The sequence below is a fragment of the Ruditapes philippinarum genome, unplaced genomic scaffold, assembly GCF_026571515.1.
Source record: "Ruditapes philippinarum isolate M1 unplaced genomic scaffold, ASM2657151v2 ctg871_1_1_1_1, whole genome shotgun sequence".
Classification (NCBI taxonomy): Eukaryota; Metazoa; Mollusca; class Bivalvia; order Venerida; family Veneridae; genus Ruditapes; species Ruditapes philippinarum.
This window is the reverse complement of record NW_026862242.1, coordinates 228,497-372,675: the sequence shown is the minus strand read 5'-3', so window position 1 is coordinate 372,675 and position 144,179 is coordinate 228,497. Positions and strand designations below refer to the sequence as shown.

Sequence of the window (144,179 nt, the reverse complement as noted above, 5' to 3'; positions counted from 1 at the left end):
GAAATAAAATAAATAAGCAAAAATATTATGTCCTCAAGGGTAAGTTAACCTACGATGTTAAACAGGAGGCTGAGACATGATTAAATATTCGTACAAGCATTTGTCAATTGTTGTTTACTCTTATCTGATTCAGCAATTATCCGAATTCACTGACAGTTTCCATTAATTTTCGTTACTTAATCACATGTCACTAAATCCATTACAAAGGATTAAAAGATATTTTTTCTATTGCATTATATCAAAATATTTATTGAAGGTGACGAAAAACAATCAATTAGGCAATTATAGAAAATATCAAGGCAAGCTAAGTGTAATTTTCACACCTTCGCAGATCATACGTGTCACCCATTAATCAAGCGAAAATATACTTATCAGTTTGGTGTATGTTTACACCTGCAAGATGTGCCATTTTTTGTTATTTTGAATGAAGGTTTGACATTTGGCAAATTCTGTTCGGATCCAAGAGGTAAATTTTAGAGAATACGAACAATAATTGAAAAAAATCGTCCGGAATTCGGAGTAGACAGGTTTCGGATCCGAAAGGTGTTTTACTATTGAAAATAGAACGAATAAAAAATCGGGACCGGACACTTCGTTCGGATAAGAAAGGATTCTAGATTAAAAGGGTTCGGATTAACAAGGCTCCACTGTATATTATCAAAGATTACACTCTCTGTATTTCTTTACTAAATTTACTGTATTTCTAAAGCCATGTGGTAGAACTACTTTCAAGGTGTCTTTAGTCGGAGATCATTATGAATAATAGTCGAGGTGTTCAGATTTATTGAACAACTTACATGTACTTAAAAATATTTCAACTAGAGGCAAGCTACATGTACATAAATAACCAATTGGTGAACCTGATATTATTTGGGTTTTTTTTCAATATGATACTTGTATAGCCATTAAACCAGTATGTTTATAAGCATGTATACTGGTACATAACTTACACCAAATGTGCATCAGGTATTGTACAGTCAATGAATTTAAGATAATCAATGAATTTAAGATTTTGAATTTACTAGCCCAAATTGCAGTTCTATATATTTAACTACATTTTCTTAAAATTAACACTGGCCCATCAGGCCACTGCTAAATTTGATGACTGTTGTATATACTAACATAAGCTATACTAAGTGTTAATTTTCCTCTCGTATCTAATGATGATTCTTTCCTCCCGGTATCCACACCAAACAAGTTGATTTTACCATGATGGCTTCCCGATGACAGGAACCTGGAATCTGGTGAAAACGCAACTGTCCAAGCATCCACTGAAACAGATTAAGACAAAGTGTTAACTTGGCATTATCATGTACTATATATTGATAAGTAAGTGTGGTAATTATGAAGCCATTAGTACAGACAGAACTTAAGATATATCCAACTTGCCATTTTAGGTTAACCAATTATTCATTTGTAAGTGCTGCAAAGGGCAATAACTTGGTAAAATTAAAAGTCGTAGTTATGTAACTTGCCCAGATCATGTACATTTTGTTGATTAAATGTTTAAAGTATGAAGCCATTGGTATAGGTAGAACTTGAAAAAAGTCCAAAATTTAGGTTAACCTGGTATGGACAGACGGACGGTTCAATTACTATATGCCCTGGGGCATAATCAAAATACTTGAATAGTATCAATAAATAATTACAATTTTGTTCGCACTAGCAAAAAGTTTGCAACTTATTTATGATAAACAATCAGCAATTTTTTTTTACTTTGGGAGTGTTTTAAATTTAAGACTAATTTTATAAAAAATTTATGTTTAAGTAATTATATTTGAGTTGCAAAGTAGATTAAATTTTTTTCTTTTTAATGGGGAAAATGGGGAAATTACAGTAAAATTTTTTCCTGGCCCGCATCAAAATTTTTTGCCATTTTCCTTCTCAAAATCCCCTACTCTAACATACTGTCCCAAATGCTGATGCGCCATGGGGAATTGTTAAAGGTTTTTTTTACATTATTTTTTGTTGTTGATGAGTTTTTAAGTCATCCTAATGTTAATGTTAAGCACAAAATTTTGACATACAAATTATTATACACATTCTAGTTACGCTATCATTTATTGCATAAAGTTGTGTTTCCACACGCCCTATGAGCAAGACTACAACTTTACCCAATCAACTTGAGCCATAAAAGCAATCAGAGTAGCATGTTCATGTAATATTTCCTATTTATCATATACATAAAAATAAAATTTTGAGAAATATATATGAAATAGAATGCACATTTTTTTCATTTCAGCATTTTCACAGTAAAAAATTCATTTTTCACTGCAGTGAAACATATTTTCCATATTTTCACTTATATCCTGCCAGACTACTTTCTTCTAAACTCAGCAATACATAAAGTTTTAGGGGAAGTCTTTCAAATTGTTAAAAAAAAAGAGCAAAATGTATATAATACACAGAAAATTCAAGTTTTTCTTTCTGTAAATACAGGATTTATTTTCATCTTGTGGTATGAAAATTATCATATTTCACTGGTGGCTTCTGCCACTCATGAAATACTTATTTTCAAACCACTCATGAAATATTAAATATCCTCTACATATCCCAAGAAATAATTCAACTGGAAGACTCCAACATCGAGATTCAACTAGAGTCCATTATCCCTAAGTCATTGTCATTTTAACGAGAAAAGATACAAGTTCCCTCAGCATTAATTTCCACAGACACCACACCAAGTTGATGACCTTCTAGAACATGTCTAACTTCTAACTTCTCATCTACCCTGAAACAAATCAGACAAGTAAAATGAAATACAAAAAGTTAATATTTTAAATAACCTTCTCAGAGACATTCACATATTTCGGAATTCTACTGAACACCAACTTTCAATACAAATTTTCAGCAAAATTGTTCAGTGAAAATCAGTATATTCATGTTTAGTTTGAATAACTTAAATAAGGACTGGTCATATAGGCCAAATGGGCACCTACATGTACAACTTACTATAAATTTTAAATACTTGTTTTTTAGTAGAATTATCATGACAACTTTCAAGTTTTACCATAGGCTCCTAGATGTATTTATTTCAGATATAAATGGGTACCACAGTGGCATCATTGACTCTCCATTACCCCCGTCTTATAGGCGAGTTAATACGGTAGCTAGTTGGAGAGCTTACTTACATAAAAGGTTCCAAAGTCCAACGATTCTGAGACAAAATTTTTCTTTTATATTTAATGTTAATTACCATTTCCAGATTTTAACTTTGTCATCTATACTGCCAGTGACGATATTTTCTGTGTTATCTTTGTTACTTCTTCCCCATGCACAACTCCAGATACTGTCCTCATGAGCTAAAAATAGAAAAAATATTAAAATAAATAACTGAATAATTAATTTACTATAATTATTATTTGGTTTGGTTTTATGATGCAACAACACAATTAAGGTCATATGGTCATGGAACAGGTACGATAACTGGCTATTATATTGAGTGTTAAAGACTTAAAGTCAAAACCACCTCACTTGCTAAAGCTAAGAGATGCATAGACTCCATTTAAATGCCTCTTACAATCATCACCTAGGGATAAACAGTGGCTGCAGTGCTGATGCCTCAACTCTTAAAGGCAACCCCTCAGCCTCATGGGGACATTTTTTTAATCAGACCCAATATTTAAAGCTAAAAAGAAAGTGACTTAAATTATTATAAATGTATAATTTTACTTGTAAAACATTTCTATAAATTTTATAAATAGGATATTTCTTACCATTTTCTTGCTTGTAGATGATTGAATACTGTAATAAAGAGAACAAATTATGTGTTAAAAACTTTATAGAATTATTTTATGTTTTCAACCTAGATATATTCAACATCATAATCAAATTAAATTTGCAATAATGGGAAGTATTATATAAACGGAACAACAAAACAATGATCAAGATTAGATAATTATGTATTAAGGTATAGTATTATCTATTTTTAGAACATTTACAAATAACAAACAATTATAATATATAAATGTATATTAACAAAATTAATTTCATTAATGTATATTCTTCTTTTTCATTTCTATGTTGTTATTAAATTAGTTTTAGTTCACATAATTATATTCATTCAAGCTTGATTAGAAAGCAAGTTCTTAAAGGAACTCCACTGAGGCTGTTTGTTATCACAAGATTGAAAACATTTTTCCGAGATTTTCGTACCAGTTTATGAAGGTCTGGACCATCAACAGTATAACTGGTTTGCAAATTTTAAGATCATTCCCTCACCCTGTTTTTTCAGAAAAATCATTTTCTTAATTGCAAAATGAATTAAAAGCATAAAAGCCATTGCAATGCTTTCATTCAAAATCTCACAAAAAACAGTTTTCAATTTTATTTTAAGTACAGTTAACTCTCAATAAGTCAAAATCGCTTTACTCAAAATTCCGCGTTAGTCGAAGAATTTCTAGAGTCCTGTCAAATTTCCTTCTTTATCTTTGTATATTAACTCCGCTTAGGTCAAATTTTGACTTACCGAGACTCCTGTTAAGTCGAAAGAAAATTTGGTCCCGTAAATTAAAGTCCAACATTTTTTCATCTCAATTAGTTGAAATGTGAAAACAGCAGACTGATCAAAGGTCAGCGGCATCAAGGTGAGATGTTGTCACTCGTGATTCACACGCTTCATAATAATTTTAATTGCCATCATGTATTATTAACACGTCGTAAAAGTAGCTTTAATCGGTTTCAGGACTTTAGTGTGTGTTTTCAACGCAAATGACATTTGTATTATTAACATTTGTATAATTAATGTTCCGTCATATTGCACACATAGTTACTACTTTTGTTTTCGTCTGATGATCAATTCACTTCAAATATTAGATAAATTGTTGTTGAAATAATTGTGTTATTGTGCTTTTATTGTAATGAATTGTCATGAGTGCTTATTAAAAACATGTGCTTTACTGATGAATGCTGACATAACCTGCATTTATGCAATTGCTACGTGTTTAACTATTAATATACATGTATTAAATTTTGAATAATATATTTTTTTTCATTTATAATTTGTAGTTACAAGTCATTTACTGTCATTTCAAATGTTAAATATTGCAGCATTGCCGCTATCAACAATAACAAACCTACTTCTTTGCACATTTAATCAGACACATGTATATACATGTAATGGTGGCAGATCCACGTTACTCGAATTCCGTTTCTCTCGAAGTAAAATGCCAAGTCCCTTGGATTTCGAGTTACCGAGTGTTAACTGTATATTTCTCTGTCATCCTTTGCAGAGTTTTCCATTTAAAAGCGCTTCCTTCATATTTGTAAGATTTTGAAATTTTATGTTTTTGGGCCTTTGGAACTCAGTGGAGTTCCTTTAATACAATCTGAGTCACATGATTAACCATCATGTTGGTGAAAGCTTAAAGTATAATCAACTTGTCACTTTAGTTAAATTTTGTCATCTCAAGTAACAATATTTACATTTTTCACTGTTATTCCTGATGCAGAGGCATAAACAATCAAAGTTGTTATCTGAAACTCATAAAATATTTGTTTTTTTCCGAGCCAATCCCCCAAAGTACAACCAAGTACCCTTACAGCTTCACAGTGCACTTCTGTTTACAATATCAATATGTAAGTGTATGTGTTGCGTTTATTTTATTTACTGTAAAGGTTCGTTTGTACCCCCATATTAGCTGGGAAAACCATAAAATAATTTGTCATTCCTGAGAAAGTCTATCACAAATTCTAAAATAAACGCAACATTGTTTGTACCGTGGTGTTTAACCATTTAGCATGGAAAATCCCACATTTTGCTGAGTTCCAGATAACATCTTTTACTTTTCCTTTAAAGCCATCAATCGCAAAGGAATAAATATCATTTCTACAAAGCAAACTGTGCACATATAATGTTAGTAAATCACACAAAACGTATCAAAACAAATCTGTTTAACAATCATATAAACACACAAGTGCAAAATATAAAATATTCAAAGAATTTCACACAAAAATCAGGATCATGTGATGAATTGATGGACATTTTTTTTGCTCAAGGAAGAACTTTTGCTAATTATTAAATGACAACTTTTTTTTTCTTTAACACAATTTTTCAATCTAAAGTTGGCAGTCAGCCAGGGTTCTTGAAATTTCTTATAGTCAAATGTACATTGTATGTGAGTTTCTGATTTCATACAAAATTCTATCAAAATAACATAACATGGGCAAGAAAATTTTGATTAACTCAATATTTGCATGTGATATTTCAAAAAAAGCTTTTTATTTATTGAAAATCCAAAATTATATTTTGTGAAATTTGAAGAAAACCATTGAGCAAATAAAGTCCAAAATATCTATTTATCAACAAATGGGTAGAAAAGACACTAAATTCTCAAACATTTTTATCAATAAATTCTCAAACAAACTGGGGATTTCAAGTAGGTTACTCACAGGTCTCTGTAAATTTATGAAAAATCAAGATATTAAATTTAATATGGAAAGAAATACATATATATTTACTAATTTGGTTCGTGAACAAGGCCTTTCTATTACTTATTGTACCAATCTTATAAAGGACTGGTACCAATCATAAGAGCTAAATTTTTTAATCAATATTTCTTTACACTGAAGTCAGGCCAGGGGTGGCAAAATCAATTTTCTATATTGCACGGGTTGTCCCACAGCCTGTAAGGACAAGAAAATTGTTTCTGAATTAATTTAATTTATCATACAGACAGGTAAAGAAGTGCACAAGATTGGAAAATTAAGTCAAAATTCAGAGTTTGCCAGCCCCTGTGTGAAGGTGTACACAAGAATCGGAGAAACTAAAACAATACCATAGAGAACTACATAATATATCATATAGTAATAAATTTATTATTAATATTGTATAGACTATAGTGATTTCAATTTTTGTAAACCTGCAAATATAAAACATTGTGAAAGCGTGCCCCCTATAATGATAATTTTTCTATATGCAATAACACATCCTCATGTGAAAGTGATTACCAGTTTATCTCTAGAAGCAGCGCTCTACAATTTCGGTAAAAACAAATTTCAATACTTATTACACCATGAGAACTTGTACGAAACTTGAGAAGAATTCAGATTTCATTTCAATTTAATGAAATTTTCTATTTTTAGAGCTTCCTTATTCCTCTGATCTATTTAGGACATAATATAATAGGACAATAAACTACCAACAAGATAAGTGGTCTAATGTTGGCATCCAAATAGCAGACAATTCATTATTGTAAAGTGATGATTTAAAAAAATAAAAATAAAAAAAAATAGTGTTAATATTAAAAAAAACAACAACTTGAAACATGTTCATGAAAGACCATTTAAATACCTCGGGACTTCTAAATGCTTACACCAAATGCCTTATTTTTCTAAGTTATTTTTTCCTGTGAAATACCAAGTTGTTAAATACCCTTGAACAAATGCCACAGTTCAGAATTGTTTACTATTTAGGTGAGAGAATGTGTAGGTGGTCGGATAGCTCAGTTGGTAAAGCCGCATTACAGAATTCCGAGGGTCCCGGGTTCCAGTCCCTGTCAGGCTGCACACTTTCCCTACCCTGTGACATTTGGCGCTCGATGTGGGACCCTCACTGAATATAACTCTGGGTTTATTTGGCAAGGCTCTGTAAACCCGAGAAATTCAAGGATGAATTTTGATAAAGCGGGGGAGAATGTCACTGTTCTTGTTCTGAACTGTTCACTATTTAGGGGAGAGGATGTTGAAGCCGCTCAGTCACGTCCACATGCAAGTGGTGACTACCAATTCCTTGACACATGGTGCAAGTACAAGTTAAGACACCAAGGAAGCAGTCCACTGGCGTGCCATTTATTGAAAAACGAATCGAAAAATTTGACCAGTGTCAGTGTTGAATGTCATTTACCATGTTTATCAGTTCATTGATAATTTGTCAACAGTCACAACATAATCATAAATACCGAACAGTAAGTATACGTTGGGTAATTGTTAAGTTATCAAGTTTAATGATGGATGCCTTATCTTAATTTACCCTTCATTGAATGTCTTAAGCATGAATTTAATATAATCGTGTTAAAAATTTGCATACCAATGCAGTACCCGCCATACTTGTCAACGGAAGTAATTTTATAGACTGGTTATTCGCCGATTTTGGTAACCACAATAATGCACAGTAAATACCAAAAAGATGGATTCAGAGTCAACTCGTCCCCTGGTCAACTTTACCTCTGGTCAACTCGTCACCTTTTTGGTCAACTCGTCCCTTGGACAACTCGTCACCTGGTCAACTCGTCCCCAACTCGTCCCCTATATTTTATTATTATTTGTTTTTCATATAATTCATAAATTATTATAGACTGTTAAAGTAATATATTATAAAATTACTGAATTGGACATATTTTGACGCTTTTTGTATGCGAAAATCTGGAGTTTTTTTGTTGTTAATTAAATATATCATGACACGTGCCTTTGGTTATTAAAGTAAACACATAGTAATTTGATAATAGGATTAAAGACACATTTGCCTCTGTGGTTGGATACGTATTTATATATTTAAAGAACGCGTGTCTTTAATTTGAAATTATACAAATCGCGTGAAAATCGTGCCAAAGGTTGTTATAAAATTTTATTTTTCAAATGTGGAATTTTGTTTTTGATGGTGTATGGTCAAATATATGAAAATGTTTGAATTAAATACAAATAATACATTCAATATGTTGACTTGTTTTATACAAGAACTCGGTTTTATACAGCTCCTCTTTGAGATCAATTTAAAGACTTATTTATGGAAATTTAATATTAATCTTTACTAATTATTAAATGGCAATTGAATATTTGGTAATTACTTTTATGTTTTCAATCAGTTAATATCCACGACAAATATTATTGTACAGATTTTATATTTTAAAAAAATATTGAAAAAATAAATAATAAATACTAACTCTTTCAACAGGTATGTATGTATATACAACTCCTATGATAATGGACCATAATATTACAATGAAATGCAATTTAAAAAAATCAGAAACTTAATAAATTCATTAAATTTGGCTTTATACCCTTTACAAAAAGATAATAACAAATAAAAATTCTTTGACAATTTTTATTCCAATACACTATATAAGATGCAGTCTATAATCCAACAATATGGAATTCTAAGAAATTATTAATATGCACTATAAAAAATAATCCAATGTTGATATAACGTACAACGCAAATATGATTTTAAGAATAAATCTTTTTTTTTTTTTTCAATGCGTTTATTTAAGGTCGCCGCCGGAAAGCCCATATGGGCGACGTACACTCAAGTCGGGCCATCCTAGAGCGTCCGCCGAGATTTTTTCGTCGATTTTTTCCAGCTTTATTGGTGGAGGAAGACCTTATATTTTATCAGGGCAACTTTTATATTGACAATTTCACAACAAACAATTATCATGTTTTTTAATTGATCCTTCTATAATGAGATCAATACGCACCGACATAAAGTTTTTAGCACTTTCTAATTTCTGTTAATCTGTCGTCAGTCTTTAATCCATTCAGGAGGAGGTAAAAATCAAAGAGTTGTACCTAATTTTAGTTTTAATTATCATTAAAACTCCGATTAATTAAACATTAATTGAATGTTTGCAAACTCACCTGTCTTTGTAGTTTGACATCAAAGCTATGCACGTGCGCTTAGATAAAGATCATTAAAATTTAACGTAAAAGACGTTATTTTATTAATATTTCGATACCAATCAAATTCATTATTAATTTTACCATAAAAGAACTATTTAAAGACATTGATTTACAACATAATAGTGACGAATAGATCGAAAGTAGGGGACGAGTTGACCATATTAGGGACGAGTTGACTCTTTGAGGACGAGTTGACCAAAAGTAGGGGACGAGTTGACCATAAAGGTGACGAGTTGACCAGAGGACGAGTTGACCAGGGGACGAGTTGACCGGATTGCAAAAGATGCATAATGCAACAAAAAGATAACATCTGCTAAAAAAAGAACAATTTCTTGAATTTCTTAATAAACGACAATAAGAAAGTATTCTATGTTTAACAAGGGTTCATTCGCCCGTTAAAGCTACAGTCTCACTTACATCCCGGCAGAGCCCCGGTAGACGTCCGGGGTGATCCGGGAACGACCGGGGTACGACCGGGAACAACCGGAGTACATCCGTAACTCTGCCGGCAACGTCCGGGATGATCCGGGATAATCCGAGAACATCCGGCATTCGACCCCGGATGGAATCACCGGGGTGGTCCGGGATGATCCGGGAAGGTATAGCTTTGCCGGCTTCATCCTTAGCTCTGATGGGAACGACCGGGGTTAAACCGGGGAAGCACCGTAGCTCTGCCGGCACAAACCGGGAATGATCCGGGGTATGATATAGCCGGTAGAGCTACGGAACAATAGATATTATATTAAATAAAAATTATGTATCATGCTATCATTTTCGGGCGTTTTCAATCCACCGGGGTTATACCGGGGCTCTGCCTGGATCGTCCTGGGCTCTGCCGAGGCTCTGCCTGGATCGACCGTCAACCGGGGCTCTTTCGGCGTCATCAGGGAACGACCGGGGAAGCACCGGCATGAACCGTAGCTTCACCTGGGCTCTGCCTGGGTGATCCGGAGCGCATCCTGGGTGGTTAGTTGGGAACCACCGTAGTGCTGCCGGGGAAAGTGTGACCGCAACAATAATTTCACCCCGGATCGTCCCGGATCATCCCGGTAACTTACCGGGATGGTCCTGGGCTCTGCCGGGAGTAAGTGAGAACGCAGCTTTAGGCACAAAATAACCTTCCGCTGTAGGGTACATGATGTACGGGGACATGTCAAAAGTAGCTATATAGGTTTGTTCGTTTGTTTAATTGGGTTTTACGTCACACCGACACAGTATAGGTCATATGGCGACGTTCCAGCTTTACTGGTAAAGAAAGACCTCAGGTGCCCTTCCGTGCATCATACAAAAGTATGTAAATGTTTAGCGATCACGCACCTACAGTAGCACCTAGTTCTGGCTTCCAAAACTTTATAAGCCGCTTTTAAATATTTTTGTTTTTTCATCTGACGCGGCACGTCATGTCATAGTATATACACGGGTACGCTGAAGACCTTAAGCTACCTAGCACACTCTTTGTCGTCCCTGCCTTCTTTGCATTGCCACTCCTATCGGTTTCTGTCAGGACATCGGTAGCTTGTCCGCAGGATACAAATTTCGATTTCCTTTATTTGCCATATACTATAAGTTCTTTAAATCTTCTGCCGATGCCCTGTGCCTTTTCTTAAACGTGCACGTACCGATAGAAAGAGAATGAACGGTCGACATTCTTCAACCATGCTTTATAATTAAAGTAGGATGGCAGATGATGAACACTCCCGGCATGCGATTCACAGAAAGACAGTGAGTTAAATGTAGTTTGTTCGACTGTGTTGGAAGCTATAAGCTTATTAATTGAAACACTCTCGAATATGTTCATGGAACAAACCGCTACTTTAAAATGAGTAAAGTTTCTTGCTCACAGGAAAAAACGACTTTCACCTCTGACGGGGTTTCAACCAAAACGCTTTATATTCATTTTTATGATTTTGATATCTTTGACTCTTTTTTTTTATTTTTCTTTAAAAACAAATGAAAGAACTAAACTGTTATAATTTAACAAACTTATTAAAAATTGAATTCAGAGGTATGTGAGTCAATAATTAATAAATGACAACAAATTTGATCATTTCATTGACTAAAACGTATGTACCTATGCATAAAAATGAGAATTGAGTATCATAATTGTTTAATTTACCAGTTGAATAAATTTGTACTTGACTGGATATATCTCTGATATTATAATTAATATGTTTAAAAACTAATCTTTTTTGTTATTCATCATATATTTTAATTTACTCTCTCGCGGCGTCAAGTCACTAAAGACACGGGCTGATGTGAAGTATGATCATTATGATTTTTTGAATGAGCCTATAACTGTATAACTAGAAAAATTGCATAAAGTATCAGTATTCAAACTGCTCTTTCATATGAGTTTCATTTTTAAATGTTAAATTTTTATTGATTTCATTGGAAAATTCCTGTCATAAACCCGGGGAAAACTGTAATTTTCGCCACTTTTTGTGTATTATATCGACTGAGTTGAGCGGAAACCGCAGTTATTGTTTACTTGAAGCTTGTTAGGTATGGGCAACGTAACAAAGTCGGGGGAGTGGTAGGTAAACTGCTCCAGTGGAATAGAAGAATTCGTATTGTCTGCAGCGTAGCATAAACCGAGTGTGATGATGATTTTTAAGTTTATTTATGGGCGTCGGCTATACCATATATCCCAGACTGTCGGCCTCTGTTACGTCGCTGGTCGTAGAGCCGCTACGGAGGACTTCTCTCCAGAGCCAGATTCTTCGCATCGATGAACGCAGGAAGAAAAAAGTAGAAAGGCACCTCTTCCGGGAGACAGCTGCATCTTTTGAGAGCCACGCTCTTCGCCTTTAGTTAGGTCACACCCTCAAAGTGACCTAATTTGGTCACCCGTCTGGTGTTACCTATGCACTCCGAGCGACGTGCACGCCTCGAAGGGATGTCGGAGTATACCGAGTGTTTATAAGTTCAATTATATTTATGATATTATTGGTGTTTAATAAATAGTTCAGATAATGAATCTTTGAAACGTTTGAGAGACCCTGGTAAAACTTACACTGAAGGGTTTACAAAATAGAGAGATGTTTATGAAGCTTTAAGGGGTTATCATTAAGTTAAGTAATGTTAAAATTTTAGTGGTGTTATGAAGTTAAGTGGTGTTTTGAAGTTAATTTGTGTTCCGCAGTTTAATAGTGATATAATAATGTGTTTAATGGTGTTTTAAAATTAAATCGTGTTATAAAGTTTATTAATGGTGTTAGAAAGTTAAGTTGTGCAATATAAAGTTTAGTGGTTTTCTAAAGTTTTATGTTGTTATAACGTTTAATGGCGTTTTAAAGTTTAATAAAGTTTAGTCGTGTGTTTATGATGTTTGGTGCTGATTATGAAGTTTGGAAGTGTTTGCGAATCTTAATAGCGTTAAAGAAAATTATCTAGAAGTTTTTAAGAACTTTAGAGTTATTAACAAAGTTTGGTAGTTTTGTTGGCGGAAGGATTTAAGATGCACTGCCCTCTAGCAGTCAGGAGTTTTTAGAGTGGCGAATTTAAACAGAGTTACAACAGAATGTAGATATCTGAAAAAAGTAGATGACTAACATATTATATTTCGGGCCTCATTTGACTTAGATAGTGCTGATGTTTAAAGCTGAAGACAGTACATAATTCATTTAGAACAGTGGAATCCAGAAATAAGCCTCAAATGTGACTGCATAGTTTACTATAGAACATAGGGTACGAAATTTGACTAGACAGAGACCAGCAGTGTATATGAAGACGTTCAGATGAAGGAACAACAAAGACATGATTTTTTCCCGAAGTAAATAAAGTTTAGAGTGTTGATGCGATTGTTATGAGGTGCTTATATATATCATAAATCATAAATATTTTTCACAGGTTATATGGCCCTTAAGCTACAGTCTCACTTACATCCCGGCAGAGCCCCGGTAGACGTCCGGGGTGATCCGGGAACGACCGGGAACAACCGGAGTACATCCGTTACTCTGCCGGCAACGTCCGGGATGATCCGGGAATATCCGACATTCGACCCCGGATGGAATAAAATATTTAATATCACCGGGGTGGTCCGGGATGATCCGGGAAGGTATAGCTTTGCCGGCTTCATCCTTAGCTCTGCCGGGAACGACCGGGGTTATACCGGGGAAGCACCGTAGCTCTGCCGGCACAAACCGGGGATGATCCGGGGTATGATATAGCCGGTAGAGCTACGGTAGAGCCCCGATAAATGCCGGAAGAGCGCCGGTAACTACAGGCAGAGTCCCGGAGGATAAAGGAAGAGCTATGGTTGATCCCTGTGTAGCCCCGGCAAAGCCCGGATCATTTCAAAAAGAATTACGACAATTTGCGATGATTGCACTTGTTTGTATTAAAACCCTTCCCATTTCCCTTCTATCCAGTATGGCATAAGGATTTTACAGAAAATCATCATGAATTACTATTCTGGAACAATAGATATTATATTAAATAAAAACTATGTATCAATGTTATCATGTTCGGGCGTTTTCAATCCACCGGGATTCTACCGGGGCTCTGCCTGGATCGTCCTGGGCTCTGCCTGGATCGACCGGGGCTCTGCATGGGTCAACCGTGGCTCTTCCGGCGTCATCCGGGAACGACCGGGGAAGCACCGGCATGAACCTGGGCTCTGCCTGGATGATCCGGAGCGCATCCTGGGTCGTTACTTGGGAACTACCGTAGTACTGCCGGGGTAAGTGTGACCGCAACAATAATTTCACCCCGGATCGTCCCGGATCATTCCGGTAACTTACCGGGATGGTCCTGGGCTCTGCCGGGAGTAAGTGAGACCGCAGATTTATATAGTACTGCGCGTTTGTAATGTCGCTTTCCATCGGATAATCGTGACGTTTATATCATTTATATACACGGCTGCTGTAATTTCATGAAATCCTCTCTTCCTCTTGGTACGTGCACGATGTTGAGAAGGCACAATTGCATCGGCAGATGATTGAAGATCTAATGCAACGCGCAAGACGTGCCGTCTTGCGCGTTGCATTAGATCTTCAATCATCTGCCGAAATGTTTTCTATAGTTCAGGGTTACGTATAAAGTGGCACGACTTAGTCTACATGAAGTTAGCTTCTTGTGGTCTGACTAAAGTCGAGGGGAGTGGCTCTACAAAGTAGGAATAACGAGATAGGTGTGCTAGGGCGTGTTTTTAAAAGCCCCATCACAGAGAGTGATTGCTTTAAAGAAAGTCCCTTTGCTGGCACCAACAGCCCTTTCCATGGCTACCTCATTTTTATATTGTCTCAGGTTACTGTACATATAGGTTCTCAATGGCCGCAGTACAGTGACCTCATTTTGACTCATATCTTTGGCTAATACTCCGTGGAAATTTCATGGAGGTAAAATATCTACTAGTATACCTTGTGCTTTAAATTTAACCCTTTAAGGGCATAACTGGTACGCGGTGCGTTCGGGGTCCGTACTCGACCGAATCTTTATAACGAATTTATTATGTATAAATTTAAGCAAACTTTCTTTATTAGAAAAAATAAAATAAAATTACTTCATAAATCGACAGCAGCCATGTATATATAATAGTATATATAAACGTCACATCCAATGAAAAGCTACGTTACAAACATGCAGTATTATTATAAGTTAAATATGAGATGCTAGTAATTATGGGGCTTTTCAAATGGGTGGCTGTAAAAGTTAGTAGTGTTAAACATAGGCTAAAAAAACCTTTTGAGAGGTTTGTAGAACTCAAATTTGATTGAATTTAACGATTTTTAAATGTAGATCTCTCGATTCTAAAAACGTCATTTTTCCGAAGAACATTAATTAGTAACATCGGAAAAATGACGTTTTTAAAATCGAGACATTTACGTTAAAAATCATTACATTCAATTAAATTTGACTTCTACAAACCTCTTAAAAGAGTTTTTTCCCGAAACCAAGTGCCTATGGTGTTAAAGTACAACAATCTGTCATGAAATTCAGAGTTACTTATAAAGTTAAGATTTAGGCTTTTCATGCAATTTTATGGTGTTTATAATCTTTTCTTAGCTATATGCTTATGAGATTAAGCAACAAAGTTTGATAGTTTAACAACAATGTATTTTTTTTTCCCAATGAAAACGTGTGATATACGAATTTAACATGTGAATACGTATAATTTACAGCCATTGTTTTTTTTATATTTATAGACTGTATCTCGGTCTTTTCACAAAGAAATTGCGTAAAACTGTAGTAAACCCCCTACATTTGTCTTGTCATTCAATAACTTAAGCCTTTATTATACCCAATAAAGACATTTTAAATAGACTGATCCGCTTTTGATAAATCAATACCAAGGCATTTATCTAAAGAAAAGTTTGCTATTTAACCGAACTATGATGATTATTTCAAACGTCAACCTATATATTGAATAGCCTAATTGTATGCGTTTGTATTTTAACATGCCCTCTTGTAAATAAAAGCTTATTATACTATACACCATACAATAAAAACTGGGGTGTATACTAAGTGTACTCGTTTCTAAACTTCCATTTATTTTTTATTTGCTTGTTCGATTTACAAAATCACGCTAAGAGCTATCGAAAGTAAAGTTTATTGAAAAGCGAATCTCTATGCAATATATTGCCATCGGACTAAACATGTCGCACATGTTGGCAAGGAATCCGTTTGTGGATAGTTATGGAATTGATTACGATTCCCCATTTTCACGAAATGTCAACTTTAATAGATCACCAATGGTACGCAGGTATGTGCGTTTTATTATATACTTTTAAATGAAATATTGAGAAAAATTGATGAATTAAAATGTTCATTTTCCGTATTTTCACTGTAAAAATTTATTTTTCACTCCAGTGAAACACAGTTTCCGTATTTTCACTGCTGTGTTGCCGGACTACTTTCTTTTAAATTCTGCCAGTACACACCATTTCAGGGAAAGTCTTACAAATTTTAATGCCAAAAGGGAGAAAAATGTATATAATAAACAGAAAATTCAAGTATTTTTATAAATACATGATTTATTTTCATTTTGTGGCATTAAAATTACCATATTTCACTCGTGGCTACCGCCACTCACGAAATATTATTTTTCATACCACTCGATGAAAATAAATCATGTTTTATAGAGAACTTGAATATCCTCTATTTATTTAAATTTACCCATAAAATATAGTGCTATATCAGTCAAATATATTTCTTTTTTTCTTTTTCAAAACAATATGAAATATTTATATTTATTTTCAGGGACTTCTTTCGCCATTTTGTTTGAATCATCTTATAAATACAAAACAACATTTTGTTGAATTTGCTTTAAAAACTATCTAGAATGATAGAAAATGGTGTAACTAAGAAAATAAATACGAACACCAATATCTTTAATTATCACACACCCGTGCCGATTTTGCGACTCCGTAAATATGGTGTTGCACGGCCGTGTATATATTTTGATTTACAGTTTTATTCCTGTTGATTCATATAATATATAATATATTGAGTGTAAGTTTAATATTAAATTACATTCCAGGAACGATGGTTAGGAAACTACCCGCCTATATGACTGAAATACTGTTGGGAAAAGGCGTAAAATGAAGCAAACAAACAAAAATTAAATTACATGTATAATATTGTCTAGTGTAATATCGTTTTGATTAAATGGCTTTATTACACTCCTGTGCCGCGATTTATGTGATAAACAAAGTAATTTTTCTTGAAAAAAGTAAATGTTCACTTTTTTATTTGCACTATTTCACTTATCACTGCATGTTATTTAGTGCCGTCAACACTTTACATTTTCAAAGTCTTTGTTCACGTACAATATAAGTAATAATCGTGCAGTATTTTTTTTTATTGATGCTCCACATTTTCAGCCCCTTCCCCCCAAATCCCGCCCCAAACAAACCAAATATAACGCTGTTTAACACGTATATAGCCAGTGTTTTACATTTTAAATGACTATGTATTTTCATTTTAGCTCGTTTGTTTTTCTTGTTTTGAATTTCACTATCATGCATGCATTTTTTTATATTCCAAGTTTTAGAGCCCCGTTATCTAAAATTTGTATCATAGTTTGGACACCTTTCTGTTGAAAATGTGTCAGGGTTAAATCGTATACATATACATGCACAGTGCGTTAACTGGAGTGCGGGTATTAGTTACCCGCACTCCAAAGCATGCCCATTGATTGGCTCATTTTTGCTGGGGTTTACATATTGTGACGGCAGTGAAAGTGAAATCGACAGAAATGTCATATTTAGATGCTCGTTCATTGGTTCATTTTTGCCGGGGTTTCATATTGTAACAACAGGGAACGTGTTTTTATTTTTGACTATGATACAAAAGAGAAAGAACACCAAAACACTCGGTAATCTGATTAATACTCGGGGGGCTACGCCCCCTCGTACAAATCAGATAACCTCGTGTTTCGGTGCTCTTTCTATTACATATCATATTGTAGCTAAGTTAAGTGAAGAAATATACATTTATTCGTTAATTGTTTTTCTATTTATCACACTTGGTATAACAAGACAATTTGCGGCATGACATATGAAACCCAAGGTATCAAAATTAGGCAAATCACGTTTCCTTAAACAATTTTAACATGAAGATCATAATTTTGAAATATGTACATCAAATAAATACACACTATGGATTTTAATAATGTTATATGAGTACACCGACTATTTTGAATTGAAAATGGCCAATGCCCTTCGTATTAATGTGCCAATTTTTATTTATTTATAGATCACCAATGGTACGCAGGTATGTGCGTTTATTTAATTTTACCCATGAAATATATAGAGGATATTGAATGAGTGTAAGTTCAATACTGAATTTATTGCACGAGTTGAACAAAATTATATTATGCGAGCCTCTGGCGAGCATAATATAATTTTATTCAACGAGTACAATAAATTCAGTAATGAACTTTCACGAATTTAATATTCTATTTATCACATACCCAAAATAAAGACCGTTTAAAGTGAAATAAGAGTCATTTTTCATTGACGCGCCCATAGTGTGATGCTAACATTTAGCGTGTCTTTACACTATGTTTGTATAACGCTAATGACGTCACGTCAAAATTATATGCACGGCCGTGCAATGCCATATTTACGAAGTCGCAAAACCGGCACGGGTGTGTGATAAATATAAATATGAAAGTGTGCGGAGTCAAAAGTCATATTTATTTTCAGGGACTTCTTTCGCCACTTTGTTTGAAAAATCTGATAAATACAAAACTACTTTTTTTTTGAATTTTGCTTTAAAAACTATCTAGAATGATAGAAAATGGTCTAACTAAGAAAATAAATCCGAACATTATCACACACCCGTGCCGATTTTGCGACTCCGTAAATATGGTATTGCACGGCCGTGCATATATTTTGATTTGCATTTTTATTCCTGTTGATCATATATATAATATATATAATGTGTAGGTTTAATAATAAATTATAATATTGTCTATTGTAATATCGTTTTTGTATTTTCTGATAGTGAGATCAGTAAATACATAGCTAACATCCACGGTCTAACACAAAATTTCCTTACAGTCCTAACAACGCAAAATAGTTCTCACTCAAAACTGCATAAAAACCAGCAATTTAAAAGAAAGAATAATTTTTAATGTAGGCATTTAACGATTTACAGTGCATTAAAAGTTTAGATTAGTCAATAGAAGTATGAGGTTACAATCACAAATTTCGCGGATGAATCGCTTTTTTACCCAATGAAAAAATGTTCGGCTATTTCCGTAAAGCTTCGGATTATCATGAATATCATTTTTATCAATGAAAATGCTATTTTTAGATATGCCGATTACCGAATACTCCAGAGGGTAGCACACAAATAAATCTGACTGTCGAGTAGTGGAATATTTACACGTCGGACTGTTTTGGCGAGAAGATTTTCGATAAACTATTTTCATCAGTGTTAAACAACACGTTTATTGTGAACAAAATACCTCGAAATTAATAAGGATTACAAACACGAAATGGAAATTCTCAATTTAGAATTACATAATGTATTCGTTTTTATTCAAGGTTCATATGTATAACTTCGCCGTGGTGCAGAGGTAAGCGGTCTCGTTGAGGGTGTAAGAGGCCTATGGTTCAAATCCTAGTCGAGGCAATTTTTTTTCATGCAAAATTCCATATGTAAATCTCAAACTGTTATAGAAGAAAATCAAAACGCTGTCGCTGCGTAAGATAAATTATAGTATATAAAAAACTTATACAGGAAAGTACATACAGATCGTCAGTATGATTTAGATTGCAAAGATCAGAAAATACCATAGAGCTGCAGCCCTTTGATTATTAAATGGCTTTATTACACTCCTGTGCCGCGGTTTATGTGATAAACAAAGTAAAGTTTCTTGAAAAAAGTAAATGTTCACTTTTATATTAGCACTATTTCACTTATCACTGCATGTTATTTAGTGCCGTCAACACTTTACATTTTCAAAGTCTTTGTTCACGTACAATATTAGTAATAATCGTGCAGTTTTTTTTTTATTGATGCTCCACATTTTCACCCTCTTCCCCCCAAATCCCGCCCCAAACAAACCAAATATAACGTTGTTTAACACGTATATAGCCAGTGTTTTACATTTTAAATGACTATGTATTTTCATTTTAGCTCGTTTGTTTTTCTTGTTTTGAATTTCACTATCATGCATGCATTTTTTATATTCCACGTTTTAGAGCCCCGTTATCTAAAATATATCATATTGTAGCTAAGTTAAGTGAAGAAAAATACATTTATTCGTTAATTGTTTTTCTATTTATCACACTTGGTATAACAAGACAATTTGCGGCATGACATATGAAACCCAAGGTATCAAAATTAGGCAAATCACGTTTCCTTAAACAATTTCAACATAAAGATCATAATTTTGAAATATGTACATCAAATAAATACACATTATGCATTTTAATAATGTTATATGAGTACACCGACTATTTTGAATTGAAAATGGCCAATGGCCTTCGTATTAATGTGCCAATTTTTATTTATTTATAGATCACCAATGGTACGCAGGTATGTGCGTTTATTTAATTTTACCCACGAAATATATAGAGGATATTGAATGAGTGTAAGTTCAATACTGAATTTATTGCACGAGTTGAATAAAATTATATTATGCCTGCCTCTGGCGAGCATAATATAATTTTATTCAACGAGTACAATAAATTCAGTAATGAACTTACACGAATTTAATATTCTATTTATCACATACCCAAAATAAAGACCGTTTAAAGTGAAATAAGAGTCATTTTTCATTGACGCGCCCATAGTGTAACGCTAACATTTAGCGTGTCTTTACACTATGTTTGTATAACGCTAATGACGTCACGTCAAAATTATATGCACAGCCGTGCAATGCCATATTTACGAAGTCGCAAAACTGGCACGGATGTGTGATAAATATAAATATGAAAGTGTGCGGAGTCAAAAGTCATATTTATTTTCAGGGACTTCTTTCGCCACTTTGTTTGAAAAATCTGATAAATACAAAACAACTTTTGTTGAATTTTGCTTTAAAAACTATCTAGAATGATAGAAAATGGTCTAACTAAGAAAATGAATCCGAACATTATCACACACCCGTGCCGATTTTGCGACTCCGTAAATATGGTATTGCACGGCCGTGCATATATTTTGATTTGCATTTTTTATTCCTGTTGATTCATATATATAATATATACTAAATTATAATATTGTCGAGTGTAATATCGTTTTTGTATTTTCTGATCGTAAGATCAGTAAATACATAGCTAACATCTACGGTCTAACACAAAATTTCCTTACAGTCCTAACAACGCAAAGTAGTTCTCACTCAAAACTGCTTAAAAACCAACAATTTAAAAGAAAGAATAATTTTTAATGTAGGCATTTAACGAATTACAGTGCATTAAAAGTTTAGATTAGTCAATAGAAATATGAGGTAACAATCACAAATTTCGCGGATGAATATCTTTTTTACCCAATGAAAAATGTTCGGCTATTTCCGTAAAGCTTCGGATTATCATGAATATCATTTTAATCAATGAAAATGCTATTTTTAGCTATGCCGATTACCGAATACTCCAGAGGGTAGCACACAAATAAATCTGACTGTCGAGTAGTGGAATATTTACACGTCGGACTGTTTTGGCGAGAAGATTTTCGATAAACTATTTTCATCAGTGTTAAACAACACGTTTATTGTGAACAAAATACCTCGAAATTAATAAGGATTACAAACACGAAATGGAAATTCTCAATTTAGAATTACATAATGTATTCGTTTTTATTCAAGGTTCATATGTATAACTTCGCCGTGGTGCAGATGTAAGCGGTCTCGTTGAGGGTGTAAGAGGCCTATGGTTCAAATCCTAGTCGAGGCAATTTTTTTTTCATGCAAAATTCCATATGTAAATCTCAAACTGTTATAGGAGAAAATCAAAACGCTGTCGCTGCGTAAGATAAATTATAGTATATAAAAAACTTATACAGGAAAGTACATACAGATCGTCAGTATGATTTAGATTGCAAAGATCAGAAAATACCATAGAGCTGCAGCCCTTTGATTATTAAATGGCTTTATTACACTCCTGTGCCGCGGTTTATGTGATAAACAAAGTAAAGTTTCTTGAAAAAAGTAAATGTTCACTTTTATATTAGCACTATTTCACTTATCACTGCATGTTATTTAGTGCCGTCAACACTTTACATTTTCAAAGTCTTTGTTCACGTACAATATTAGTAATAATCGTGCAGTTTTTTTTTTTATTGATGCTCCACATTTTTCAGCCCTCTTCCCCCCAAATCCCGCCCCAAACAAACCAAATATAACGTTGTTTAACACGTATATAGCCAGTGTTTTACATTTTAAATGACTATGTATTTTCATTTTAGCTCGTTTGTTTTTCTTGTTTTGAATTTCACTATCATGCATGCATTTTTTATATTCCACGTTTTAGAGCCCCGTTATCTAAAATATATCATATTGTAGCTAAGTTAAGTGAAGAAAAATACATTTATTCGTTAATTGTTTTTCTATTTATCACACTTGGTATAACAAGACAATTTGCGGCATGACATATGAAACCCAAGGTATCAAAATTAAGCAAATCACGTTTCCTTAAACAATTTCAACATGAAGATCATAATTTTGAAATATGTACATCAAATAAATACACATTATGCATTTTAATAATGTTATATGAGTACACCGACTATTTTGAATTGAAAATGGCCAATGGCCTTCGTATTAATGTGCCAATTTTTATTTATTTATAGATCACCAATGGTACGCAGGTATGTGCGTTTATTTAATTTTACCCATGAAATATATAGAGGATATTGAATGAGTGTAAGTTCAATACTACGAGTTGAATAAAATTATATTATGCCAGCCTCTGGCGAGCATAATATTATTTTATTCAACGAGTACAATAAATTCAGTAATGAACTTACACGAATTTAATATTCTATTTATCACATACCCAAAATAAAGACCGTTTAAAGTGAAATAAGAGTCATTTTTCATTGACGCGCCCATAGTGTAACGCTAACATTTAGCGTGTCTTTACACTATGTTTGTATAACGCGAATGACGTCACGTCAAAATTATATGCACGGCCGTGCAATGCCATATTTACGAAGTCGCAAAACTGGCACGGATGTGTGATAAATATAAATATGAAAGTGTGCGGAGTCAAAAGTCATATTTATTTTCAGGGACTTCTTTCGCCACTTTGTTTGAAAAATCTGATAAATACAAAACAACTTTTTGTTGAATTTTGCTTTAAAAACTATCTAGAATGATAGAAAATGGTTTAACTAAGAAAATAAAACCGAACATTATCACACACCCGTGCCGATTGTGCGACTCCGTAAATATGGTATTGCACGGCCGTGCATATATTTTGATTTGCATTTTTTATTCCTGTTGATTCATATATATAATATATATAATAAATTTATACTAAATATAATATTGTCGAGTGTAATATCGTTTTTGTATTTTCTGATCGTAAGATCAGTAAATACATAGCTAACATCTACGGTCTAACACAAAATTTCCTTACAGTCCTAACAACGCAAAGTAGTTCTCACTCAAAACTGCTTAAAAACCAACAATTTAAAAAGAAAGAATAATTTTTAATGTAGGCATTTAACGAATTTACAGTGCATTAAAAGTTTAGATTAGTCAATAGAAATATGAGGTAACAATCACAAATTTCGCGGATGAATATCTTTTTTACCCAATGAAAAATGTTCGGCTATTTCCGTAAAGCTTCGGATTATCATGAATATCATTTTAATCAATGAAAATGCTATTTTTAGCTATGCCGATTACCGAATACTCCAGAGGGTAGCACACAAATAAATCTGACTGTCGAGTAGTGGAATATATACATGTCGGACTGTTTTGGCGAGAAGATTTTCGATAAACTATTTTCATCAGTGTTAAACAACACGTTTATTGTGAACAAAATACCTCGAAATTAATAAAGATTACAAATACGAAATGGAAATTCTCAATTTAGAATTACATAATGTATTCGTTTTTATTCAAGGTTCATATGTATAACTTCGCCGTGGTGCAGAGGTAAGCGGTCTCGTTGAGGGTGTGAGAGGCCTATGGATCAAATCCTACTCGAGGCAATTTTTTTTTCATGCAAAATTCCATATGTAAATCTCAAACTGTTATGGAAGAAAATCAAAACGCTGTCGCTGCGTAAGATGAATTATAGAATATAAAAAACTTATACAGGAAAGTACATACAGATAGTCAGTATGATTTAGATTGCAAAGATCAGAAAATACCATAGAGCTGCAGCCCTTTGATTATTAAATAGCTTTATTACACTCCTGTGCCGCGGTTTATGTGATAAACAAAGTAAAGTTTCTTGAAAAAAGTAAATGTTCACTTTTATATTTGCACTATTTCACTTATCACTGCATGTTATTTAGTGCCGTCAACACTTTACATTTTCAAAGTCTTTGTTCACGTACAATATTAGTAATAATCGTGCAGTCTTTTTTTTTTTATTGATGCTCCACATTTTCAGCCCCTTCCCCCCAAATCCCGCCCCAAACAAACCAAATATAACGCTGTTTAACACGTATATAGCCAGTGTTTTACATTTTAAATGACTATGTATTTTCATTTTAGCTCGTTTGTTTTTCTTGTTTTGAATTTCACTATCATGCATGCATTTTTTATATTCCACGTTTTAGAGCCCCGTTATCTAAAATATATCATATTGTAGATAAGTTAAGTGAAGAATATACATTTATTCGTGAATTGTTTTTCTATTTATCACACTTGGTATAACAAGAGAATTTGCGGCATGACATATGAAACCCAAGGTATCAAAATTAGGCAAATCACGTTTCCTTAAACAATTTCAACACGAAGATCATAATTTTGAAATATGTACATCAAATAAATACACATTATGCATTTTAATAATGTTATATGAGTACACCGACTTTTTTGAATTGAAAATGGCCAATACTCTTCGTATTAATGTGCCAATTTTTATTTATTTATAGACATGAATACTCGTACCTGCCCAGATGGCTGAACTTCAAAACTCCTAAACCCGTCACACAACCAAACCAGCCGCCGGAAGTTCACAACTCTGCAAACGTTACGGCGAAAGAAACTGCAGAAAAGATAAAAATCAAACAAGATAACCTCTCGAACATCTCTACAAGGCAAGTGTTCAGACATTTTGATTTCAAATCAAATTGTAAACGAAAGATGTAATTAAATGGATACCTGGGACATACATAATCAGAGAAATAGATAATCTATGTCTCTGACATAATGTTACGTAGATTAACGCGCGCCATATATGTTTTCGTCCAATCATGCGCATGCGCAATCATATTGACATTATTATCGTATCTTTTTGTACAAAGTAAACGGTATTATTTAAAGAAATATAAGTCAACCGTCCACTGGTATCTAAATGGTCTGTACAAGAAGTTATGAAAATTGATATCATAGAAACTCAAATCATTTTTAATGATTTTTTTTTGCTCTAACGTTCACATGACTATAAATGAATGGTGTTCTATTTTCACAGTATCTTACTGTTCCTCGACTTCTTTTATAAATCTGTTTTATTTTCCTCTGAAAAAGTAATCAAGTACCTACGACTGTTATGGCTGTTAATCGGTACAGTTACTGTTTAATTTAACAAAATTCTATTGTCAATTAGCTGTGGTATATGTGAACAATATTGTATTGCTTATACATGTACACGTATAGTGTATTTAAAATGTATAGATTTTGACTGAGGTTATTTTTTCATTAAAGGCACATTATGCCTCAGAAGCAAATGTATTTTGACTTCTGTAGAAAGGGCAAAATTGAATGTAAAAATGTTTAAATAATAGTTTGATAGAATATTAGAATATAATTACCTGAAAGAAGTAGCGGTAAAATTTATTTATTGTAAAATAATTTCTCATAAAAGTAGCAAAATGTAAACAAAGTAGTATTTTATTGTCCATACAAAATACTAATTCATTATAACTGTACTTATTGCTCAAAAGCAACATATGAAAAAGATGACTCAGGTAATTAACCAATGAGTAACTTTTTGGATACTATTAGAGTGCTATAAAATTAAAAAGCTTTTTGAGAAATAAAAACAAAAACATTTCTGAGGCATAATGTGCTTTTAAAAAGTTACTTCCAATTTCAGTAAACTACTCAAGACTTCAATTTCGTCCAACGGTTTACGTCGTCAAATTGATGAACATGAAATGACAACAAAACCCGAGGAATGGAAGAAGATCCAAAAGTACGAAAGGGTTCGAGAACGAAGAAAATTAAGAACGAAACAGATGAACCGGAAATTACGTATTGTGCGGCGTTTTTATATGCCAACCGCCATATTTATCATCGTTGGAATCATCATTATTTTCTGTGCTACAATTCAAAGGCTGGGTGAAGGGACATTCTTTTGGACTAATAAAGGATCCTTTAAAATCGCCGGAACAGTTGTAACTTTATTGGGAATCATTATGTTATTTGTTACCGTGGCATTTGAAAGTCAAACGTCTCAAAAAATGAAGAGGGAGAATATTTTCGAAACTGATCCTTTTATTCACCCTGATTTTTTGAATGAACCTAACCGTATATCTAGACAAGTATCATACCAGTCTTCAACGTGCTCTTCCATTTGAGTTTCATTATTTTTCAATGTTAAATATATATTGATTTCATGGGGAAAATCCTATCATAGACCCGGGAAAATCCGGTAATTTTCGCCACTTTCCGTGTTTCATATTGACTGAGATGAGCGGAACTATAGCATCTGTTAACTTGATGCTTTCCAAATACATTGTGGATGCAAGCTACGGAAATTTTTTTGACGAATATGCGTGAGATTATGAAGGATGATTTATATACATTGTAGACTAAGATCTGCGATATTGACGTTCCATACAAATTGAGACATTTTTTAATCAGTTCGAAACCTTCCTATATTAAGGTTATTTGATTAAGCCATTTCTACACTACCGTTTCAATTTGAAATGATTTTGTTATCGTGTAAAGGATGAAGACAGGTTGAATTTGTACAAGGTATAGACTGGTATATGTTTGATATTACATGTATATAAAAGAAGACATTAAAACATTTCCGGCGTGCCATAAACCGACTTATTTGTCGTATAGTCACTATTTGTATTATGGACATGCAGCTATCTACAAAGTAAGAAAATAATATAATTTTCTGATTAAAACAGCCGCATGCATATGTAATTCGAGTCGTAACTTTTCGGCCATTACCATCATTCCACAGAAAATGCAATTTGTTTGACGTTAAAATTCACTTTAATCGGACTATATAAGGACCTCGCAGTAAGAAAACACAGAACAGATACGTTATTTCGATCTAACCTACGCCATAAAATCAAAACATGTTAACAAACAGAATTCAAATTTTGAGATTTGTTAGTTTATGTACATTACTTAAACTAGAAGTAAATTTATTGATATAAATATATTATTTATATTCAAACTATATTTAAAAAAACGGATTTGGCTATAATTGGTTGACACTAAACATTGTTTAATTGATTCTGATTGTCGGACATATCTTCATTCATAGTTTAATCGACATTCGATCTATTTTATGTAAAATAAATACATTCGTTACTTATTATACAGAAATTACACCGTTTGTTTTTGTTTACATCTGAAGCTGCATGGTAGAACTACTTTCACTTCGTAATAACTCCGAGATTATTATGAATAAAAGTCGATGTGTTCCGACCGATGTTTTGCTAGTCACGGCGGATTTTTTTTTATGTATTTGAACGTCATTGGTAGGCGGAATTTGATTGGCTACTTGTATTTCAACTGTGAGAATGTATATCGGGTGATATTTCAACTGTAAGAATGAATGTCGGGGGACACTCGTGCAATATAGATATCATTACAGGTGTGTGTGCACGTCCATCATTTACCAAACATTACGACTTTTATTGGCCCACCTACAAACTCTATACTGTCTGTCCATTTATCAAAACATATTATAAAAATGAAGTACCCGTTTGTCAGTCAAAATACACATGAGTCACTTGTTATGTAGGATTTTTCTTTTTATGATCATAGTTTCTTTTCAGAGCAAAAATTGCAATTTCTAACAACCAATCCCTGCTTGAAATACTTCTATTTCCGGTTACAAAATTATGTGTATCTGGCGCAGATACTCAATTCTTTATTATATAATTGTATTGTTTATTAAAAATTTACTCCGTGCATATATATATACCGATTATATCGTCGATTACTCACGGTTGTATTCGATAAATTCACCATGGGTAACCGACGATAATGTATATGATATATTTAAGATATACTATGCTCATCCTTCAGCATTCTTACTGAATAAGTCTAATTCGAATAAAAGAATGAATAAACTATGTATTCGTTCCCTATTACGGGTCAAGCAAAGTTGTTGTTTTTTCTTAAACAACAACAACAACGACGACAACAACAAAAATGAATATTTTTAATGAAATTATATATTCATATTGTGCCCACCTAAACATTACATATCTACTTCCTGTGAAGTCAAAACATGTTTATTTATCAAATTTGAGCATCTTTAAATAAACAGAAATAAACCAAGATAAAACTTGATACAGCTTTTTGGAACCTTTCCGTCATATCCCGGTAATAATAAGAGGATATTTTTTCGTTTGAGTTAAATATGACATATATTTTCACGAAACATAATAAAATGCCATAGATTTTCACAAGCCGGCGAGTGAAAATGTGTGGCATTTTATCATGTTGAGTGAAAATATATACATCATACATGTATGAGTTTTGACTCAGCCGATTTTCATATTTATATTTCATATTTATTTTTGAAAAATATGAAATATATTTGACTGATATAGTACCATTTTTCATGGGTAAAATTAAAGGGACTCCACTGAGGTTTTTTGACATGATGGAACTAAAAATATTTTTTCCAGATAAATGTACCATTTGATGTAGGGTTAGACCACTAATCTATGTGCAAAATTTCAGATCATTCGCGATCTTCGTTTTTCCAGAATAATTATTCAAATTCTAAAAAAATGACCCAAAATGAAAAACGTTTAAACACTTTTAACTCAAATCGGGCTAAGAAAAACATAAAAATACGATTTCAATTTATTTCAAAGTATATTTCTTAACTATCTTTGCATATATTTCTGTATAAAGTGCCCCAGCTCATTTATGTAAGGAATTCAAATATAATGTTTATAGGCTTTTAAACCTCAATGGAGTCCCTTTAAATAATCGTTAATATACGGTAAAAGAGTCCGATTGGTTAAAATTAGCGGGAAAGAAACAGGAAATGCTGCTCAGAGTACTCGTAACCGCCACATTTTGCGCTTCATTAAAACAAACACGATTTTGTTACAGCTATTTTTTTAAATACTGCGGCATATTATTATTAATATAAATATTATATGTCACATCAAAACATGGCCATTCATTAATTAATTTCGTCACCGCAAATTAGATCCAAACAGCTGCGGTTTGATTTGTCGGTCAGATAACAATAAAAAAGTAGATTTACACAGGAAGCAACAAGTAAAAAATAATTCTTTTGTTAATTTAAATTATTTAACAGCCTAACATGTCGTCTGCTGTCAGATAAATGTGAAAATAACTTACATTTACTTGTTTGATTTACATGGTCGTAATTTGATTTCGTGTTTACGTCACACCGACCAAATAAAGGTCGTATAATAATGAATCCTGCATTAAGAGCAAACCGCCATGTCGTTGAATACGGAAACAAGGAATATTATTCTTGCCATTAATACATTTTCTTTAGGTGCAGTACAAAGTTTAGGCGGGTTTCCAAGATTTTATTTTTACTAAAGGAGTTTGCACAATCTTGTTAGAATTTACTCATATTCCAAAGGCCTGTTGACACTTTACGACAATGTAGTTTAAAAAGAGGGAGTAAAGAGACATCAAAATTTGCTGTCCTTCACTAGCTCTGTGTGATTCTATCAAAAAAACGTATGTTGATATCCAAACCCCCCCCACCCCCCCCCCCCCCCCCCCCCCCAAAAAAAAGAACAACAACAACAAAAAAAAAAACAAAAAAAAAAACACCACCACCAACAAAAAATCCCCAAAACCCAAAACAAAACAAGTTCATTCAATACTATCCGATGAGAGATGTTCCAGTTTACAAAAATAAAATAATTCCCACAATAATGTTGATAAGTTTTTCTGGTCCTTTGGGATCATTAATTCCAGCACCTTAGTGTTGAAGATTGAATACTTAGCTTGAGCCGGTGCTAGGGTGTGTGAAAGACGTTTCACTGAAAATTATACATTATTTCTCAAGCATCCGCGCAGTCTGATCAGGATCCATGCTGTTCGCTATCAGTTTCTCTACTTGTAATAGAGTTGGTAAGCGAACAGCATGGATCCTGATCAGACTGCGCGGAAGCGCAGGCTGGTCTGGATCCATGCTGGTCGCAAACCCATTGTGTTGGTTTTGTCGTGACGCGGCTCATATTATTCTTGGTTTTTCTAATTGCTTCCGATGGTTCGCACTTTTCAAGATTTTTTTTACATATGCAATTTTAATAAGTCTATATACTCTTATAAAGAGAATAGTTGTTCTCACTTATAAGTTTCTAGTCCGTAGAAATTATTTGTTAGAAGTTAGTAAAATGGTAAAAAAAGAATAAATACAACGTTATATTTAAGCCAAAATAGGTATAACCTAGCTATACAAGTCAAGTATATCTCATTAAAAAAAACAACATAACATCCTTATAGATACCTCTGCCCCACTAGAGAAAACAACAACAACAACAAAAAGAACAACACCAAAAACATAAAGAAATTAAAAAGTTTTGATCCCATAAACACAAGTGAATAAAGAAATAATTCACATATCATTTTGAAATTTAGCGCTTCAATTTTAGAAACTATGGAAAGATCTTTGCGTCGAAATTACATGTTTGCTATGGTATTTACAAAGGAACGAAACATGCTTATACAAAGGGAATGTGAGGAAAGTTGCTCCAATTAATATTGCAGATCTGCTTGTGTCGGCCTACTCAAGTTTCGTCTCAAGCATTTTACAGTAAATCAATCAGACACATTTGGGGCTAAAAGTTTGGATTCCTAAATCGCTGCTTAAAATTATACGGTCTTCAACTTCAAATATATTAGCGTTTTCTAATTTAAATGCGGCCAATGAAAGAAAGAAAAAAATATGCCATTTTTTTTCAACGAAATTTTGAAATGTTTGTGTGCACTTGTGTTATTGCTGAAATTGGCGGGTCTGCTGGCGCGTAGAACATATTTATCCTTCCGCCCAGAAATGAGGTCTTAAATAAACACAAAGCATCTTACAACCCATTAGATATGAAACGTAAACTACACGGATGCAAAAATACACTAAAATATGATTTTTTAAGAACTATTTTCTAGACTTCAACAGGACTGGTCGGGCCTTATTCCGTACTAGGGTGGCAACTACTTGTTCAAGGGAAGTGGTGGTCTAGTAGTTAAGATTTCTGCCTCTCAACCCAGGGATCATTAGTTTGAGCCCTACACGGGTCATGACCATATTTCTTCATATGACAACAGTACTGGTTGTTTCCAGAAGCGGACTCGAAAGTAATAAATATAAGTGGCAAGAAATTGTTTCGAAATCGAGGTTAAACATAAACTTCTTGCTGCATTGGCCGTATTACGAGGTCGTTTATTGCTGAGTATCAGGGGCAGATAATCAATGCTCATTTTCCAATTAGTGCTTGCCCGTGAATTCGGACTTTTGTTTCGAAATATGCATTCTTATTTATGACGTGTTTATTTTGCATGTTTGTGAAAAGATTGCGTATTATTTTAATTGTCACCACAAAGTCTTTAACTATGAGTTGCAACTTTTGGTAAAAAATGATGCGGAAACTCAAGTTAATTCCTGAATTAATAAAACAATGTAAAAAAAATTCCCCACCTTTTAAGCTATTAATATGTGCCATGAAAATCCTGTTTAAAGCTGTTCTTTAAATGATATGAAAAAGATAGGTGACTGAGTGTAATTAATTTAGAATTCATTTCCTTAAAATACATACAGTCATTAACATCATTCTTTAGTGTGGTTAAGTCATTCTTCTGCACCGTTCCTTTTACGCACATGTCACTTTTTCGACATGTTCTTTGCAGTCAATAGTTTGATTATGTCTTATTTAATAACGGTAATTCCCCTTTCCCTATTAAAGAAAGACATTATAGGGTAACTCAGTGATTGTATTTAGACAGCGGTTGTCAATTTTTGACACTATAATATTCTCTTTAGCAAACCTACTCGCTTATTTGTTACTCTGACGCGTACAGATGCTTTATGCGTTATATTACATAAGCGCCTGTCTAACTTGGTGTCAATCGTTTCGCTCCAGCCCATCAGTTTCGCACTCGATGTTAAAAAAAATGGCGTAGTGTATTCGAGTAAAGGAAAATTATCAACTATGTTTATCAAAAACGCTGAAATAAAGTGAAAAAAAATGGGAAAAATATCTTGGAAACTTAGACATTATAGCAACGGAATTTACTTGTCTGTGATAATTTTATTATTTTTTCTAACCTTTGCGGGAGGTCAGCGATTTAACCGACGGGTAAGACCACTGTTTTATATAACTTATATAATATGCAATTATCCTTAAACGAAAAGTTTTAAATTGAAATTCTCTCCGATCCTGTTTTGTTATTTTACATTTACTTAAATTAGATAACTTAAATATACAAATATCGAAAATTTGTTTCTAAGGACAAATTGCCTCATAATATGCAAGTATTGAAAAAAATTGGTTTCTTAGCTATTGAGATTTAATTCAGAGTCCTTGCAATCCATATTTTGTAATTTTGTGTTACTTTTATTTAGCATAAAACTTACATTTGCAATTATCGAAAATTTGTTTCTAAGGAAAAAATTTTGTCTCGCATAATTGCTTACATGCGCAATTATCAAAAAAATTGGTTGCTAGGAAGATGAGTTTCAACTTGAAATCTTCTCCGCCCATATTTTATCAATTTGCGTCTCTTTTAGTTTGAAGATAACTTACATATGCAATTATCGAAAATTTGTTTTCGAAGGAAATGAGATTGGTTTTCAATGTTTTCAAATGATAATGCAATTATCGAAAACTTGTTTCTGACGGAATGAGGTTGGTTTTCAATGTTGTTTGTTTTGTTTACAAATAATTTGCTCTTATATAAAAGAAGTTAAGATGATGTTAAAATCATCCATTTTGAATTATGCACGTTAGTTAAATAAAGTAGATGTTTCCTAACTTAATGAATGCATGGGTGTCGCATAGTGATAGATACTTCAGTCTGAGTTGAATGATGGTTATATTAAAGCTGCATGTCGACAAGTGCACACTGTTAATATTAAAGCTGCATGTTGGCAAGTCTACACTGTTAATATTAAAGCTGCATGTCGGCAAGTCCACACTGTTAATATTAAAGCTGCATGTAGGCAAGTGCACACAGTTAATATTAAAGCTGCATGTAGGCAAGTGCACACTGTTAATATTAAAGCTGCATGTCAACAAGTCCACACTGTTAATATTAAAGCTGCATGTCAACAAGTCCACACTGTTAATATTAAAGCTGCATGTCGGCAAGTCCACACTGTTAATATTAAAGCTGCATGTCGGCAAGTCCACACTGTTAATATTAAAGCTGCATGTCGGCAAGTCCACACTGTTAATATTAAAGCTGCATGTCGGCAAGTCCACACTGTTAATATTAAAGCTGCATGTCGGCAAGTCCACACTGTTAATATTAAAGCTGCATGTCAACAAGTCCACACTGTTAATATTAAAGCTGCATGTCGGCAAGTCCACACTGTAAATATTAAAGCTGCATGTCGGCAAGTCCACACTGTTAATATTAAAGCTGCATGTCAACAAGTCCACACTGTTAATATTAAAGCTGCATGTCAACAAGTCCACACTGTTAATATTAAAGCTGCATGTCGGCAAGTCCACACTGTTAATATTAAAGCTGCATGTCAACAAGTCCACACTGTTAATATTAAAGCTGCATGTCGGCAAGTCCACACTGTTAATATTAAAGCTGCATGTCAACAAGTCCACACTGTTAATATTAAAGCTGCATGTCAACAAGTCCACACTGTTAATATTAAAGCTGCATGTCGGCAAGTCCACACTGTTAACATTAAAGCTGCATGTCGGCAAGTCCACACTGTTAATATTAAAGCTGCATGTCGGCAAGTCCACACTGTTAATATTAAAGCTGCATGTCAACAAGTCCACACTGTTAATATTAAAGCTGCATGTCGGCAAGTCCACACTGTTAATATTAAAGCTGCATGTCGGCAAGTCCACACTGTTAATATTAAAGCTGCATGTCGGCAAGTCCACACTGTAAATATTAAAGCTGCATGTCGGCAAGTCCACACTGTTAATATTAAAGCTGCATGTCAACAAGTCCACACTGTTAATATTAAAGCTGCATGTCAACAAGTCCACACTGTTAATATTAAAGCTGCATGTCGGCAAGTCCACACTGTTAATATTAAAGCTGCATGTCAACAAGTCCACACTGTTAATATTAAAGCTGCATGTCAACAAGTCCACACTGTTAATATTAAAGCTGCATGTCGGCAAGTCCACACTGTTAATATTAAAGCTGCATGTCGGCAAGTCCACACTGTTAATATTAAAGCTGCATGTCAACAAGTCCACACTGTTAATATTAAAGCTGCATGTCAACAAGTCCACACTGTTAATATTAAAGCTGCATGTCGGCAAGTCCACACTGTTAATATTAAAGCTGCATGTCGGCAAGTCCACACTGTTAATATTAAAGCTGCATGTCAACAAGTCCACACTGTTAATATTAAAGCTGCATGTCAACAAGTCCACACTGTTAATATTAAAGCTGCATGTCGGCAAGTCCACACTGTTAATATTAAAGCTGCATGTCGGCAAGTCCACACTGTAAATATTAAAGCTGCATGTCGGCAAGTCCACACTGTAAATATTAAAGCTGCATGTCGGCAAGTCCACACTGTTAATATTAAAGCTGCATGTCAACAAGTCCACACTGTTAATATTAAAGCTGCATGTCGGCAAGTCCACACTGTTAATATTAAAGCTGCATGTCGGCAAGTCCACACTGTTAATATTAAAGCTGCATGTCGGCAAGTCCACACTGTTAATATTAAAGCTGCATGTCAACAAGTCCACACTGTTAATATTAAAGCTGCATGTCGGCAAGTCCACACTGTTAATATTAAAGCTGCATGTCAACAAGTCCACACTGTTAATATTAAAGCTGCATGTCGGCAAGTCCACACTGTTAATATTAAAGCTGCATGTCGGCAAGTCCACACTGTTAATATTAAAGCTGCATGTCAACAAGTCCACACTGTTAATATTAAAGCTGCATGTCAACAAGTCCACACTGTTAATATTAAAGCTGCATGTCAACAAGTCCACACTGTTAATATTAAAGCTGCATGTCAACAAGTCCACACTGTTAATATTAAAGCTGCATGTCAACAAGTCCACACTGTTAATATTAAAGCTGCATGTCAACAAGTCCACACTGTAAATATTAAAGCTGCATGTCGGCAAGTCCACACTGTAAATATTAAAGCTGCATGTCGGCAAGTCCACACTGTTAATATTAAAGCTGCATGTCGGCAAGTCCACACTGTTAATATTAAAGCTGCATGTCAACAAGTCCACACTGTTAATATTAAAGCTGCATGTCGATAAGTCTATACCGTTAATATTAAAGCTGCATGTCGGCAAGTCCACATACTTAATGTTAAAGCTGCACGTCACTCCAGATAAGAAATGATTTTTTTTCTTCAAAATATCAATCTTTAGAAAAAATATCTTAATAAAAGAAATGTACACTGTTATAAATTACAAATACAGTACACATTTTGCAGACCAACACTCTTACAGGAGAGACAAATAACTTGATTGTTTACGAGAAGTGTTGCTCTAGAGAGATACGGTTTATTGTGAAGTGTTACGTGCATGTTGAGTGCTGACAAATTGCTATTGTTGTTATATTAAAGAGGATATTGATCTATAGAAGGCCTCTCTGTCGAGGTTACACTGTATTATCTATCCGAGTGTTACGAATAACATGAATTGTGCGAAATCTGACATCATTTACTATATTTATTGACTTCATTTCTACCCTTGTACCGATTAAGTAAAGGCTGAAGGCTATAAATTGGTGCGTTTTTTTGAACTATTTTCATCACCATATTCTACAACGTTACAAACGCAAAAAGGCCTATTTCTGTACATTTGGACTTATTGTTTTTATCACCATATTTCTGCTCCTTTACTAACGCAAAAAGGTCACCATCTTACTTGAGTTAATTGCCACTGAAACTGAATTTAAGAAAAAAAAAACAAAAAAAAAACTCTTTTAGGTATTTTTAAATGCAGATACCTCAGTGCTATTTTCTTATGGCTATATGCGTCTCACGTTTGCACTTTCTACACAAAGAAATATTTATTCATTTCTGAGGCTTAACGTGCCTTTAAAATCACGTTCCTAAAAAAAGTACAGACACGGTGGCGTGCTGCTATAAAAATAAAATCCGGCGATTCAATATTCATGATGTTTATTAACATTATTTGCCCTTACCGCTTTGGATTCGAATCCCGGCAGCAGGGACTTTTGATTCTTTCAGTCGAGGAAGCTATCCAGCTAGCTTGTTCTAAAAAGGTGTTCGTTCTTGCCTGAAATAATGCATGAAACGGGAACTTCTTTTGCGTTATTCGTTATCAGTTTAAAATATTTCTGTAGATCTTCTCTTCTAAGAAAATGTAATACGGTGAAACAATAAAAATGGTATTCATTTTCCACAGCAGTTACATTGCATGATACACAAAAAAGTTGTAGGTAAATCTTCCAGTATCTTCGTTTTTTCTCCTTCTTCGTTTCTTTGTTTGGTGCAATGGCCCAATGTTAACACATTTTTGGTCATTTCTCCGTGATTGGTCCACTTGACCTGGTTTCCTGGATAACCTACCAGTAATTTCCCTCGACTGAGGATCGAACCGGCGACCACTTGATTACAAATCTAATGCTCTCCCTAATGAGCCTACCGGACGGGCTCTTCCTTCTTCAATCTTCAACCTATGAGAAAAACATCTAAAAAAAAGAAACGTGAATTTTGAAATACTTACATAATTATCTAAAACGATCCACCTAAAATGGAAAAGTCTGCAAAAGATTATGTAAAATAAACGCAGACTTACATGGAAAATTGATTTGTGATTTGAGTGAAATGCGTTGCACGCTTTCATTTTTGGTCATTTTGTACAATAAAAATCATTACTCCCGGAAAACAGAGAGAGAAGAATGATCTGAAATTTTGCACAAAAGTAATTAGCCCAGACCTATATCAAATGATACTCAAGTTTTAAAAAATATGTCCAGTCCCTTTATGTAAAAAAAACCCAGTGGAGTCCCTTTAATGTATGCTCTTCAATGAAGAAAGTTATTGTTTATTTATTTCCACGCCAACTGACCAATACATATATAGAGAACGGGAAAACTACGGCGACCATTCTACTGAGTATGGCGGAAGTGTTTACTTTTTTAAGTTAAATTTAAAGTAAGCATTGATGGATAATAATGACTTTTACATGATTTATTTTCATGTTATCGTTAATTTGACTATATCTCATTAATTTGACAGTACTTTATGCATGAAAAATATGGATAGTTATTTTTCTACACACTAGTAGTACGTTTGTTATGCCTGTACGACTACGGTGTATGGACAATTGTATGTTACTATTACGGTTTAAAAACCCTTATTATTACTATAATGAAAAAAATGCCTTGCAAAGTGAGGAAATAAAAATGGAAAATGGTAAAGTCAAATGCAAATGTTAATAATAAAAAAATCGTACTAAGATTTAATTGAAAGCCGATAGTGCAAATGCAAGGCCCAGGGTTTAAGCCGTTAAATCTTACTTCAGAGTTTATACACCCTTCGCAGGGTTTTTTACACCATGTGCCGCATATCTTCTTTCATACTGCACGAGTTTCAAGTTATAGAAGTCGTTATTGTCAATAAATGCACTGTCAAAATCTTCTGGTGTATCATTTTATCAACGCACTTGAAATGTTATCAGCACAAAGTATGTCTTTCATTTTCTCGTTTTGAGGGAGGACAGCCAAATAAATAAGTTGTTCCACTAGTCTTGGCCCTCAACAATGTATGCTCGAATGTCACCAAGGGCTTTTCTGAAAATTGGACTCGGGCGTGATCAGTAAAAGTTGTAAGAACTATTCCCGTCACAGTTGAACTTTAATCCGTCACAGTTGAACTTTTATAAATATATTTAAACTGTTCGTGTCATGTAGATAAGGTTCCAAGAAATATTAATTAGTATTTCGACACATGTGAAATTTTGACTTGTAAAAAAGTCCTCGTAATGCACTCCAAATTTTTCCTGGATTCTTTAAGTTTACATAGTTTTGTTTTCTATATTTGCTTCTTAAAAGGACTCCACTGACGGGTTTTGACCGAAAATATTTTTCCAAGATTTTAATATATCTGTATTTAAGTCTGAACCAATAACTTATGTACAAACTTTCAGATAATTTGCTCAATCCGCTTTCCAGGAATAATCAATTTTATTGCGGAAATTGACCCTAGATTGAAAAGCGTTGCAACGCTTTTTACACAAATTGGCCGCAAAAACGCACAAAAATGAGTCAAAAATCAAGTTGATACCGAGTATATTTATACATTATCGATAGCATTATTTTGTATATTAAACGCAATAGTTGAGTTATGAAAGAATTTAAAACGTTCTATTTTTTGGCTATAAGAAAACTAGCAAAATATTCATCGCTTGCTGATTTGTATTGGCTGAGTAAAATATTTGGAAATGACTACATGTATATAAACTTAATGTAAGAAAATGAGTGAAATTTGTTGTCTAACGTTGATTTCAGTCGGCTGATTCCGAAGTTTGCCGGAAAAGCCCGAAAAGTTGCGATTGACTAACAAACAGACTTTCAATGCGTGTTAATATATTAGAACACATTATGGTAATGTGAGCTATACCTTTGGGCGTTTTTTTAACACAGAATGACACACTTTTTGCATGAATATTCATGAATAAACAATGCACTTACAAAAATGTACTACTCCTACGTGCAAAATATACAGACGTTACGTTATGTTACGGAAATTTTCATGTATAATTAATTGATTGAAATTGTTTGTTAATTCGGACATCACGTTTTCTTATTCTGATACTTTCTGACATATTGTCATTTATATTGGTTTAAAGGGACTCCGCTAAGTTTTTTCGACATGATGGGACTAAAATAATATGTTGAGCTTCATGCTCCATTTGATGCTGGTCTTATGCACTAATAACTTGTGTGCAGAATTTCAGTTTGTTCGCTCACTCCGTTTTTCCAGATTAGTTATTCTTTTTGTGCGAAATGAAAAAATGTTCATTTATATGGTTAATGAGAACGTATGATTGTATTATATATGGAAAATGTAACAGGACAACAACATCAGCAGCAACAACAACAACAACAACAAAAACGTTTTTGAGAACTAAAAATGATAGCAGTTTTGAGACTTAATGGACATTTAACGTACATTTACAATTTACAACTGAAAAAAAAAACAATAACAAAACACAACCCAACTCATATTGGTAATAACTAATGACGATAGAGCTTCAGTTGTACAGATTTCTCTTTTTGTGGTACAAAAACATATTTCACTGTACATATCCCGTAACGCTTAATCAATTCATTTTTGAAATTCAAATTTAATTAATTTGTCCTAAAACTTTACTGGACCGTTTCGGCGATATATATGCACAGACCCTTACTTTTTGCACAACTCCATGTTCTTACGTAAGATAAACACCGTGAACTGGACCAATGAAATCGGAGTAACTCCTATAGTTAAACATAACGTATACATGTATTACTTGAACTAGGAAAATATGTGCCCTTAAAACTATAACGTAACGTATGTTAGTTGTAACGTTGGGCCACTGAAATTTGAGTTAACTCATTGTTACGGCGTATACGAGAACGGGAAATTACGTGCACGTACGTACGACTTTGACGTAGCGAAAGTAAACACAAGCACACTCTGTACTTCAAACATCTGTAAATACACGTCGAAGTTTTAATTGCAAGTGCAGTTTAAATGTCCAAAACCATGATTAGACTGATTTTATTGTGCTCTTACCGACTGTACAGTTTTTATCGTCACCGCAGTGATAAAACCTGTCCGTATTTGACAAGTGCGGTGTTTTTACCTTTGGTGCAATGTCGACAGATATAAGTACAATGTGACTTTTATACAAAGTATCATTCACCGAGTTTCATAACTTTTATTTCCAATAGCTCATTAAACATTCAAAAACACAAATAACCTTGTAAAAACAACAAGTCTGCTGTAACCAATGGACACGTTCCTTTGGCTTGTCATCTTGCGGCTGTAACATTTGGACTGTTATTGATATAAATGACCTGTGCTTATTGCACGCCTCCAGATGAGTCAAAATATTTCAAGAAAATCAATATTGAGAAAAATGCACTAAACTTTTCAGAAAGATTAAAACATTCAAGATCAAAGTTATATTTTACATGTTATGTATGGTTTAAAACTGATTTTGCAGTATTTAAACACTATATTTCTACTGCGTTACTAACACAGTAAGGGTTGTTTTTGCATATCTTGACCACTTTTTGTTAATTTTCGTGGATTGTAAATGCCGATTACAATATGTAAATTACTTTATTTTTTTACCTCACAATATTTTACTTTTAAATACATTTCCAAAATGTTCATTGAAATTAACATAAATCTGGAGGCGTGCTGCTTTAACATTGAAGACCCTTGGTTCCAAAAGAAAAAAATCGGGCATGAATCGCACAAAAAAATTGATATTCAATTTAATTTTTAGTACATTTGTTTATTATCCTTTTATAGATGTCTCTAATATTTGTGCTTCACTTGATCTATGTAAGAATTCAAATTTTATGTTGATAGGATTATAAAAGGACTCTCCTGAGTTGGTTTTTTTACTTGACGGGACTGAAATATTTTTCCCCGAGATTTTTGTACCATTTGATGTAGGTGTGGACCAGCAACTTGTGTGCAAAAAATTTAGATTTGCTTTCAGTCTGTTTATCCAGACTAATAATAAATTTTATTGTGCAAAATGACCCAAAAAATGAAAAAAAAACGAAAAGCGTTTCAATGCTTTTCACTCAAATCGGACCAAGAACCGCACACAAATAGATATTCAAATTCAATTTGGAGTATACTTCTTTGTTATCCTTTGCATAGTTTTCCACTTTAAGTGATTCGTATGATTTATGTAAGAATTTCAATTTTTATGTTTTTAACCTCTTTGGGCTCAATGAAACCTCTTTAACCTCATTTAAGGTCCTATAAAGAAACATTCGGAACTGCCTCGGCTATTATCCATAAAGACTGACGGAAAGGGCCGAGTAGTTGCGATTGATAAAGGAACAGTGAATTATCGACATATATTTTTCTTCTCCATTCTGTATTCATGCCCATACGCTTTTAATTAACGCCACTTATACAATATGCATACTTGTATATTTTAATGACAAGTGGGTGAATTGCAGTGGGTGAATCATTTATATGTTCATATTTGAATGGTGCAATTAAAAACGGGATGTTAAACGCGTGACCGGGTCACCAATTGAGGGTCATCAATTATAAAATTGTCAAATATGTTACTTCGGGGCAATGGCGTCTTTATCAAATGCAATAATGTATGCATCCATGAAAAAATAGTAAAGGTTAAAAGATTAAGTATGGTGAATAAAAATGACAGTTGTTAACGATTGAAATTTTATTTTAGTTACACCTTTACAATATTTTAACCGCTTTTAAATATGTAGATTGTACTGTAAGATTTTTGAGCGATTGGTTTCAAGAAGGTACAATCGATCGCCTGTTTACAACCATGTTAGTGAGGCTACACCATAAAAATAGTTCTTAACGGCGAATTCATTTCATGGAGTTATGAATGCATTATCACAGATTTAGCTCATTGTGGCATTGTTTTTCAAACAAACATTACTGACCCCACTCTTTGTATCTTTGTGCAGTTTCTAGGATCTTGCTCTATATACTTTTACTTTTGTGCAACATTCCAGTCAGGCACGTGCACAGTGCAAAGTACGACCATTTAGTAACACATAATATATACGCTATTTTTTTCTCTAATGTATTTATTTTTACGCAAAACTAAGTAATTACATAGTGGAATGACATATTTTGCTTCAATTTGTCTTTTAAATCACTTTTTAAATGACTGTTTAAATGACTTCACTCAATTCAAAAACTCCAATTTTTTTTTTCTAAACGCTCGTTTTGAATATTTTCTTTCTGCACCTCTTATTTCAAACCGCTTGCCTCTCACTGCTGTAGGTTCAAGCCGCGCAATGCCGAAATATCGAAAGTACTAGGATAAAAAGAAAGATTCTTTGAGAAATATTAACCCGTTTAAAGATTAAAGTGTTTCATGGGAATCTTTATAAATATCGTATTTGCCCAGTTTTATTGAGTAATGGTTCTGTATCGCTTGGGTTGGTCACTATTTTCATTGTGCAAAATACATGTCATGTCCAAGTCAATTTATATATTAATTGGGAAAAACATATGCATGCCGATTGCCAAACATGCCGATTGCCCAATTACAATAAAAAAAATTACTGATCACTTAACCTTTTCCCTTATATAAGCGTGTTTCGACGGCTTTTTGCCCCCCCCCCTTTTGAGGCCTCAAACAGTGAAAAAATGTCCTATTTAGACCCACAACACTGTTTTTGCGTTTGAGAAATGTTGTTAAAAAAGTGACCATTTTTTCGGCGCCGTCCCCCATCCAAATAATACATCAGGGGGTTGCCAGAAGGGGGATGTGCCCCCTTCTGTTTGGGGGGTTTGAAGGGGGGCGGAGTCCCCCTCATCACCAAGAAAATTTTGGACTTGTGAGAGGCTTAAAATGACCCCAGGTTGATCATAAAGTAACGTGTAACCAACGCTGAAAAGCCTTTGACTCTATCTCAATCCATTGAGAAGTTGCAGCACTTTGAAATAAATTTTGATGGAAAAAATCGAGGCAAAATAGTGATTTTTGGCAATTTTGAGATGTCCCCTCGTTGCCATGGTAACAGGAAATTTAAGACTGAGCATGTCGTTACAAAGGCAATGGTCCAGTCAACATTTGTGCCAAGTTTGATTAGTATTGAAGCATTTTTCATAGTTTCATAGCAGTTTGAACTTGTAAGAGGAGGCTTTTCAGTTAAAATGGCCATTTTTCACGATATGCTCATGGGGGAAAGGGTTAATTAAAGCTTATGGCAGATAATTTCCAAACTTTTGAAACCGGAAGCTGCACAATCCATCAAATTAGACGTTATGAGTTATCAATTGAATTTGATGGATTATATCTGCACGAAAATGCTGAAACAGTTAGTATAATGATTCCTAATCGATGCATTGATATCAGATAAATGTCACAAGAAAACAATTAACTTTTGTCTTTTTTATCTAGTTGATTTAATGTCACACCGACACACTGATGTAAAAATCCCTGTTTCCCCGACCATTTTATTATTTCCTGCACTAGCGGGTTGCCGATCCGAACTAATGTTACCGACCTAATTTCGTGAATGAGCGTGCACCTGGTCAGACCTATAGTAATCGACCTTTATTTCATTCACGAGCGGGAACCTGGTCAGACCTGTTATAATAAGCCTTTATTTAATACAATTTCATGGTCAGAATGATTCTAACCCCGCGTTTACATGGTTTATTTCGTGGACGAGCAGGATCTGGTCTTGATAGATTTGAAATGTAAGGCAGTCATATGTGGACAGTCCCTGGAAGATTTTTACCGGAAGTTTTAAAGCGACCGGAAGTGTTTTTTTATTTTTTTGCATTAGTTATTAAGCAGTAATAACATAAGTATAGGTAAAATATTTTTAGGTTTCTCCGTTATATACCATCAATGGAATTTTATATTTGATCATTTCAGAGGGCCGGTTTGCATCGCCCTGGATACGTCGACTATCAGGCAAGGAACCAGTACAGACCGGAACAAACAATCGGACGTGATCGGACGTTTAGGACAAGAAGGAGACATGACAATGTCAATACAGTGAATAATCGTATACAAAGATTAGATTATTTGGTAATAATTTATCAACTACTTTAAATTGAAACTGACTTCACAAATATATATATTTCTTTCATTAAATCGCGTACTAATTTCTGTATAGCATTAAATGGTATTCCTATCTAAAAAAGTGAAACATATAAATTTGGTGTATGTATAAAGTTTTAATTTTGATGTTTAAAATGTTTTTCATAGTTTTCATTATGACTACAGGAGAGAATGAATTCAAAATGATACGGAGAAAGTAAGTAAAAAATTGAATTTAAGTAACATAATGAATACTTATAGTAATTCCGTTATAGTAAGTTTTTTTTATTCAAAGACCATTCTTTCAAGCTACAAACCTGCAGGTACCTATTAAGTACATGTACATTATCTCGTAAAAGCGTAAACAGAATCATAAGAAAGCTGTAAAAATATATATTCTTGCGTTTTCTTATTGTGTTCTGGCATTTCATTCATGGTACTTTCGTGTTTTATTCATTTCGATTTTTCAGTTCTATGATTTTTTATTCAAAGGCTAATATACCGATGGCCCTAATGGACTTCCGTAGGCATTTGTTAACCAGTGCGTGCATTCTTTTCTCTTTCAGAGACAGCAACGTGCTCACATCGAAACCAAAATAGATAGACATAATGCTCATCTCCAGCAGGAAATGTATCGTGGTACAGGAAGTGGGAGAACTGCCCATGATAGCCGTACTGTAACCGGACGTGATTCAGGTCTGCAAAATTTTAGAACGGGAAATAGTGCTAATAGTGATATTCTTGGGCGTCACAACCACATCAGACATTCTAACAGTGATATAATAGATTATAATAATCAAAGAACTGCAGGTGCGCAGAATCCAAGAACAGCTGTTGTGAAAACGAGGCGTAGAAATAATTATGTAAGACCACGTGGTCGGACCAGTATTGTAGATATCAATAGGGATACCGTTGGAAATGGTGGACAAATTACTGGGTACTCTCCCTTATTAAACAGAAGAATTGTTTCTCCACATCAGTCACCACTTGTTCAAACAACTGAATATACAAGGAGAAATTCGCTAAGACATTTTAAACCTTTTAGTTCCAATTATTTAAGACAACTTTCCGCTAAAAGCGATAGAGTAGGAAACAGAAAGTATTATCCGTTTGCTCATAGTTCTAGTTCCGGTCACGTGACCACTCGCCGAGTTCGCCCAACTCGTCAGAGTTTCCCCGATCGACCAATCGTTTATCAAACCAGAGACAGGGGTAACTCAGTGCAAGATCGAAACATTATCGTCAACTCGTTAGATGCACCTGTACAGCGACTTCCGGTTGAACCTACAAAAGATACTCCAGTGCGACGCTTAGAGAACGGACAAAGTGGTAGAAGTTTGCAGAAAGTTTTAATGCCTTTTCCGTCTGTTGTACCAGAACATGGTACAAGCAATGGTCCCGTCAAAGTTCTGCGAAGAACCGAATTGCCAAATGGAGACACAATCTTAAAAGTAGTTCCAGTAAGAAGTATCGTTGTTCCTGCTGTAACGAACATACAAACTGGTCCGCGTGCTGTACAAACAGAACAAAACGTAGTGCCTGTTCAACACGTGGGTCGGCAGCAGAGAGTTTCCACAAAAAATAGTCCAAATAATATTCTTGAGCCCAAAGCGGTTAATGCAAACCTGTTAGGGTCGAAAATAGTCCAACATTTTCCACCCACCTCAGATTTAGTACAGTCAAATCTTCTTGGACCAGGTGCAATACAAACAAGCGTTGTCTTGCCTGGCACAAATCACATGCCAAATACGGTTCAGTCAAATGTTCAAACGAATCGGTCAAATGTGCAGGTACCAAATACAGTCCAATCAAATAAGCACTTGCAAAATACGGTCCAGTCAAATGTGCACCCGGTTCAATCAAATGTGCCAGTGCTAAATACAGTCCAATCAAAAGGACACGTGCCAAATACCGTTCTGTCAAATGTGCATGTACCAAATACAGTTCTGTCAAATGTGCACGTGCAAAATACAGTTCAGTCAAATATCAATGCACCACAAAATCTTCAAACAGCTAATGTGCAAGTGCCAAATAAGATCCACCAGTCAAATGTACATGTGCCAAGTACTGTTCTGTCCAACATTCACGCACCACATACAGTTCAATCAGCTAATTTGCACGTGCCAAACAACACGGTTCAGTCAAATGTGCATTTCCCAAACACGGTTCAGTCAAATGTGCATGTCCCAAACGCGGTTCAGTCAAATGTGAACACACTTCAATCAAATGTGCCCATTCAAAATACGGTTCAAGCAAGTTTGCACTTGCCAAATACGGTTCCTTCAAATGTACATACAGGTCAGTCAAATTTGCAAGCGCCAAATACGATTCAGTCAAATGTACATACGGTTCAGTCAAATTTGCAAGTGCCAAATACGGTTCAGTCAAATTTGCAAGTGCCAAATACGGTTCAGTCAAATTTACATACGGTTCAGTCAAATTTGCAAGTGCCAAATATGGTTCAGTCAAATGTACACGTTCCAAATACGGCTCAGTCAATGGTACCCTTGGGAAATACGGCTTCGCATTTTTATCCGGGAAATTCGTGGTTAAGTCAAATGTTTCTCAACAGAGAACAACCAGATTCTCCGGATCCCACAGAAGTAGTAAAAACGGTTACAGAACTTGTTAGTCTGCTCTCGTCTGTAGTGCCAGATGTCGCAGCTACTGGCGAGGAAGAGGAAGAAATCGAATGGGAAGATTTACCACCCACCACTACAACAACCACCACCACCACTACTACAACTACAACAACGCCTTTACCTCCAACAGAAGCACCAACAACTCCAAAAAATGTCATCAAATCTATCGCCGAAAGAATAGTATCTCTCCTTGTTCAAAGAAGTGGCAGAAAGCGTATACCAAAAGTTAATAACAAACAGCAAATATCAAAAACAAATGCAAAGAACACTCTAGTTAGCGCTACACCAATTTTGCCTGTACAACCATTGCAAACACACAAGAAAAATCCAATCGGAGCATTGAGAGACAAACTTCTTCCAGAAGTTCAACCAACGTTTCCTGCTCTACGTCCAAGTGTAATAAATCCAGTCATTGGAACTAATTTGCCGCTTACCGCTACAGAAATCGCCCTTGCAAGATTAGTATCTCACCCTACAATTAGAAGTATCCTACAAAGTCAAGTGTTAGCTCAAGATCTTGCGCAAACAGGTAACAGTGGACAATTAAATCTGAACGACGTCATTTTGTCAGATTCTTTTCCGCATACAGGAACAAACCCCCTGGTGGAGGATATAGCCCTTGCACCATACATGTCGAGCAATGATTTAGGTGGTTTGTCAGTAAAGAAAATTGTTCCCATTACAAACGAATCGGGATCTAAAGGTAACAAAACTAGTCCCTTAAAAGTAGAACAAAGTCAAGGCAAGTCGGATGATATTGCTGTTCAGGCTCTTTTAGAAAAGATAAAAAACATTGTATCTATTCAAAATGCTCCAACAAAGACGGAGACAACAACAACAACGGCACCAGTTACTTTGGCTCCTACTACGCCTACTCCTATAATGTTAACACCTGCGCCTACGTTTGCTTCTGTGCCAGACACGTGCAGACCTGGATCTCCAAACTTCCAGTGTAAGGGAAAAGACATGTTTCAAGCAATGGAAACGATTGGAGCTTGGTGCATAGGCATGTGTTTTAAGCGAGGATGTATAAGTACAGTATGTACATGTGGATGTAACCTTCCTCCAACACAAATGTCTCCGTCTGCAATACCGTTAACCCCTGCACAGAGGAGGCAAGTACTTAATTCTTTCGATTCTTCTCGGTGGGGAAGAACAACACAAAACCCGGTTACAACTGAAGAACCGCCTGAAGAAGAAGAAGAAGAATGGGAAGCTGAAGACGGAACAACAACTATGGCCCCAACAACAACTTTAAATCCATGGTGGGCGGTACCATGGGACGGAAACTCACCTTCGCCACAAAGTGATTTCAGGTTAAACCCTATAGATCAACATTCATCCGATGCGAAGAAAATAGGCCAACACGTTTCTGAATTAAACGAAATAGCATGGGCATCTGAGATCAAGTCTCGTTTAAACCAGCTTGCTGTAAATGCTGACAACTCAACGAATGCTGACGCTTTTGTCGCTGAACAAACTGCATCCGGAACTAAAGCTCCGCCCAATTGGCAAGGAACAGAGTTTCACCTGCAAACTCCGCCTCCTAAGAAACCGCCTCCAACACCTGAGTCAAATGCAGCACGATCAAATACATGGCAGCGGAGACCACTTCGAGACAAGTGGGGAAGAAGTGAGCGTTTTACGGGAGGCGGAGAATCTCAATCAGGGAGTAACCCCGGTTGGAATATGTGGAACAATCCTTGGCAAATGAACTCATTCGGGAACCGTTTCGGTGGTGACTCTCGCCTCAGCAGATTCAGGTTTAATTGGGGTGGGGGTTCAGGTGGTTCCGGTGGTGAAGAAAATGAAGCTGCTGATTAAAAGTATTATGACTGAAAACATTGCAATAAATTTACACACACAAATTTTGTGACTTGAAATCGGTGATAGGTGGAAAGTTTACACAAACGCTAGATGTCTGTTTTGTACGTTTCACACCTGAATTGTTCAACAAAATGACTTCCGGTCAGAGGAACAAACACGTCATGGCGTTCTACTGAATTCAGAGCGGGGTGATCTGACATATAGAAAACAAGGGTAAAAGTTGCAACGTCGTAAGAATATAGGGAACGTAGTGTGTTACAGCAAAATATTTCGGAATTTATGTGAAAGTTCTTGGATACAAGTACTGATTAAATTTGTTCAGGTATATTTATATTATCATTAAAAGGTTTTTTAAAATGATATAAGATGACGTCAGAGTCTAGAAGGAAATGTCAATATGACATTTTACATTGCTAGCATACCATTCAGAGATGTCAAATGGCAAAGATGTAATTTTTTGTGTGTTTAAGTAAGGTATTTTTTACAACTTGTATTTGCATCGTGACTGTGTAATTTTGAAATGTTGTTCACATCTTTTATTTATTTATCTATTATTATTTATTTATTGCAAGGGACAACGTAATTGTCGTTAATTATTTATAAATTAGGAATCTTAGATTAAAGTTGAAATTTTACCTGTTTAAACATGGTGATTTTTTGCATAAAACCAAACTCCTTGCAGCGGTTACTTCCCCTGATCAGTAGGAAAAGCGTGACGTAACCGCTGCGAGGGGTTTGGTATAAAACAAGAGGAAATAGTGAAAATATAAAGGAAAAATACAAAAAAGATAATAGAAACTAAGAATGAGTTACAATCCAGCAATTTTGGTCGTTGTAAAACTAGACACGATTATAGTAAAAAACAGCAAAAACATGACGTAATTGTTATGACGTCAATATTATTTTTGTTAAAAATGTTATATCATTTGCGTTTTTTTGTAAAATGTGCATAGTAATCAAACCAACAATAAATTTGCTTGGATGTTGGGTGATACGGTTAAAGCTTTTCAAAGGAATATGTTTGGTTGTTGTTGTTGTAATTTTTTTACAGACCACAGGGACCAAAATCGCTGGACGTAGCTTAAATATTTAATTAGTTTTTGTAGTAATAGAGCTATCATGAAATGATTATAATGTAAACATACGATGTATTTATTTATTTATTTAGTGCAAGACATGGTGTGTGCTGATAACTTTTGCACTTTGGTATATTTGCATTGTCCAATTGATAAAACTGACAATTAACTGTGTAGAGATCTATTTAACTTAATAAAAAAAAACATTATTCTTTAATGAAAAAAAGCAGGGACAAATTCGATTGCTATGGCTATAATCTTGTTATTTGTTTTACGCAAATACACTCATTTGAGTCGAATTATTGAAATATCGCAAACAATCGTTTTCACACCGCCATGTAACCTGTCAGAATCTGTATTACTATTTCATAATACAGCGCAATTCCTTAATCCGAGAGAAAATATGATATAATTAATTAAATTAACAGTAGCCGTGTATTTAGAATATAGTATCATCTACGCGATTATCCAATGATAATAAAACTATACAACTGTTCAAGTTTTACTTTTCGATATCAGTTCATTTAGCAAGAAGTAATTGCTTATTAACAAAATATAATTCAAAATATGCATCATAAATTAAACTGATTTCGCAAATTTTTGAAACTAAATTTTGCAATATATATAAGTCCTAGAAGTATATAAGTTTTATTCGTAGAGCGCATGCGCATCATTTCATTTTATTTTTTTGGCGGCGCAAATAATATGGCGGACAATGCATTATTTTCATTTTCGTTATGCATTGTCGTTATTGATTTTGTTGTTGTGCCAATCAAAATTGTTTGGCATGTTTGTTATATGTCTTAATTTCTTTTAAGTCATCTGTACTAATTATAAATTCAGCGACGCAATAGCGTGCCTGCTTCAATTATTTCCGTTTTCGTTTTTTTTTTTCGTTCAGAAAAGATTATGTAAATTGTGCCGACCTTACTTACTGTTGAATGTATTTATTTCAAATTTATATTGTATTTTAATTGTTTGTTAATTGTTAAATAAATGATGTTGATTTTAATTAATCGTCTTTGTGTTTATTGAAATTCTTTCCTTTGTATGTTAAAGGAATTATTTTAGATCTATAAGCCTTAATAAACCTAGGATCACTTTAAACGAAATTTAAAAAAAATGTAAAAGATAAGGAAATATACTCGAAATTAAATTGAAAATCGGTATTTGGCGCAATGCTTGGCACGATTTGAATTAAAGGCGTTTAAACATTTTCATATTAGATCATTGTTGCACAATAAATTGATTATTCTTGAAAATATGAAGTCCAAAAATATATATCTAGTCCCTTTAATTTTCGATGCATTTTTTAGTGCATTAAATCATCAACACATTTATCCCAAATGATTTTCATTATTTAAAAGTTTCCTGTTTGTGATTTAAAGTAAATAAAAACAAAAACAAATCTTGATTTTTTTTTACGCTCATTTCATTACATTGTTTTGGTCATACATCGGCAGTGGAGCCCCTTTACCCGCTTTACTTGATAACAAACCAGTAAATAACTTTACTTGATAACTAACCAGTAAATAACTTTACTGGATAACTAACCAGTAAATAACTTTACTTGATAACTAACCAGTAAATAACTTTACTGGATAACTAACCAGTAAATACTGAGTTCTCCACAGGAAACAAACAGCACCGAAAGATCTGTCAAACTATAATCCTGGAATAAAACGAAATATGCCGAATGTTTACGAATATTACCGTGAATTCCCGGCTTATTCCGAAAACCAGATGTATTTCAACATGTGATACATTTTAAAGAAAATGAATTATGTTTATTTTTATCTTACATGTCACCAAATTCCTATAATTGCCAAAAAATGATTTATACATATACAAACACTAAATCATAATTATAATATATGTGTCAAAACAAAGTTGTATTTATACAGGAACTTTTCTTTTGAATTGAAAATAGTTTCATAAAGTACAAAGGTCATTGTCATTGTAAACGATTGTGATGTGATATTTGACATCTGTCATGAACTACTTAAGAAGTATCAAAAGGACTCCACTGAGGTTTTTTTTTGTCATGACTGGACTGAAAATAATTTTTCGAGGTTTTTGTACCATTTGAAGTAGGTCTAAACTAATAACTTGATTCTACTCAGGTTCGTGTCTGAAATAATGCACTCAGGAGCACCCGAAGTCTTTGTCCACCAGTGAAGTCTTATTTAAAGCTGTGGCATACGATGTTTCAGTTTAAAGGAGCTACACTGAGGTCAGAAAGCCTAAACACGATAGATTTGATTTTTTTCGACTAGGGCACATGAAACGGGGAGATATGAAAAAGATAAATTAACAACGTACTCTTAAATAAATTGAAAATCGGTATGCTTGTGCATTTTTTAGATTATTTTACACGCTAAAATAATTATTTTGCAAAAACCAATGTAAGCAAATGACCTGAACTGCTTTACACACACAAGTTATTGGTCTAGGCACAAAATGGAACATTAAAAGGACTTTTTTGACATGATTGGACCAGAAATATTTTTTTCGAGATTACTGTTCCATTTGGTGTAGGTATAGACCAATATCTTGTGTGCCAAATTTCAGATCATTCGCTCACTCCGTTCTTTTATCCAGAAAAATTCTTATTGTGAAAAATTACCCAAAATTTAAAAGTGTTGCAACGCTTTTTACTAAAATCGGGCTAAGAAAAGCGCAAAATTACAATTTTCATTTTATTTCTGAATACATTTCTAAATTATCTTTTGCATATTCTTTTGTCTTTTGTGTCCCATTGTGATCTATGTGTATTACAATTTCAATTTTAGGCGTTTTGACCTCAGTGGAGTTTAATCTCGAAAATATATTTCTAGTCACGTCATGTCAAACAGCTCAGTAGAGTCCCTTTAATATGTTATTTCTATTACTGATAAAATCAGATTGAAATCACTTGACAGTCCAAGATTCCGTGCAAAACAATAAACAATACAAATTTTTATTAAGCTTATTCGAAATACTTTCATAGTGTTCGGGTGTTTTTCTTGTTCTTTTTTTAGTAGATTTAACCACATTTTATTTATAGTTTATTTTGTGGTATACCGAATGAAAATCTATTAAGCAACGTTTACAGTAATAGGGGTTTTTATTAAGCTTATTCGAAATACTTTCACGTACTTCGGGCATTTTTCTTTTATCTTTTTTTAGTAGATTTAACCACTTTTTATTTATAATTTATTTTGTGGTATACCGAATGAAAGTATATTAAGCAACGTTTACAATAAATAGAAAGTTTTATTAAGCTTATTCTAAATACTTTCATATACTTCGGGCGTTTTTCTTTTTCTTTTTTAGGTAGATTTAACCACTTTTTATTTATAATTCATTTCGTGGTATACCGAATGAAAATATATTAAGCAACGTTTACAATAAATAGAAACTTTTATTAAACTTATGCGAAATACTTTCATATACATCGGGCGTTTTTCTGTTTTTTAGACAGATTTAACCACTTCATATTTATAACTTATTTTGTGGTATACCGAATGAAAATCTATTAAGCAACCTTTTCAATAATAGGGTTTTGTTTAATTGCACATGCTTAAACAGTAAAAGACTGTTGTCGAAATTAAAAACACTGTCAGCACGTTGAAACAATAAATGTTACAATGGGACCACATTTTGACAGTCTGCATGAAAAAGCGTCAATAGATTGCCCGATCATTTGTCAAAACCTGTTTAAATTGGTCGTAAAAATGTGCTAATCACATACGGGGCATGGGTTTATAATGAACATTTGTACAGGAAATTTAAAATAAAAAAACGCCTTTTTTGTTTGAACTTTGAATAAAGAAGTGATTATTTTTTATTATTGATTTAGCATGTTAGATAATAATTGTGTGCGTGACAGTTGTGCCAACGTGCTCGAAGTGATTTATATAATTGATATTTCATTATTGAAATCCTGTAATTCGTTTGAAGGCAGATAATTGAGTGTCTTTATTTAGCGCCGTCTGTAGACGGTATGTGGAAAACACCATCCAGTCATTTTTAAAAATAAAATATTCGTCGGAAATTGGCAACATTTCATGCCTGGAATATATATTTCCCACATTTGTTTCTTTATTTTGTCTGATATATGATATCAATTATTTACTTATTTTAAAGTGTTCGATTCTAAATGATATACAATTGTTCAACCAAGTTATATCAATGTTCTTACAAATAGTATTCTTTTATGCCATAAATATTACTAAATTAGAGTTCATTTTATAAAGAAGAAGAAGAGGAAGAAGAAAAAAAAGAAGAAGAAAAAGAAGAGGAAAAGAAAGAAAGAAAGAAAGAAAGAAAGAAAGAAAAAAGAAAGAAAGAAAGAAAAAAACAACAAAAAAAAACATCAGCAACAAAGAAAACATAGCCTATATTCTACAAAATTTCGTCTTTTAAGTCATTTGAACGAATTTCCCTCTCCCACGGAATCGAAATATACCGTTTGACGATTGCACGATGGTATCGTAATTGTACATCATTGCGCACTGAGGATTGCCCAAAGATTAAGCTAAGCACATTTGACGATTTATAAGTGTGCCATTAAATGCAGTACACGTATTAGCTATTATTTAGTATAGACAGCTTGGCGATTGCATGTAGGTCTAATTAACCGCTAAAAAATTGTTCAAACGATATATATTAGTTATGTTTTAAAACAAACTATGAAAATCATGAAATTTTAAGTAGGTTTGGTTGAAATTTAGACTTATTGCAAGATACACATTTTTTATCCAAACATTGCAATATTTTGATTCTCCGTCCAATTTGGACCAATGGAAACATGTCACAAAAGCAGACTCCATAGTTTCATATACATTTTGCCAATCATCAATTGATTTTACATTTTCTACGATTGATATCGTTAATAGACTTGTCCGTCATTCAATTCTAGACAAAACGATTCATTGCTTTTGGGGAAAATATCTAAGAATGTTCCTGACTCAATAGCGGACGGTGCAGACCATGTTCAGACGGCCGGGAAGTGCCGATGATCTTGGTCTGCATGGGTCATATTAGTAGAATCCGTTGCTGTCAGTTGGCTAAGGATAAAGCAAATTCTTATCATTATATTTATGCAGTATCACACAAATAAGCTTGACTTTTAAACATCTACTCTAATTTGCATGGCGGTAAAGTTAAACAAAGTTTTACAATGCAATAAACTGTCAATGAAGGACTATAAATGTTAATATTTAACTTTTTACACTTTTCAAATATCGAACAATCATGCTTATGTCATGACAGGTTGCTGTGAATATTAAAAACCAGAACCAAAATATATGCAAATAATGGTGCAATATAATTATACGGAAACACAAATGGTACATATATATTTATAACCCTCGTGACTACTAGTTTTTTCCCGATCTTTTTATTACGTCATCTGTTAAGAGGTATCTTTTTCACCGTTATTATCTCATGACTAAAGGTTATTTTTGTTTCCTTACTTTTTTAATAAATCGTGAAAACCAAGGAAATTTTTAAATTATTTTTCGCTTCGACTTTTTTTGTAAATTTTGGTCACGAGATTATAACCCATTATTAACCGTATGTCTCTGATGTGCTTCCGTATACATTTCAGCATCCTTGTTTACTTTGAAAGGAAAATATTTTTTCTCTTTGTAAATCAATTTTCATGGTACATTCCTTTATAAACGAGGTTTATATTTCGGCACTTGTCAGTTATGAGCTTTGATTAACCGCAATATTCTAATATGCATTCGTTCGAGTAAGAAAAATCCTTTCCAGACTGTAAAAGAATGCCAATGCTTTATTCAAATGTTATTGTTTTTATTGACGCCCAATTCAAAGGTAATTAATCAAATTATCTGACTTACTTCTGGAGCACTTGATTAAGTAAAATATAATTGACACTAATGTATAGGACTTTATTATTAACTTAAAGGTACATCGCATTAATATTTATATATTCATGTATACATTGAACAAAACTTACAAACTGTATATCATCAGAAGAAAATACCGCTTAATTCAAATAATTTGTTATAAAGGGATCAAACTGTTAAAGTAAGCAAAACAGTATTTTGACTTCAATATAAAATACTGTATCACGTCAACTATACTACTTACCAAAATGCAAAAAGCAAGAGATGGCTCATCTATATGACAAAAGAGTCACGCATTAGAAATTGTAACATATGGTGGCTAAATTTGAACGCTTTTGTGCGTCGTGTTGGCGCTAGCGACAACATGACAGAGCGCGAAACGGCGCGTTGTCGGACTTTCGTCTTGTCGCTAACAATGTATGTCAAACGGTTCGTTGTCGTGCGGCGTTTTGTCGCGATGTCACATTGTCGCTCTGTTCAAATAGAAGAATTGCCTTATAAGTCAAACGACAGGGCGACATCGCGACAACGCACCGCACGACAACGCGCCGTTTGGCGTGCTTTGCTAGAGACATGACGACAAGACGACAGCGCGACCCGTTTGGCTGTTTGTCGTGTTGTCGCTAGCGACAAAAGATAATGGCGATGACGATATAGGTTGCGTTGTCGCTATCGCAACGCGCAATGTACCAAATCAGCCATCATAGCAAAACAATATACAATACAAATTTTTATTAAGCTTATTCGAAATACTTTCATAGTGTTTGGGTGTTTTTCTTTTTCTTTTTTTAGTAGATATAACCACTTTTTATTTATAATTTATTTTGTGGTATACCGAATGAAAATCTATTAAGCAACGTTTAAACAATAAATAGAACTTTTTATTAAGTTTATTCGAAATACTTTCATATAGTTCGGGCGTTCTTCTTTTTCTATTTTAGTAGATTTAACCACCTTTTATTTATAATATATTTTGCGGCATACCGAATGAAAATCTATTTTGCAACGTTTAACCAATAAATAGAAATTTTTATTATTAAGCTTATTCGAAATACTTTCATATACTTCGGGCGTTTTTTCTTTTTTTAGGTAGATCTAACCACTTCTTATTTATAGCTTATTTTGTGGTATACCGAAAGCAACGTTTACAATAATACGGTTTTGTTAAATTGCACATGCTTAAAAAAATAAAAGACTGCTGTCGAAATTAAAAACACTGTCAACACTTTGAAACAATAAATGTTACAATAAGGCCACATTTTGACAATCTGCATCAAAAAGTGTCAATAGAAGGCCCGATCATTTGTCAAAACCTGTTTAAATTGGTCATAAAAATGTGCTAATCACATACGCTGCATGGTTTTATAATGAATATAATTATGTACAGGAAATTTAAAATAAAAAAACGCCTTTTTTGTTTGAACTTTGAATAAAGAAGTGATTATTTTTTATTATTGATTTAGCATGTTAGATCATAATTGTGTGCGTGACAGTTGTGCCAACATGCTCGAAGTGATTTATATATTAATTGATATTTCATTAATGAAATCCTGTATTTCATTGGAAGGCAGATAATATGAGGAAGACACCATCTAATGACTTTTTGGAATAAAATATTCAGCGGGAATTTGGCGTCATTTCATGCCTGGAATATATATTTTCCCACGTTTGTTTCCTTAGTTTTCCTTGTCTATGATATCAGTTTTCTTTACTTATTTTGAAATGTTCGATTCTTTATGAAAAAAAAAACAACAACTGTTTAACCTAACAGCTACTACTAATAGTATTCTTTTATGCAATTGATATTATTAAATTGAAGTTTATTTTATTAAAAAGAAAACAAAACAAAAACAGCAGTAGCAGCAACAACAACAACAACATCAACAACAACAAATAATTATAAATAGCCTTTATTATACAAAATTTACCCTTTCGGCTCATTTGAACGAATTTCACCCATGGAATCGAAAAACAAAGTTTGACGATTGCACGATGGTCTTGCGACAGACTGGCGATTTCTCAAAGATTTAGCTATAGTTATATTTGAATAGCACATTTGACAATTGGTGAATGTGTCATTTCTAAGCTTGTGCATGCAGTACGCATATTAGCTATTATTCAAAATAGACAGCTTGACGATTGCATGTAGGTCTAACTATCTGTTCGACATAGACCGCTTGGCGATTGCATGTATTTCGACATAGACCTCTTGGCGATTGCATGTAGGTCTAACTATCTGTTCGACATAGACCGCTTTAACATTCCGCAAACGAAAAATAATAGCTATCTTTAAAATCAGACTGTATGAAAAGTGAATTGGAAGTAGGTTTGATTGAAAATTAGACTTATTGCAAGATACACATATTTCTATCAAAAACGTTATATGCCATATTTTGATTCTCGTCCAATATGGGCCAATGAAAAATGTCACAAAAGCAGATTTCATAGTTTCATATATGTTTTGCCAACCTTCTTAGTGATTGTGTTGCATTTTCTTTACCTTTTCTACGATGTATATCGTTAAAAGACTTGTCCATCATTCAATTCTGGATTGCTTTAGGGGAAAATATCAAAGAATGTTCTGACTCAATAGCGGACGGTGCCTACCATGATCAGACGGCAGGGAGGAGCCGATCTTGGTCTGCATGGGTCATATTAGTAAAATCCGTTGCTGCCAGTTGGCTAAGGATAAAACAAATTCTTATCTTTATTTTTAATGCAGTATTGACTTTTAAACTTCTACTCTAATTTACACGGCGGTAAAGTTTAACAAAGTTTTACAATGCAATAAACTGTCAATGAAGGACTGTAAATGTTAATATTAAACTTTTTACACTTTTCAAAAATTGAACAATCATGCTTATGTCATGACAGGTTGCTGTGAATATTAAAAACCAGAACCAAAATATATGCAAATAATGGTGCAATATATACGGAAACACAAAGGGAACATACATATTTATAAACCTCGTGACTACTAGTTTTTTCCCGATCTTTTTATTACGTCATCAGTTAAGAGGTAGCTTTTTTCACCGTTATTATCTCATGGCCAAAGGCTATTTTTTGTTACGTTACGTTTTAAATAAATCGCGGAAACCAATGATATTTTAAAATTATTTTTGGCATCGATTTTTTTGTTAATTTTGGTCACGAGATAATAAACCATTATTGACCACATGTCTCTTATGTGCTTCCGTATACATTTCAGTATCCTTATTTACTTTGAAAGGAAAATATTTTTTCCCTTTGTAAATCAATTTTCCGCGGTACATTCCTTTATGAACGAGGCTTATATTTCGGCACTTGACAGTTATGGGCTTTGGTTAACCGCAATATTCTAATATGCATTCGTACGAGTAAGAAAAATGCTTTCCAGGCTGTAAAAGAATGCCTATGCTTTATTCAAATGTTATTGTTTATATTGACGCCCAATTTAAAGGTAATTAATCAAATCTGACTTACTTCTGGAGCACTTGATTAATAAAATATATTAGACACTAAACTCGGTTACATTTGTATAGGAACTCTATTATAAACTTAAAATTACATCGCTAATATTCATGTATACATTGAACAAAACTTACAAACTGCTTAACATCTAAATAAAATGACGCTTGTGGCGCCGTTAAATGTCGCAACGCCGCTAAATGTCGCACTTACCGCTAAATGTCGCACCATTTCCGCTAAATGTCGCAACCGCCGCTAAATATCGCAAAATCATTTGCCGTTAAATGTCGCAATGTTAACGTTAAATGTCGCACGAATTTCCCTTACCGTTAAATGTCGCAACACTACAGTTAAATGTCGCAAGATTGAACTCAAGTTTTATTGTTGTATCAAATTAATTAAATCTGCCTACTCAAGACGAATTTTGTCTGTTTGAAAGCGAGTGAATTTATTATATATGGAACTGCGTTTCAATTTTGGCGACGATAATACTCATCTTGTTAATACTGTATATTGTTTTGCGTTGGATTTTAGCTGAACTTATTCAAGTAAATATTGATAATTATACAATTGTATACTTTTTGTATGAAACTGCAAAATTGGCATTGTTCTGTAAATAGTTTTGTATAATCATGTCTGTAAAATTGGCAGAAGAGACAGCCTAACGGTCTGGCTGCCTGAGGTGGCAGTTTGATGGCCTTGTTGACTGAGGAGGCAAATTGTCTCGCAGTCGGAAGAGGAAGCCTAAATAGCTGACGACCAGGGCCTTAGGAGTTTGCCTAACGCCCTGGAAGCATAACGTTGGCAGCCTAGTATCATGAGGAGGCCGCCTAACAATCTTAACAGCCTATCAATGTCAGCTTTGCAACCTGAAGTTGGCAATCTAACAGCCTAAAGTCGGCAGTCTATAGTAGCTTAAAGTTAGTGACTTATAATATTAAGATGGAAACAATTTAAAATACAGTAAATTCACTATGAAAGGTCTTGCAAAAGCACATACAAATGCATGATTATGGAAAAAACGCCTTTACCTTAAGGGCACTGAACTTTGCAGTCTAATAGCCTAAAGCTGGCAGTCTAATAGCCTGGCAGCCTAAAATTGGTGTCATGTTATAAAAAATGGAACGATCAAAATAGTAAAATGGCATGTTGGATTTTTCCTAAAATCTACTCGTACAAATGGCTTCATAATTTACACATTTACTAATCAATACAATATACTTGATCCTGGCAAGTTACATAATTATTGCATAAGTTTTTATCAAATTATTGCCATTTTCAGCAGTTTGATAATAATATCGTGAACCTTAACCGGCAAGATGGATTTTTTTTAAGTACTGTCTATACTTATGGCTTCATAATTTCCACACTTACTTATTTAGAGAAAGTTCATTTGCCAAGTTATATAACTCTGACATCCCAAGTTATATTCCTTTTTTCACTTTGAAAATAGGACCTTGTATGGTTAACCTAATACCTTTAATGACCGTGTATTTTTTGTGGAGTAAGGGGTCTCTAGTGTCAAGGTCACTGGTGTGAAAATTTTTATAACATTTTCGCTCATTAAGCCTTTATTGTTAAGTTGTATCATAGTTTGGGGACCTTGCTGTTTAAAATGTGTCAGAGTTAAATCGTATACATATACATGCACAGTGCGTTAACTGGAGTGCAGGTATTAGTTACCCGCACTCCAGAGCATGCCCATTGATTGGTTCATTTTGTCCGGGGTTACATATTGTGACGGCAGAGAAAGGGATAGCGATGGAAATATCATATTCAGATGCTCGTTCATTGGTTACGTTTTTGTTGGGTTTCATTTTGTGGTATCAGGGAACGTGTTTTTATGTTTGACTATGATACAAAAGAGAAAGAACATCAAAACACTCGGCAATCTAATTTATACTCGGGGGCTACGCCCCCTCGTACAATCAGATAGCCTCGTGTTTCGATGCTCTTTCTATTATTTAATGTATTTCATGTTTAATACAAACATGCCAAGGGAGGTCCTCTTCCTTTGGGTTTAGTTAGGGGTCCTGTGGGTCAAGGCCAAAGTCACCAATGCCAAAATAGATTTTCACATTTTTACAGGTGCATTAACATTATTCTTTTGAGAGATGACTTTTATATTTGTAGGAACATTAAATTGAAGTCTTCTCCTTTGGATGGAGTAAGGGTTCAGTTGGGTCAAGGTCGCCAGTTCTAAAAATAGATTTCTACACTTTTACAGCCTTTATTTATTGACAAATGTATTTCATATTTGGAAGGTAGATAACTTGCATGGTATTCTTCCTTTTGATTGAGGTAGGGATCAATGGGACATGGTCACAAAAGTTAAAATAGATTTTAATTTGCAGAGTGAAGTTCACACAAACAGTTTACGCTTTAATCAAATTTGCTTCTCGTATGCGTGTTTTTATTTCCATTTGAACACCAGAAAGGCAGTGGTTATTCATATTATTAATGCAATAAATTAAAAAGATGTTTTCTTTACACATCTGTCTTATGTTTTTGTTTTGAAAGATAAAGTTCTTAAAATTATCTTAAAATAGATACTCTATTGTGCGTATGTTTTGTATTTATGGTCATTTGAACTTCACTATGACGTACTCGACATGCGCATTCGGACATGATAAGAAAAAAAGTTCAAATCAAACTCGTGAATAAAAATACGACCATAAAAGTGGTTACAGATATCTAACTAATATCTTAGTTACATATGTATTATTCATGTCTTCTGTTTTTCGATAGATGTCAGATTTAATTTCATTGAAATATTTAAAATGAAGCTTACAGATTAAGATTTTCATTACAGCAAAGCAATGATATAAAAAGCCTAAATTCTCTGGCCAATACGGCTAGCTGTCTTCAGCCAAATAGCAAGGCCAATATGAGCTTAACCCATTATTTGTATTCTTATTATATGGTATTTACTGAGAATCTTTCATAGAATAAAGCGACTTGGCGAGTAAAATATCACTTGCCACAATGTCAAAGCGTAGTAGTGTTTGTGGCGCCGTTAAATGTCGCAACGCCGCTAAATGTCGCACTTACCGCTAAATGTCGCACCATTGCCGCTAAATGTCGCAACCGCCGCTAAATATCGCAAAATCATTTGCCGTTAAATGTCGCAATGTTAACGTTAAATGTCGCACGAATTTCCCTTACCGTTAAATGTCGCAACACTACCGTTAAATGTCGCAAGATTGAACTCAAGTTTTATTGTTGTATCAAATTAATTAAATCTGCCTACTCAAGACGAATTTTGTCTGTTTGAAAGCGAGTGAATTTATTATATATGGAACTGCGTTTCAATTTTGGCGACGATAATACTCATCTTGTTAATAATGTATATTGTTTTGCGTTGGATTTTAGCTGAACTTATGCAAGTAAATATTGATAATTATACAATTGTATACTTTTTGTATGAAACTGCAAAATTGGCATTGTTCTGTAAATAGTTTTGTATAATCATGTCTGTAAAATTGGCAGAAGAGACAGCCTAACGGTCTGGCTGCCTGAGGTGGCAGTTTGATGGCCTTGTTGACTGAGGAGGCAAATTGTCTCGCAGTCGGAAGAGGAAGCCTAAATAGCTGACGACCAGGGCCTTAGGAGTTTGCCTAACGCCCTGGAAGCATAACGTTGGCAGCCTAGTATCATGAGGAGGCCGCCTAACAATCTTAACAGCCTATCAATGTCAGCTTTGCAACCTGAAGTTGGCAATCTAACAGCCTAAAGTCGGCAGCCTATAGTAGCTTAAAGTTAGTGACTTATATTATAAATATGGAAACAATTTAAAATACAGTAAAATCACTATGAAAGGTCTTGCAAAAGCACATACAAATGCATGATTATGGAAAAAACGCCTTTACCTTAAGGGCACTGAACTTTGCAGTCTAATAGCCTAAAGCTGGCACTCTAGGAGCCTGGCAGCCTAAAATTGGTGTCATGTTATAAAAAATGGAACGATCAAAATAATAAAATGGCATGTTGGATTTTTCCTAAAATCTACTCGTACAAATGGCTTCATAATTTACACATTTACTAATCAATACAATATACTTGATCCTGGCAAGTTACATAATTATTGCATAAGTTTTTATCAAATTATTGCCATTTTCAGCAGTTTGATAATAATATTGTGAACCTTAACCGGCAAGATGGATTTTTTTAAGTACTGTCTATACTTATGGCTTCATAATTTCCACACTTACTTATTTAGAGAAAGTTCATTTGCCAAGTTATATAACTCTGACATCCCAAGTTATATTCCTTTTTTCACTTTGAAAATAGGACCTTGTATGGTTAACCTAATACCTTTAATGACCGTGTATTTTTTGTGGAGTAAGGGGTCTCTAGTGTCAAGGTCACTGGTGTGAAAATTTTTATAACATTTTCGCTCATTAAGCCTTTATTGTTAAGTTGTATCACAGTTTGGGGATCTTGTTGTTGAAAATGTGTCAGAGTTAAATCGTATACATATACATGCACAGTGCGTTAACTGGAGTGCAGGTATTAGTTACCCGTACTCCAGAGCATGCCCATTGATTGGTTCATTTTGTCCGGGGTTTACATATTGTGACGACAGAGAAAGGGATAGCGATGGAAATATCATATTCAGATGCTCGTTCATTGGTTACGTTTTTGTTGGGTTTCATTTTGTGGTATCAGGGAACGTGTTTTTATGTTTGACTATGATACAAAAGAGAAAGAACATCAAAACACACGGCAATCTAATTTATACTCGGGGGCTACGCCCCCTCGTACAATCAGATAGCCTCGTGTTTCGATGCTCTTTCTGATTAGTAATTTTAGTTGGCCAGTCCGGGAATCGAACCCACAAGGTCGAGATTACAAGTCATTGAGCTATGCGGGCTAGCTGCTATAACAAAAATTCCAGTGCATATTATATGTGTTAATCGTAAAATTCGGTCATATCTAACGCCCGACTGCGGATCGAATACTAAATGATCAAGGAGTACTACATGATAATTTTTGTTTTCGATTTTCGTATTGACCGTGCATTTCATACTATGTTTTTCACGTATTTGCCGTTTCTGATAAAATAAAAAAAATTGCCTTCACGTTTGAAGTGAATATTTAATATGTATTTTGGGGGGAAAATATAAAAAGGGAGATAATTTAGCAAAAATACCTGTCAGGATCATCTGTCCTTTAGAAATGCATTAGTACTTTTATATGAAATAAGTATTTAAGTTTAAAGTGAATATGTTTGAAATTAGCCGTAACCAAAAGGTTAATCAGAGCGAAAACATCTTAGAGAAATAAGGGGAATAACTTTGCAAACTATATCTAGGATTATCTGCCCTTTGATATTGCATCATATGATCATAGTAAACAAATAAACCACATTTAAAGTAAATTCGGTAGTGTCTGAGAAAATAAATGAAATTACTTAAACCAAATTCTGAGAGCGACAATACCATAATACCTTTAATCTGTTGTCAATCAGGGTTACAAATGAAAATGGGAAACAAAAGAAAAATACTTATCTATTGAGAATTTAGTATCAATTATCCTTTCTAGCCTAAAGATTACATTATATAGCAGCTCAAAACCTCGATATTTAGGTTCATAAAAGAAAACAAGTAAAACAAAGATGGCAATTACAATAAAAATAACTATGAGAATGTTAAAAAGTAATATAATACTACTTTAATCATGATTTTAACATGAATTTACATCTTGCGACATTTAACGGTAGTGTTGCGACATTTAACGGTAAGGGTTGCGACATTTAACGGTAAGGGAAATTCGTGCGACATTTAACGTTAACATTGCGACATTTAACGGCAAATGATTTTGCGATATTTAGCGGCGGTTGCGACATTTAGCGGCAATGGTACGACATTTAGCGGCAAGTGCGACATTTAGCGGCGTTGCGACATTTAACGGCGCCACAACGCTAAATGTAAAAAAATTGATAAAGGGAGCAAACTGTAACAGTAAGCAAAACAGTATTTTGACTTCCATACAAAATACTAAATCACGTCAACTGTACTATTAACTGTACCAATTACCAAAATGCAAAAACGCAAAAGATAGCTCAGCTATATGGCAAGATAGTAACGCTTTGGACAACAAGTCTTTTGAAAAAAAAAAAAAAACAACAAGAAAGTTTCATAAAAGGGTGTTTCACTTTTTTAAAAATGTGCAGTGGGGGTTGTAAGTTTTATTCAGTGTTTGCGCTGTCTATGACTATTTATAATAAACAGAAAATTTTATTCATAATGAGCGAAGAAGGAATTTCAAGCGCAATGAGCAATAATAAGCTTAATGAGCAATAACAAACGCAATGAACATTTGTAATAATAACAAGCGAAAAGGGGAATAATAAGCGTATTGAACAATGATATGCGAAATTTGAAATAATAATCGCAATGATTAATTGTAAGCAAAATGAGAAATAATAAGCCGAACGAGCAATCATAAGCGTACAAAGGAATAAGTAAGAGAAATGATCAATTACAAGAGCAATGTGCAATAATTAGAGTAACGAGCAATGATAAGCAAAATAGGCAAAAATAAGCGTAATGATATATCAATACCGAGGGTAACGAAACACATGTTTAGTCTAGTTAAATCATATTCTGATACCAAACATACTGTACACAGAAAAGTTACGAAATACAAAATGTAATTAATAGCTAAAGTGTTGGACACAATTTTTTACGACATTCGCTTTTGGCCGATTCTGATTTAGGGAGTGAAATGTATATTTAATCAATCACAAGTGAAATGATTTCTGATACGCGTAATTTTTGTATTTTAGGCGGCCTTTTTAAACACTTAAGGGTACTAATAAAACGAACATGCTTACTTATGGGTTGATTTTATTAGACATCGCAGAACCCGTTTAGCGTGGAAATAGTGAGTTTGAAAGATCTTTTGTTGTTATCTCAACGTTATATCAATAAGACACTATGGGTGCAGTGAGATGTGTTTTGGCACACACGTTAACACATGTGCAGGTATAACTTCAACGCAATTTGGCACCATTTCCCATGCTAATGACTAAGAACTTCGTATAATTTCAAGTGATGGCCGCCATAAAAGAATAACTTTTAATTTGTATATTACCACGGATTTGTAATATAAATCCGTGATATTACGTAAGTTTAAACATATCTTATTGAAGCTTACAACTTATAACGTATAGTCCACTTCCACATCCGCTTTCTGGACTTAACCAGGACTGTGACATACGAAGAAACATGGCCATGGCCTAAGATCCCGAGCCCACGGTCACTGGGTTCTAAGGCAAACACATAGACTTCTTGGCCACCACATACCTTAGTGTCCACATGCATATATATGCACTGACCGATGCTGTTCTGTTCTATAATGAAAAGTTATGCGTGACGAGGAATAAGATGTACAATCTTATAGTAGCACAACACATATACATATACATATAACACAACACAGTCTAAACTTTGTAAAATAATTTAATGCATAACAAACTTTTATAATGACATCTCAAAGTGTATAAAGCTATATATCTGCTGCCTGTAGATGACAAAATCATTGTTTGAATCTTAAAGAAATATGCAACATTATAAACTTCCATAAAGGTATTTTGGAAGCATCCTCTTTCAGGTGAATGGCGCATGCGCGTGCACACAATCATTTCTAAATAGTTATATAACTCTACTAAAAATAGCCGCATAAAATTTTGTTGCCGAAACTTCCATTCTGTTTACTTACAATATGCATATATGTTAATCAAAAAAGACAGTTTTAAAGATATAGCTTTATACACTTTAATATTAACGAAAATAAATAAAATGAAAAATGTATAAATAGAGACAAATATGGCAAAAGTATGACTGATGAATAAATATGGTAGAAATACTGAACTTGTCATGTATACATCTTTTATAGCAGTAAATAAATCATAACAATTGGTACAGTGACTGAAACCCTTAATTTGCTGAGAGTGATAATAATGGCTTGGTATCAGATCAAAAATGCTGGCGACATTTGAGCAGACGACAATTTTCCCAGCATGTAAAGTAAAGTGGTGAACCAGCTTCTGTGGTAAACTAACTGTAAACGCATGCTTCACTGTAAAAACAAGTGCGAGTGGTAAACTGGCTTTCATGCCAATGTTGAACCATATTAACTATATTAAAATGTAAGTAAATGAAGAAAACTAACTTCAACGGCAATAACTAGTAGCAAGTTCAAAATTTGGAGATAAATTATCTCAATGAAAATACTTAGGTTTAAGGTTTACTTAAGAACAACTAAGAATATCATAAAATGAACAAATATGATTCCAAGGCGACCTATAAAATCGATGAAGCTCTTGTAGCCTGTATAGAAGAATGAAACTTCTGAAAATTTCCACAAAGAGATGAGACACATGATTATATTAACAATAAAAAAACCCAAATACATGATCTGTAATAGATTTCTTAAAATGAATATTCATTCAGTTATTTCAAAATCAGATTATTTCGTTTAATAAGCTGACAGAATGAGTTCCAGGAACCAATATCATCATCATCATCATCATCATCATTACCACACACACAGTTAAAAACTTATTTCTCAAATGGAATAAATCATGGAGCAGGAGTTTCTGTTATAAAATCTTCCGCTTCATATTCTTCAGTCGAGGAGATAGGTAAATTCGTAGTAGAGACAGGAAATGACGTAGTGAAGAATTCTTGGGCATCGGTCCATAATGGCACCGGAGTCGTTGTAACACTTGCTTTGCTCATCATAGCTTTTAACAAATCTCGTAACATGTTCACATAATCAGGATCAGAAAGTTTATTTGCAATAGCATCATGTTTACTAGACGATGAGTTTGGACCGAAAGATTTGATCTCCTGTAGAATAGATAAAGCACCAGTTGCGTCTAAGTTTTCAGGAGAATGTTCTGTAGTTGGTATTCGCTCCATATGTACAGGTACGCCCTCCATATTTGCTAGCTTTGGCGCATTTATATTCACATGCTCTGATACATTCACAGGAACGCCTTCAGCGTTTGCTGTAGTAGCAGATTTGGATACGTCAGTCGTGGTTTCAGCGTTAACAAAGGGGGAAACAGTACTGAAACTCCATGTCTGGTCAGTGGTTGAAGATGCCTCTTCTGATCCATTGAATATTGGACCGGGGGTGGTTGGAACCTGAGTTTCTGCAAGTGGAATCGTATCTGTAGGAGCCGCAGCATCTGTAGGAGCCACAGTATCTGTAGGAGGCGCACTATCTGTTGTATCCGCATTTTTTGCTGGTAAAAAAGGCATTGTGGGTAAATTTGATGAAAATGCTTCATATGTGATATCATTCCCTTTAATCAATGATGCTCCGTCCATAAGTGGTTGTACTTTCATATCATTCATTTTAGGCAAATCTGACATTGAAGAACTATTTTCTTTGTTTCCGCCATTTAATGTATTCACAATTGGCTCAAATCGGGTTTCAGTTTTTCTAAGTTGAGGTGTGTTTGAGGTATTATTTGAGATGTTGGTTTTATTAGCAGTTGATATGTCAGTAAGAATAGATTGTAAGTTAGGCAGATTGCTTTGAGGGTCTATGTCAACAAGGCTTTTAACACTTATCTTAGGCCCTGGTGTTATAGGCACGGCTGTGTTATCAAGAACTTTTACGAGTGCAGATGGGTTATGATCCAAGATAGTCTGAAGCGTTCTGTAAACTTCCGGTGATTGATCAATATTTCCGGTCTTGGGAGGAAGTGTTGGAATGTCTACATGCGGAGGAAGTTTGGTAGTTGCAGGGACGGCAGGCGTTATATGTGGCATTTTCTTTTCTTTTAAGATAAGTTTCTCAGACCTCAAGCCTGTTGAAGTGTCATTTTGGACAACATTAGGCATCTGTTTGGTTTTAATAATGACGTTTGCTTGAACCTCCTTTGCTCTTAACTCGACATTTACTGAAGGTGGGGTTGGTGGGTACACAACAACTCCTCTAGTAGAGCCAATTAATTCACTAACAATCTCCTTCTTCGATAATTTCTTCGCGGAAGGATCGGGGACAAGCGTTTCAAGGCCAAGCTGCGAGGCGGACGGTAAGTGTTCCACGGCTGCTCCACTAAGTTCGTTGGCAACTTGCCCAACTACTTGAGAGATCATCGACATGTCAACTTGTGTATTCGCTAACATAGCTTTAACTTCTGCCATTAGTTTTTCCTCCAAGGTCATCGAAGCTTTAGTGATTGCAGGTTGCAATGTTGGTTTAATCACGATGTCAGTTTGAGCACCAGATTCTACAGGTGCAGGCTTTGTTTGATGTATGTCTGCTTGCACTGGACTTTGAACACCATCAGGAACCTTCAGTACGCCAATAGTGTTAGGAATAACCTCGGGCGTAATTGAAATGTCAGCTTTTGCGGCTACATGTGCAAGCTCACTTTGATGTATATTTGTTGCAACTGGACCTTGCATAGCATCAGGGACTGTCATGACGTTAACTCGCTCTGGAATAACATTGGACACTAACGTAACATCAGCGTTCAACATATCAGCAACAACTGGCGTCTTTTGTTCTGCTACCTGGACTATGTCTACAGAGGTCTTCACTGGTGTCGCTACTTCTGGTTGAGTAACAGTTATAGAGGTGCCTGCGGACAAAGGCTTTGATGTTAAATCAACAACACCTTTTGTAGAGACATTTATATGTTGATTTGATGCTTGTGATACCGCAGATGTATTCACCATAGCAAGAATAGGAGAAGTATTATTGGCACTGAGATCTGGGGCTGCCGCAACTGTCGGAGCAGCCGTTGTAGTTGTAGCAACCGGGTCTGGAGGGTCTGTGGTATCCCCGAACATCATTTCCTGTCAGAAATAGAAAATATTTCAACAAATATGTAATGACAATGTGGCATAGCAAACTATTTTGAGTTTTTTTTTTCAAGTGACACAACTGATAAAATGTATAATATAAGTTATCATACTTAGTAGTTCTTAGCCAACATATTAAAGTTTGGTAGTCAATAAGTCTCCTTTGATTAAGCAATCAATTTACTACTAATTTTATATAGTTGTTATTAATAATGACTAACTGTTACGAAGTATATGATTTTTTGTTTGCTTTTATATTGACAGGAAATGTTACCTGCATCATTGCTGAATCCATGCCTCCCATCATCCATGGATTCATGAAACCAAATTGGTGTCCGTGCATGTGGCCACCAAACATTCCATTATGCATTGCAGTCATAGGCTGGACAAATCCTCCGTGTTGCATAACTCCGTGTTGTACAATACCTGGCTGCGACTGAACAATTCCTCCGTGTTGTAGAACTCCCTGAGACTGTGGATGTATTTGTATGGTGCTCTGTAACGCTGTCTGAGGATGCATGTTATGCACAATCGGATTTGTTTGGACTGCAGGCGTCTGTTGACCAGTCGGGTTCTCTAAAACAGCCGTGAAAGCATTTACAAGCTCCTCAAAGACTATATCAGATGACCCAACGCTTGAAGGATTGGTTCCGGGTGTCTGAACGGCCGCGCTACCTGCAACCGGGATATATTGAACCGTACTTTGTTGTGCATTGGGAACGTCTACTGGCAAGACACTTTGGCCAACACCTTGTAGTAAAGCAGTGTTTCCTTGAGCAGTGATCGCTTGCTGAACAGCTATATTCCCGGTCACCTGGTTCACTTGTAATGTCGGCTGCTTTATTTCCGGTGTAGCAATGAGTACCGATTGACCTTTTGTCGCGATAACTGGCGTCTGTTGTTGTGTTTGCAGTGCAACTGTGTGGACTGGTTGGCTTTCTGGTACAACTACTTGGGTCTGCTGATGGGAAGCACTCGTCTGGTGTTGAGTTTGAGGAACAAGATTGGTAAATTGTTGATGTGTTCCGATTATCGGTTGTAGATTTATTGTATTAACACCTTGAGGTTTCTGCACTGTAGATACAATCAATGGATTTTCTTGCGATATTTTTGGTTTTACCCTGGAAACAACACGTGGCAGATTTCGATTTGAAGACACCACTGAACTCTGTCGCAATATGTTAGTCGGAACACGTTTTGTTTGCTGATCTGGCCTCAAGCTTTGAATACCTTGACTGCTGAGCCTCCTTCTGGAAATCTGTGACACAGAGATGCTTGGTTGTCGTGGAATCGGCGAAATGCTTAATCTTGGTAGACCAGATATTATTCTCGCCTGTGGACTTCTGCGGTTGTGTGAGTCAATATTAGGAATACCGCCCGATCGTTGACTTTGTACGAGGGCGCGTTGTGGTATTCTATTAGCACCTGCCGACCTCGTTTGGAACTGCTGCTGCTGCTGTCGTGTTGCAATGCGCTGTCTAAGTTGATCACGTGGTCTAGTCATTTGATCGCTTATCATTTGTCTCCGTTGTGTCTGCTGCAAACTTTGTGACCTTGACATCATGTACATCGGTCCATTGTTATTACCTTAAAAGAGAATTATTGATATCAAAAAGAAATTAATAAAACTTAATATTATTTCTGAATGATAAAATATTTTCCCCATTCAACCCCACGGAAATTTCGGGCCCCATTTTTTTCCCAATGATTAAATTAAAAAAATGTAACCTTTCAGAGGGGCCCAAATAAAAAAACAATACTGTGTACAAAAACCAAAGACATTGTTCTAAAGGGATTCTCTACAGGAACGTCAAAAATAAATAAACATCGTAAACCTTGGGTGAATATAAAAACCAAAAGATGAGTCGAAAGATACACATAACACTAAGTGGATATATTAATATTTGGTACTGATACTGAGGACTTTAAAATATCTGGAATCTTAAAATAAATCTCCAATTTTTTTATGTGTAAGAAAATACATTTTTTATCATTTTTAAAATTCATATCTGTAGAATCACACAATAACATGAAATTATCATTAATAAATTAAATCTATTCAAAATATGACATTTTCTAGCATTAAAATTTTAATCCCGTTACTACCATATTAAAGAGAAAATAATGTTTACACATTGAAATTTTCACAAACTACCGAAGTGCCATCAAGGGACACGTGTGTATTATAAAAATATCTTTTGATAACTTACTGAACTTGGTTAGAAGGTTACTCAGTACATGTGTACATTTGAAACAATATTTTGCTTATATGAACAATTTTTTCTGCTGGAGGCCGGTATAGTAACATCGACTGTTAGCCTCCTGCTTTTTAAATATAATAGATTTAAATATATTTGATTTATTCCTGCGAAGCATATACATATTTAAAGCGTATGTGGGTAAATCCAGATGTGTTGGGATGGGGAGTTAATTAAGTAACTTCCGTTTTACAAAAACATGTGAAACTCATGCAAAAAAAATGACACAAGTGAGCCATTTCTGTAAAACTAGTAAAATTTCCAACCCCAAGTGGACATTATTCTCATATTTGTGTTGTCAAGTTGAGCTGAAATAACTGAATATTTAAAAAAAGTGGCTATTATAATGGTGACTTGACCATCAGAAGCTCTTGATACTGGAAAATGTTAAGGATAAAAATTAAATTTGACTGTAATATAAAATGACTGTCCCACTCGTTTTATAAATTGAAAATTACAGTTAAATTCCGAATGATATAAATATATTTTTAGAAATTTCATTAAGGTGAGTTAGGTCTAATTACTATCGTTTATGTAAAGTTATAAAACAGAGGAATTATGGCAAAATGTAAACTTATTTTGACTTTCACCTGTACACTTAATATATACCCATGGATGGGCATAATATCACTTTAATATGTCCCCCAGCCTTATGGAAATTTAATGTGCATCCCCATCTAGTAAAACATTCTAGCTGGAGCCGCGCCTGAATAGGTCTAGCTTTTTCCACAAAAAAATATCGATTTGCTTCTATTCACATGATACAGTAGGCCTATTAACAGTTGTAGATTTAAATATGACCTACTTCTCATTCATATTTAATGGTTACAGCTTTTAACACTGGTAAAAGTTTAAATACATCTAAAATCTACATGTACAGTATACATTATTAAGTTAAGTGACAGTTTGGCGGGGGCGCCAAATATTACAATAGAGGAGGGAAATCGCGCCAATTTTTCTAGATTTCAATGAAAGATGGGTTTATTTTCTGTTTAAGATTTTTCTTAACTTTATTTAAAATCATTTATCTTAAAACGATGAATTTAAACATCAAATATTATGTGTAAATAGATAAAAATATAAGTTCAGCTCTCATTCTGACAGTAATAATATGCTACTGTTTGTAACTGCCCGGCTAGCTCAGTCGGTAGAGCACGAGACTCTCTTAATCTCGGGGTCGTGGGTTCGAGCCCCACGTTGGGCGATTTCATTTTTCTTTCTTTCTATTTTGTGTGGTTAAAGTGATAAGTGTTTAAAAGTTCGGAAATATATATAATATCATATCTACATAATGCTTAAAACAATTTAAAAAAAATATATACAGAATAAAAGCTCCAAACAATGACTTAGAGAGATATCGCTATTTATTCTAACAATTAAATAATATTCAGTAATAGAAGAACTGGAAATGGTAACAAAGAGACGCTCTTGAAAACAGTTTGATCAATTTTTCAATATAACAGTCATCATTTTGTACGTAATTTTATAAATTGTATTTGCTATTAACTGCAAGGTTCGAGTCCTACTTCGGGTGTTTTTCCCCCCGTGTATCTTACCATGTTTTACAATTAGAATTAGATACGGCCATTTAAATCAGTGACAGTTTCAGAAAAAAAAATAAACGTTTTTTTTTTAATTTATTTTGATTTAATTTTACATTACTTTTAATTTGTCATCGTATTTCTAGAAAATTATTTATGTAATGACAAATTAATATTACCTCTTTCTTGGATCCGCGACCGTTGAACAGAAGGAACATTCACTTCACTGAGTCGAGGTAACTGGAAGCTGATTGGTCGATGTTGACCTCTGCTAAGGTCAGACAATCTTCCGTGTGTTCTGATTGGTTGAGAGCGGATTGCATTTCGAGCGGCAAAAGTTTCCTGTGTTCTGATTGGTCTATACCTTGGTGTCGTGATGCTGCCTCGAAGTGGATTCTGTATTCGTATTGTTCTGTGACTGAACTGTGACCTTGACCTTTGAGGTAAATTTCCAGGATTCCATCTTGTCGGAAACTAAAGAACATGGATTTGTATATTTTTATCGTACTTATTTGATGTATGCAGTTAGAATTAAGCGACACAATTTAAACATAGTGCATATGAATATTTTGGCGAAAGATAATAGAGCAAGTATTATATATTCCGGTCAGATTGCATTTTACATGTATAATTATGTAGCCTATATTGCAAGATCTTTACTGACCAGCACGTCAAAATGTAAACGCAAATAAATAGTATTGCATTTGATACTGCCAGTGCATAATTGTGAGAGACAACAAAAAACAACAACAACAAAAAACAAACAAAAAACAACAACCGTTTAACAAATGCGCAGGGGAGACAATTCAATTTTACTACCTATGAATAGTGCGACACCAGTTACCTATCTTTTGTAGATTATTTGATGAGCAGATCGCCCGCAAATAGAATAGTCTTTACTTGTAATTTTATAATGGAAAATTTGTTCCATTTGAATTCAGATCATAAAAGAATTATAACGATAGTTTCAAAGAATATATACGACTTTACCTGTAAAGAAAAGGCAAATGTTAAAGTTTCATTATCACCGTCAAAGTATAAATGATAAGTGAACAGGTAAAAATCAAAACATCTTGACATTTTGCCATAATCGTTATAATAATAATAATGATGATGCTGATGATGATGGTGAAGATGAAGATGATGATGATGATGATGATGATGAATAAATAATAATAATAATAATAATAATTAATAATAATATTAATAATAATAATAATAATGATGATGATGAGGATGATATTAATAATAATAATGATGATGATGATGATGATGATGAAAAAACATTATAATAATAAAAATAATAACAATAGATATAAAATTATGTAACTACCGTAAAATTATGACGATAATAATAATAATAATAATAATAATAATAGCAAAATAATTTGAATAGAAATACAATATAGATAGGATCCTAAAATAAAAATACGGATATTTTATAGGAATATTTAATCGTGTAAGCATTGTATCTTATATTTTACTTTATTCTATTAAAATTTGCAATAACGTAAAAATGTCTTTCTTTCTTTTTCTTTCTTTCTTTCTTTCTTTCTTTCTTTCTTTCTTCTTTCTTTCTTTCTTTCTTTCTTTCTTTCTTTCTTTCTTTCTTTTTTCTTTCTTTCCTTCTTTCTTTCACACACATTTTGAAAGGCTAAACAATCTATTATGTAATTACAACACGTCGTATCTTAAATGGAATAACAGAACTTCTAGTAAAGCCCATTATGGAGAACATACGGAATTATTTTCTTTGTTTTATTATTATTGTTGCTTACAATTTTTGTAAGCTCCCGTCCCAATAGATGATTCTAAGTCTGCATAACATTTATTTGCTGTCAGCCTCTTTTTTCTTCCTTTTTCTTAATGTTTTTAAAAAAGAAAAAGATTTGAAAAAGATTTGAAAAAGTCAGACTAACATTCCTTAGCAGTGTTTTAGATAGATAAGAAATCTAAAATGCATTTTAATAATAATAAAACACTCGTTTTAAACGTGTGATAAAAAGTACAAAAGCAACTTACCCTGGAGCGACCTCTGTATTGTTGTGCTGCTAACAAATCGATTAACATAAAAGTAACAATTCCTATTAAAATTAATTTCAAACAATGCAGCCGTTTCAAATCCGCCGCCATTTTATTATTATTTTTAAAAAATATAAAATCGTATTTTAATATTTTTCTTTGTGTATGAAGATATTGTTCCGATAGAAAATTGGATATAGCATGGTCTCAATCAGTACTGACAGCCGGCATTCGATAGCTGTCAAATTATCATCGCATTTACATCATTATAATGTTTCGGACATATTGATCTGTCCGAAATTACGTAACTTTGGCAGATGCGTCAATTTGTTTAGGGATGAGTTATGAAAATATTTGTACTTGCTAAAGAAAACGTTACAATTTTATGACTATTAAGCAATAAACAGATAAGTACACAAATGCAAACGATATAGTTCCGTGTCTGATTTGTACGAATAAATTTCTTTTGATATATATGTCATGAATATTCAAGATTGAATGTACCAAAAAGCACACGAATAGTTTCCTAATTAACAACATCACATATGACTTCATAAAGTGTAATTAACAAGACAGTGTTACGTTTGTTTCGAAATATTTTTTTGTATTTCTATCAGTTATGTAAGTGAATATCTAATAAGGATTTTAGTGCAAATGTGCAAATTAAAATCGTACCATGATTGTTTATTCGTTAATAATGATAACACATAATTGCATAAAGAGTCAATGTTCTTGTAGTCGTTTAATATATTATTTATATTAATATATTTTAATATATTATATTATGATATTATAATTTTATTAAATATAACAAACCTTCGTCATCGTGGTACTAACTTATTTTCCACAAAAAAACTCTATGCTTCCTCATATAGCCAGCCGTCACATAATTTTTAATTTGATTACTTTTGAAAAAAAAAACATTGAACATGTATATAACTTGTTTTCTGTGTGTTATAAAATTGAGGTCTTTTTATTTATGTTATTTCAACCATATCATAGTGGACTCCTCTTTCAGAAACACGAAAGTATATTGCACAAAGATCTAATTATGAAATAACGTAAAAAAACTATATACGAGTAACATATGTAGTTATATCAGAAAAATAAGTTTATGTAGTTTTTTTTAAAATTAATTTAGCTTGTCAACAATATTTCACTGCATAATATTCGTTAAGATATCTTTAAATTTGTTACTTTTAATCTGCTGCAAACGAAAGTTATTTGCCCTTTCAACCAGAAAAGATTTTGGCCAGCCTTCACATCCGTGCAGTTGGGCCTTGCTTTATAATATTGGTAGCTGATTTTAATACAAAATGTACATGTATTTTGATATTTAAATCTTTTAAGTTTTGAATAGACCAAATTTAAAGCTGCGCAAATCAATCTATTATGTCAGCGGGTGACGTCTCATTTTTTTCCCATTTGTACATTGGTATACAATTCTAAATACACTATGTGTTCTTTGATTGCAACAACATGCTCTTATTTTCTTAAACTATATTGTCAAATTCTAAACCTTTAAACTATTTATTCTCGGACATTACACAAAGGTTATTATTGTAATTATCATACTTTTGACAGCTTCACCAATAGCAACACATGACTGATGATTACTTTTATAATTGCAATCATTGTTTTCCTATTTTACTTGTCATCAACCTGTCCATCATGCACCTTTCGGTCATTTCCGTGCATCATCGCGCAGTTTCGTAGCCAATGACATCGCTTGATTTATAACATGTAATATATGACGGAATGACCTGTCTAAAACCCGTCTGTCCAGAGAGGAAAGGCGTGCGTTTTGGTTTAGTCTATAAAGGGGTAATTGGAAATACAAGGTGTATAGAAAATAATACTTTAAAATATGGCGAAACAATGGCGAGCTGTGCTGCTGGTTTTATCTCTGGCTGGATTATATAGTGCGCAGCCGTTTCAAAGCTTCAGGAGGGTAAATATATTTTTAACAAATCAAACATTTTTATACTTTCTACTGCAGATTGTTTCAATTATTTGACATTGTTCAGGTTTTTTCTCACTCTTTTTGGACCCGATCCCCAGAACTGGAAAACTCCTTTAACATTTCACTCATGAGCACATTACCATTTAGAGTGCATCTTTTCTATTTTCTATTTCTATGTCACGGTACAGTTAATTGTAACAAAATTACAATAATTTTACTTATTTTTATTTTTGTCCTTAAAATTGGAAAAAAAACCCACATACTGGACATGATTCAATAACAGTTATTTAAGTAAGAAGAAAAAAAGTATATGTTAACGAATATTTGTGTCAATGATTAAAGATTTGTTGTACCGATATACATCAACAGTAAGGAATAATCATAAGAAAAATACACGTACTTCATGCTCACTAGCAAATTTTGCAACATGGGTATATTTTAAGCTTAGAATTCGAGTACTTTATGGGATTAACGATTGTATAATTGTGCTAAAGGGCCGGCTAATTTTGATATTGCACTATACCACAAAAAGATAAAATGAAATACCAAAAAATCTTTGGGTGGTTGCCGATGACTGTCGTCGATTATAGTGACTTCCGGTGATACATATGTCGCCTACCGGTGGTGATTGTCGCCCATATGTGCGGCTGACGGTGATGACTTCTAATAAGGCCAATTAAATGAATTCTTCCGCAACATCTTATAAAGACAACTATTGGCTGTATGTATATGGCCGAAAGATGTTGCATTTTTCATAATAAACTAGTTTCCCCATGCAGTTAGAGCTAGTATGCCAATATTTTACAAATACAATGGCCTTGTATATTTCATTAATTTTCGTTGTAACTCTTTGCTGCACTGTGTAAAAATTACCTGATATTTTATTTTTCCATTTTACAGAGATCTGGCGGTCAATTACTAGGTGATTTGTCGGGCAGTTTTGGCTCTCGATTTACTTTATCTCAAGGTAGGTCATGAAAGGGAAACCTTTTAAACATTATTTTTCTTACACTCCAATGAAAGCTTTTTTTGCTGAAGTAATGATAATTTCTTTAATACATGTACGTTTCTTACAGAAAATCAAATGCTCACTTTGAAGTGCTACATATTTGTTTATTTATGGTGTAACATTGTAACTATTTTATATAAATATTTTATCTTTGATACATAATATATTCAGAAATTTTGATTGAACGTTTTCAATACATGTATATATTCTGCATGATAATTCCATATCCCTTTCACTCTGCTATTTTATCTCTACCGAAGTATGACGGCAAATTCCGAAAAACTACGATTGTCTTTAATAGCTGTTCCGTCCATTCGAGTCATCATATGCATCATTTTTCCTGTATTAAATTGTGTATTTAATATAAAGTCTCGTGAATGGGAAAATATTCCATGTTTGCAATTGAAATATAAAGGTAAAATTGAATTTTCAGGTTCATTGTCGCCGCAACGAGGCTCATCTGGAGGGGCGTGGTTGAGTGGTCCCCCAACATCCGTATCTTCTAGCAGCTTTATATCTGGTTCCCCTATATCCGGAAGTGCTTCTGCTTTACAAAGCAACAGACTGGTTCTCGGACGGACAAGCGGCAGCGGTAGCCAATTGGTGTTGTCACCGCAACAAGCTAGCGTTCCACAGTCGACTTTCCAGCAAACACAGCCTCTTCAGGTTAGTTGCATTTGCATTTTATGTTAACTTTCCTGTCTTTAGAATTATACTTTAGTTTACAAAAGACACAAAATAGTATGGTGTTCAAAAAAGGGCCATCACTCACACATGACTAACGGAATAGTAAAAAAAAACACACCAAAACGAAGAAGCTGATGACAGAAAACAAAATAACGAATTATGATGACTTAAATATGAAAGATTACATAATTTCACAGTTTCCATAATCGTCTGAACGTGTTTAATTATCGTACTTTGTGCTTTGATGGTTTAGCATTTTCATCTTTCAAGTTTTCTAGTAATATTTATATTTGACTATATCTATATTGATCTATTTCAGATTCGACAAGCCCATTCTGCCCATCAGCCCCAACAAATAGTATTATCTCAACCGAGACAGGGAATTACTCACCAAGTTCTGTCGCAACCACAACAAACAGTCCACCAAACTCACCAAATCGTATCCCAACCACAGACTATACAAACTGTTCAACATGTGCAGCCAGCATCTACACTACAACAAGTAGCTCAGCCCAGACAAATAGTTCAAACGCAGGCAGTGCAACATCAACAACCAGCTGTCATCCGTCAAGCGCCTGTACAACAAGCAGCAACTTCCGGAAGCGCTCAGACGCTTGTACCTCAGCAACCAGCAGTACATGCATCAAATCCAGCTAGCATGCCATCGCCTATGGGGATGTCACATATGGGCATGGGCTCACCGTTTGGTATGATGGGCGCAATGAACCCGATGGCTGCAATGATGGGCCCTGGTATGGGTCCTATGGGCATGGGAATGGGTATGGGAATGCCATTTATGTCTTATGATACATTTGAAGATACATTCATTGACCCGGATACGCCAAGTCGGCCAATGGTTGCCCCAGGAGCTGCAATGGCATCCGCCGCAGCCGCTTCAAGACTAGGAGCTGGGATGACGGCAGGTGCTGTTGGTGCTGCAATATCAGCTCCATCTTTACCTGTGACTGGACAAGCAGCGTCTCCTGCAAGCGTGGGACTTGTATCCGCCTCAGTACCGGTAGCTGGTACCAGTTCTGGAGTTCCGGCTCCACAGGCACCAGTGGCAGCTGGTGGTGTTTCAGCGTCCCAAGTTAATCCGTCAGTTATCCAGTCGGCTCTTCAAACAGCGTTGAGTAGGGTCCAACAAAGACAGACGGCACAAGCACCTGCCGTAGGCTAAAAACGTGGACAGCTTTACTTCATTGAACATTATTTATTGTGGTATTTATTTCAAAAATCATATCAATCTACAGCACTTTCTTGTATAACAGAGTAGAAGATCGACAAATGTATCAATCAGAAATGATGTACTTCCGATACCTAAATTTTTTTTAGCAAGACATAATTGTTATATTTATGGTAATTTTAATTGTCTTCTTTCTGGTCTTTTCCTTACTGTGAAGTTCCATTAATCTTAATTGAATAATGTGAAACAACCCTGGGATTATGATGTCTGTTTTTTATTTAAAGTTTGTCCTTTGATGTATGTCTGAGAAATTACATTTTAAATACTTCTGCTTAAAGTGTCATCTTTAGGGGCACACACTTAAATCAACTTTGGGACTAATCGCCGCTTTTCAATTGCATAAAAGTTAAAATTGAGGGTTTCATGATCAACACCCTAATTTAACACACCTGTTAATGATTTATTCTAAATTTCTCCATTTTAATGTGCAAATGTTGAATACGGCTTAAGCCGGTGCTAGAGAGCGTGGACGGTTGCTTGCATTAACCACTACCGTCCAGCCTCTCAGAGACTGAATCAAATCGAACTTGCAACACATTCGATGTTGTCATTATAGGTGTTCTATGGGTTTTCCATCGTTTTGCCATTTTAGTTTAATTACAATTATACTTTTACTTCAAATAAATCATAGACTCGCTATTTGTAAAAAAATCGCAAAATAAAAATCTTAAAAAAGAGATCACTAGAAAGCAGTTAACGCAAAGTTTAAAAGTGAAAATTTTTAGAGTAGGTTTGATGACAAATAATCGGAATTGCAACTATTGCCTGACCCCCTAGCACTGGTTTGAGTAGTATTCAGTCTTCAACACAATAAATTATTGGAATCAATTGTACAAAGACAATGATGAAAATACTAATTTCGATGAAACTATTGAACACATTTTTATTACTATTCAGTCTTAATAATCAAAGGAAATAACACATGCAAAAATCGACAAACTCTTCACAGTGATTACCTCCCTTTGCAGATAGTTTCTATACTGATAAGGGGAGATCACTGCGTAGGAGGTTGCAAAATCGATAGCATTTTCTGCACGATCTGCACGACTTTTTTGCTACATGCTTATATGGTTACACTTTTGTGTCCCTTCTTTATTTTTTTCTCGTCTACAGTAAGTATCTCCGCTTTCCTCCTAGTTGCTTTTTTCCTTCTCATTTTATTTTTTATTTTAACCATGACAATTAAATTTAACTTGCTTTTGTTTCGTTTCGTGAAGCGTTAAATATTGACCTGTCAATAGTGCATAATAAAGTTTTATATTTAAATCTGCATACCTCCAGATGAGCCATAATATTTCAAGAAAAATATTAAATTTGAGAAAAATATACTAAGAATTTAAGAAAATAAAAAATGTTAAGATTCAAGTAATAATTTACATGTTTTGTGTGATGAAGGACACTGATTCTGAATTTGTAGTACATGTATTTATCACGATATTTATGCTGCGTTTCTAACACATTAAGCTATTTTTGCTTCTACATGCATTGATCGACCTCTTTTTTGATATTTTTTCGTGTGTGGCAAGTCCTGTTTGTAATTTGTAAATTACTGTCTTTGTTTTTCTTCACAATATTTTACAATTAAAAAAATCATGAAAGTTAGCGTGAATCACGATCGAGGCATGCATGTATTTGTTGCTTTAAGTTAATTATTTATTAATTTTGGTTCATTGCATTTTTTTAATAAGCGGCGGCTAAATTGTGCTCAGGTGAAGGTAAATTTTATGTTGCTTACTGCCGTGATCCTTTAACATAACTTCGTTAAGAATTTAATTTCGAATTATTCAAACAGTAACTGTTATAGAATGTCATGAGCATAATATGTTCTTTTTGTAGAGTTTAGTAAAGAATTTGGTTATGATTTTCAAAAGATACAGGAGCTTCATGAATATTCTTTTTGTTAGGAAGTCAGATGTTAGCTGTTATAGTATGAAGGCATATCTATACAGTCATGCTATGTGTTTATGTTTTGCTAAAAATTATTAGAATAAAATGTTTATGAAATGAAACTGTCTTTTTCATCTAAAGATTAATAAATAAACTATACAGACGTTTTACCATGAATTGTTCACTGTTTAATACCGTGTCTTTACCAATTACTGTTTAATATGTTCGACATTCAAGTCCATGTCCAACAGAGCAGCTCATTATGGGTCTTTTCTTCAATCATATCCCTGAACAAAGTTTCCGCCTAGCTCTATACTGTACATAATATATTATCTAAAGGCGTTTATTTTGATGCATATAGCACAAGTAACTGGCCACATATGTGCGCCGCATTAATATTGTATGAAACAGCTCATATCAACTTTATAGATTTCTAGTTTGTAACATATTAGATAGATAATGCTCTGAACTAGTAAGGTAAAAATGTATTTAATTTAAAGTTTTCATTTAGAAAAACTGTACAACTGTACATAAATGTGAGTTGTTCTTCTTTAAATTCTGGCAAATGATGTGTATTATGACATGTTGTATATGTGACAAATATATTTAATCCCAGGCTGTAATAATTTTAAAGTTAAGATCTTGCAGCGTATAAAGTAGTATTGTGTAGTCAACATTAGCCTATTCATATTATTCTTTTGGACGCGGGGGCAAATATAGCGGAAAAACATTTAGTGGTGTTCACCATTAGACATAGTTACCTCCCATTAAAAATGGCAGCGCCCATGGTAAAACAAGAAATTATTGAAGGAGAAGTGATCGAATCTCATGAAGAAGAAAAAGAAAGGGAACATTTTGCACGGATTATAAATGCCTTCAAATGCTACAAGTAGTTAAACAATTTAAATCTTTCTTTTGTTACGAACTGTCATGACGGAATTTACAAACTTTTACAGTGTTTTGTCCTTATGCCAGTTTTGGTCAAATTTGGTGTTTTGCTACTTGCAGGGTGCTTAGTCACAATTTGTTTATGATAATCACAAAAGATCGATTTTCTATCACATATTGATATGATATTTGATTGAAAGTTTTATCCATATTTGATAGAAAATCGGACCTTTTGGTAATTATTGATGAAAGGATTTTCATATAGCTTATGGTCTTCAGCGTACCATTTTATATACTATGACATCAGGTGGTGCAATAGCTCAGTTGGTTAGACCACTGGTTGTCACTCCTGAGGTCCCGGGTTTGATCCTTGTTAACACCCTTGGGATTTTTTAAAGACATTTTCATTGTTTCCCACCTAACAGTTAACTAGAGCAAGAGGGGTACTGGTATGTAATCCAGGTAATCCTCGGATGTATCAGTGCTACGTATATACTGAGCGTGTAAAAGAACCAAGGGGTCTATTCAATTAGAACTAGGGACTGGTTCCTGGATTATAGCTGTTTCTGAAGTGACTATTGTAGAGTTATGTCTACGTCCCCGCAAGGGGTTTGGCATTAATGGAAGAAAGATGTTAGACATGACATGAAGGCTGAAGACAGACCCATAGGGAAAGCCCACAAAAAATGGTGTCAGGAATCTGACACGTTCATATTAATTCATCTAACATGCCATGAAGTAAAGTGAAGCATAACTTGATAAGGCTACGTATAATCTGTTTATAAGCCAAGGATGGACATATAAAAAACTTATTAAGAACATAAACTACCTAATTGTTTCTGACAGGTAAAAAATCAGCACTAGGCCACCACATTGCCAATAATTTTGACCATGTCATAGCGAGATTGACCTATACAGGTTGATTTGCGTGCATGGACGGTTTAGAAAACAGAACACATGTGCTTCCAATTTTGTTATAAATTACTTTTTTAAAGATATTGAAAAAGGTGATTTACTCTCTTGTTACAAGAGTCTTGTATTCAATATAATTTTATTTAAGTTCTAAATCATTAAAGACAATTCATTAAAACATTATCTTGAATTATAATTATTGAAATTGTGTCAACATAGATGTTCTAAATATAGTACACTACTCTTGCAATGTCTCGCATAGCTCTTTAATGTCATGGCCGACTGTATTCGGGGTAATTGATGTTTCACAGTTAAATTGGCAATTTTAATGACGGTATTAATATTTTGATACTTTAAATGCTTTAGAACGATATTAAAATAACTGCTTTATCACAAAATGCACAAAAAAAACTATATTTGATACTGATTTGTTTTCAGACCATTTTTCATTTAGAAGACTACAATCAGTGATTTTTCTCACTTCATTCGGAAGAGGCCTTAGTGACTTGATTTTGGGAAAAAATATCGCTAAAGTTGCTAATTTGGGAAGTAAAAAAGCAGGTTTAAGTTCAGATTTTTGGGAAGACTGCATGATTTTAAAGAAAATTTCAATTAGGAAGAGGCCTTTGATCGGGGTCTGTTATACAAGCAGGAAAATCACTGACAATGTATATTTGATTTTATGATTTATTTTCAGACCCTTCTCATTGAGACGAGTAGATGATGCAGTGAAACATTTCAATGCCTTGCCGCAAAGACATAAAGATCTTGTACCAAATTTCCTTGATCACCTCACTACAATTAGGTAAGTTGCATGTATTCATGTACATGTATATAGGTATCTTTAAGTGTATAAAGCTATACATGTATATCTAATTCTGTTGCAAATACAAATATTTCATTGTTTAGATTTTTAAAAGAATACTTTCAAATTGCCTGTATAAAATAAATATGGTAATAAATTGCCTTAAAAATGAACGGCGCATGGGTAAAATTATTGCCTAACAGAAAAACCCTATCTAGATTGCAGAATAATATTTTGTTCCGGGACAGTTTATTCTGTTTATTTACAATATTCATGTTTGCTAAATAACAGAGACATCTTATTATGTGACAACTCTTTTGAGCATTGACCATAAGATAATGGGAACAATATAAGCTGGTTAGGTGCACCAAACTGCCTTCATATGACCAAACTGTGTTTTTGGACCAATTTTTTTGCCAAATATTGGTTAATTATACTTAAAAAGTGTTTTATTTGCTATATCATTATGATTCACAATATAAAACAAAGAATTGGAAAAAAAAATCATTGCATTCATTATAGGTGTTTGTTTTCAAAGGTCTAATGAAGGATATAAAATGTTATTCTTGTATTTTGTATTCTGACAGGGAATGCATTGAACAGAATGACTCCATTATCAGGCTTATCATTCAAGATGCTGAACATATTTTTGAAAATAAACAGAACATGGCAAAGGTAGGTAATCGTTACTTGCTCCTCACTGCTGTAGGTTCGAATCTTACCAGAGACTTTGAATAATTTTATGTGAGGAAGCTATTCAGCTATTTATGGAATGTCAGTGGGTTCTATACAGGTGCCTTTTTGAGCCTGAAATAATGCAAGGAGGGACACCTGAGTTGTTCCTCCACCAGTAAGTTTGAAAGTTGCCATATGACCTGTACTGTGTTGGTACTACCTAAATGCCAACCTACCAAACCTAAATACCAACCAACCAAACCTCAATACCAACCAACCAACCATACCTAAATACCAACCAAACAAACCTAAATACCAACCAACCAACTAATCAACCAACCAAACCTTAATACCAACCAACCATAAATACCAACCAAACCAACCATTAATACCAAACAACCAAACCTAAATACCAACCAACCAACTAATCAACCAACCAAACCTTAATAACCAACCAACGAACCAAACCTTAATACCAACCAACCAAACCTAAATACCAACCAACCATAAATACCAACCAACCAACCATAAATACCAACGGACTAAACCTAAATACCAACCAACAAACCAAGCAACCATCCATCCAATGAACCAACCAACCAAACAAACAAACAAACCAACCTATATACCAACCAACCAAAACCAACCAGCTCCTTTTATTACATATTAATTTTATTCCTTAAATTTATGAAATGAAGAATCTTTGACAATGAGAAGGCTCACATATGTGGCCGATGTGTGTGAAAAATATGCCAATTAACTGTTTTGACAAAATGAAAGGAAACTGTTTCATGACTTAAAAATGTTTGGATGCCTTTAGGATTGGTTAATACAAAATTTATTTTAGTTTGATTGTGTAGGAAGCTATAAGCTTATAGACACACTTTCGAATCCGTTCCTGGAACCAACCAGTACTGAGCAATTAGTGAAAAGTTTCTTGCTCAAGGAAACAATGACTTGCCCCCGACGGGGTTTGAACCCATGTGTCTAGCAATCATTAAATTACTAGTCCGAGGCGTTAACCACTCGACCATGCCACCACTGGACAATGCCCTTATGATTAAAAGAAAATAATTTAGAAATGTTATCTATTAAAAAATAAAGTAGTTTATATATATTTTACTTCTCAGAATACATATGCATGTTACAGCAGGCCTCGACATTAGCGGTGGTCCGTTGGTCCGAGACCACGTGATTTTGGCAAGGACCACTTAATTTTAAAAGCCGCTGGTCCGTCGGACCACTTGAATTTTCTGGTTGGTGCAGACTCATTTGGGAGAATGGTGATTTGGTCAAAAACATGTTATAAACATTTTCTTTAAAATCGTTTGTCCAATGTACATGTATATGGTTCATTAATTATCTGATTAGTTAAAGAAGTTCTTAAGTCATCTATAACTTTCATTTTAAGTCGCTAAAATTTGGTTTATGCAAGTTAAAAGAGTTTAGACTTTGTGATATCAATTAAGGTACAAAATTCATTCAAATGATGCTAATAATTATGCATCGTCGGATACCTACGGTGGAACCAGTAACATTTATGTTATATTACATGTTAATTAACCGTGGGCATCCGACGATGGTAATAATGATATTATATGGGATATAAGATAAACTTAAAATTTCATATACTTTAAAAATGGCAGCAAACAAAAGGAACTGGAAAAAATACATCTAGTAATTCTTTGCTACTTAATATCTTTATTTTAACTGTTTAATGATAGAGATCCATTTCCTTCAGAGTTAAAATTACTTTAAAAGGTTTAAAATACTCATGTTAAAAATAAGTATCAACCAACAAGCAACAGGGAGGTAAAAATTTGGTATTATACATCTGTGAGAAAAATAAGCTAAACTATAGTTATATATAACATTAGTATTATTTTTTTATCCTATTTTTAGCTATTTCCTTGTTTTAAGATACTTTATTAGTTTTATTAAAAATGTTCATCTATAAAAGATACATGTAATTATCATAATTAAAGTCGTACCACATATCAGCAATGAATATATGAATAACAAATTGAATAAGAAAATTACAGACACAAATTGTTTCACTATTCCCTAACTTGAGTTGAGAGAGAAATCATTTCTATATAAAAGTTAACATAAATAAGAGCCCTGTTGTGTATTTTTGAATGACATATAAAAAACCAAATAACTTTATGATAAAATACCTGCTAACTTGCTCTCCTTTATTTCTGATTAGATAAAAATATATATCTAAAATGTCTGTTTTCTTAAGGTTAATGATACATCTTTGTCATCAATTTTAAACATATTTTTTTCTAATTTTGCAGTAAAATGACATATTAATAATAATTGACCACCTGACTCCTGGAAGGACCACCTTAATTTCAAATCTAGTGGTCCGGCTAACCACCTGCTAAAAAAGTTATTGTCGAGGCCTGTACAGTTAACAATAATTACAAAGAATTTTAAATATTCTTACTCAAATGGAAGACAAAGTCTTGTAAAATTCTTCTTCATAAAAATAAGTTATCTAATAAGTCTTACAATATCATATCATCAGAAATGTTAGCTTTTGAAAAATAAATTAGCTTAAATATATATTTTAATTCATAGAATATGTATACAAGTTACAGTTTACAATAAGAATAAGGTACCTAATCAATTTTACAATATTATATCAAAACAGAATGGTGGTGATATAAAAGCTTTAGTACCATTGGTGTCTGACCTGGACAAGGTGAAGACAACACTGAAACAGTTTGTTCGGGACTGGAGCGAGGCCGGGGAGCACGAGAGAAAGGCGTGTTACGAGCCGGTCATACACGAGATAGAGGCACGGTTTCCGAAAGAATTTGTGTAAGTTTCTAAACTTATTTAATGTGTATTGTGTTTTGTTTTTCCTAAGAATTTAAGATAGATCCCATAAACTGATCAATGCCCAATTGCAAAAAAAACTATTTGTTCAAAACTGGAGTCCAAATGACAATTTCATGATGAAAATATTGCAAATTTGGCTGAACATGACCCATTCCCAGGTCAGACTGCACATAAATGACTGCATACTAAGGAATTATGAAAATATTGCCAAAATGGCTGACTGATCCATTCCCAGGTGAGGTCAGACTAAACATCAATGACAATTAAGGAAACACTGAAGAGTTGTGCTAACACAGTAGTGCTTACTAGTGTGTCTTTATACTTGTGAAATAGGCCAAACACTGTTAACATCAAGGCTAAGAAAGTTGTATTTTGAATATTATATTTTATAAAAACAATATACATGTAGAAATAATGCTAGTTTTGCATCATATGATAAAATATTTGGAATTTTGTATTTTTGGTATAATGTTATTTAGTATTGTTGGTGAATATAGAAAAATAAATCTCTTTTGTCTTTTAGAGATACTTCCGGTGTCCACATTCTGGTACCCGGTGCTGGTCTGGGCAGGCTTGCATTTGAGCTAGCAAGACGGGGATACAATTGTCAAGGAAATGAATGGAGTTTATTCATGCTGTTTTCATCAAACTTTGTCCTCAACAAGTGAGTGTGTTGCTTTAATTACACACCAATTTACTGGATGCAGAAGCCTGCAGCAAAATGCCCCCCCCAAAGTCTTATTTTGATGCACAATTCATTGCCCCATACATCAATCCTGCATCAAAATTCCCCCTAAAAAGTCTTATGTTGATGCACAATTCATTGCCCCATGCATCAAAAGGGATACACAAAAATAAAATACTGGCTTATTAGATTTTACTTAAAATCATAATAATATGGGTGCAAGTTTTCAGGCATATGCCTGTAGCTCAGGTTTTTATTATGACAAATTCCATCATGTTTTACTATTAGATTATGTAGGAAAATGATTTTAAATTACAGTTTTCAGGTTTTTCCAAATTTTCATCTTGCACCTATGTAATAAAGCATTCGCTACATTTAAGTTATGATCAGTAAATAATTGAGTATAAGTAAGGAAATGAACTGCTTAAATTAGTGTTTGAAAACCTTGAATAAGTGGTTGGACCCCTGTTATTACACAGCCTGCATCCATTCGAAAATGATGTAAATCTCTTTCTTATAACAATTGGGAGAGCATAATATTTGTAATCCAGGGGGCTCTGGTTTGATCCTCAGGTCAGGTGACATTTTTATGTGACAGTTGATCTGCTGTGTCTATTGGCCATTTGTCTTTCACCCCTTACTCAGAAATCTTGGGGGATCAGTAGTCAGTCATTTACAGAGAAATTGGTGATTGCAGGTTAGTTTTCCAGCAGCAAAGTCTGTTAGGTGGACCTATGCTGAGATACTTGTTTGACCAAAACCAGGAAAATAAATACATTGTAAACAAACTTCATTTACAAAAAGTGAATAATAATTTATAACAGATAATGATAATTCAGTTTCTATTTTTTATACTATAACCTTTTGATAAATAAAAGTAAATGTAAAATTTATGTTGGATGAAAAGAAATACAAATGTAACTTTAGAGAAATAAAGACTTTGTCCATCATAATAAAATTTAATTCCATTGCAGCTTTGGTCCTTGCATTCCATTAAAAAAGATCTTGTACATATTTTGTGGCATAATTATGCACTTGAATGTTAGTGCCAAAAACAACTCACATGCCATCAAAATTAAAAATGTCACTGTCATGACCTTTGATGACTTCTATTGACTTTGAGGTAAGTAGGTCAAATGGCAATTGAGGTCAGTAAGGTCAGTGACCTTGATCACACACAAAACGCTTTTCAGGTCATCAGATTACAAACTTTAGAACAACATGACCCACAATCTTATGTAATGTTAAGAAAGCTTTTCATGCCTTCGTTAGGTAAGTCTTTTGAAGGTCAAGGTCACTATGACCTTGCCATATGATGACCTTGACTTCAAAAATAGCCAGTCAGATCAGTAACTAGAAAACATTTGACTTACAATCCTAAGACTTGGAGATAGCTCCTGTTGATCTTAAAGTTAGTAGAATGTAGGTCTTTAGGTCAGTGGAATAAAGGTCAAGGTCAAAGTGACTTTCATTAAAAATTTAACACCCTTTATTTTAACAAAAATCGCAGAATATTAAGCTGCAGAAATAAGTACTTATACAGTATGCTGAAAAATATATCTCTAGACAATGTATTTTTCAGTGACTGTACAGTTACTGTATATACATTCATTAACACGTAATGATTTCTTTTAGATTGAAAGAAATAGCAAACAATCTTGTTACAGATGTAAGTCCATGGACACACACACACTTCATCCGTGGGTACATCAGTGGACGAACAATATGACAAATGAGGACCAGACCGAAGCTATCACATTTCCTGATATCGATACCTCCACCATACCGGAAAATGTACAGTTTTCAATGGCAGCAGGAGATTTCCTAGAGGTTTATCAAGATCCAGGTTTGTTTGTTTGTTTAATTGGGTTTTATGTCACGCCGACACAGTAAAGTTCATATTGCGTCGTTACAGCTTTACTGGTGGAGGAAGGCCTCATGTATCCTTCCTTGCATTATTTCAGGAACAAACAGGCATCTTCGATGTCCTATATTCAGGTAGGTTGCAATGCAATAAGATAGGCAGAGTAGGTTCCATGGTACTTATATATACTTATGATTGTCTTAATGTGTTAAGATAAATTTTCTTGCTTTGCAAATTGTTTTAGCTTCACTGGGTCAAAGGTCAAAGTCAATAACAATTTTTTTCCCATATCTTCTTTAATATAGCTGTTTTGAAGCAACATCAAAATTAAGGCCTAGATTAAAATATTGTTAGTTCCCTCTCCCACTGTTCCCCTTTACCATTATCTACCATCTAATATCACTGCCACCCAAAACAAATTATCTCTGAACAAAGAAATATTTTTTAGACTTGAACATCAAAGCAGGGTATGTGAAAGAGAATATTGAAATTTATTTGATGGTTATGCATTATAAGTAAATTGTATACAAACTGGAATATTTTATATGATTATGATATCGACTAAAACTAAAATATGGCTCTTGACAAGCTTAAGCATTAAAGGAACTCCACTGAGGTCTAAGTCTAAAACATAAAATATGAATTTCTTACATTGATGGGCTGGGTAACTTAACACAGACAAATTTGCAAATCATTTTTGAAAAAAAACATACCCAGAAATATATTGAAACTCATATTTTTTAGTTATTCTAAGCCCGATTTGACTGAAAAGCATTGTAGGTCATTTTTCACAATTAGAATTATTATTCTGGAAAAATGGAGAGAATGAATGATTTCAAATTATGCACACAAGTTATTGGTTTAGACCTACTTCAAATGGAACATAAATCCCGAAAAATTATTTCCAGTCCTGTTATGTTAAAAAACCTCAGTGGAGTCCCTTTAACAAATTCTTTTTTTTTTTGTGAAATCCATATACAGTTAGTTCAACTAAAATATTTTAGATAACATTTTTTACCAATGTATCTTACCTAAACTGGCATAGGTTGTAGATGGGAGAAACAAATATATTTTTATTGCTGGCCTAATGAAATTTTTGTTTAAACTTCTCTCAAGATATGTTTTGTTTTATTGATATAACTCTCTGTTGACTTTTCAGAAACCTGGGATTGTTTGGCTACAGTATTTTTTATCGATACTGCTCACAACATAATTGCTTACATAGAAACAATTTACAAAATCCTAAAACCTGGTGGATACTGGGTAAATCTTGGTAAGTTTATTGTCTATTGATTAGTAAGATTATGAAAGATGCTTAGTAAATCTTATTAAGTTAAATGTTTATAAGTTGAATGTTGAATGATTAGTGAATATTGGTATTAGTTAATTGTTTATTGCTTGGTAAGTTTATTAGAGTTGCTTGGTAAATGTTAATAACTTAATTATTGAATGCTTAGTAAATTGGTAAGTTTATTGTCTATTGCTTGGTAAGTTTATGAGAGACATTTGGTAAATTTTACTAAGTGAAATGTTGAATGCTTAGTATATCTTGGTATTATAGTTAATTGTTTATTGCTTGGTAAGTTTATGAAAGATGCTTGGTAAATCTTAATAAGTTAATTGTTGAATGCTTAGTAAATCTTGTTAAGTGAATTGTTTGATGCTTGGTAAGTTTATGAGAGATTCTAGTTAATTTTCAATAAGTTAAATGTTGAACCATAAGTTAATTGTTTATTGCTTGATATTAGTTTATGAAAAATGTTTGGTAAATTTTACTAAGTTAAATGTTAAATGCTAAGTAAATGTTGATAAGTTAAATGTTCATTGCTTGGTAAGTTTATGAAAGGCTTGATAAATCTTAAGAAGTTAAATGTTGAATGCTTAGTAAATGTTGGTAAGTTAAATGTTCATTGCTTGGTAAGTTTATGAAAAGCTTGGTAAATCTTAAGAAGTTAAATGTTGAATGCTTAGTAAATGTTGGTAAGTTAAATGTTCATTGCTTGGTAAGTTTATGAAAGGCTTGATCAATCTTAAGAAGTCAAATGTTGAATGCTTAGTAAATGTTGGTAAGTTAAATGTTCATTGCTTGGTAAGTTTATGAAAAGCTTGGTAAATCTTAAGAAGTTAAATGTTGAATGCTTAGTAAATGTTGGTAAGTTAAATGTTCATTGCTTGGTAAGTCTATGAAAGGCTTGGTAAATCTTAAGAAGTTAAATGTTGAATGCTTAGTAAATGTTGGTAAGTTAAATGTTCATTGCTTGGTAAATTAATTGTTTGATGCTTACTGATTTGTGGTAAGTGAATTGTTGAGTACCCAGGGTATATCTTGGTAAGTTTATAATTTTAATGCTTGGTAAATCTTGTCAAGTTTGTACAAGTTAATATAAATCTCAGTCATTTAATTTTTGCATGATTGATGAATCTTTTAAAGTATTCTTAGATGCTTGTTAAATTATAGTTAATTTTTGAAAGCTTGTTAAATATAAATATATGTTAGTTTATATTAGATGGTTGGTAAATTTTTGGTAAGTTAATATTTTTGAATGCTTGATTATTGAAATAAGTAAATGGTTCATTTCTTGGTGGTTCATTTCTTGGTAAATAAGTGGTTGAAATTTTAGTTAATTTTACACTATCATCATTACAGTGTTCTATTTTTGTCCATGTAGGTCCCTTGCTGTACCATTATTCGGATATGCCCAATGAGATGTCCATAGAACTGAGTTATGATGAGGTGAAACGAGTGATTGAGCAAATAGGCTTTGTTTTTGAAGTAAGTATCCTTTTGATTTTTTTCTAAAATTGAAACGTTTTTTGTCTATTCTTTTCTTAAAATCATAACTTGGCAAATATTCTTTTTATGATTTATAAGGAATCCTTTTTGGGACTTATTTCTTTCACGTGGGCATCTGTGGCCGAGTTATGGTTGTTGACTTCAAACCACTTGCCCCTCATTGTTGTAAATATCATCAAAATGAATACACTAGGCAGCACAGGAACAAAACTGTTCACCCTATAAAGAATAAAATTATGGTTTTCTAACTTGACACACGTGGGTCAGGTTATAGTGTTAAGATTTTACAATTGTTGTCACAGTGAATTCTGGAAATGTTAAAGAACATGTGAAATGAATGACTTAAACCTGTTTCAATCATACAATATCTGTTATTTTGACTTCCAGGGTTTGTTCAAGTCACATGACTTGTTTAAAAACTACTGGGTGATTCTATCGGCCTCTAAATTTCATTGAACATATATAAATATATTTACATTTTAAACCGTATTTATATAGAATTGATACAGAAATTCATGGTGGGACTTTAAAAAATATCATTTTAGCGTGATTTTGAGTACATAAGATCATTTTAATATTTTGTCAAAATTTGCTTAAGTATCCCTTAAAAAACAGAAAAATCTACAAAGGATAATCAAGAAATATACTTAGAATTAAACTGAGTTCATGTATCAACTGTTGTGTGATTCTTAGCCCGATTTGTGTGAAAAGCATTTTAACACTTTTCATTTTTGATTCATTTTGCACAATAAAAATGATTATTCTTGAAAAACAGGGTGAGGGAATGATCACAAGTTATTGGTCTAGACCTTCATCTAATGGTACGCAAATTTCAGAAAAATATTTCCAGCCCCATCATGTCAAAAACCTCAGTGGAGTCCCTTTATTTAAACTATTTATGCTACTTTTCATTACAGAAAGAGGAGAAGAATGTGAAATCCACATACACACAGAGTCTGAACTCGATGTTACACTACACTTATGACAGTGTCTTCTTTGTCGTGAAGAAGCCATCTTGATATGGCAGACGTTTGGGAACAGTGTTGTTTTTTCATTAAGTTGTTTTGTTTTTTTCTCTGAAAGCTAGCAGCATTATAAACTTGTGTACTAGAGCATCCAGGCCAGCCTGCACGTCTGTGTTGTTTGGTCAGACTTTTTTTATACTGCTAGCTGTTCGATTTTAGCATTATTTTGTATACTGAATTCTTTTTTACTAACAATGGACAGTTCTAAATTCAAAGTCGGACCAGCTCATTTTACAAATTTAGAATGGTAGAATGTAATTGCACTGTTTTATGGGCGCCATGTGACTTGTTGTGAATACAGCAATGATGAAGGGGAAAAAATGGGAATGGAAAAAACCCCAGTCGTGATCGATTTGCACGCAATAAAGGGTCAGTCATAAAGCAAGACTGTAATTACAACATAAATTTCCATGAACTTTTACATTTTTGTATGAAGCTTCACTTTCTGAATAACATTCCATCAAATATATATGCATAAACAAAACAACAATGCTGGGATGTACAAAAACTGTTTAAAGGCGCCACTGGTAAAAAGTTTATAATTTGAAAATATAATGCAAAAACATGTTCGTTATTTGAAATTGTTCAAAAACTGTTTAAAGGCGCCACTGGTAAAAAGTTTATAATTTGAAAATATAATGCAAAAACATGTTCGTTATTTGAAATTGTTCAAAAACCATTGTTTATTGTTGTTGAAAATTGTTTTATATTTGAATTAGACATTGCTTGTGTTTATCTTTGAAAGCAAATTATTGTCATTATTATCTTTTAAAAATATTTTTCAGAACATTTTGTAGCTGGACTTTTTAGCTCACCTGTCACAAAGTGACAGGGTGAGCTTTTGTGATCGCTTTTCGTCCGGCGTCCGTCCTTCCGTCCGTAAACTTTTACTTTAAATGACATCTCCTCATAAACCACTAAGCCAATTTCATCCAAACTTCACAGGAATGTTCCTTTGGTGGTCACCTTTAAAAATTGTTCAAAGAATTTAATTCCATGCAGAACTCTGGTTGCCATGGCAACCGAAAGAAAAAACTTTAAAAATCTTCTTTTAAAAAACCATAAGAGCTAGAGCTTAGATATTTGGCATGAAACATCTTCTAGTGAGTGTCTACCAAGTTTGTTCAAATAAAAGCCCTGGGGTCAAAATTGGCCCGGCCCCAGGGGGTCATTGATTTTCCCTATATACATATAGTAAAAACTTAAAAAATCTTCTTTCAAAGAACCAAAAGAGCTACAGCTAAGATATTTAGCATGAAACATGTTCTAATGGGTGTCTACCAAGTTTGTTCAAATAAAAGCCCTGGGGTCAAAATTGGCCCCGCCCCGGGGGGTCATTGATTTTCCCTATATGCATATAGTAAAAACCTTAAAAAATCTTCTTTTAAAGAACTCAAAGAGGTATGGCTAAGATATTTAGCATGAAACATGTTCTAATTAGTGTCTACCAAGTTTGTTCAAATAAAAGCCCTGTGGTCAAAATTGGCCCCGTCCCAGGGGGTCATTGATTTTCCCTATATGCATATAGTAAAAACTTAAAAAATCTTTATTTAAAGAACCAAAAGAGTTAAAGCTAAGATATGTAGCATGAAACATGTTCTAATAAGTGTCTACCAAGTTTGTTCAAATAAAAGCCCTTGGGTCAAAATTGGCCCCGCCCGGGGGGGGGGGTCATTGATTTTCCCTATATACATATAGTAAAAACTTAAAAGATCTTCTTTTAAAAAACCATAAGAGCTAGAGCTTAGATATTTAGCATGAAACATCTTCTAGTGAGTGTCTACCAAGTTTGTTCAAATAAAAGCCCTGGGGTCAAAATTGGCCCCGCCCCAGGGGGTCATTGATTTTTCCTATATACATATAGTAAAAACTTAAAAAATCTTCTTTTAAAGAACCAAAAGAGCTACAGCTAAGATATTTAGCATGAAACATGTTCTAATGGGTGTCTACCAAGTTTGTTCAAATAAAAGCCCTGGGGTCAAAATTGGCCCCGCCCCGGGGGGTCATTGATTTTCCCTATATGCATATAGTAAAAACTTAAAAAATCTTCTTTTAAAGAACTCAAAGAGCTATGGCTAAGATATTGAGCATCAAACATGTACTAATAGGTGTCTACCAAGTTTGTTCAAATAAAAGCCCTGGGGTCAAAATTGGCCCCACCCCATGGGGTCATTGATTTTCCCTATATGCATATAGTAAAAACTTAAAAAATCTTCTTTTAAAGAACTCAAAGAGCTATGGCTAAGATATTTAGCATCAAATATGTTCTAATAGGTGTCTACCAAGTTTGTTCAAATAAAAGCCCTGGGGTCAAAATTGGCACCGCCCCGGGGGTCATTGATTTTCCTTATATGTGTATAGCAAAAACTTAAAAAATCTTCTTTGAAAAAACCCAAATAGCTAGAGTTTAGATATTAAGCATGAAACATCTTCTAGTAAGTGTCTACCAAGTTTGTTCAAATAAAAGCCCTGGGGTCAAAACTGGCCCGGCCCCAGGGGTGTCATTGTTTTTAACTATATATGTGTAGTAAAAACTTTAAAAAAATCTTCTTTCAAAAAGCCCAATGAGCTAGAGCTTAGATGTTTAGCATGAAACATCTTCTTATGGGTGTTCTACCGAGTTTGTGCAAATAAAAGCCCTTGGGTTAAATTGGCCCTGCAACGTTGGGGGGTGGGGGGGGTGAGGGTTGGGGGGCCTATATACAGGTGAGCGACCTCAGGGCCATCATGGCCCTCTTGTTAAAGAATAGGGACAGCTATTGTACTAACGAAGGGGTCACAGCTTGATTAAAATTTTTGTTGCGGTTTGGTATCTCCAAAACTATTGAAGGGAATAGGTTGAAACTCAACACACTTATTTTAAAGCATAGTAAAGTCCTATGATTCTTACTTTGATTTTGACTGAGTTATGGACCTTTTTTAGCTCACCAGAGCCGAAGGCTCAGGGTGAACTATTAGTATCAAAGGGGGATACTCCCGCGTCCATCGTCCGTCGTCATCCGCCAACAATCGTCCTCTATGAAACTGCTGGGCAGATTCACTTCAAATTTGGTCTGTAACATCCTTGTGACAGTCACACTTGAATTTGCTCATGTCATTTCAATTGGGCCCCTTTTAGGGGTCAACATAGCTAAAAATAGAAAAACATTTAAACATCCTCTCCTACAGAACTAAATGATGGATGTTCACCAAACTTTGTCTGTAGCATTCTGGAGTAGTCTTTTATCAAGTATGCTCATATTAATTTGATTGGCCCCTTTTAGGGGTCTCAAGGGCTAAAAATAGAAAAAAAACTTTAAACATCTTCTCCTACAGAACTAATGGATGGATGATCATCAAACTTTGTCTGTAGCATTCTGGAGTAGTCTTTTATCAAGTATGCTCATATTAATTTGATTGGCCCCTTTTAGGGGTCTCAAGGGCTAAAAATAGAAAAAAAACTTTAAACATCTTCTCCTACAGAACTAATGGATGGATGATCATCAAACTTTGTCTGTAGCATTCTGGAGTAGTCTTTTATCAAGTATGCTCATATTAATTTGATTGGCCCCTTTTAGGGGTCTCAAGGGCTAAAAATAGAAAAAAAACTTTAAACATCTTCTCCTACAGAACTAATGGATGGATGATCATCAAACTTTGTCTGTAGCATTTATGGGTAGGGTTTTATCAAGTTTGCTCATATTAATTTGATTTGCCCCTTTTAGGGGCCGTTAAAGCTAAAAATAAAAATACTGTTAAATGTCTATTTCTAGAGAACTAATTGATGGATGATCACCAAACTTTGTCTGTAGCATTCTTGGGTAGTCTTTTATCAAGTTTGCTAATATTATTTGATTGGCCCCTTTTAGGGGTCTATACGGCTAATAGAAAAAAACAAACTTTGAACATCTTCTCCTACAGAACTAATTGATTGATGATCACCAAACTTTGTGGGTAGCATTCTCGGGTAGTTTTTTTCAAGTTTGCTAATATTAATTTGATTGGCCCCTTTTAGGGGCCGCAAAAGCTAAAAATAGAAATACCTTTAAATGTCTATTTCTAGAGAACTAATCGATGGATGATCACCAAACTTTGTCTGTAGCATTCTTGGGTAGTCTTTTATCAAGTTTGCTCATATTAATTTGATTGGTCCGTTTTAGGGGCCGCTTAAGCTAAAAATAGAAATACTTTTAAATGTCTATTTCTACAGAACTAATGGATGGATGATCACCAAACTTTGTCTGAAGCATTGTTGGGTAGTCTTTTATCAAGTTTGCTCATATTATTTTGACTGGCCCCTTTTAGGGGCCGCTAAAATTAAAGATAGATAAACATTTAAACGTCTTTTGCTACAGAACTAAATGATGACCAAACTTAGTCTGTAGCATTATTGGGTCGTCTTTTATTAAGTTTGCTCATATTAATTTGATTAGCCCCTTTTAGAGGCCGCTAAAATTAAAAATAGAAATACGTTTAAACACTTCTCCTACAGAACTAACTAATGAATGATTACCAAACTTTGTCTGTAGCATTCTTGGGTAGTCTTTTATCAAGTTTGCTCATATTAATTTGATTAGCTCCTTTTAGGGGCCACTAAAGCTTAAAGAAGAAAAAACCTTCGAACTTCATTTCCTACTGAAATAATTGATAGATGATCACCAAACTTTGTAGCATTCTTAGGTAGTCTTTTATCAAGTTTGCTCATATTAATTTGATTAGCCCCGTTTAAGCTAAAGCTTAAATGCCCCAGGTCATGGCATTTCTTCAAATTATTGTTTAAACATATTCTATGCTCAAATTTAATATTAATATTAAAATATATTGACATTTCAACACTGAAAAGCAGTTGTTTCTGATGAGCGACTCAGGGCCATCATGGCCCTCTTGTTTAAGAACTTCATTGTTTGTTATTAGGTTGTTCTGCAAGGATTGGATTTGCTGTGATAATATTAAAAACTTGTGTATTGAAAAAATAAAAAGTTATCACTAAAAAAGGTTGTTAATATTACAAAGTAAACCTTTCATACTTCTTTTGCTAGATAAAGGTCAAGATATGAAGTTCACCTGACATGAAACAAAATAAGGCCTTGTTTTCAAAATGATGACATGTTGATGGAGCAAAATATTTAAATTTCTTGCTTTTTTAATCACATTGTTCATTGTACAAAGTTTTTTTTAATGTTTACATGTTTTAATGTAGATATGAATTAAAACAAATCTCCATGTATGTATGTTTTTGTAAAAATAAAATGGCATAATTTTGTATTTTGAAACTCTGTGAGTTTACTTATTATTTATTGCTAAGTTATATAACATGTATTTATATTGGTTAATTAGTGGCGATGCTGGTGGTGTTGATAATTTTCACTCACGTTGTCACGGCAGTAAGCCACATTGAATTTACAAGAGCACATTTCAGCCACTGCATTGAACCTGGGTAGGCTGTTTACCAGTATTAGTTGCCTTCGCAAGGAACTGATAATCGAACCCGGATCGCTCGATCCATAGTCCAATGCTCTTCCTATGGAGCCAACCAGACAGTACTGATTAGCCTTATTTACTAGTACTTGTCGTATCAATAAAGAGGCGTAAAATCAGGAATTTTTACCAGTGCATCACAAAATTTTGAGAAGGTTCCCGAACGTTGCATTTCACTTTCATTGTGATTGCATGATCATGAAATCCTTTCTATGGCCATTCAAACTGTACCTGTGCTCTTGCATGTACAGAAGGTGAGAGAGTGAAGGCAATTTGTACTGGTAAACTGATTAACAGCTTGCCCATGAAAGATGCTGTTATAGAGCTCTGCTAAATTCAATGTAAATCGATTGATTCTTAAACAAGTGGCAGCTAGGGTCTTGCTAGAAAGTAATTATTTTAAACCATAACATTTGTTTTATGATATTTAGATTATCTCCATTTGGCGACCCTCCAGTTTTATTGGTGGCGGAGGGCCACCTGAAGGTCTTTCTCCACCAGTTTATCTGGAAAAGTCGCAATGTGACCACATCTTTATTAATGCGACGTAAAACCCAACCAATAAAAAGAAAAGAAGAAGAAAATTTTGTAGATAACATTATCCGGTAGATGTGAAAAATTCACCTAAACATAAAGGATAGTTGTTTGTTTTTGTGTAACATGAACATTTTATTTCATCGAGTGAGCTTTAAAAAACAGTATATTGCGCCGCTTGCGAGAATTACTGTTTCTGAAGTTCACGAGATAAGAAAAAATAACATCTTAAAAGCAAAGTAAATACAAGTTTAAATGAAATTTCCTCGATATCACATGTTTATCCGCTGGTGGCCCTCAATTTTAGAGGTATTTTTTCGTAATACATGAAGTGTTGAGCAAGAAAATAAGTCCAGAAATTAACGTTATATGGTGATGATATCTATTTTGTACAAAAAAGAAGAATTATCGCTTATTTAATAATTAAAACAAACAGTTCTAGAATAAGAAAAAGTCAATCCAACCTTCTTTGCTCAGAAATATAGACTGAAATGTATACTTAACTACCTGTATTAAAATAGCCTTGAATTACAGCATAACATAAATATGTCATAATTCTGGTTGACTTTCGATACGGGATTGGCTTCAGCAAACAGGTCTAGCAGCACTATAAAACCTGTTCAATGAAGTCTTTTTTAGCTATATTTGATTCAGAGGGATTACATTTCGGTTTGTTAATTCTACATACATTCATAAGAAAGAAACACAATTGTTTGCAGTTGAGAAAACATTTTAGAAACCACTAGGAAATTGAAGAGAAAACATGGATTTTTTGAAAGGCTGTCTAACGAACGCTGGTTGTTACTTACCCTTTGGTCTGTTGATTGTCATTGCTTTAACACATTGCATTACAGTTATTGCTCTTTTGATATTTAACTCAGCCCAAAATGTCATCAAAAGCAGTTTTGTATGTGGAAGGAAATGTATTCCAGACTGTTAACATGTAATATTAGAGTAGGCTAGGCAAAATAAGACCCAGCCTCAAATAAATTCCATCAGAAAAGATATTTGCATTTTAATTTTGTTATCTACTATAGCGTATGTGTTGCTACAGGAAAAAGGTCCTCAAAAAAAATTCGAAGTATAAAATGCTAAAAATGTCATGTATTGAAATCATGTGAATTTTCAAGTAGAAAAATCTGTGAAATTGAAAACCCCTGTAAATGTGGTCATTAAAGCTACATTAAATGAATTTCTTAAAAAAAGAAATAGCGACATTTCATTAGTAAATTTGGTTACATATCGACTCCATATCTTTTAATGGTGCCAAGGTAACCAAAATGAGTTTTATAAGCATAAACATCTGCAACCTCACTGGCGAAATCCGAATTTGCATGAGAAACTCCGCCTTCGGATCATCTGTACATCAATATTAAATCAACAAACATGATCATAAGTAGCAGTCCTCATATAACGGTATATTTACGCTTTGTAACGGTTGTTTTCATACAAATTTAATATTTTTATGAGATGATTACTCTTTCCTGAATGCCATGCCAAGTGCACCGTGAAACTAAAACGGTTAAAGTGTGTATGCACATGAAAATCTCGTATTTGCTGTTCTGTATAGCAACTATAACACTGTGACGTAGCACATACATGAACTGATTATAGTCTTCATTTGCATGTTAAAATTCGTATACGAACTTTAGTGTTACCGTGGGGTTTTCCGTTTAAAATCGTAATTTATGAACAATATTTGATGAGATTTACAACAATACTATTAAAAAGGTTAATAAAACAGTAGAATGCTTGGTTATTAGACCGACGGCAAAATATTTTTACATATTTATTTAATGTAACTTTAACAAAGTAACACATAAATACACAAACGTGCTGTATGAGTTTTTATTGATATAATATGTTTTAAATTTAAGCTATTTAATCAATTTTAGCTTTTGTATGCTCTAAACAACCCTGACACTGTCAGAATGGTAAGCAAAAATAAAACTGAAGTATCACATGAGAGAAATCTTTAAAATGTAGGCTCTTCATTGAAGTGTGAAATTATATTTTGATAACTTTCCCTGTGAAATTATCAAATTTAGTTTTCACGGATAAATCAGTAATCCACTCAAATGCATTAAATGAATTGCTATAAAAACGAAAAGATATAAATTGTTTCACAAGTATTTAAAACCCAAATTCTTAATAATACTATGAAAATATAAATGGTGAAAGCGTTTTATACACTCACTAAAGGTGCAATAGCAGAAGCTGAAAGGCTACAGTTAAGTAAAGCAAATTTGCCTACCCAAAGCCTTATTTTAGAGGAAATAATGAGATGTCCTCGACCCTAAAAAAACAACCAAAAAACATCACAGAAACAATTAAAATCTATGCATGGAAAACTAACATTCTGATTGAATTCAAATTCTGCTCTTAATAAAATAGCGACATAAGACAAGCAGTATTCTGGGCACAGAGAAGTTGCATGAACAGGCACAATCACACCGTGTCTTCGATTTTCACCTTTAATCTTTATTGTTTTTTCTTCACCGCTCCCGATGAATCTCTCATTTTAAAGATTTTTCTACATATTGTTCAAAATCAACTATAATTGTGTAGGACAAGAAAACAATAATACAATAAGTAAGATGAGGTATATTACAAATTAAACCGGCCTTCAGCTTTTATTTTTGTTGACAAAAATATATACATGTATATATATATACATGTATATATATATATAATTTTGTGATATTCCTGAAGCAGTTAAATGTGTTTGTAGACTCTTTGCTGATGATACAAAATTATATCGAATTATGAGAAATATGTCTGATCAACAAGTACTTCAAAATGACATTAATACACTATGTAAATGGAGTGACGACTGGTTACTCAGATTCAACTCTAGCAAATGTAAGATAATGCGGATTGGAAACAGCAATTTTGATACAAAATACAAAATGAAAGACAACACTGGTATTGATGTTGATATTGAAATCATTGACAAGGAAAAAGACCTAGGTATTAATTTTACGTCTAATTTGAAATTCGATGAGCACATCGGTCGCACTGTGAATAAAGTAAACTCACATATCGGGTTGCTGAAAAGAAATTTTGTTCACATGGATAAGAAGCAATTTTTGTTATTGTATAAAGGTCTTATAAGACCAATCACTGATTATGGAAATATCATTTATTACCCTGTAACAAAGAAAAATAAACAACTAGTGGAAAATACCCAAAGAAGAGCTACAAGAATCATCCCTGAACTAAGAGGACTCACATATGAACAAAGATTAAGGGCTTTGAATTTACCAACTCTTGAATACAGACGTCAACGTGGAGATATGATACAAGTTTTTAAACTTATTCACAAAATAGACGATTTTGACTATGAAAAGTTATTCAAATTATCTGTTACTAATCATGAAATCCGAGGACATATTTATAAATTAGAAAAGTTAAGACCACTAAAGGCAATAAGACAAAATTCCTTCACTTATAGAGTCGTAAACGAATGGAACCTACTTCCCAGTGAGATAGTTTTATCAAAGAATGTAAATGAGTTCAAATCTAAGTTAGATAAACACTGGCAATGGAAGAGATTTAAAATGGACAATATATATTAGATAGACCAATACCGGAGCGGAGGACACTGAAAACGGAACTCGAGGGGAATGATAGTCCGTTAGGGGACTAATAAAGTTTCCCAAACATCACAAGGTATCACAAGGTGTTGTTTCAAACTAAGTATTTCAAAAAAATTATCTTAGAATAATGTATCATATCATTGTTAAGCCTTCTTTAAAACAGCGTTCTGAGAGCTAGTCATAGCGCGCCAGTGATGTTTTTTTCTAAGAATAGAAGATCCTGATCGGGGAAACGAGTCGTCCGCTGTAATAATTTAAATATATAGGGAGCGGGCCGGTAGATTTGAGGTATCGAAAACTTTCCTTATTCAATATGTATTTTATTGGCGGCAATTTTCATTTTTCAGCTTAATTCTTTTGAATTTACAATTATTTGAAACGATTTATCTTAAAAAATCATATTTAACCTTAAGAAAAGCTGAAAGCCGCTTTAAATTTAAGTAACGATATTAAATTTCATAATAAATAAACAGCAAAGTCAACCGATCAAATCGAGTTCAATGTATTTATGGTCTTTGGACTTTTATATTCACAGTGCAATTTTTGAAAAGTACCATTATGCCTTTGTGTTTTAGATAATAATTGATGTTAGTTTATGTGTTCATATTAATAAAATAATTTGTGTTGTTTTTTATATTTTTTATTTTCTCCTTTCAATGATATATTCGGTATTAAAAATCCAAACATCAATGCTTTTGTTTTCTAATGTGAATGGTCATAAGACATTCACACACGTTCATACACTTTAACATACAGCCATATGCTTTGTGCTAAAGAAAAAATAAATATCCGTTCTTATAAACAACTTTAGGATAACACTTTATTTTACTTCTCTTTCACTATGTAGAAAAACATGATATAGCTTTACACGTTTTTTTTTTAGATTCTGAATTAAACAAAATTTATCAAAACATTTCTTGCATTACAGAAACAAGTCATTCTGAAAGAACGCCAGCGTTAAAACGTACCTGTTAGGTATACAGAGCTGTGTATCGGCCAAGAAGCCGCCCGCCAACATATAAAAAAATGCTTATTTTAACGCATATAAAAGTCTTGAATAAAAAAGACTAATGGTTTACATATTAATTCTCGGGCACTGTGTTTAGTTTTTTTAAGAGCCTTACAGCCCACTATGCCTCAGAAATGCTTTTATTTTTATTGCTCAAAGCTTTTTGAATTTCGTTGTACTTTTATAAAATACGAACAGTTACTGTCAATTACCTGAACCATCTTTTTTGGCAAAATTACAGTTATAGTAAATTAGTATTTTGTATCGAATTCAAAATAATGATTTGCTGACACATTTACCGCTACTTTCCTCAGGTCAGATGCATCTAACATTCTCCAACAGTATTATTTAAATATTATAAAATTCATGTTTGCTCCTTCTAAAAAAAAGTAAAAAATAATTTGTTCCTGAGGCATAATGTGCCTTTGGACTAAGTATTCTAAATGATTGCAAACTAAAATACTTTGTGGATGTCCCTTTATTACATCCTGTTTCCGTTGAACATAATTTAAGTTTATTTATTCCGATTTAAATCGATAGATAGACACTTTAATGTCCTTCATATTTGGAGAGCAAAACATATTTACAATTATACGCATTGTCACTCGTATTAAGTATGCATAAACAACATATATTAAACTTCTATATACATAATACATATGTAAACATTATTGTATTGAATATTTTATTATAAAGACTCAATTGTAAATAATTTACAACACATTGAGGAGAAGTAAAGAATAAATACCAACTCTTGATTATAGACGTCAATGTGGAGATATGATACTTACAGAATAGATTATTTTGACTATGAAAAGGTGTTCAAATTATCTGTTACAAATCATGAAATCAGCTTATAATTTATTTTTATACATTGGTGCGCTTCAATGGGTGTAATAATGCACCGACATGTTTTTAATTTTGATGCTTTATTAAAATTAAATACAGAGGATTGTTAAATATCATAAAAATAAGGATATTATATGAGTATGTTATTGTGGACTTTTTATTTTGAGTCAGGCTGAATTTGCGTGTGTGTGGGGGGGGGGGATTGGACGATATCAAATTTAAAATGATCATTTCGTGTATGTCTTTATCTTTTAATTTCTTCTTCCTTATTGCTTTTTCTGCACCCCTCCCTAGTGACTTTTCCGCACCGCTAACTTCGTTTTGCTGTAACGTTATCTGATTTTGTTTGTTAGTGTAATTATGACTTTACAGTGGTACAATATGGTAAAATATGAATTGTGAAATTACGCTCCGTGCTTGAATTAACAAGGAAGTAGTTTTTATTTGCCTTTCAAACCATTCATTACAGCGGTAGTTTACTACAGATACAATAAAGAAGTAGAGGGGACTTGGATATTCAATAATTAAAGAGGTATTTTATGTTAAAGAGTTTATATTTAAGATTTATGTTAGATAATACTTATAATACTTAATTTGCTAAACTATTTATAATTCATGCTAAAGTATTAGTTAACAATCTTTCATCATATTTTTTTGAAATTGCTTTTTCAACTTTTTGACATTATATTGAACACGTGTTGGATATGGGTCATTTAAAGTATTTAAAATAGATGGTTGTGCCCTTTGTGTGTATTTTGATCAAATAAACACGATATGTTTATAGAGTGCGTATAAAATAATATTGTTCGGAAGAGTATACTGACCCCTGTATAATAAATATCTATAAAGAATTGACCGGTTATTTGATATATAAAATAGATCTTTAAGAGTTTAACCCTAAGATAACATAAGATAAATAAGCATAGCTTCTTCGATGATAGTTGGTTCCAATAAATAAAAGCGGTTTACCCCAAGGAAACGTCTGCTTTTTAAACTAGACTTCCAATGATAAGAAGAAAAAACATAATTATTTCTTATAAATAAAAGTAAGGTCTTAAAAAAGTCTTAAGTTTAAAATGCACATTTTTAACAGTAAAGTAGGCAAAGTAGAGAAAATATCAATATGAACTACTTGTATATCAATAACTTTTAAAAACCCATTACAAACTATGTAGTAATTTAAACAGGCATATAGAATATATAAGGGGGTCTAATACTGAGACGTTCTTTGGCTATTTTAATCCTTTTTAAATCATTAAAGCGAATCAAGCTATTTCGATTTCGTAAATATTATTTTCAATTTACTTTTTTTCTATATTTAATACTCATTTTCTACTTGAGCAATATTTTCAGTTTTGTTCTCCTATATCTAGTTAATTAGTTTTCAAGTCTTTTTAAAGCATTTTAAGCTAATTAGGCTATCTTTCATATGAAAATATTATTACTAATTTTTCTGTTGTTTTATACGTATATTCAATAACTGCTTGAGCAATATTTTCAGCGAGTCCTCCTTTCTTTAGTAAAGATGATTTTGTATGATATAGAGGATATTTGTTTAGTTCAGTGTAAGATCGGAATATATTTCATCGAGTGAGCACCAAAAGGTATATTTCACGAGTTCGATCTTACTCTAAACTAAACAAATTTTCTTTTTATTAAATGCAAAGAAACGTTTTAAAAAGACATTAAACCTAATACTGAATGAAAAGCGCGCCAAATCATAATACAACGTGACGTCATTTACGACGTCACGTCATTAAGTTGGTACCCAGTACTGTGCACGCTGGTATTTCACTGAAACAACGTAACGGGCTTAAATTCAAAACAGTGAAATTATCAAAGTGGTAATTTCACTGTTTCAAACAGTGAAAATACCAGTTTTATTTCACTGATATATTTCTATAAACCACCGAAAAGCATGTAATAAAAACATTTAAAACTTCCGACACAGCTATCACATATCTCTCGTTTGCAAGTATGCATTGTTGGATATTTAAGTGTTTAGTTGTACATTTCAAGTTTTCACTTGACAAACCCAAGCCTGCATTTGTCAACTATATATTTGTTCTGATTGATTCTTTCTCGGATGAAAAAATTTAACAATTTAACAATCTTTACCTGTGCTTGGATATGATGCGATGTAAGTAATATTTTGTACCTGACTCCTTTTAAGATAAAAAGTTTACAGGTGTTTAAATATTTTATAGAGATATAATTACAGGAGTATTTTTTGTTATAATACAGCTGCAAGCCGATTAACACAATGTACCATAAAATTGGTGCATAATTACACCGAGATATCTTTAATTTAAACTATTAATAAAATTGTTTAGCAACGGATATTAGATATACAACTAGATAATTGAATACTGTTTGAATACAACAACGATGTGATAACATCAACGATGTGATAAGAAAGAGAGGCATATTAGATCCGCATGCATATTACAGATTTTCATTTTTAAGTAATTTTTTTACATTTCCAGTTTATGCACCATATTCGCACTTGATATGTGAGTGAACAAAATGTTGTCCTGATCTTCTCTTGATGTAATGCTGTATTAACTCATTTAAGTTTCCATTGGTATATTTGAAGACGCTGATTATTTCGTGCGATATTGAATGTTATTGCACAGATTTGCGTTTAAACAAATACATTATTAAACATCATATATGTCTGTAAACTTTTTTAAAACCGATATGAACAATCTATATTTCAGGGGACCTGTTTCACACAATGATGGGATTGACAACATCTGTGTTTCTTATTTTAGTATTAGTTAGTCAGTTCGGTAAGTATCGTTAAATAAGTTTAACAGTACATGTAATTAAAGATCTTTGTATTTTATTATAATAACAATACAAAGAATAAGTTTCATTTTAAAAGTATCTTTACAATGTAGTGAAATATGCGTCTTCTATAGATTGATATGTTATTCTGAATGATTACAGAAATAACAACTGATTCAAAATTGAAATGCATGGCAACGAATTTCACTAAAATTTGGCCATAATAGCACAACAAATGCGATTTTTAATTTATTCAGAACATTTTTCTAAAGTTTCTTTTGCATATCTTACTCTTTAAAGTGCCTCAGTTGAACTACTTAAGGAAATTAAAATTTAATGGTGTTTATTTGCTATTATACCCTAGTGTTTTCCCTATAAAAGATTGACACAGATAAGTCGTACCCGTAAGATACATTACCAATTATCCATAAAGATTGAGACGAACATGTTTTTTTCTGTTTTGTTTTTTTAAATAAAAGTCATATAAAGCAAAACATATATCACCATTTTATCTCCGATTAAAGACAAATTGACTTTGTGGACATGCTCTATCTTTAAGTCTGTTTTGATGAAACAAACCCAAATACTAGTCCAGAGCATTATATTATGTAAAAGAAGACACAGCTTTCGAAAATAAGATGAATATCTTTATAAATAATGTTGTTATCAATACCAAGCATATTGAAACATGTTGATCAAAATTTTACATTTATTTTCTAGGATTATCGATACAGGCATGCAATGAATGTTCATGTTGTAAAGGAAGTCATAATTGTAATACCAACAAGAATTGTGTTATTGGTTGTATCGACGGTTATTATGGTTCTAAATGCACAGACGAGTGTCTGGACAATTGTAAAACATGTTTTAATGGTTATGAATGTACAGAATGTAAACCTGGTTATTATACCAATAAATGTAATTTGCAATGTGGGAAAGGTTGTCTCAATAATACATGCTCGCTTGCATTAGGAGAATGTAAATGTAAATCTACTTACTTTACCGCACGTAAATGTGATGCCTGCTTAGGTTTAAAGTATGGTGAGGAATGTAACAAAACGTGTCCTACTGACTGTGGCACTTGTACATCAGAAACAGAATGTTCATGGTGTAAAAACAGAGTTTATTACGGTTCATATTGTCAGTATAGATGTTCAGTCAATTGTGTCGGTGGAACATGTAATAAAGGTAATGGGAATTGTGAGAAAGGATGTAAACCGAATTATATTGGGGATAAATGTGACACATGCTCACCTGGAATATATGGTACCTTTTGTGATTTAAATTGCACGGAGAATTGTTTAGCTTGTGTTTCGCCGACAAACTGTACCGAGTGTAATACCGGGTATTATGGAGATAAATGTACAAGTACTTGTCCATCTGGTTGTAATGGGAATTGTTCACTTAGTGATGGTCGATGCGAAGAGTGTAAACCGGGATTCATCGGGGAATTTTGTGAAAAATGTAAAGATGGAATATATGGTGTTAATTGTTCAAAGTTATGTAATGATATAGATAAAAAATGCCAAGTGTGTGCGTCAAGCGAACCTGATAACTATTGGAACTGTACAGCATGTGAAATTGGATTTTATCCCGTTTTTCTCTTTGGGAAAATGAATAGCACATGCAAAAGTTGTCCAAACTACTGTAGCGGCAATATTTGTGACACTCCAGGAATATGTACCAATGGCTGTGTACAAGGTAAATGGGGACAAAATTGTAGTAATAATTGCGGAACAAATTGTGTGGTATGTAGTCAAAGTGATGGGAAATGTTTCGAATGTACTAACGACACATTCTCAGGTGATTGTTCACAAAACTGTAGCACAAATTGTAATTTTACTGACAATGGCCGAATTTGCGAAAGAGATACAGGTGGTTGTTTACAGGGATGCAAATCAACTATAACATATGGGGAATATTGTGAGAAACTATGCAGTAATACTTGCAACAATCAAAGCTGCGATTGGAAAACGGGACATTGTTCTGACGGGTGTAGTATTAATCATCATGGACCTTTTTGCGACAAAACATGTTCCACTTCATGCATGTCAAATGAAAGCAAGCGCGTATGTGATGATGTTAAAGGTAATTGTTTTTATGGATGCAAAGACGGATTCTATGGCGAAAAATGTGACTACAAATGTAGCATTCAATGTGTGAATGCAACTTGCAACCAGGAAACAGCAGAATGCTTGCATGGCTGTGTTGACGGATTTGAAGGACTGGAATGTTTTCTGGGTAAATGTAGATATTAAATATATTTGATCACACTACCCCGTAATGCCATGTTTTCATAGTGAAAAGTTACTATTTTTTCTAATGACATTATTTGATTTGTTCACATTATAAAAAGGAAACGTTTTTATATGTGTCTCTTGTAAAATTTTGAGCGTAAATTTAAGGATGCTAACAGTAAAGCCGCAGTCCTATTACTTTTTAAAGAATCCCTTGCATGACTGTACCAATTTTGTTCAAAACTCATATGAAGGTATTCCATTTGATTGTTTTGTTATTTATTTTTAGCTATTAAAGGTGCCGATTTGGAAGAAAAGAAACCACTTCTTATTGCATCATCTGCCGGTGCTGGTGTTACTGTTATAGTCTTGCTGGTGATCCTAGTTATTTGTCTTATAAAATGGAATCGAAGGTACTCATTATGGTTGAATTGGTTCAAAATTATGAGTCAAATTACATTTGTATATTTCTTTTATTACGTTACTTAATTTATATCGAATGTTTTGTTTTTTTGACGAAGCACGTGCTTTTTAAGTCGTAAGATAAAAACAAAATTTAACGCGAGTCAAGATTTAAGTATTCAGAGAAATAAATGAAATATGAAAATAAAATTCTGGTTCTAGACATTTTGCAGATTATTACGACAAGTTTAAAGGACAAAAGTACCGCGTTCATTGTAATAAATGATATGTTTATATTCAGATATTAAATAGCATTATTTACTTTTTATTTTCAGACAAAAATTACCTTCCAATACAAAATGTGAAGAAAACGATTATGTACTTGATATGAAAGAGATTCCGAAACAAATTGACGAAGACGAACCAGGTTTGTTTTAATATTTATGTGTTCGTTCTATAATTATTCTTTGGGACATAAAATCTGACAAGATATATTAAGAAATTCAGTTTTTACTGATGAAAGCAATATAAATATGGTGGAGCTGCAATTACCTTTTTGGGTAATATTTTTATATTGATACTTTGCTCATTTGTTCCGTATCTTTTGTGTTATATACATGTCTTATACTCAATTTTATGTCGTTTATTCCAGGTGTTATATACGCCAAGCCTTTCAAACCAAAACAGGAAGCTGGTGGTGATGTCGGGAAAGAATATGACACTGCATATGACGGTGATAAAAAAATACCTGCTCTTGACAATGGCTATACTGCGGTAAACATAGGAACATCTGCCAATGCGAAAGGCATGAGTTTTGAGGTCTGTGATATTGCACACGATAACAAATGTAACAAACCGTTAACTGGCAACAGTGATTATGCTGTTATAAAGAAAGGGAAGTCGACTGTGAAGGAAAACGAATGCATTGAGGAAATGTATGATACAACACATGACAACAAAAAGAACAAAGGTCATTTTAATAGTAGTAATGACTATGCCTTACTAAGTGTAAGATCTGACAGCACCAAAGGCTTCGGCAAATCAAACCTGGCACAACCAGATGATGTTTACGACTCTGCAGAAGGAGGCAAACACAAAACCATGTCTCATCCAAGCAACGATTATGCTGTATTTAATTCCAACAATGGGGATTCACATGGAAATGACAAAGCTAATACATTATATGACACTGCAACCGATAAGAAAATGCGACCAGGAAACAATGACTATGATTTTTGTGAACTAAATACTACCTAATCATTCACAAACACAATACTTACTTGATAGAATTATCATTACTTCTTTAAGTGTATTAATCACAATGAAGTCTACATTTTAAGCTTAACTACGTTGAATTCGAATTTCGAATGGTATTGATTTTGTTTTTGAGTACTTATTAGGCTAATTTCATACGTTAAATATTGCTTTAAATTTTAAATACATTGTATAAGTTTACATTCTGTGATTTTTCCCATAAACTATTCTAATGTATTGTATGTTAGAAATAATTAATTCAGGAATAAAACATTAGTTGCTAGGGTCTTTATAGATATAGATATATGCCACTAACGTTTATCTTGTGTGAAGCTTTTAGGGAGCATGCGTTGGTTGAGCTATTTAAGTCTTTGCTTGCAAAGTTCTACAGCAGAGGCATGTTTTTTATTCAAAATAAGAAATAATAATTACACAATGTTGTAATAAGCAGACAATTTTATAAGAAACAATAGTTTACAGATTTAAATATTATGAAATTGTGCTGGTTTTAACTAAGCATTGTGGAAATATTATCATTATGAACTATTGGCAAATTCATGATTAACATCATTATTAATCTTTAAAATGTATAGTTTTACATTTATTGTATTTCATGAGCTGTATAAAGTTTTTACTATAATTTTGGAAGGAAAAAACTTATCCTCTATAAATAACATTAAAATCGGTATGTATGATAATTATGATACTAGTAAAATTTGAATAAATGCTTTTTTCTATCACTTATTATCGTGATAAATATGATTGACATTTGTTGCCTTGATGAATATTATTTAGATATGAAACCGTGGATTATATCATTGTAGAGGTATTAAAAAAACAAATAAGTAATATTATTACTATTTACCTAGTTTGATGTGTTTAAAAGACAACGTGGTTTAATGGTACATGTACATCATTTTTGTCCATACAAAGTTTTTAAGATGCAGAAATAATTATGATGGAAATCTAAAAATAGAAGCACACGAGTGAATTATTATTTTGGTTTTGTATAATATGTCTGCATGTGCAAAAATGTTACAAACTGCACGTATATTTAATTGTAATATAAGATTGTTTCAAGTAATAAGCATAATATCATAAATGCATCTATTTGTAGCCCTCAGTTCGAGTATTTTTGTTATTTGTAAGACTCATTTAAAAGTATTTAGTAGTTAGTAGAACTATAAGATTTCAATTTAACGAATCATTACTATCACAGGTTTTACTTATTTCATAATAATTCTGGTACAGATCTGAATCTTAATCATTCACACCTAAAAGTCTATACATGCCAATAAATCCGAATATTAATTAATGGACTGCTGCAGCCATATAACACAATTATAAGTAACAATATGGCTTTTCTGCTGATGAATATCACATCATATTCAATGGCTAACTAGTCAATAATTGTTATCTTATATGAATACATACACAAAATAATAAAGCCTGATAAGAAAATACAAAACACAGCGTTTTCTCGTTTTCATTGAAAAGCGGGAAAAAAGCCGCACCGTAATCAAAATGGCGACTTAGCGAGTTTAAAGACCTCATTACGGAGCAGCTTTTAACCTTTATAGTAAAGCAATGATATTTTGATCGAAAGTATGACAAAAGAACAAAAGGTAACGATACATGATCATTGAGTCTCAATCTATTTTTAGAAAGTGAATATGCTACTTCACCCAGTGTATATGGTTTAATGAATATATACTATTGAAATTTTGCTAAACACCATAAATTAATTGTTATATTATCACAAGTATGAAACAGATTTCATTCCACTTTTTAAAAATTCTGATTCAGAAATATTTTGAGTCCCCTGACATGATTTTGTGTTGACTTATCCGATACAATTCGTCTTGGTAGCAAGAAAAGCATGCACCTCAATTTTTTATGTTTTTGATGGGGTGTACATGTCTTTTATTATACGACGACATTACCGGCTTATTGTCATTCAGTGGCTTACATGTCTTACATTTGTCACTACGATAGGGCAAATGCAAGATTTGCGTTTGCTGTGATAATTTTGAAAACTTGTGTATGGAAAAGCTAAAAGGTTATCTACAACAATGGTGTTCAATATTACTTTTGATAGATAAAGGTCCAGTTAGAAGTTCACCTGACTTAAAATAAAATAAGGGCTTGTTTTCAAAATGATGACAATAATGATGTAAATGGAGCACAAACATTAAAATTTCTTGCTTTTTTATTAAATTGTTCATTGTACAAAGTTTTTTTTAATGTTTACATGTTTTAATGTAGATATGAATTATAACAAATCTCCATGTATGTATGTTTTTGTAAAAAAAAATGGAATAATTTTGTATTTTGAAACTCTGTGAGTTTACTTATTATTTATTGCTAAGTTACATGTATTTATATTGGTTAATTAGTTTGTTTGTTTCATTTTACGCCTTTTCCCAAAAGTATTTCAGTCACATAGGCGGGTAGTTTCCTAACCATCGTTCCTGGAGAGTTACACCAGTACTAGACTACCTTCCTCCGGGTTAATTAGTCGCAATGCTGGTGGTGTTGGTAGTATTCACTCACGTTGTCATGGCAGCAAGTCACATTGAGTTTACCAGAGCACATCTTAGCCACTGCATTTAACCTGGGTAGGCTGTTTACCAGTATTAGTTGCCTTCGCCAGGAACTGATAATCGGACCCGGATCGCCCGATCCATAGTCCAATGCTCTTCCTATGTAGCCGACCGGACAGTACTGATTAGCCTTATTTATTTGATTTACTTGTATCAATAAAAAGGAGCAGAATCGGGAGTTTTTTTTCCAGTGTGTGCCACAAAATTTTAAGAAGGTTCCGGAACGTTGCATTTCACTTTTGTTGTGATTGTGTGATCATAAAATCCTTTCTATGGTCATTCACACTGTACCTCTGCTGTAGCATGTACAGAAGTTAAGGAAGTGAAGACAACTTGTACTGATAAACTGACTTGCTCAGGAACGATTCGGTTATAGAACTGTTAAATTCACTGTAAATTGATTGATTCTTAAACAAGAGGCAGCTAGGGTCTTGCTAGAAAGTAATTATTTTAAAACATAGCATTTGTTTTATGATATTTAGATTATCTCCATTTGACAACCTTCCAGCTTAATTGGTGGCGGAGCACCACCTGAGGATCTTCCTCCATCAGTTAATTTGGAAAAGTGGCAATGTGATCCCTACTTTGTTAATGCAACGTAAAACCCAACCATAAAAAAAGAAAAAAGAGAAATTTTTTTGTAGATATCATTATCCTGGTAGATGGGTATAATTAACCTATACATAGAGGATAGTTGTTTGTTTTTGTGTAATATGAACTTTTATTTCATCCAGTGAGCTTTAAAAAACAGTATATTGCGCGAGAATTACTGTTTCTGAAGGTCACCAGATCAGAAAAAAATATAACAGCTTAAAAGCAAATTTTTATTTTATTTTATGCTTAAATACAAGTTAAAATGAAATTTCCTTGATATCAACACGTTATTAGTTCAGAAATATAGACTGAAATTATATCTTACTACCTTTATTAAAATAGCATTTATTTACAGCATAACATAAATATGCCACAATTCTGGTTGTCTTTCGATACGGGATTGGCTTCAGCAAACAGGTCTAGCAGTACTATAAAACATGTTCCCTGAAATAGAGAAAAACAGAATCCCTAAAGAAAGCCCGACACGGCAAAACTGAAAATGTTGCAGGCTCGGTTTGATTGAGCCTGTTCATAGACGGTACTGGAAAGTGCAAGTTACCGTCCACGCCCCCTAGCCCCGGCTTAAGCAGAATTCAACATTTAACACGAAAATGGTGACATTTTGAATTTAGAAACATCCGCAGATGTGTTCATACGGCGGTTATCATGGAACCTTCTATGTGACACGTAAGTGCCATCCCATGAAAAACGGTCCCCAAGTAAAAAATGCATGTGCTCTAAACGAGAAAACAATGGGCGGAACTAAATAAAAATGGAATTTTGAAAGGGGATCTGAGGTTATGAAGCCTGCATATCACAGATATGACGTCAAAAGACAATTTTGAAAAGCAGGCAACATATTTCAAGGGTGATTAGACAGTATTCAAGTTGGAATACTGGAACCACCCAAGTTTGAAAAGGCCAACATAGAAGAAACTAAAAATACCACAAAACATGTATACACAACAAATATGTCGTGCTGAACGATCATCAAGGATCGAAAATATAACATTTTTGATTAAATGTAGGGGGAGACTACAAATCATGAAATCCGAGGACAAATTAAAAAAGTTAGACCACTACAGTCAATAAGACAAAGTTCCTTCGATTATAGAATTGTAAACGCATGGAACCTACTTCTCATTGAAATAATTTTATATAAGAATGTGAGTAAGTTTAAGTCAAAATTAGATAAACACTGACAGTGGACAATATTTATACTTAACGATGTTTATTGAATTGACCAATACCGGAGCAGTCGATAAGAAAAATAGAACTCGAGGGGTATGGTAGTCCGCTAGGGACAAATAAAGTTTTCATTACATCACGTAGTAAACAAGGTAAATTACGTTCACGATTATAATGACCATTGGAACATACTGCTCTCCAGTTATTTGATCTTGTCGAAATACAAAACAAAACAAAAACAACAAATTAAGATTCATTTCAGTATTCATAGTCTGCAAAATTGCCTACCTTGTTTATTGTCCTATTTCACGCGATTCTAATGAAACTCGGCGGTCAGTCCAACCAATCGGATTTCCTGGATAATTGACCAGTAATAATAATTATCAATTACTCTGCAAGTGATCCCACATGGTGTTTGAATGGCCATTAGACTCAGTGTTCGAGAGATCAATTGCTACGAAGAAACAGGATCAAGACAGCCACCGCTAAATTACAAATTCCATGCTCTCCCTTTGGAGCTCAGCAGGTGGACTTTTACTTGAAGAGTTGTCTTTGTAACTTGTACGATATCCAAGTACAGCTTTGTTAATCTATCTTCTACATACTGTTTTCGTATTTACCGGAAGTGGTAGTGGTTCTGATGTTTACCTTTCGGATCATTGCAGTAAAAACTGGAAACAAGTGATCCCTCGTAAGCATAAATTACATAAGAATTGCAGACTCGGTTTGATTGAGTCTGTACATGAGGGATAATGAATAAGTGCAACATCCCTCACGCCCAATAGCACCGGCTTGAGCGGTACTCAATTCTCAACACTTAATAGTGCTGGCATCAATGATCCCGAAGGAACATAAAAATTATAACAACACTAAAGTGAAGTACGGGGCAACTCTTTACAGCTGCCACACGGTACTTGACACCTGCTGTTGTGAAGTATAAAAATCTGGAAACAAAGTGATCTCTCGGAAGCATTAATCACAACAAAATTACATAAGAATTGCAGACTCGGTTTGATAAGGGATAATGAATAAGTGCAACATCCCTCACCACCCCCCCTAGCATCTGTAAGCCTACTTTGAATTCACCTTAGCACATTTCAGCCATCGTGTTTTTCTAGACAGACTGTCAAGCAGTTTACCAGTACTAGATGCTTTCTCCCTCACAAGAAACTGCTATTTCCTCTCTTCATGTCAGAGTACATGTACAAGTACAGAGCGAATGGCCGTAAAAATGCAATCATCATCACAACCAAAGTGAGCTGCATCGTTTGGGAACCAAGCGGGGTCGCCTTATTCACAGTTCAACTATACACGAATTAAGTTAACCGAACGGGAAGTTAAACATCTTGTCAGCTTATATTTTTTTTTATACATTGTTGCGCTTCAGTTGGTGTAATAATGCACCGACTGGTTTTTAATCTTGATGCTTTATTATAATTAAATACAGAACATTGATAAATATCATAAAAATAAGGACATTTTATGAATATGCTAATGGGAACCTTATATTTTGACCTGTGTTGATTTTGCGAGAGGTAGATTTGACGATATCAAATTTAAAATGATGTAAAAGTGTATGTCTTTATCTTTTCAATTTCTTCTTCCTTATTGGCTTTTTCCGCACTGCTAATTTCGTGTTGCTGTAACATTATCTGATTTTGTTTGTTAGTGTTATTATGAATTTATGGTGGTAATATATGGTAAAATATTAATTGTGAAATTACGCTCCGTGCTTGAATTAACAAGGAAGTATGTTTTTTTTGCCTTTCAGACTATTCATTACAGCGGTAGTTTACTACAGATACAATTAAGAAGTGGAGGGGACTTGGTTATCCAATAATTAAAGAGGTATTTTATGTTAAAGAGTTTATATTTAAGATTTATGTTTTGATAATAATAAGTATTTAAACTGATACATATTAAAGTTGAACAGTCTTTTAAATATACCTTATTTTTGAAATTTAATATTTTAACTTTTTGATATTGCATTGAGCACATGTTGGATGTGTGTCCTTTAAAGTATTTAATATTACTTAAATATTTTACAGGTTATAAAAATTAATGTATACCATTTATATTAAAATTATTTATTAAGTCGTGGAAAATTGATATAAACAAGTTGTGTTCTTTGTGCAATTTTGGACCAAAAAAAGTATATACAGTATGTATGGAAGTTCCTTTGTTATTTAAATTCTTTTTACATCGTTAAAGCCAATCAGGCTTTTTTTAATATGATAATATTATTACTATTTTACTTTTGTTTTATACGTATATTCAACAACTGCTTGAGCAATATTTTCAGTGAGTCCTCCTATCTTTAGTAAAGATGATTTTGTATGATAAACATTTAAAACTTCCGAAACCCCTATCACACATCTCTCGTTTGCAAGTATGCATTGTTGGATATTTAAGTGTTTAGTTGTACATTTCAATTTTTCGCTTGGCAAACCAAAGCCTGAATTTGTCAACAATATATTTGCTCTGATTTATTCTTTCTCGGATGATCTCCCCTTTCAAAATTTAACAATTTAACAATCTTTACCTGCGCTTGGATATATTATTATATAACATGATATAAGTAATATTTTGTCCCTGACTTCTGTTAAGATTAATAGTTGACAGGTTTTTAAATATTTTATACAGATATAATTACAAGAGTTTCTTAAAAAAATATATTTGGTTATAATAGGCCTACAGTTGCAATCTGTCATACACATTGTACCATAAAAGTGGTGCACAATTACACATCGTGATATCTTTAATTTAAATCATAACATTCTATAGCAACGAATATTAGATATACAACTAAATACTTGAATACTTTTTGAATACATCAACGATGTGAAAATAAAGAGAGGCATATTAGATCCGCATACATATTACAGATTTTCATCTTTTAGTCAAATTTTTACATTTCCAGGTTTTGCACCATATTCGCTCTTGATATGTGAGTGAACAAAAGGTTGTCACGATCTTTCTTTGATGTCATGCTCATATTAACTTATTCAATGTACTTTTTAACAAATTCATAATCATATTTCATATATATATATATATTTCTGTATACTGTAAAACTGCCTTAAATTTGAAACCGTTATAAAACTTTTATATTTCAGAGTACCTGTTTCACACAATTATGGGATTGACAACATCTGTTTTTCTTATTTTAGTGTTAGTTAGTCAGTTCGGTAAGTAGCTTTTAATAAGTTTCACAGTTCATGTCATTAAAGATCTTTGTATTTTATCATAATAACAATACAAACAACAAGTTATAGTTTAAAACGTATATATATACATTGTAGTGAAATGTGCGTCTTCTGTAGATTGATGGATTTTTATGATTGATTGCAGGGATGACAACTGATTCAAAATTTAAAAAAAAAGCATTGCGACAAATTCGACTTAAATTTGGCCATAATAGCACAAAATGCGATTTTCAATGTATTCATAACATATTTCTTAAATATCTTTTGGATATTTTACTATTTTAAGTGCCAAAGTTGAACTACGAAAGAAAATGTATTTTTGGGTGTTTCTTTGCTTTTATACCTTACTGGTTTCCCTTTAAAAGATGGACATAGGTAAGTCGTACACGTAAGATATGTTGTCAATAATGCATACACATTAAGGCGAAATTGGTTTATGTTTATCGAAATTAAAGTCATGTATTGCAAAATTCTATATTTTCTATTTCCGATTAAAGCAAACTGACACTATGTTGATGCACACTCTTTCTATATGCCTGTTTTGGTGAAAGAAACCCAAGTACTTGTCCAGAGCAAATAAAACGGATAGCTTCATAAACAAGGTTGTTATAAATATTTATCAAATTGAAACATAATGATCTTGATTTTATATAAATTTTCTAGGATTATCGATACAGGCATGCGATGAGTGTAGATGTTGTAAAGGAGGAACTTATTTTTGTGATAGCAACAGCATATGCCTTGATGGTTGTATCGACGGTTATTATGGTAATACATGTACAGAGGAGTGTCTAGAAAATTGTAAAACTTGTGTCACTGGCTATGAATGTGGAGAATGTAAACCTGGTTATTATACCAAAAAATGTAATTTGCAATGTGGGAAAGGTTGTCTCAACCGAACATGCTCTCATGTATCTGGAGAATGTTCATGTAAATCGGCTAACTTTGTCAAAGGTAAATGTGATGTTTGCGTAGGTTTAATGTATGGCAATGAATGTAACAACACGTGCCCTACTAACTGTGGCTCCTGTATATCAGATGCAGAATGTTCATGGTGTAGAAACACTGCTTATTACGAATCATATTGTCAGTATAGATGTTCAGTTGGTTGTGTCAATGGAACATGTAATAAAGGAACAGGGCATTGTACGAAAGGATGTAAACCTGGTTTTATTGGTGGTAAATGTGAAAAATGCTCCCCTGGAATATATGGTCCCTATTGTGATTTAAATTGCACGGATAATTGTTTTAATTGTGTTTCGCTGACAAACTGTACCGAATGTAAGACCGGCTTTTACGGTAATATATGTAATAATACTTGTCCATCTGGTTGTAATGGAAATTGTTCACTTGCTGATGGTCGATGCTTACAGTGTAAATCGGGATTTGTTGGGGATTTATGTGACACATGTGAAAATGGATCATTTGGTGTAAATTGTTCAAAATCGTGTCGTGATGAAGACATAAATTGCCGAGCATGTATTGCAAATGAACTTGATAGCTATGGAAATTGTACAGAATGCGACGATGGGTTTTACCTAAATGATCAAAATAACCTTGGGCTAAATATTATATGTACAAACTGTTCATATAATTGTAAAAACTCTTCTTGTAATGTGGCTGGCCGATGCAAATATGGGTGCTTGCATGGAAAATGGGGAGAATATTGTGAAAAATATTGTAGTGATACGTGCAACAAACAAAGCTGCGACTGGAAATCAGGAAATTGTTCTGACGGGTGTAGTATTAATTATTACGGACCATTTTGCGATCAAAACTGTTCTACTTCATGCCTGTCAAATGGAAACAAGCGCGTCTGTGATGAAAAGATAGGGTATTGTTTGTATAGATGCAAAGATGGATTTCATGGCGAAAAATGTGAGAACAAATGTAGCAGTCAATGTGTAAATGCAATTTGTGACAAGGATACAGCGGAATGTCTGCATGGGTGTACTTACAGATATGAAGGACCGAAATGTGTTCTGGGTAAATGTAGTTCTTAAATATACTTGATCATACCACCACGTAATTTCATTTCTTCAAAGTAAATAGTAATTTTTAATGACAATATCTAATTTGTTCCCTGTATATAGAGGAGATGTTTCGATATTTTTCTCTTGTAAGAGTGTGCTCGTAAATTAAAATATGTTAACAGTAAAGACACAGATCTATTACTTTTTGAAGAATCCTTGTATGACTGTACTGTGCCAAAGTTGTTCATTTCATTTAAATGTTTGTTATTATTTTTTAAGCTATAAAAGATGCTGAATCAGAAGAAAAAACATCATATGTGATCATTGCAGCATCTGCTGGTGCTGGTGTTGCTGTTATAGTCTTGCTGGTGATCCCAGCAATCTGTCTTATAAAACGGAATCGAAGGTACACACTGTGTTTGAATTGGTTTAAGAATATATTTCGAAAAACATCTAGTGCTAGACTTTTTGCAGTTTATGAAATCTTCAGTGTAATGAAGCTATGTTTATGTACTAAGAAATTAAACAAAGTCATTTTCGACTTACATTTATTATTTCAGACAAAAACTATCTGCTCAAACAAAATGTGAGGAAAACGATTATGTACTTGATATGAAAGAGATCCCGAAACAAATTGACGATGACGAATCAGGTTTGTTTAAATATATAAGTTTTAAATTTTATAATTATTCTTTATAATATAACATTGGACAAGGTACATTAAACAATTCAGTTTTTACTAATGAAAACAAAATTAAGACTGTGGGCGGCATTATTTATTCGGGGTAATACTTTTATATTGATATTTTGCTCAGTTGTTCCTTATTTTTTGTGTCATATACATGTATTATACTAAACTTTAAGTCGTTTATTCTAGGTGTCGTATACGCCAAGCCTTTACAAAATCCAAAACAGGAAGCCGGTGGTGATGCCGGGAAAGAACATGATACTGCATATGACGGTGATAAAAACATACCTGCGATTGACAATGGCTATAGTACGGTAAACATAGGAACATCTGCCAATGTGAAAGGCAAGAGTTTTGAGGTCTGTGATATTGCACACGATAACAAATGTAACAAACCATTAAATGGCAACAATGATTATGCTGTTGTAAAGAAAGGGAAGTCGACTGTGAAGGAAAACGAATGCATTGAGGAAATGTATGATACAACACGTGACAACAAAAAGAACAAAGATCATTTTGATAGTAATAATGACTATGCCGTACTAAGCGTAAGATCTGACAACACTGAATCAAAGCTGACACAACCAGATGATGTTTACGACTCTGCAGATGGAGAGAAACACAAAACCATGTCTCCTCCAAGCAACGATTATGCTGTATTTAATTCCAATAATTTGAATAAACATGGGAATGACAAAGCAAATACATTATATGATACTAAAAGCGATAAGAAAATGAGGCCAGTAAACAATGACTATGATTTTTGTGAACTAGATAATGACTAATCATTGACTAAAACATTATTTACATAATGAATTATCATTACTTCATTACGTGTATTAAGCACAATGAAATCTACATATTAAGCTTAACTACATTGCTATCCAGCTAGCTTACGGAACGTCGGTGGTTCTACTCAGGTGCTCGTTCGTGCCCGAAATAATGCACGAAAGGGCACCTGAGGTCTTCCCCCACCAGTTAAGCTGGAACGTCGCCAAATGGCCTATACTGTGTCGATGTGTAAAACCCAATCAAACATAACTACATTGTTTTTTTAAAGATTTTGATTTTTTTTTGTAAAAGTACTTATTACAATGTATTAGGCTCAATTTATACGTTCAATATTGCTTTAGATTTTAAATACTTTGTATGCGTTCACATACTGTGATTACTTATAAACTATTCGAGTGTAGTGTATGTAGAAATGATTAATTAAGAAATAACATCGGCCTTAGAGGTGTATATCGGCTATTTAACACCGGTTTGGAGTTTTGATGCGTAGGAATTGTTCACAAAGGCCAAAGGCCTGAGTGTTTATTTTTTCGCATCAAAACAACAAAACCGGTGTTAAATAGCCGATATACACCTCTCAGGTCAATGTTATATCGATTCTAACATGATAAAATAAAGAGGATCACTAATGTTATTTATTCAAGCGGAAATGTCTGCCGGTGCCGATTTCCGTAGAACGTTGTTCGATATTCGCACCCTACTGTTGCGAAGATACAGAAATTATTAAACAAAATAAATAGTAAGAAAAACAAAACGTTATTTTATCAAAGTTTCAACAATAAAATCTTACGTCGTATTGTGTTTACATCAGTGCCCCATTAATCATACTTGTATGTATGAAATAACGTTAGTTTTTGTTTATGAATGAGTTGCTTACTTAGGATGACGTCATTCCGCTGCTTACGGATTGGCGCCGTTTTGTTAAAATATTTATTAACTATTATGAATCAAATATGTGGCGTTAGTGCATGTGAGATATTACTTCGGTATTGTATAAAAAGAAAACATTATAAGAACTAAAAATATAAATGCTTTTTATTGTTGCTTTAAAAGGCTTTGTTAACTATGTAATCGAGGGTGAAAACATAACAGACGCATATGTACAAGTAGTCCCTAACCAATGTTTATTGCAAGTTTGATACGTTTTTTTTCCTCCTTTGACAAAATCACGTTCAGGAATTAAACAATGGTTGCTTGGTCTTTATAGATATAGATATGCCAATAACGTTCATCTTTGGAGTATGCTTCTATTGAGTTATTTAAGTCTTTGCTTGCAAAGTTCTACAGCAGATGCAGGTTTTTTTCTGCAAAATAATAAATAATAATTACAAAGTGTAATAAGCAGACAATTTTATAAGTAACAATGTTTTACAATTTTAATTTATACATGTTTACAGATCATAAATTTGTGTTAGTTTTAACTACTAGTAACTAGTCCTATCAATAAAGAGGCGCAGAATCAGGAATTTTTATAAGTGTGCGTCACAAAATTTTGAGAAGATTCCCGAAAGTTGCATTTCACTTTTGTTGTGATTGTGTGATCATAAAATCCTTTCTATGGTCATTCACACTGTACCTCTGCTGTAGCATGTACAGAAGTTAAGGAAGTGAAGACAACTTGTACTGATAAACTTACTTACTGATAAACTGAATTGCTCAGGAACGATGCGGTTTTAGAACTCTGCTAAATTCAAAGTAAATTAAATAATTCTTAAACAAGAGGCAGCTAGGGTCTTGCTAGAAAATAATTATTTTAAACCATAACATTTTTATATAATATTTAGATAATCTCCATTTGGTGACCTTCCAGCTTTATTGGGGGCAGAGGGCCACCTGGAGGTCTTTCTCCACCAGTGTATCTGGAAAAATCGCAATGTGACCTCTTCTTTGTTAATGCGATGTAAAACCCAACCATAATAAAAAGAAAAAAAGAAGAAATTTTTGTAGATAACATTATTCTTGTAGATGTGTATTATTCACCTATACATAGAGGATATGTGTTTGTTTTTGTGTAAGATGAACTTTTATTTCATCCAGTGAGCTTTAAAAAAACAGTATATTGCGCGAGAATTACTGTTTCTGAAGTTCACGAGATCAGAAAAAATATAACAGCTTTAAAGCATTTTTCATTTTATTTTATGCTTAAATACAAGTTAAAATGAAATGTCCTTGATATCAACACGTTCTTAGTTCAGAAATATAGACTGAAATTATATGTGCACAAGAATGATAACTCTACCCTGCATAACTTTTGAGTTATTGCCCTTTGTTATTTTTCAAAATTGATTTTTGTCCAGAGCATAACTCCAAAAGCCTATGAGATATCAACATGAAACTTCATAGGTGCATAGATCTCACTCAGGAGGTGTGCAGTTCACAAGAATGATAACTCTACCTTTCATAATTTTTGAGTTATTGCCCTTTGTTATTTTTCATACTTAATTTTTCACCTGAGTGGAGCATAACTCAAAAAGTGTTTGACATATCAACATGAAATGTCATAGGTGGATAGATCTTATTGAGGAGGAATGTTGTGCACAAGAATGATACTCTTCCCTATACAATTTTTGAGTTATTGCCCTTCGTTCTTTTTCATGCTATTTTGTCCAGAGCTTATCTCAAAAAGTATTTGAGGTATCAACTTGAAACTTCATAGGTGGATGGATCTCATTGAGGAGGAGTGCAGTGCACAAGAATGATAACTCTATCCTGCATATTTTTTTTAGTTATTGCCCTTTGTTATTTTTCAAAATTGATTTTTGTCCAGAGCATAACTCCAAAAGCCTTTGAGATATCAAAATGAAACTTCATAGGTGCATAGATCTCACTCAGGAGGTGTGCAGTGCACAAGAATGATAACTCTACCTTTCATAATTTTAGAGTTATTGCCCTTTGTTATTTTTCATACCTAATTTTTCACCCGAGTGGAGCATAACTCACAAGTGTTTGAGATGTCAACATGAGATGTCATAGGTGCATAGATTTTATTGAGGAGGAATGCTGTGCACAAGAATGATAACTCTTCCCTGTACAATTTTTGAGTTATTGCCCTTTGTTCTTTTTCATACTATTTTGTCCGGAGCTTATCTCAAAAAGTATTTGAGGTATCAACTTGAAACTTCATAGGTGGATGGATCTTATTGAGGAAGAGTGCAGTGCACAAGAATGATAACTCTACCATGCATAATTGTTTAGTTATTGCCCTTTTTTATTTTTCAAAAATAATTTTTGTCCAGAGCATAACTCAAAAGGCCTTTGAGATATCATTATGAAACTTCATAGGTGCATGGATCTAACTCAGGAGGTGTGCAGTGCACAAGAATGATAACTTTACCTTTTATAATTTTTGAGTTATTGTCCTTTGTTATTTTTCATACTTAATTTTTCAATTCAATTTTTTTTTCAAAAAGCATTGAGGTATCAACTTGAAACTTCATAGGTGGATAGATTTTACTGAGGAGGGATGCAGCACACAAGAATGATAACCTACCCTGCATTATTTTTCAGTTATTGCCCTTTGTTATTTTCAGCCATCAGTATTCACATAGGTTTCAAATCTGTAATCACTATAGCCATCAGTTTTCATTACCAAAATACCTCTTAAAATGGAATTATTCTGCTGTACTACATATACATTCTTCCAATGAGCAAACACATTCGGCGGGGGATAGCCATGTTGACATGGCTCTTGTTAAAATAGCATTTATTTACAGCATAACATAAATATGCCACAATGCTGGTTGTCTTTCGATACGGGATTGGCTTCAGCAAATAGTTCTAGCAGTACTATAAAATATGTTCCCTGAAATAGAGAAAAACAGAATCCCTAAAGAAAGCCCGACACGGCAAAACTGAAAATGATGCAGGCTCGGTTTGATTGAGCCTGTTCATAGACGGTACTGGAAAGTACAAGTTACCGTCCACGCCCCCTAGCCCTATTTTAAGCAGAATTCAACATTTAACACGAAAATGGTGACATTTTGAATTTAGAAACATCCGCAGTTGTGTTCATACGGCGGTTTTCATGAAACCTTCAATGTGACACGGAAGTGCCATCCCATGAAAAGCGGCATATGGCCCCCAAGTAAAAAATGCATGTGCCCTAAACGAGAAAAAAATGGGCGGAACTAAATAAAAATGGAATTTTGAAAGGGGATCTGAGGTTATGAAGCCTGCATATCACAGATAAAATTCTGGAAACAAAGTAGACGTCAAAAGACAATTTTGAAAAGCAGGCAACATATCCTAAGGGTGATTAGTCAGTATTCAAGTAGGAATACTGGAACCACCCAAGTTGGAAAAGGCCAAAATAGAAGAAACTAAAAATACCACATACTAGTAACATGTATACACAACAAATATGTCTTGCTGAACGATCATCAAGGATCGAAAATATAAAATCTTTGATTAAATTGGGAGACTACAAATTATGAAATCCGAAGACAAATTAAAAACTAGAAAAGTTACACCACTACAGTCAATAAGACAAAGTTCCTTCGCTTATAGAATTGTAAACGCATGGAACCTACTTCTCATTGAAATAGTTTTACTTCTAATCCAGTTACCTCTCTGGCGTGGGTTCGATCACCGGGAGATGCTTTGGTAGTTTAGCGCGGAGGAAGGTAGTCTAGTACTGGTGTAACTCTCCAGGAACGATGGTTAGGAAACTACCCGCCTATATGACTGAAATACTGTTGAGAAAAGGCGTAAACTGAAGCAAACAAAACAAACAAACAAAATAGTTTTATATAAGAATGTGAATAAGTTTAAGTCAAAATTAGATAAACACTGACAGTGGACAATATTTATACTTAACGATGTTTATTGAATTGACCAATACCGGAGCAGTCGACAAGAAAAATAGAACTCGAGGGGTATGGTAGTCCGCTAGGGACCAATAAAGTTTTCATTACATCACAAGGTATCACAAGGTAAATTACGTTCAAGATTATAATGACCATTGGAACAGACTGCTCTCCAGTTATTTGATCTTGTCGAAAAAAAAACCCAACAAAACAACAACAACAAATTAAGATTCATTTCAGTATTCATAGTCTGCAAAATTGCCTACCTTGTTTATTGTCCTATTTCACGCCGATTCTAATGAAACTCGGCGGTCAGTCCAACCAATCGGATTTCCTGGATAATTGACCAGTAATAATAATTATCAATTACTCTGCAAGTGATCCCACATGGTGTTTGAATGGCCATTAGACTCAATGTTCGAGAGATCAATTGCTACGAAGAAAAAGGATCAAAACTGCCACCACTGAATTACAAATTCGATGCTCTCCCTTTCAGCGGGTGGACTTTTACTTGAAGAGTTGTCTATGTAACTTGTACGGTATCCAAATACTTCTTTGTTAATCTATCTTCTACATACTGGTTTCATATTTACCGGAAGTGGTAGTGGTTCTGATGTTTACTGTTCGGATCATTGCAGTAAAAACTGGAAACAAGTGATCCCTCGGAAGCATAAATTACATAAGAATTGCAGACTCGGTTTGATTGAGTCTGTACATGAGGGATAATGAATAAGTGCAACATCCCTCACGCCCAATAGCACCGGCTTGAGCAGTACTCAATTCTCAACACTTAATAGTGCTGGCATCAATGATCCCGAAGGACCAGAAAAATATAACAACACTGAAGTGAAGTACAGGGCAACTTTTTACAGCTGCCCCACGGCACTTGACACCAGCTGTTGTGAAGTATAAAAATCTGGAAACAAAGTGATCCCTCGGAAGCATTAATCACAACAAATTTACATAAGAATTGCAGACTCGGTTTGATTGAGTCTGTACATAAGGGATAATGAATAAGTGCAACATCCCTCACCACCCGCCCCCCTAGCATCTGTAAAATATGAAAAACAAGATCAACAAGGAAAGGCGGCGTTCAATGAACGCAACCCCCATATGACCCAGCAACAAGAACCAATGGCAAGGAGCCCAGGCGGACCCCAAACATAAAAAGGACAGGGCAACGACACGTTAATCATTAAATGATAAATAATTTGTAACTGATTAGGAATTCAAAGAAAATAATAATAGGCCCACAAAGGGGAAGGGGACAGGAGACCGGGGGAAGGGGGGGGGGGTAATCAAAGAAATAAAAACTAGAGGCAATGGGGAAGATACTTACCGTAGACGAGAAAACAACAAGGGACACAAGCAAAAGTGTCACCAAAACAGTATGAAACAACATAGACATACATCTGAGGAACACAGTGGGGCGCCGCCTTGGAACGGTCAGCAGCATAATAATGACTGCTGGGGAGTTTAAACCGGTTAATGGTGCACCAAACCTCGCTCTTAGCCCCACCATGTTCCTATAAACGAGACAGTGTAAATAAAATGAATCCCCGCCAAGTGAAATTCTAACAGTTGTCATGGTTACAAAAGGTTAAATAAGTAAAACACTAAAATGATCATGTAGAAACATATAAAAGTAAACCCAATGACCATAACAAAAGTACTCAATGTCCTAAAGGAAGACAGAGCAACAAGAAAATCACCTACAAGGGCCCGACGAAGCAAGGCAGAAGACGAACATTAAGACAATTCAGTCCCAAAGGGCTTTACGAACTATCCATCATAGAGTCTCCCACTTGGTCCGTCAGATGCAATCAAAAGAGGAAAGCGTAGTGTCCAACTGTAAAAGGGTTGAACACTAAACATGCAGTATGTCTTACAATAGTAGGGTCATAACCTCTTTTAATAAAACGTTTAATAATTTTAGTAAAAACAGCAGAAAAATTACCATGACCCAAAATCTTACGAAGTTTGTAAACCACATCGCCATAAAAACCAGGCTGGCTAATCCCTTGTCGCAGAAGAGTTTTTAAATCACTATTGAATTTAGAAATTAAATCAAAGTTACGATTGTAAAATTTAGTAAAATATTTCCGTAATTTATGATAGCGGTAGCCCTGTTTTAGAAGCTTGCTGGTAATAAAAATATTCCGCTCGTTGAAATCCTTTACGTTGTTACAAGCTCTAGCGAATCTAATTAACTGAGAAACATAAACCCCGTAGGATGTTGCATGGGGTACGTCTCCATCCAAATGTGGATAATTAACTATACAAAAGTCAAAGTCATCTCTTTTATCATAAATTTTCGTGTGAAGATCCAAAAATGATGTACTAAAATTTCAAGAGTTCGTTTTATTAAGTTGTAGTTCATGCGGATAAATGTCAGACACCATTTGATCAAAATAAGGATTATCTAAATTAAAAATATCATCAAGGTATCTGGAAGTATTATTAAATGCGACTATAACATCTTGTTGTTTCTCTTCAGAGAGACTCAACATAAAGTCTCTTTCATAGCAGTACAAAAACAAATCGGCGACCAGGGGTGCACAATTAGTACCCATAGGAATTCCTATGATCTGTTTAAATAGGGTATTACCAAACCTGACATAAATGTTGTCTAAAAGAAAAGAGAGTGCTCTACAAACTTCGTCACAGGTCCACATAGTATAATGTTTAACAATACCGTTAGTAAAAAAAGCTTTGTTCAAGCCTACGTTGAATTCATCTTAGCACATTTCAGCCAACGTGTTTTTCTAGGCAGACTGTCAAGCAGTTTACCAGTACTGGATGCTTTCTCTATCACAAGAAACTGCTATTTCCTCTGTTCATGTCAGAGTACATGTACAAGTACAGAGCGAATGGCCGTAAAAATGCAATCATAATCACAACCAAAGTGAACTGCGTTGTTTGGGAACCAAGCCGGGTCGCCTTATTCACAGTTCAACTATACGCGAATTAAGTTAACCGAACGGGAAGTTAAACATCTTGTCAGCTTATAATTTTTTTTTATACATTGTTGCGCTTCAATGGGTGTAATAATGCACCGACTGGTTGTTAATCTTGATGCTTTATTATAATTAAATACAGAGCATTGATAAATATCATAAAAATAAGGACATTTTATGAATATGCTAATGGGAACCTTATATTTTGACTCTGATTTTGCGAGAGGAAGATTTGACGATATCAAATTTAAAATAATGTCAAAGTGTATGTCTTTTTCTTTTCAATTTCTTCTTCCTTATTGCTTTTTCTGCACCCCTCCTTATTGGATTTTTTCCGCACTGCTAATTTCGTTTTGCTGTAACTTTATCTGTTTTTGTTTGCTAGTGTTATTATGAATGTACAGTGGTACAATATGGTTAAATATGAATTGTGAAATTACGCTCCGTGCTTGAATTAACAAGGAAGTATGTTTTTTGCCTTTCAAACTTTTCATTACAGCGATAGTTTACTACAGATACAATAAAGAAGTGGAGGGGACTTGGATATCCAATAATTAAAGAGGTATTTTATATTAAAGCGTTTATATCTAAGATTTATGTTAGATAATACTAATAATAAACAATTTGCTAAAATATTTATAATTCATGCTAAAGTATTAGTTGACAATCTTTTATCATATTTTTTTGAAATTGCTTTTTCAACTTTTTGACATTATATTGAAGACGTGTTGGATATGGGTCATTTAAAGTATTTAAAATAGATAGTTGTGCCCTTTGTGTGTATTTTGATCAAATAAACACGATATGTATATAGAGTGCGTATAAAATAATATTGTACGGAAGAGTATACTGAACCCCCCTAATATATTCTTTATGCATTAAAGAAAAAAACTCTGTATAATAAATATCTATAAAGAATTGACAGGTTATATGATTTATAAAATAGATCTTAAAGAGTTTTATGTGTTATTATACACCCTTAAATCACAAATATGCATAGTTTCTTCGATGATAGTTGACTCCAATAAATAAAAGCGATTTACCCCAAGGAAACGTCTGCTTTTCAAACTAGAATTCCTATGAAAAGAAGAAAAACATAATTGTTTCTTATAAATAAAGCGGAATGTCTTAAGAAAGTCTTAAGTTTAAAATGCATAGTTTTGACAGTATAGTAGGCAAAGTAGACAAAATATCAATATGAACTACTAGTTTATCAATAACTTGAAAAACCCATTACAAACTATGTAGTAATTTAAACAGGCATATAGAATATATAAGGGGGTCATTTTACTCTTCCGTAATACTGAGACGTTCTTTGACTATTTCAGTCCTTTTTTAATCATTAAAGCGAATCAAGTTATTTCGATTCCGTAAATATTATTTCCAATTTACTTTTTTTATATTTAATACTCATTTTCTGCTTGAGCAATGTTTTAAGTTTTGTTCTCCTATATCTAGTTAATAAGTTTTCAAGTCTTTTTAAAGCATTTTAAGCTAATTAGGCTATCTTTCATATGAAAATATTATTACTAATTTTTCTGTTGTTTTATATGTATATTCAATAACTGCTTGAGCAATTTTTTCAGCGAGTCCTCCTTTCTTTAGTAAAGATGATTTTGTATGATAAACATTTAAAACTTCCGACACAGCTATCACATATCTCTCGTTTCCAAGTATGCATTGTTGGATATTTAAGTGTTTAGTTGTACATTTCAAGTTTTCAATTGACAAACCCAAGCCTGCATTTGTCAACTATATATTTGTTCTGATTGATTCTTTCTCGGATGAAAAAATTTAACAATTTAACAATCTTTACCTGTGCTTGGATATGATGCGATGTAAGTAATATTTTGTACCTGACTTCTTTTAAGATAAAAAGTTTACAGGTGTTTAGATATTTTATAGAGATATAATTACAGGAGTATTTTTTGTTATAATACAGCTGCAAGCCGTTTACACAATGTACCATAAAATTGGTGCACAATTACATCGCGATATCTTTAATTTAAACTATTCATAAAATTGTTTAGCAACGGATATTAGATATACAACTAGATAATTGAATACTGTTTGAATACATCAACGATGTGATAACATCAACGATGTGATAAGAAAGAGAGGCATATTAGATCCGCATGCATTTTACAGATTTTCATCTTTTAGTCAAGTTTTTGCATTTCCAGGTTTTGCACCATATTTGCTCTTGATCTGTGAGTGAACAAAATGTTGTCACGCTCTTTGTTTGATAGCATGCTCGTATTAACTCATTTAATGTACTTTAACAAATTCATATTCATATTTCATATATATTGTATACTGTAAAATTGCCTTTTATTTTAAACCGTTATAAAACATCTATTTTTCAGGGTACCTGTTTCACACAATGATGGGCTTGACAACATCTGTTTTTCTTATTTTAGTATTAGTTAGTCAGTTCGGTAAGTAGCATTTAATAAGTTTAACAGTACATGTAATTAAAATCTTTGTATTTTATTATATTAATAATAATACAAACAACAAGTTTCATTTTAAAAGTATATATACAATGTAGTGAAATATGCGTCTTCAGTAGATTGATATGTTATTATGAATGATTTAAGAAATGACAACTGATTCAAAATTGAAATTCATTGCAATAAATTTCACTTAAATTTGAACATAATAGCACAAAAACGCGATTTTCAATTTATTTAGAACATTTTTCTTAACTGTCGTTTCCATACCTTACTATTTTAAGTGCCCCAGTTGAACTACGTAATAACATTTAAATTTTATGGTGTTTCTTTGGTTTTATACCTTAGTGGTTCCCTTTAAAAGATGGACACATATTAGTCGTACACGTAAGATACGTTGTCAATTATGCATAAAAACTAAGGCGAAATTGGTTTATGTTTTCAAAATAAAGGTTACATAATGCAAAAATATATCACTTTTTGTTCTCCTTTTAAAGCCAAACTGACTATGTGGGCATATTCTTTCTTCGTTTATATCTGTTTTGATAAAAGAAATCCAAGAACTTGTCCAATGGATTATGTTTTGTAAAAGAGGAAACAGCTTTCGAAAATAAAATGGATAGCTTTACAAATAATGTTTTTATCAATTACAAGCATATTGAAACGTGTTGATCTTAATTTTACATTTATTTTCTAGGATCATCGATACAAGCATGCAATGAATGTGCATGTTGTAAAGGAGGAAATAATTTTTGTGATGAAAACAGTAAATGTCTTGATGGTTGTATCGACGGTTTTTACGGTGATAAATGTACAGAGGAGTGTCTAGAAAATTGTAAAACTTGTATTAATGGTTATGAATGTGGAAAATGTAAACCCGGTTATTATACAAACAAATGTAATTTGCAATGTGGGAAAGGTTGTCTCAATAACACATGCTCGCTTGTATCAGGAGATTGTACCTGTAAATCGTCTTTATTTATTGGACGTAAATGCGATGCTTGCGTAGGTTTGCAGTATGGTGATGATTGTAACAACACTTGTCCTAGTAACTGTGGCACGTGTTTATCAGAAACAGAATGCTCATGGTGTAAAAACACTGTTTATTACGGATCATATTGTCAGCATAGATGTTCATACGGCTGCAACGGCGGACGATGTAATAAAGGTTATGGAACTTGTATTAAAGGATGCAAACCTGGTTTTTCTGGAGTGAAATGTGATAAATGCTCACCTGGATTTTACGGTCGCTTTTGTGATTTCAATTGCACAGAGAATTGTTTTTCTTGTCTGTCGGCGTCAAATTGTACCGAGTGCAAATCTGGCCTTTATGGTGAATATTGTACAAATGATTGTCCATATGGTTGTTATGGAAATTGTTCACTTGCTGATGGTAGATGCAATGAGTGTAAATCGGGATTTGTTGGAGATTTATGTGACACATGTGCAAATGGAACATTTGGAGTTAATTGTTTAAAATCGTGTCGTGATGAAGACATACATTGCCGGGTCTGTATTGCAAATGAATTTGATAGCTTTGGAAATTGTACAGAATGTGAAGATGGGTTTTACCTAAATGTTAGTTTTGGTCAAAATTACCTTGGACATAATCATAATATATGTACAGAATGTCCATATAATTGTAAAGACTCTGTATGTAATATGGCAGGCCGATGTACAAATGGGTGCCTGCATGGAAAATGGGGAGATAAATGCAGAAATAATTGTTCTAAAAATTGTGTAAGATGTAGTCAAATCGACGGATCATGTTTGGAGTGCACTCTTGAGACATTCGCAGATGATTGCTCAAAAAACTGTAGCACAAATTGCAATTATACTGACAGTGACAGAATTTGCTCAAGAGATACAGGAAAATGTTTACAGGGATGTTTATCAATGACAAAATACGGAGCATATTGTGAGAGGGATTGTAACGATACGTGTAACAATCAAAGTTGTGACTGGAAAAAGGGATACTGCTCAGAAGGATGTAAATTAAATTATTATGGTTCGTTTTGCGGCAATAAATGTACCGATACATGTCAATCAAATGAAAACAACCGCATATGTGATGATGTTAAGGGTAATTGTTTGTATGGATGCAAAGACGGATTCTATGGCAAAAAATGTGACAACAAATGCAGCAGTCAATGTGTCAATACAACTTGCAACCAGGTTACAGCAGTATGCTTGCGTGGCTGTATTGACGGATACGAAGGACTAGAATGTGTTCTGGGTAAATGTAGATATTAAATATATTTGATCATTCTACCCCGTAATGTCATATTTTCACAGTAAAAAGTTACTATTTTTTCCAATGACATCATTTGATTTGTTCACAGTAAAAAGAGGAGACGTTTCTATATTTGTCTCTAATAAAAGTGTGTGCGTAAATTTATAAAGATGTTAACAATAAAGCCGCAGTCCTATTACTTTTGAAGAATCCTTGCATGACTGTGCCATTTTTTTCATTTTTAAAGATCAAAACGCATATGAAAGCAATCCAATTGAATGTTTTATTATTTATTTTAGCTATTAAAGGTGCCGATTTGGAAGAAAAGAAACCTCTTGTCGTTATTGCAGGATCTGTCGGTGCTGGTGTTGTTGTTATAGTATTGCTGTTGCTCCTAGTAATTTGTCTTATAAAACGGAATCGAAGGTACTCACTATGGTTGGATTGGTTAGAGTATATATTTCGAAATTGAGGTCTATATATATCTTTATTACGTTTGTTAATTTTCATCGAAAGTTTTGAATTTTGACAAAGCACATGTTTTTTAAGTCGTATTACGACTAACGGTAAGATAAAAGCAAAATTTAACGCGAGTCAAAATTACAATATTCAGGTTAATCTGAAATATGAAAATAAAATTCTGGTGCTAAGCTTTTTACAGATTATCAAGACAAGTTTAAGGGACAAAATACCGCGTTCAGTGTAATCAATGTTATGTTTATATTCAAAAATTAAATAGACTTTACTTTTTATTTTCAGACAAAAATTATCTTCCAATACAAAATGTGAAGAAAACGATTATGTACTTGATATGAAAGAGATTCCGAAACAAATTGACGAAGACGAACCAGGTGTGTTTAAATATTTATGTTTTACATTCTATAATTATTCTTTGGGACATATCATCTGACAAGGTACATTAAGAGATTCAGTTTTTACTGATGAAAACAATATAAAGATTGTGGAGCGGCATTACTTGTTTGGGATAACATTTTTATATTGATAATTTGCTCACTTGTTCCGTATCTTTTGTGTTATAAACATCTATAATACTTCATTTTATGTCGTTTATCCCAGGTGTTATATACGCCAAGCCTTTCAAACCAAAACAGGAAGCTAGTGGTGATGCCGGGAAAGAATATGACACTGCATATGACGGTGATAAAAAAATACCTGCTATTGACAATGGCTATACTGCTGTAAAGATAGGAATATCTGCAAATGAGAAAAGAAAGAGTTTTGAGGTTTGTGACATCAGACACAGTAACAAACCTTCCAGTGGCAACGATGATTATGCCGTGGTTAACAAAGGAAAGTCGACTGTGAAAGAAAACGAATGTATTGAGGAAATGTATGATACAACGCATGACAACAAAAAGAATAAACAACCTTTAAATAGTAATAATGACTATGCCGTACTAAGCATAAGATCTGACAACACTAAAGGCTTCGGAAAATCAAATATGGCACAACCAGATGATGTTTACGACTCTGCAGAAGCAGGGAATTACAAAACTATGCCTCGTCCAAGCAACGATTATGCTGTATTTAATTGCAACAATGGGGATAAACATGAAAATACATTATATGATACTAAAAGCGATAAGAAAATCAGTCTAGTAAACAATGACTATGATTTTTTGTGAATTAGACAGTCACTAATCATTGACAATATATGTAGTATTTACATGATAAACTATCATTACTACTTTACGTGTTTTAATCACATTGCAGTCTACATATTCAGCAAAATTACGTTGTATACAAATTTCAAATTCAAAGTATTGATCATTATTGCTATATAATAAGTACCTGTTAGTCGAATTCCATACGTTAAGTTGTACTTTAGACTTTAATCATTTTGTATGAGTACACATTCTGTGATATACTTTACACTTTTTTTATGTAATGTACGTTAGAATGTTAATCTTATGAATAATAAAATATAAAAAATATGTCAAAAACGTTCAACGTAGGTGAAGATTTTAGGGAGCATACTATGTCATGCTTTGAAAGTTATCTTAGTCATTGCTAGTAACATTTTACAGCCGATACATGTTTTATTTTCTTCATCTGGAAAACAAATCATAAATCAGTGACAAACAAGGTAATATACAAACACTTATATAGGAAAATGTTTCTCACAATTTTCATTTGAACTTTTTAACACTTAATTCTTAGTAAGCATTATAGAAATATTGTATTATTACTTTTCTACATGAATTATTGACAAATGCATGATTGACAGCATAGAATTATCATTACCACTTTATTGCAGGTGTGTTAAATTGTATCTTATTTAGCCGTATAATGTTTGGAAGGATAAAACTATAAATAGCGCTATTCATCAGTTTGAATTATGTAATTAAATGTTAATAAATGTAAATACAAATTATTACACGCATTATCCTGATGATTTCAATTTAAATTTTAAGCTGTTGATTATAGCTGTTGATTGTAACCATATATATTTTGTTTGTATAAAAACGTTGCTATTATTATTTAAGCAAATGTCTTAGGGATGCATATAATTGAAGAAATGAACGATTATCAACAAAAAATGTTTTGATTTGGTTTTAATTTTTCGATATACTTATAAGGACTTAAACTTAACATATGCGTTGCTATGTATACTATTTTATCCAATGCAGTGCTTTCATTTAGTATATTTATGAACTGTGTTATGTTTGTACATCAAAATACAATACAACTTTTACTTCGAGTATTTACCTGTTTTGATGTCTTTAAAAGATAACGTAATGTTTGAAGAATTGAGGTTATCATAGTAGGCAAATTTAAGATAAGAACCCTTTTAAAAGCCTATATACATTTGTATTACCGTGTGTTTTGTGAGCTTTATTGTTGCCCCGCGATGCTATCAAATTGGGTGAACTTATGATTAGATTCGTCGAAAGGAAAAGAAAAAAAAGCCTTTCAGCATGGGCTGTGTGAGATTTTCTGTATTTTCTGAGGCTATCACGTGGATGATCTTCAGATAAGAATTACCATTAAAACCTGTAATCGTGGTATGTGTAAGTTGTACTGTGTTTCCTGTAGCTATTACCGGGGGTGAATTTGAAAAAATAACCCTATAAAATCCCTATCAGCATATAGGTAAACTTAAAGAAGTAGCCTCATAAAGCAGTAACACTGTGGATTGTGTGAGTTTTACTGTATTTCCTTCGGTTATCACCGTGGGTGAACTTGACGTAAGAATTACCAATGAAGCTTATCACCGTGTGTTGTGTAAGCTTTACTATGTTCCCCGATGCTATCACCGTGGATGAATTTGAGAAATGAATAAGAAGCCTCTAAACAGCTGTGGGTAGTGTTAACTTTGCTGTATTCCTTGAGGCTATAACCGTGGATCTAATTGCGAAATAAGCCCTCGAAATGGCTATGACCGTGAGTTTGTTAGCCTTACTTAACTCCAAGAGGCTATCAATGTGTATTTAATTGCGATTGCAACTTTTTAAAGGCCTATCACAGTAGGTTGTATGAGCACTACTGTATTCCACGAGGCGATATCCGTAGTTTCATTGGATTCGAACCCTCTTTAAGACCTATGACTGTAGGTTTGAATGAGTTTCATTGTATTCCCTGATGCTCTCATCTAGGATTTCATTGCGATAAGAACCTACTGTAAGGCTAACTGGGTTGTGTGGGAATTTAGTGTATTCCATGAGTTTAAGCCCGAGAGAGACTTTGGATTATTTGGATGTTATCATGCTATCCAGCTAGCTTGCGGAAAGTCGATGGTTCTATTCAGAAGCCCGTTTTTGCAGAAAATTTTACACTGAGGGACACCCGAGGTCTTCTTCCACCATTGAAGCTGGAACGTCGCAATATGATATATACTGTGTCGGTGTGACGTAAAACCAGATCAAACAAACAAAGAAACAAACAAACATAACAAGAGGATATCGCTGTGGGTTTCATTAAGATAAGGAAACTCTAAAAAGCCTATCGCCGTGAGTAATGAAGGCTTTCCTTTCATCTCAGGCTGTCACCGTGGGTATTATTGCAATATCAATCATCTAAAATGCCGTTCACAGTGGGCCTTGTAAGCAAAACTCTCTTCCCTGAGGTTATCACCGAGGATTTTATTACGATAAAAAGTCTGTAAAATGCCTAACACTGTTGGTTGTGTGAGTTTTACGTTATTCCCTGAAGCTATTATATCACCTAGGGTGTCATTGCGATATAAACGCTTTTCTAGCCTATAACCGTTAGTTGTGTGATATTTTCGGTATTCCCAATGTATTTTCACGGTGGATTTCATTGTGTGAAGAACCCTGTGGTGTGGAAGGCCTATCATCGTGCTTTGTGTAAAATTTACTTTATTCCCTACTACTTCACCGTACGGTTTATTGCGATAAAAGGCATCAAATGGGGCTATCACCGTTGGTTATTTGAGCTTTTCTCCATTCCCTGAGTCTATCTGCGTTGGTTTAGTTGCGATAAAAACCCTCTAAAAGGCATTTTGCTGTGGGTAACGTGAACTTAACTAATTTCCCTCAGGCTATCGCCGTTGTTTGACTTAAGATAAGAAACCTCTAACACACCCATCATCGTTGGTTGTGTGAGCTTTATTCTCTGAGGCCATCACTCCGTGTTATCTTGAAATAATAACCCTACAAAAGGCTTATCATTCTTGGTTGTGTGAGCTTCACTGTATTTCCTGAGGCTATATATGTTGATAAACATTTGAATCAATATGCTGCTAGTGTTTATTCCATTATGTGTCATTATGATATTTAATTGTTTTAAAAACGTGCATTCTTATTGTATCATATGACATTCAGCATAAGAAAACGTACTTAGTGTTCATCTTTATTTATGGTGTAGAAACACTGTCTTCAGTTTCACTTCCGGAAAAGCATCTGATATATTCAATAGTAAACCAAATTATTTATACTACTAAAGGAATCATTTGTCACTAAAAGGAATATTTGTCAATATTAGAATTAAAACCTAGTGTTCACATAAACAGCTTCTGGTCGTGATATCTGCTGATTTGTAGAGATCTGACTGTATGATATCTCGACACGTGAATTAAAATCTTCATATGCAACAGGAGAGCCGTCTTCATGTGTGATATCTGTATGAAATATATAGAATATCTGATTCGTTATTGACATACGACGTCATCCTTATCACGCAACTTATTTGTAAATGGCGTCTTTACGTTATTTCTAAGCACCCGAATCAGGGTATATTATCAAATTAATTTATTGATATTTGATTATATATGTTAGAATGACTTTAACGATGCTATCTCATGGAAATAAACTAAACTAAATCCAAAATGATGGAAAACCATGTCTCAATTATATTCCTGAGTTTTATTTTAATTTAGATAAACAAAACGTTTTAATGAGTTTGTAATATACCACTGATATTATATTTACCAGGAGCTAAATTGTTTTCTGTTTCTTCTTTTTTTCCAAATCTACAAAAAATTAATAATGGTAATATTTAGAAAAAAGCTTGTAGCAAAGAAGATACTCTAAATCTTGTTTTAGAATATATAAATGCAAGTTATTATGAAGATGAATAAAACATAACTGCAGAACAATAGCAGGCATCTTAAAATTTAAATACAAATATGACGAAAAATATCAAGTATGTTACAAACCTTCGCCTCAATGTTATGAAGGCAAACAAAGTTGTCACTGCAACAATACCACCAGCGAGGAATGATCCAATTATAGAGCCTATCAGTGTCCCCACGCTAAAGCCTTCTCGGTCCGTTAACATTGCTGATACATTTTTGTGCAACAACCATAGTCACCTAATTGATTTACGATACACATTTGGCAATGCACATCTTTATCACGACATAATTTAGAACAATCAACACCGTACTTCTCATCGTTGCATGCAATGTTACAAAAGTCTCCGAAAAAACCTGGTTTACACTCAAGACAGCGTCCATCAGCAAAATAACAGTTTCCTTTACAACCAATCGGACAGGTATTTGTACATGTTTCTCCAAAAAAGCCTGATTTACATTTTGTACAATTTGCTTCCGAAAAGCATGCTGAACAATTGTCTGTGCATTTCAAATCACAAAAGGGCCGTATAATCCTGGCAAACACATGTAACGTTTTTCTCCGACAAAATTAGATTTGCATCCCCCAGTACAGTGTCCATTGCCTTTATTACATCTTCCATCGACACAACCCACAGAGCATCTATACTGACAATATGATCCGTAATAAACCGCGTGTTGACACCATGAACATTCTGTTTCTGTTATACAAGAGCCACAGTTACTAGGGCATGTTTTATTACATTCATCGCCATACTTATTTCCCAAACAAACATCACATCAACAAAAATAGCCGATTTACAAGAACATTCTCCTGATGAAACTGAGCATGTATTGTTAACACAACCTTTCCCACATAGTAAATTACATTTATTGTTACATTCATTACCATTAACACAGTTTCTACAATTTTCAAGACACTTTTCTGTGCATGTTTTGCCATAATAACCAGCTATGCATCCATGTATACAATTTTTATTTGAATTACAAGAACGCTCTCCATTTTTGCAGCATTCGCACTCTGAGCACGTCTACACCGATAATCCTACAAAATTATATTTCCTGTTGAGTTGTCACTTACAAAGTATGAAATCTTTATTTTCCTTGACAACGGTTTTTTTTTATTTCAATAAATATATAATTAATATCACTTTAAATGGTTGAATTATTATAGTTAATTTATTAAAATAAATGATCTGTATATATATCTACAACTTACTACTTTAATTTTGAAAAAAAACCACTCCAAAGAACCTGTACAAAAATACGTTTGTTCCCTTACTGAGTGCACGGAATCATTGCTATAACGGCAGTTGGCATACCCTACTCATGAGTGTTAAATAACAGGAACATTCCATGTTAAAACATATTTTAGAATCGACTTTAAAATTATGGTATTAACGTTATTGAAATTTTTATAGTTTTATATAAAAATATTAAAAAGTTATGATATTGTAATTGTAAAACTGTAAACTCGTACTTCGAAATATTTGACAGTTTTAGAAAAATCAAGTACATTCTTTTCTATTTTGAATGCAAAATGTAAGCATTTTAATCTGACAAGTACTAACATTTTTAATTTACATAAATAATTATCTTACCAATCTGAAATACTGTAAACAGAAACAACAGCCTCGTCATGATGGTACAACGGATATAAACTGTAAATAAATCGTTTGTGCGTTCTTTAGGGATTATTAATCTCACCATTTTAAGATGATTAAAAAATTTGTACTGTGTTAACACCCGTTTTAAGTAATGTGATCTCTCAAATAGGTTTTTAATAGTAGTAAAGCTGTAACCTTACAAAAAGTGTGACACTTTTTAAAGTAAAGTTGA

At 33.5% G+C, this 144,179-nt stretch overlaps 7 protein-coding genes and 1 non-coding gene across 9 annotated transcripts in view; 6 read left to right on the top strand and 2 right to left on the bottom strand.

The window, feature by feature from the left end:
• Window positions 1–8,059, bottom strand: part of LOC132718401 (superkiller complex protein 8-like) — a 12,392-nt gene extending 4,333 nt beyond the window's left edge. Inside the window, 7 exon segments of the mRNA XM_060702095.1 lie at window positions 1,123–1,274; window positions 1,852–1,883; window positions 2,585–2,731; window positions 3,197–3,302; window positions 3,717–3,744; window positions 6,949–6,972; window positions 8,027–8,059. Coding sequence (XP_060558078.1) covers window positions 1,123–1,274; window positions 1,852–1,883; window positions 2,585–2,731; window positions 3,197–3,302; window positions 3,717–3,744; window positions 6,949–6,972; window positions 8,027–8,044 — 507 coding nt within the window. The 5' untranslated portion in view covers window positions 8,045–8,059.
• A 24,197-nt stretch (window positions 8,060–32,256) lies between these two features.
• LOC132718400 (mucin-5AC-like) lies at window positions 32,257–50,342 on the top strand. The gene is made up of 3 exons (XM_060702094.1): window positions 32,257–32,736; window positions 44,203–44,358; window positions 44,937–50,342. The coding sequence occupies exons 1-3, from the start codon at window positions 32,626–32,628 to the stop codon at window positions 48,834–48,836; spliced, it is 4,167 nt and encodes a 1,388-aa protein (XP_060558077.1). The 5' UTR covers window positions 32,257–32,625; the 3' UTR covers window positions 48,837–50,342.
• Window positions 50,343–66,682: 16,340 nt separating this feature from the next.
• LOC132718399 (mucin-5AC-like) lies at window positions 66,683–76,314 on the bottom strand. The gene is made up of 4 exons (XM_060702092.1): window positions 75,874–76,314; window positions 74,031–74,325; window positions 70,327–71,639; window positions 66,683–70,046 (listed from the first exon to the last, which is right to left on the bottom strand). Exons 1-4 carry the CDS (start codon window positions 75,982–75,984, stop codon window positions 67,809–67,811), a joined length of 3,957 nt encoding a protein of 1,318 aa, XP_060558075.1. The 5' UTR covers window positions 75,985–76,314; the 3' UTR covers window positions 66,683–67,808.
• On the top strand, window positions 73,440–73,514 carry Trnae-cuc (transfer RNA glutamic acid (anticodon CUC)). Its single transcript has one exon. It is a non-coding gene; the product is annotated as a tRNA-Glu (tRNA).
• A 1,334-nt stretch (window positions 76,315–77,648) lies between the features above and the next one.
• On the top strand, window positions 77,649–82,850 carry LOC132718398 (uncharacterized). The gene is made up of 4 exons (XM_060702091.1): window positions 77,649–77,824; window positions 78,737–78,803; window positions 79,279–79,511; window positions 79,852–82,850. The coding sequence occupies exons 1-4, from the start codon at window positions 77,741–77,743 to the stop codon at window positions 80,710–80,712; spliced, it is 1,245 nt and encodes a 414-aa protein (XP_060558074.1). The 5' UTR covers window positions 77,649–77,740; the 3' UTR covers window positions 80,713–82,850.
• Window positions 82,851–83,395: 545 nt separating this feature from the next.
• LOC132718397 (carnosine N-methyltransferase-like) lies at window positions 83,396–97,571 on the top strand. The gene is made up of 9 exons (XM_060702090.1): window positions 83,396–83,554; window positions 85,163–85,270; window positions 85,858–85,945; window positions 88,605–88,774; window positions 89,319–89,459; window positions 91,148–91,326; window positions 92,504–92,617; window positions 94,014–94,117; window positions 95,056–97,571. Exons 1-9 carry the CDS (start codon window positions 83,439–83,441, stop codon window positions 95,155–95,157), a joined length of 1,122 nt encoding a protein of 373 aa, XP_060558073.1. The 5' UTR covers window positions 83,396–83,438; the 3' UTR covers window positions 95,158–97,571.
• A 9,382-nt stretch (window positions 97,572–106,953) lies between these two features.
• Window positions 106,954–139,542, top strand: LOC132718388 (multiple epidermal growth factor-like domains protein 11). Of its 2 annotated transcripts, none has more exons than XM_060702082.1 (6): window positions 106,954–107,143; window positions 134,467–134,538; window positions 135,251–136,789; window positions 137,086–137,212; window positions 137,546–137,637; window positions 137,864–139,542. In XM_060702082.1, exons 2-6 carry the CDS (start codon window positions 134,484–134,486, stop codon window positions 138,430–138,432), a joined length of 2,382 nt encoding a protein of 793 aa, XP_060558065.1. In that variant the 5' UTR covers window positions 106,954–107,143; window positions 134,467–134,483; the 3' UTR covers window positions 138,433–139,542. The 2 variants fall into 2 exon arrangements, with proteins under 2 accessions (XP_060558065.1, XP_060558064.1); XM_060702081.1 differs by lacking the exon at window positions 106,954–107,143 and adding an exon at window positions 132,545–132,662.
• LOC132718378 (cell death abnormality protein 1-like) lies at window positions 108,546–124,615 on the top strand. Its single transcript, XM_060702070.1, has 11 exons — window positions 108,546–108,751; window positions 109,332–109,403; window positions 110,122–111,642; window positions 111,928–112,051; window positions 112,376–112,467; window positions 112,693–113,289; window positions 120,796–120,867; window positions 121,549–122,871; window positions 123,138–123,264; window positions 123,419–123,510; window positions 123,736–124,615. The coding sequence occupies exons 1-11, from the start codon at window positions 108,742–108,744 to the stop codon at window positions 124,329–124,331; spliced, it is 4,626 nt and encodes a 1,541-aa protein (XP_060558053.1). The 5' UTR covers window positions 108,546–108,741; the 3' UTR covers window positions 124,332–124,615.
• Window positions 139,543–144,179: the final 4,637 nt, after the last annotated feature.

Excerpts from the sequence above, each read along its gene's own strand:
- LOC132718397 (XM_060702090.1), top strand. The coding sequence starts at position 83,439 with ATGGCAGCGCCCATGGTAAAACAAGAAATTATTGAAGGAGAAGTGATC. Across the intron at positions 83,555-85,162 it reads AATGCCTTCAAATGCTACAA|ACCCTTCTCATTGAGACGAG; the intron begins GTAGTTAAACAA and ends ATTTATTTTCAG. Across the intron at positions 94,118-95,055 it reads AAATAGGCTTTGTTTTTGAA|AAAGAGGAGAAGAATGTGAA; the intron begins GTAAGTATCCTT and ends TTTTCATTACAG.
- LOC132718378 (XM_060702070.1), top strand. Across the intron at positions 111,643-111,927 it reads AGGACTGGAATGTTTTCTGG|CTATTAAAGGTGCCGATTTG; the intron begins GTAAATGTAGAT and ends ATTTATTTTTAG. Across the intron at positions 123,511-123,735 it reads AATTGACGATGACGAATCAG|GTGTCGTATACGCCAAGCCT; the intron begins GTTTGTTTAAAT and ends CGTTTATTCTAG.
- LOC132718399 (XM_060702092.1), bottom strand. The coding sequence starts at position 75,984 with ATGGCGGCGGATTTGAAACGGCTGCATTGTTTGAAATTAATTTTAATA. Across the intron at positions 74,326-75,873 it reads AATACAGAGGTCGCTCCAGG|TTTCCGACAAGATGGAATCC; the intron begins GTAAGTTGCTTT and ends CATGTTCTTTAG. Across the intron at positions 70,047-70,326 it reads TGGATTCAGCAATGATGCAG|GAAATGATGTTCGGGGATAC; the intron begins GTAACATTTCCT and ends TATTTCTGACAG.
- LOC132718400 (XM_060702094.1), top strand. The coding sequence starts at position 32,626 with ATGGGAAAAATATCTTGGAAACTTAGACATTATAGCAACGGAATTTAC. Across the intron at positions 32,737-44,202 it reads GTCAGCGATTTAACCGACGG|AGGGCCGGTTTGCATCGCCC; the intron begins GTAAGACCACTG and ends TGATCATTTCAG. Across the intron at positions 44,359-44,936 it reads TACAAAGATTAGATTATTTG|AGACAGCAACGTGCTCACAT; the intron begins GTAATAATTTAT and ends TTTCTCTTTCAG.
- LOC132718388 (XM_060702082.1), top strand. The coding sequence starts at position 134,484 with ATGATGGGCTTGACAACATCTGTTTTTCTTATTTTAGTATTAGTTAGT. Across the intron at positions 134,539-135,250 it reads AGTATTAGTTAGTCAGTTCG|GATCATCGATACAAGCATGC; the intron begins GTAAGTAGCATT and ends TTTATTTTCTAG. Across the intron at positions 137,213-137,545 it reads CTTATAAAACGGAATCGAAG|ACAAAAATTATCTTCCAATA; the intron begins GTACTCACTATG and ends TTTTATTTTCAG.
- LOC132718398 (XM_060702091.1), top strand. The coding sequence starts at position 77,741 with ATGGCGAAACAATGGCGAGCTGTGCTGCTGGTTTTATCTCTGGCTGGA. Across the intron at positions 77,825-78,736 it reads CGTTTCAAAGCTTCAGGAGG|AGATCTGGCGGTCAATTACT; the intron begins GTAAATATATTT and ends TCCATTTTACAG. Across the intron at positions 79,512-79,851 it reads AGCAAACACAGCCTCTTCAG|ATTCGACAAGCCCATTCTGC; the intron begins GTTAGTTGCATT and ends GATCTATTTCAG.